The sequence below is a fragment of the Chanodichthys erythropterus genome, chromosome 19 (genome assembly GCF_024489055.1).
Source record: "Chanodichthys erythropterus isolate Z2021 chromosome 19, ASM2448905v1, whole genome shotgun sequence".
Taxonomy (NCBI): domain Eukaryota; kingdom Metazoa; phylum Chordata; class Actinopteri; order Cypriniformes; family Xenocyprididae; genus Chanodichthys; species Chanodichthys erythropterus.
In genome coordinates, this window is record NC_090239.1 from 5,664,420 (window position 1) to 5,808,598 (window position 144,179).

Below are 144,179 nucleotides of genomic sequence, written 5' to 3' on the forward strand. Positions count from 1 at the left end.
AGCAAACCTGTTATTAATGACACCTTTCTCACCTCACCAAAAGCCTCTTCCAGCCCTGTTATTTGAAGCTCTTCCAGTATTGCAAATTATACTTCAATTCTAAGATTATTTGTTTACAAACATCTGCGTTTGGCTCTGTGATCTCATTAGCATTCACAGGTATTCATATGTACAGCAAACACATTTGTGTATGTTTGGATATACAAAGATAAAATGTACAATATCAACATAGTTTCTAAAATGTAAACCCATAGTTAGACTTAATGTAGAAACTTTTTAATTGCCGATTTAGAAATTAATTTTTAAGTCAACGTATGTGTCTAATTGAATGTTAAAATGTAAAAAAAAAAATTATATATATATATATATATCACTTGAGAATGAGTTGTTTAGTGTTGTAGTTGGTTGCTATTGGATTTAGAGACCCACCAAATGGTGCCATTTATAGGTAGACCAATATTAAAGAAGCATTAATCAATTAAGTAATGTAAATTGCACTGTATGATCATTTATAATCTAATCTATGGCATGGTAATTGGTCTACTTCACTGTTAGACCGATTACTCTTCCATCTGTCTGACAGTGTGTTCTAACAGCGGTTATCATTAGTCTTTCTCTCTTCTGCCTTAGGTAGTTTGACCCTCTATACCTCCTCTCTCCTTCTGTAGTTTGATATCAGCAGAGGGCCCAGACTGAGAAATCACAGCAGGTCATGAAAATACTCGCTCCAGGCAACACAAGGCCTCATTCTCTTCCTCTCCATCTCATTTCTCTGCTCTATAATGTTATCGACTCGCAGTACTTTTTGGTCTTACTTGTTCTTATCTGTCTTCCTCCTCTTTGTAAATGTTCTCACATATGTATTATTGTGTTAAGCAAAATTCAGATGTGTTTTACCAAATGAACTCTATGTGTTTACACAATTTAAAATAGCTGTTTTGAAATGTAACTTATTCTGATGGCAAAGCTTAATTTTCAGCATTAATCCTCCAATCTTCAGTGTCACATGATCCTTCAGAAATCATTCGAATATGCTGATTTGCTGCTCAAGAAACATTTCTTATTATCAATGTTGAAAAAATTGTGCTCTATTTGGGCTCCAGACTGCGCCTAAAACGGTCGCATTTGCGACTAAAAATATTCATTTGCGAGTGATATTTTTGCTGAGGTCGCCATTGGCAACCATACAAATTCACACGTTATGACTGTAAAATTTGAATTGTTATTTCCGTATTCTGTGACCAGTAGCCTATCACAACATTCACTGTGTTGACGTAATTAAATAATATGCTGCATGCGAATGTTTCACTGAGTTAGAGCACCAAAATATGAACAGGTAGAGGAATATTTCACACACCAAACAGACGCCAAAGAACTAGAGCTGATGAAAGCCTGTATTGTCGCCTCGCGTTGCCTGCGTCGGTGCAAAACAGCTGCATCTGAACACACCGTTCTACTCCTGCTTAAAGGAGACAACTGCATATTTCTTCATATAAATTTGTCTATATTTGTCATTCAAAATAGGAAACCGGCTCTACAGACTGCAGATACACACACAATGCAGCGCGTGCTTACCGTTTGAATATCAATCATGCTGATCACTTTCATTATTCTACTCCGCTCATGCTCATCGGATAAATTTAATGTCATTAATAGTCTTCAGTGCCTTAAACAATATAACAAGAGTATAAACGATCATTTTAAGGCGTCTTATATTTTGTGGATGATAAAACAAATCGCGATACTCCCTAGTGTGATTATTATTAATTTCATTAAATAAATGTGAGCGCTGCATATTTTAAAGTCAACAGATGGCGCTGTTGCGCGTTCTTCAGAGCAGCTGGCATTCAATGATTAGTGCACATTTGTCAATCGAATGCTTATGAACTAATGCTGATCAATTATCAAAAAGTTTACTTTATATTATTTATATTGTAGTGTGTTGTAAACGGTTGTAGCAACGTAATTTTTTAATCCTCATCTGAATTTGAATGTGAAGCAAAAGTAAAGTAAAAGTACGGACATTTCAAAATAAGAGTCCCGCTGTATTTCAAAGTAATCAAACTCAAGCAGTATGTATATCAATTGCCTCTATTTGTTATTTGGTTACACAAACCAAATTCAATATATTTATATATTTATTTCCATATATTTATATTTATTTTCTTTTGATTCAAAGTAAACTGTTATAGCTTCAGGAAGGAAGGACTAAGAACGTTATTTGACACATATTATTCAATGTTAAGATTTTACTGCATTCAGGGTTATTATAGTTAACATTAAAATCATTTTTTATTGCTTGAAATAAATGTTAATACTAAAATAAAAATCTATACAAACTAAATAGACATGTTTAAAAACAACAAAAAATAAAACTAAACAAAATAAATAAATAAAACTTAAAAAATGAAAGCAGAAAATATAAATATCTAATCGTATTCAAAATATTAACAAAAACTATAATAGTATTAAGTTAAAATAGTGACATTCATTTCCCAGAAAAGTCACAAGATGAAAATGCTGAAACTGTAAAGGGGAGATTTATAAAAGTAAGTGATTTAAAATTTTAAGTTCATTGTTGTGTGGCTCTTAAAAAATTATTATAAAATTATTTTTTTTCCCCCTATAGGAGCTAATGGCTCCCTAATGAATTGTTTTGTCTGGAGCCCTGTTTTGTATAAACCGTGTTATATATTTTTAGGAACCTCTGATAAATAGAAAGTTAAAAAGAACAGCATTTATTTGAAATAGAAATGTTTTGTAACATTATAAATGTATTTACTGTCACTTTTCATCAATTTAATATGCAAGCTTGTTTCCACCATGAAATAAAAAATTGCATGATATAAAGTCAGAATTGCGAGTTATACAGTCTGAATTGCATGATATAAAGTCAGAATTGCGAGTTATACAGTCTGAATTGTGATATAAAGTCAGAATTGCGAGTTATACAGTCTGAATTGCATGATATAAAGTCAGAATTGCGAGTTATACAGTCTGAATTGTGATATAAAGTCAGAATTGCGAGTTATACAGTCTGAATTGTGATATAAAGTCAGAATTGCGAGTTATACAGTCTGAATTGCGTGATATAAAGTCAGAATTGTGAGGTATAAACTCACAATTGCGTGTTGCAATGCAGTTGTGAGGGAAAAAAGACTGATGTTTTTTTTTTCTCAGAATTGCAAGTTTATATATGTCATACTTATGTCATAAAGTCAGAATTGCGATATATACTCACAATTCTGGGAAAAAAGTCATTAAGATTGCGAGTTTATATCATGCAATTCTGATTTTAAAACACAATTGTGAGTTTATATCTCGCAATTCTGAGAAAAAAAGTCAGAATTGCATAATAAAAACTTGTAATTGTGAGATAGTCACAATTACCTTTTTTTTTTCTTTTTTTTTTTTTTTTAAATTTAGAAGCGTAAACAAGCTTCCGTACTTTAATGCATGCTTAATGAATAAAAATAGTATTAATAATAAAGTCATTTAATAAAACAAAAAATAAGTGAAATAATATAAAATATAGTATATTTAATATAAAATGTTAATAAAATCAAAAGGTTACCAAATAAATTAGAACTATTTGTCTGGACCTCCTAAAGGAAAACTAGTCCCAATATGAATAATGACTCGCTACATGTTTCTACTATTCTTTTGAGAAACTGTTCTAAACACTACTGACATTCCATTTTACTGCTAAAAATAATACAGATTTATGAGCAGAACCCAATACTTATTTTGTAATCTAAACCATTATGGCTTGAAATACCTATCCTGCTGCTCTCTGATGAGACAGTAGAGAAAGTCCCCACCACTGTATGAATACTTCCCTACTGGAGACCAGCTGCCATTGATTGAACACAGCTGTGAGCTTTAACCAGTGGACTGAGAGGAAAAGAAATGGGGGTGGTGGATGGAAAGGGTGTTTTAATTTTAATCAGGAATACAATCATTACATCAGCGCTCTGATTGAAGAGCAACTCAGGAGGTGCCGACACACATGCACACACACACACATCAGAGCAATTTAAATCCCAAACACACCTTGTCAAATCCAGTCCACAGGATAATGCCCCACCACCTCACCTCAGAGAGCAGCAGTGCAGAGGGTGAAGCCATTCAGTTCACTCAGGGCCATCTTAGTGACATCTCTGGGGCGCTTCTTCTTGTTGGATGGATGGACGGACGTGTTCCTGGATCAACATGTTTTATTGATCCTGGAACAACATTCCTGTCTGAAAATTTAGTATAGAATGGTGTAGAAGCAACTAATCCTTGTAAGCCTAAACATGACATAAACTGTAAACTTACGCCTCATATCTGATTGGTTGATTTGAATGTTGTTCCAGAACATGTTGTACTTGGTGAGATCATGTTTACAATATATATTAGGGGTCTAACGATAAATGTAATCGTAGAAGGGGGCACGGAACGGAGCAGAACATTAGGTATTAGGAGGGTTGGGCTTAACGGACGTAGGCTGAAAAGAGCTGTGCATGTAAACCTCAATCCCCTGATCTCAAGAGGAGCTCTAGCCACTGACGCTAGAGACTGCGGTCTTTAGCTTCCTTGTTAGAGGGCCCAACTCCCATGTCGGCGGACCCGGGTTCAAGTCCCGTTTAGAGCGGGTGGTTTGAACAGGAGGGGTTAGACTTAAGCTTTGAAAGTTTAAACTTATTTTTATTATATTTTTATGAAGTTTGTGTGCTGTTTCCTAAGTCTTCTAAGGCATACAGTAGCTTTGTGTAAGGCCAGCTCTAAATGTGAGTTATTATTCACTAAACATTGTGTCATGTTGTATGTTCAGGGTCTCTTCCAGTAACCGCACTTTGTGAAACACTGCACTGATTATACATACAAGGACTTGTTTTGTGGAAGTGTCCTTCTGCTATTTGCTATCCAGCTGATTGAATTGAGTTACATTGAGGGGATAGTCCATAGACACAGGTATGTTTAGGATAGTTAGTTTTTTGACTGAGAATGCTGACACTCTTGTATTCTTAAGAGCAGTCATTCCTGACAGATCAGGATGCACACTTCTCTTTTTTTTAAACCACAATACACAATTTGTCTCCCTCTCAGATGGAAGTCTTGATTTAACAACTAGCTCTTTTTATAGGTGTCACCAGTGACTAAATGCGAGCTGCATTATTTCCAGAGTGAAGAGCTTGCTCAAACATGAGGATTATCCAAGAATCCAGAACATATTTTTAATCCATGTACATTTTTTAAGGGGATTTCCACTGTTTACCGTTTAAAGGATTTGACGCCCATGACAGTATTAGATTTGGAAGCTTCTAAATGCTTTTAGAACCATTGGTTGAGTTATATTCTCATCCATGCTCAAGCTGTAGTGGTTTCTTAGTTGGATGTTCTGTCATCCTGAAATTAGCTGACTTTAAAGAAATGCAAACTGTTGAATGCATACACATTGGATTTCTATTTTAAAACTCCATTTACTGTAGATACAGACCATTCAATGAGATTATTAATTGATGCATGCATGTGTTCTTTATATTAGTTAAGGCACACAAAAGAAAGCTCTAATGGAGTTTGTTCATTAGCTGAACCAGAATTAAAAATACAGGCATCTGTGGTTTCATGAAGAACCTGTTACATCCACAGAACATTTCCATCCCACAACAAGTTCTTTATAGTGGAATAAAGGTTCTTCTGATTATTAAAACGTTCTTCACACTAAGAACTGTTAAGAAGTGTTCATTGAAATGTAGTTTTGGGAAACAACAATGGTTCACCTATGGCATTGCTGCAAATCTTTAAGATTTCATAGTCAGATTGCATTGCAGCAAAAGTTTATCATTTTTATGCTTGCATGAAGAACTTTCACTCTTTCAAATCCTTGACATTTTCCTGCATCTTTGACATGCACCATTCTCATTTAAATCAAATTTTCAGAATTCTCTGATGCAGCATAAATGGTCATTTGCAGGCGACCCTAATAAAACTGTATGTTAGCATAAACATATTTTTAGTCAAGTCAGAATTACTTGCTGTGGTAATTGACTGAATGCAAAATCCTCTCCATTTCTCACATTTCATGATATTTTATAATATTTCTGACCTTTTAAACCTTGATGAGAGTGCTGTTAGTGCATAGAAAGAGATTAGCATTTATGCATTCATTAAACTAAATATGCTGCTTGTGGCTCCAAACTATGATCTCTAACATTTTATGATTAAATGTTTGTCTTCTGTTTATTACTGAAGCATGACGAAAGTGTCTTGTCCTTGCCTGGTTTAGCAACCCCCTTATATCACCAAGAACACTCAAAAATTTCAGGTTACACAAGTGCAATCCTTCTGAGAGTTAATCATTTTACATTAGATATACTTTTACATCTTCATATTAACTCATCTACATGCTGCTAATTTAGGATGAGAAACTATATTTGACTGCATTGTGAATGTGTTCTGTCTGCACTGCAGTCACTGCATATGACTGAATCCAAAGGTACTGCATTATGCCAAGCCTTGTTAAACAGCAAAATATTGATTATAACTTCGAGATAATTAGTTACGGACTTACTGTGCCAAGCATCTGTTGTTTTGGTTCTCTGTAAGGAAAATTCATGAATTACTTTTAATGGAATTGTTCACCCAAAAATGAAAAATCCGTCTTCATTTACTCACCCTCATGTTGGTCCGACTCTGTTATTGAGAAATCTTTCATAAAAGATGAAATAGGATGAAAGAATGTCCAAGTGGATGCTGAGAATAAATGATGACAAAATGTTCATTTTTGGGCATACTTTCCTTTACCATTGGTGTACATTGCCATTTTACTTGTGTAATCTTTCAGAGAAGTAATAACAGTATATTATGTATAATTACCTGCAACTAACCCTAAACCAAACCCTAACCATGTAGTAAGTACGTTATTATTACACCATACTTAAATGTATAATTACACTGTAACAAGGACACCTTAAAATAAAGTGTATCCAAATTTTAAATGTCAAAATATTGAATTGTAAAAAGTGCCCGGTCCACACCATAATGGATTCAAACTGAATCTGAGTTTGCTGAAACTTTGACTAAATAGCTAATTGAATATTGGTTAAATTTATCAAGGGAAAGTCGTTTCCGATTTTGAAATAAAAATTACAAAGACAAAAGCTGCATCGGAAATCGCAAATTAAAAAAATTACTTCGCAAACACTAAAAAGTATGTCCTGTTTAGTATGAATGAGTGTAATATGAATGAATTTCGGACGTGCTACATTTGCCATTTTGTTGTAATCAAGTGACCAACATCATACCAGCATCAGTTGCATTGCTTGATTTTCATTCATAAATCCTCTCCTGTGGCCTCATGGGATAGTATGCACGCTTCAGAATCTCGCCTGAAGTAGTAGGTCATCTGGGTGCTTTTTGCCTGCTCTTTTATGAGCACTGTGAATTCGGACATACTACTCTTGTCACATTCTGTTTTTCACCTACTATAGTATACGATTTGGGATGTAGTAACACTTTCTCTTGAAATGCCATGTACCGATTAATCTTTTACAACAAGAATAGAATTTTAATTCTATGTTAACAAAAAGGCACATTAAGCAATGATGCTGTACTCATAATTAAGTGTCTTTTGAGATGTTCCTTTTCTTGTGGTATCATGCAACAATATGAAACATTAAAATTGCTTGTGCATCTCATCTTTTCACAGGATATTCAACATGGCCGCTGCTGTCGTCTTACACGTCTGCATCCGGGCTTGAACGCATCTGCGTTCTTCCTCGAGTGCTCTTAGAGTGCATGATGTAAATGCATTCCGACTGCCTTTCCAAGATGAACGACTGAAATATGAACCTCATTCAAGATTTCTGGACCTCCGGTCTGACATCTGATTAAATCAAGCCCCTCAAACGACCATCAGAGAGGGGGAATAAGGAGTAGAGGTGGCTGCTGGTTGGTGGAGGACGAGGAGGTGGAGGAGGAGGGGGGTTTGGAAACCATCTACATCCTTTGGAATATACCATTTGTGGAATATCACTGTGTATTTGGAATATTGCAGAACTTTGGAAGTTTTGCTGTAGTTTTTGGAATCGTTTCGGAATATTAGGAATTTCGATCCCGTTCGCAGTCATGAAGGTGAACCCGAGCTCTTGTTTGTGTCCTGTACTTTTGTGCCTGTGTTTTCTGGAGAGGGGTTATGAGGCGAGCCATTACGGCCAGGCCAAAGTCATTTCCAGGAGCCACAATGCAACTCACAACCACACAGAAACAGAGGTCCACCATCGGCCCAAGCGGGGATGGATATGGAACCAATTCTTTGTCTTAGAGGAACACATTGGTCCAGATGCACAATATGTAGGAAAGGTAAGCATGAAATTTCCTCTGGAAAATGTTCAATTCCCTTATTTTGTAATTGTTACCTCCCACGTCACTTTATACATTCAGCATGTAAAACAGAAAACAGTGTTTGATTCCTACCTTTGACTCCTACCATCCCTGCTGAAAATATATACTTCAGTATAAGTTCATTGATTGATTTTAATGGAATTAATCAGAGAGAAGATAATTTGTGCTGTTACTTTTTCTGTTTTATTTTTAATATATGATAGTGTTCAGGTTACGTCACAGCAATGAATAATTATTTGCAGCATGAAAACAACAACAAAGACTACAACCAGTCTAAACTGGTGTCCATTAGCTGGCCTTCTAGCCTGCTCATAGCTGGTTTAGCAGGCTGGTTTTAGAGGGGTTTTGGCCAATTCTACTGATGGTCAGGCTGGTCTTAGCTGGTCCAGCTGGGAAACCAGCTGACCAACCAGCTGAACACCAGATTGGCCAGGTTGAAAGACCAGCTTGACCATCTTAAACCAGCTAAGACCAGCCAACCAGCTTTTTTTCTTAAGCAGTGTCTTTTGTTTGTTTTCCTGGAAGGGAAGGACTTTAAATGAGTATATCTGTCGGCCAACTTTTGGAGTACACTATCATATAGATGACCTTAAATCTAATAAATAAGGCAACAAGACTCAATTTTGTTTTTAAACCAGCCTAAGGTTATTTGGTGGTCTTATCTGAATTAAGATGGTTAGGTTTCCCAACCTTGGCAGCTGCGCACCCTTGTAGAACCATATAGAAAACCAAATAGACCAGCCTAGCCTTTTGGTGGCCTTTAAGACCAGCAGATACATTGTGCTTGTTGTGATTTGTGTTATTTTCAACGGGGATATAACAGCAGTCTAACATAAATTTGTAAATCAAGCAAGTGACCTTTTGCTCCTCCTCTGACCTTATTTCATCACTTGTCTGTACCGGCTGGCCTTGATCGATAACGTCTTTGCATGGAGTTAGCTTAGTACAGCAAAACAGCAGCTCTGAACTGCAGCTTGACTTATTGGTTCGTGTTTGAGATTTGACAGCCTTCATCATTTTGGCTAGAGTCATGCCGGTTCTCCTGTGTTTGCCTCATGGGCTTGTCGATCTTGTGAAACATGAATTTTGTGTCCGTGCCATATAGCAAATAGGGCCATGAATCTATTAGCATCAGCAAGTCAGACTGGAATCAGCATGGAAACTTTTGCAGTGACCACATTTGTCTGAATTTTACTAGATGAATGATATAGGCTACTTTATGTAATTTTTTTTTTATTGTCATACACGGAGATCTTTATGCGGATGATTGTACATTTTAATTTGGAATCCATTTGCCAGCTATGAACAGATATTCAGTATCACCAGAGCCCATTCACATAACAGTAGAAGCTCAATGAAAGACACACTGCCACTGTCCTTGAGCTCCCCAGTACTCAAAAACTGCATTACGCATTGTAAATTGATTCAATAAACGTTGTTTAATGGGTACTGTGAGACTGTTAACGGGGAGGCATGGCTCCATCCCAGTGTCCTCCTTTTATTCTCTTTGTGTATCTTCTCTCTCTTTCTGAAGCGGAGATTGATTCAGCAGGTCATGTCCATGTGCTTTACGTCTCTCTACTGAAGCGCTGCACAAAGAGGCCGTAGGAAGCTGGTTAAGTTGTCTGTGTACTGACTTCTCTTATCTTCAGAAATATGTAAATGTGTGGCGGTTGATCAGTATTCAGGGTACTCAAGCATAGGGTAATGCAGGGAAAAGAGAGACAGACGTGCAGACAGAGAAAGATAGAAGAAGAGACAGACATTATTACTTGCTGCCTTCAAATCATGTTGGAATGATTGTATTCATGAGGTGAGCGGTCAGGAAGGACACCAAAATATGCTGGAAATGAGCATGGTTATCATACCTGGAGAAAGATATCCGTTAGCATTCACATGCATCGTAATGGCAGTTGCTTGGCTATCGCAGGTAGTATGCGATTTGAAATCTGCCATATTTTTCTTATTGATTTTTCTAGCAAGCTTTTAGTTATGTACCATTATTTTGAAATAAATTTTCAAACAGTCTTTTACTGGTTGTAACTGCTAAACCATCAACTGTAATATAATGAAATGTGTGCAATTACAGGGATAGTTCATCAAAAAATGAAAATTCTCTCATTTACTCACCCTCATGTTGTTGCAAACCTATATGAGTTTCTTTCTTCTGTTGAACACAAAAGAAGATATTTTAAATAATGTTGGCAACCAGACATTGACTTCATAGTATTTTTTTTTCCTACTATGGAAGTCAGTGGGTGCCATCAAATAAATAAATAAAACAATAACAACAACAACAACAACAACAAAACTTTACTTTGTGAATTGACAGCAGTGGAATTTACATTGGATTATTGAACCATAATGGTGGAATCAAGTTGTTTTTGGTTGTAAGTTGTATAATTGTGATTGTTGGCTGAGTTTGTACACCTTTTTTGTGTACTCTTATTGAAGAATAGTGATAAAAAAAAGCTTGTTTATGAGATGACACTCATTTGCCATCATTCACTGTGAATAATTTATAAGAAGCATAAAATACATTTAAAGCATAAATTAGTCCCCAAACTGTCCAATTTTCCAAGCAAAATTAGAATGCAAATCTCAGCATAATTCTGACTTCTGAGCTCACAAGTACAAACATCCCAGGAGGACTTGAAGGCAGCAATGGAAAATTGCCTCTGTAAGAGAATATCTAGAGGTATAACAATGCATTTTTGTGACAATGAGATGAGAAGGTTTGTATATTTACATCTTTATGTTTTAGTTTTAAGCATGAAAGGGAAATTAAATGCAAAAGAATGCGATTCGTGCATTTTTGAGCTTTTATTTTGAGTAAAAACATATTTTGTCTGTTCAGACTTATAAAATGTTGATATAAGTGTGGTGTTGAAATACTTGAGTGAGGCCATGGCCATTTACAAAGTCTTGATTTTGTTTCTAGGGTCTACTGGAGTAGGTTTTCATGCTTGAATGGTCAAAAAACACATTATTTTTCACATATTTTATATTGTTGCAGCACCTCTCTTCCCAGTCTGTCAGTAACGATCCTGTCTCTATGAAGCCCCTCCTTCTGAAAAGCACAATGTGATCTGATTGGTCAGCTGGACCAGTGTGTTGTGATTGGTCAAGCGCTTCAAGCGTGTTTTGGAAATGCCACACCCCTCTACACACTAAAGAAAGTTGAAAAGCTTAAAAAGCATAACAGGTCCTCTTTAAAGCCACAGACAGGACTATACTTTCTTAAAGTGTGCCCTGACATTGTAACCAAAGTGCTACAAGGCTATTAAGCAGATGGTATTAATTTAAAATTGCCTTACTTCAAAATAGAACCTTATCAGGTTGCTAATTGCATAAAATAATAATTACTTTTTGTCTTCCTTTATTAGCATATTCGCACGACTGCTTCTGCAGAGCTCTGATTGGTGAGCTCACTACAGCAGGTTGGATTAAGTTGCCCCCCAAGCCCTCTGGCCACCGCTGTGCTCCATACTCAAACAGTTTACAAAAATTGAACAGAGTTTACAGCATCAACAGAATATGCTAATCCACAACGATAAAATGCCATTAAGAGCAAGCTGTTATGAGGGATTTAATTTGACATGCGCATGCAAAAGGCAAGGTCCCAAGATCGTTATTGCGGCTAACTCCCTCATATTTAATTACCGCCTCTATCACAGGGGCTGGTAAAATATGGCCATGATGCGAAATGACCCTTAATTAGATCGGCAAAGACTCTAGACAATTAATCCTTCAGCCCCTCCGTTTGTGTGTGTGTGTGTGTATGTGAGTGTATGTGTTTATTTTGAGTCTTTGCTTAATTAAAACTTGCAGACGCTTGCAATAGAACAGGAAAGGTTCCCGTGAGGGATGACAAACTGAGATGATAGACCTTCCCACTGCTCTTTATTTTCTTGCATTCATGTGGATGAGTGCCTTACTGGTGGCATCTTTATCCTCAAAGATGAATAAAAGGGAACGGAAAAGCTGTTTTGTCAAAAGACTCATGCAGTCTTTAGGGGTCAAAGTATCATATGATTAGAGTAATCGCCTCATCAGCGTTCCATGAAGCAATTTTGTAATGAATGTACCATGGATAAACAACTCATTACGGTTTTGTTATACCAAAATTTCTGTAGTTGAAACCAATACCAGTGCAATTTTGAAAGCACAGTGAAATATAAAATATGTATGGAAGCCCATATCTTATTTGATATCTCACAGTTGTGGCTATTTCTCATAATATGGATTTTATACTGTATCTCACGGTGACACTGTCTCTGCATCCGAAATCGGCATACTCTCTTGAGTAGATACTTATTTTGAAAAAGTTATTACTTTGCAAATACTAAAAGTACATTCATGAATGTGTGTATGACTGTAATGTGGACATGCTACATTTGCCATGTTGTCATTATCATGTGACCTACCAGCATCTGCGTCACTATACTGCCATTCACAAATCTTCTCCCGTGGCCTCATGGGATCGTAAAGAGTCCATCGTATGCAAAATTTATAATCTCGCCGTAAGTAGTAGGTCATCCGGGTGCTTTTTGCCCACTCTTTTATGAGTACTGTGAATTCGGATGCAGCTTGTGTTTCTAATTTTAAATTTATTTTGCAGTCTTTTTTTTTTTTTTTTTTGATGCATGAAAGGGATTCCATAAATATATGATAAATATAAAATAATATTTAAAAAATATAGATAAATATTAATATATTCTTCTGCATATTGATTCATATATTAAAATAGATATTAACGTGTATGCTTATTAATAAATCAATGTTGACATTTTTAATATAAAATAATATTAAATAATTATTTAAATGTATATGAATTAAATACTTTATTATTATTATTAAATATTATTGACTTTATATCTCACAGTGTGACTATTTCAAAATGTATGAGTTCAAAAGGTATTACATTTACATTTTTCATCCAAGGCAGAAACAGGATTTCATAAATATATATTATATAATTAATATGTATATTAATTTGTAAACTTATGAATATTAATATGTATAAATATGAATACAAATATTCATATTGATGTTAAATGTTTGCCATTTATTAATTAAATAATTATGTAAATTAATGCATATAAAAAAGTTAGTACATTTATTTAAAATAATTTAAATAAATGATAACAGCTGCGTTTGTTATTCAAAATTTATACCAAATTTAGTCACTGCACTGTGAAAAGAGTGGTATTTTTAGAAAAAAATATTTATTTATTTATTCCTTTTTTTTATTTTTATTTAAAGTATTACAGTACATGTACTTTTGACTCCTTTAACATAACCAAGCATGAGTTAGAAAACAGCATGTATCACACAACACAAAGACTGTCTTACAAGGTCCTTGACTGAGGTAGTAACTCATCCTTGAGCATTCATCCGCTGCATCGGGAGAATGTTATTCCTCATGCTTCGCATGAAGACACATGTGTAACATATATGATATATAATGTTTGTGCAGGTGATGGAATATTCAAGGTGGTGCAGCTTTATATATTGTCAGACCTTGAAAGGCAAACAGTGCAGTTCTGGCTCCTGTCAGGCAGCCTCTCTTTTTACAGAAGGGTCCTTGAAAAACTTCAGGTTTGGTCTATGTGACACTCATACATTACCCAAGAGGAAGAGAAGACAGACAGACTCAGACAATCCTGTGATTCTCTCTTTAGCCGTACAAGCAAAAACGCCTCTCAGATTCCATAATCTTGCATTTTTAATCTTGTGATTCTTTGGTAGGCACCGAAATGTTAGACTGGATTAGTGTCTTTGGAGATCATCTAATTCTGGAGTGTCTGGAGTGAAGTTTATAGTAAGTCAGTCATGCAGTATAGCTATATATGCATATTCATATAGTATGTAAATCAGTCTGCATATTGTGAAAAGACTGATATAGTTACTGATATAGTATATATATATATATATATATATATATATATATATATATATATATATATATATATATATATATATATTATTATTATTATTATTATTATTATTTTTATTTTTATTTTATTTTTTTTAAGGGTGCAACGTTTCAAATTGCTCACGGTTTTAGGGTCACGGTTTCTGTACGGTTCGGTATGTGATATGTTCAGGGAAAATAGGACTACTGTCAAATACAAATAAAGAAAATAAGAACAAACAATCAAACTACAAGCAACATCACAAATAAGTACAATAAAGCAAATATTCAAATAAAATAAACAGTGCTTTTCGGGTTTTTCAGGTATCTAACAGTAGTTTTCAGGTACAGAAAATGGATAAAGTAATCAAATATAAAATAACGCTGCATATTATCTTCACTGTTTAAATGAAATGAAGATTAATCATTACTGAAGTTACAAAAGCAATTCAGTCAAGAGCAGTGAGTGATTTCTTTGTCATTTGTTGTTTGATTTAACTTTAAAACACAACTGACTCCAGACGCTCAGATGACTTTATTTTCCAGGCAAACTGTAGATCTACTAGATCTACCTGGGAAACATTTATGTAGAATCACATCTTATAAAAAGTTGCTCCTTCTTAGTTCTGAAGAGCCTCACGCTAAAGTTGTGTTTTGTGTTTTTGGGTCCATGTGGACCCGCAGAATCTTCTGTGTTTAAAAACATAAGTGTTTCATACAAACTCCCATATTAACATTTAATGTTACACTTACTCTTTAATAATACATTTATATCCAAAATTAGCTTACAAGAGAGTGCATATTGAAAGATCCAGTGTAACTCAAGCAGATAGCCGAAGAAGGATGGCAAATATTCATATTTCTCCACTGATGACTGACTTTTTGCCTATGAAGGTCTTCTATTAGGTTTATATAAATGGTTTGAGCATATTTCAACATAATGTATCCAAAAAACCCTCTAGCCTCAAGTGTGTCTGTTCTGCTCTGTCAGCGTTACAGGTCTTGACATATTCTGATACAAAAGGTGTTTGAATGTTTTATTCATTTGGTTATATATGGATGGTCCCCTGGCAGAATCAAGGAACCGTTTCCACTTTGAGTAGCGCAGGATGGGGAAGCTAAAGTGTTCAAGGCTAAACTTTAGCCTCATCTTAAGAAGTTTTAGCTAAAATGTAAATGCTTGCCACGCAAGTAAATGTTCATTACAGAGAGATCAAATATATAGGTAACTATATTAAGCTTTGTTGTTTTATTCACAATCATTCCTCCGTACAGCAAAGATGATCTTGTATTCTTAACATTATGGGTCAGTTTCTCCCTTATGAATGAAAATTCACACAGGGGATATCTTGATTTATTTATTCTTTCTTAGATAATTTTCCCAGAAAAAAACAAGATTTTTATTTGCCATGTAATGTCTAAAAACTTGTTTTCTGCTCACTTTTTACTGCCTTTTCAGGTCATTCACTTATCAAAGACCTCATTATTTCTGGATTTTATCATCCGCCCTCAGAATATCCTCCAAAAATGACACCTTGAATAAAAAGTCTCACACTTGTACAGCAACATCCATTAACAGGAGAGACTGTTACCCCTGAATAATGATCACAGTAACCCTGTAACCTTGGAAACCCAGCAAATTAACTTCTTCCACTTTTTATTTTCCTCTGACAGAAGACAGCAACTGATCTTTCCAAACCCTGAGTCATTTTTATCCATGTATAAGACATTATTTCAGAATTTGTAGCAAAAAAAATTCCCATAAAAGTTACCTTATCACCAATTAGCCTTAAATAAACACAAACATAGTTTTGAAAAGTTATTACCAACTCATGTAATTATGATTCACTGGGTCTATTACACATATAATGTTTCGTATCATATTACGTGGAGTAAAATGACCCGAAATTGCTGTAAAATGTAGAGGCCAAATGAGTGAAGACAGGTCTCATTAAATGTGAGTCAGGATGAATGAAGTGTGGGAAAGAAAAAAACCCTCAATGACAGGACAGAAAGACTTTGAGATGCGGGAGAGAGACAAAGAAAGACAGAATGAAGGAGAGGGAGATGGAGGGAGTATGAGGAGGAGCGAAGGAGAATGAGGTCAAAGAGTAAAATAAACTCATCAATCACCACCAAGCTTTATATTCACAATTAGTAAGGTGGATTTGTCTCTGATTAAATGTATCCTTTTTTTCCTCTGAAGAGCTTTTAATCAGTGTGTGTGTGCAGTATCTTTGTTAGTATTACAAAGATCGCTTAATTTTCCCTAGCCTGCACTTTTCTAATCAAGTCCAGTTGGTCAAATGCACCAACAAAAATACAAAATAAAAAATTGATTTTGTGCAGCTGTAGCCAAAATTCTCAGATGTTGCTCTTTTATCCACCGTATTTTTTCAACGCAAAGTAAGGTGTTTTCTGTGAATGTGCGACACTTCCGATTTATTAACCACTATAAGGAAATAATGAAAATAATGTAAAAGTGCAGTAAACTGTAAAACTGTTTGCGCCACAAGACAATATAATATTTATTTTCATGTTTTTAGACATTACATGGTAAACAAAAATCGAAATCATAATTTTCTCTTGTTTTCTGGGAAAATTGTCTAAGCATCCTTACTTGTTTTGCTAATTTATTGATTCAGACATATTCTTTAAAACAAGACTTTATATATTATACCCAATTATTACCCAAAAATTCTTCATACAGTGGACTACCAGTAAAATGTCTAAAAATTTGGAACCAAAAATTATTCAGACACTTTGACCTGACCATGTTTTGCTTGAGTGTTATCTGACATAATTAAGATAATTTTTTTCTGACAGTTTAACTCTGAGATCTTGTCATATCTTATTACCATTTTTTTTTTTTTTTTTTTTTTTTAACTATAGTGAATAAACTATATTAATGAATGAAATGTTCAAGGTGTCTGAATAAATTTTGGTTTGACTGCACATATACAGTATATACACACGCATATATATGTATATAAATAGCTAATTAAGATAATGACGTTATTGACAAGTGCATGACTGAAAAAAAAGTGCACAGAAAGAAAAATCATTAGTACAAAAGCTTTTTTTCATGTTTTGTAGGCATTACATGGCAACAAAAATATTATTAATCATCTTTTGTTTTCTGGGAAAATTATTGTTCTTTAAGATCACTTTGATCATTACATTAAAAACATTACTTGTTACTATATTGCTTGTTTTCAAAGAACAATTTAATGAAGTTTGTTTAAAATAAGATACATAAAGGTTGGCCAATGGAGTAAGACAAATAAACTTAATTCCCTAATTTATTAAGTCAGATATATTCTTAAAGACAAGTCTTACTTTTTTTTTTTTATATACATATATATATATAACTGGAAAATCTGATGCTAAAAATACTTTTTAAGAAATGTGTTTTAACAGTGTAAAACTGAACTCACACATACACACAGCTTGTTAAAGTGGAGGAGACATTTCTTCTCACAGTGTTCTTTGTGTCACATCTGCTTTGCCTTTTAATATTTTAGCTTTATATGTTTGGTTGGCTTGATATCTTTGTATTTGATATACAGAGTGGATTCAGTTTTATATGTGGCATTTAAATTTAATTGATAAAGTTAATACATTGCACTCTGTTATCACTCCAGAAATGATGGCCCACCCTGTGTTTTAGCTGGCTGGTCTTGGCTCTATTGACCTAGTGCCACTTTTATTTCCTGCCATTAGTGAGGGCTTGACTGAGCGTCAGAGGAGCCAGCGCAGAGACAGAGTGTGATATATTAGCCTGTTCCCAGCTAAGTCAGTGGCCAAATTAGAAGCCTGACTGCAGGTTAAGTGAAATTTATGTTCCCTTGTGTAGCTGGGACCAAATTTGGAAGCAGCAGAGCCAGAGTGTAAAGGAATGGGGTTGGGTTCAGCAGTCCTGATGGTGTAGCGTTTGGGATTTCACAATGAATCCTGTTTAATTTATCACGGGGTGTACTGTATGTGTGTAATCCCAACAATCCCAACCCATTATCACAATGCCATTATTGCAACAGCAGCAGAAAGTAAATTACACCAAACTTAAATACATACAATAGGAATGCTTTCACTAGCAGTGTGAATGTACTGTATGATGTGTTGTTTAAGAAGTGTTTTATATATATTTAAAAAGGAATTTATTTATTGGATGCATAATATGGCATATATGTATATATATATGTATATACATATACATATATATACATATATATATATACATACATACATACATACTAGTTTAAGTTTACTAGTTTGGGGTGAGTATTTATTCATTTATTTATTGAAATAAATTAAATAATACATTGAATTTTTGTTTGTTTTTCATCAAACCCTATCGTATACAGTACCCCAAGAACACATGTGTCACATGGGACCATTCTTGTCATACCTTTGAATCTTTTTTTAAAGGGGACCTATAATGCCCCTTTTACAAGATGTAATATAAGTCTCTGGTGTCCCCAGAATGTGTCTGTGAAGTTTCAGCTCAAAATACCTCACAAATCATTTATTATAGCTTGACAAATTTGCCCCTTTTTGGGTGTGAGAAAAACACACAATTTTTGTGTGTTCCTTTAAATGCAAATGAGCTGCTGATCCTGGCCCACTTTGCAGAAGAGGGCGGAGCTTTAACAGCTCACGCTTCGGTCGCTCAACAACAACAAAGCTGGAGAATCTCATGCAGCCAAAATAAGGATTGTCAGTAACAGACATTTCTGAATGGTTAGTGAATAAATTTATGTAGTTGTAGTTTGTGGAGTTGATTCAACTCATCGACTAGCATGTGCCGTCATGTTAATCTTTTGTGCAAATCCAGCGTTGAATTGATTCTTGTTTTGTGAAGCCGTCCAGTGTAAAATGACAGCATGATAACAACACTTGACTACAACAACTCTTCCTCTTCTCTAAAGCAGCTCAACATGGCCTCACCCCCTTTGTTGCATGTTCCCGGGGGTGGGGTTTATGTAAATTTTAGAATTTCCGGAAGAAGCTCATTCTAGTCCCTATACCAGCCATTTGTTGTACTTCTTAAACAGAGAATTCTTTAAAAGAAAATATCTCCTTTGCATTGAACTTTGAGTGTCGTAACTTTGCAGATGTTGTTTATGCTCAAACAGCAACATTAAACACTAACTAAAGTTAAAAAAGTGAAATCATAATCAAGGACCCCTTTTAAAAATTTTGATACTGGTCACTATTCACCATTATATGGACGAGCAATAGCGGGAAGCTTATAAAATGTTTAGCTAATATTTAGTTGTTGTTTTTTTTGTTTTTTGTTTTTTTTTTTGCCTGAAATTCAGATTTCTCATTTATTTAGTACAGCAGCCCTCTTGCTCAAGCATTTATTGCTTTTTTTTTTTTAATTCTGATTGAGGTGCACCCAGAAAAAGTGGATTGTTTTTTGAGAAGATAATGTAAAATAATTGGTGCAGATTCACTGTGGCTGCAACTGATTTTGTTTACGGGCTTCTAACATAAAGTCTCATTAACTTGTCTTCTGATTGGAGAGGTTCTAGCCTGAGTGTGAGCTCTGACCGTTCAGCTAATTACTGACTGCTCGCCTGAGTGCTCTGTTTACTGACAGAAACGGACAGTTCACTCTCGCCGACGACCCGGCTGTGCAATCAGCCCCCGCTTTCCTTTAATTACGAATTAATTTCAGCATTGCTGTTTGTATTACAGTTTGCACATTTCTTGGCCTCAAACATTCAAATAACCAAGGGAATTAATTTCAGCCCTTTATGTAATAGTGTGATTGAAGTGTCTATTATCCACAAAATGGGCTGCAAAGACAATACTGCGGCCCCTATAATATATATATTTTTTTTTTATCAGATTATAACTTCACAATCAATGGCTGGGATCTTATCTGTGCTCTCTAAATGCATTTAAAGTGTTTCATTTGTGTTGTGTTAGGTACTCATAGCTTCAGAATATGCCTTTAACAATTAGAAGACCAGCTGAGCTTTGATTTAAAATGCCATGTGCAATATTACGATTAATTGAAGAAAATATCTCTTTTATTAAAACTGCACTTTTCTTTAGTCTACAGAGCTGAGCCCAGAGGAAAATGTGGTTGCTCAAACATTTCTCTTTCATAACTTGGGTAACATTCATGATCACATTTTAAATAACCCTATCTCAGATGGTTCTCCTAAACGTTCTTAGGAAATAAAAGCAGACACACCAGTGAGATAATTTACTTTCAGAAGTATTTGATTAGAAACATTTGAGGTTATATTGATATGTTATGTTGATTTTTCTTTTAAAAGGGTGCTGTTATTGCCTTTTAACATTTTCAACTTTTTTAGAGTATAATGTTGCTGTTTCAGAATGAAAAAGGTCTGCAAAATTACAAAGCAAAAACTCACTCCAAAAGGAGTTATTCTCTATATCAATAAGCTCTGTTTCTGAACTCCCTGAAACATGCAAGCCACAATGTATCACATTTAAATAATTCCCACCCAAGGCTTACAGTATGCTAAAAAAGGGTGTGGCCTGGTTGAATTGTATTCATAGTGTGTGTTGAAACTTGCAGTTATGGTAAGGGGTGACATTTCCCAAACGCGCTAGAAATGGTTGATCAATCACAACACACTGGTCCAGCCATCCAATCAGAGCAGACTGCGCTTTTCAGAAGGAGGGGCTTCATAGAGAAAGGAACTAAACAGAGTGTTACTGACAGACTGGGAAGAGAGGTGCTGCAACAATGTCAAATATGTGGGAAAATAATGAGTTTTTTGAACATTTAAGCATGAAAACCTCCTCTAGTAGACCCCAAAAACAAGAAAATCAAGAAAAGGGTATAATGGGTCTCCTTTAAGACTTTGGTATCTTGGCAAATCTGAGCACAGTTTGACACACTGTTGAGAAATTTTGAGAAGCGTGAGATTTCAATTTATCTTTGTCTCAATTTAATCGCATATATATAATCTTTACCACCATCACAATCCTTTAGTCAGCGTTCAACAGCATCCACAACCCCTTTTACTTCTGTAACGTGACATATTTCTGAGTGAAGCAAGATATTCAGTGAGAAAAATAATGTAGGTGTTTAATCCATCTGGAATTGATTGGATCATGAAAAGTGGATGTTTCAATGCAAGTTTGCTCTAGCAGTGCCTAAAAAAAAACATTTGGCTCCTAGTGAACATAATCCAATCGTATCTGCAAATGTGCACTGATGAGGCACAATAAGATCAGTAATGTGTATTTAAAAAAAGTAAACAGGATCAATGTTGAATCCCTCTGGACTATAAATGCTTGGATGGCTCAAGGTGTGTGTATTTGTTTGCTTTAGTCTGTGCTTGAGTCATTAAACTGAGCTTGAGTGGATCACAATCTGACATTTATTGGATAGTGACAATAAAACACTCAGGAGAACCGAGGATTTCAGTGTTCTGTCAATGTTTTGCCTTATCACAAAACCAATGAGCCTTGAGACACCATGCAATGAGCAGACTACTTGTGTGAGAGCTGAGACATCAGCGCACAGGTATCCCATGGGTTCACATTATGCCTTCCTGAAACGTTAACCGCTCTTGTCATTTTTTTTGCCATGCTTTGGAAATGACAGTATTGTCAATTATGGCTTTTTAGAATTATTATCCTGTGCATCTAGAGGGCATGCAGCCAGACATCATCCCTGCTATGTGCCGGTTTGTTTTCACATCTGATCATTCTTTCAGTTCCCAAAGAGAGCTAATTGTAAGTGCAAAGACTTTAAAGAAGTCTTGAAAGTGCATTTGGGGTTTAGGTGGGTAAATCTTACAAAAGGTTTCAAGAACGTATCCAGGTCATATTTTACCCTCAAATCGTCACAGTGTTTGGTTGCCAACACACACAAAGATGAAGATGAGCAGGGTATTCCAGAATATATAGCCTTATTTACATAATTCACAGGATATCGCAGTAAAAACGCAAACCACACATAAACGCAAACATAAACGAGGACTGAACAAGAGCAGCTGAAACACCGGAAGTATAAATAGATACAAACAATGGAATCTGGATGAAGAACAGGTGAACATAATCAAATAATCAATTAGTAACCATAGCAACAAACTAAAAATGGGAACAAAGGGAACAAGAACTAAACACAGAAAGGAACTAAAGGAGTCATCAACATAACATAATTGTTACACAAATCAACAGAAGTAGGAAATTATGTATATGCATAAAGAAAATGAAGCGTATTTTGTAGGATTGTGTTGTCATTGACATAATCTAATTTCCGTAACTGTAATGTGAAAAAAACGAACAAACAAACAATGAAATACTGTTGAAATTGTGAAGTATTCATACATCAGGGTAACAGGGTAACATCAGGGTCTTTTTCTGTTGAGTTTGACTTTTGGGACTTTGATGTTCGGGGTCACGTTGTGCAGTGCTTGTCAAAATAACAATTATAATCTATAAAAACTGTACTATTTAATGACTTAAATATGTGCCTTTGATACAGTCAAAGCCTTTTAGGCAGATGTTATACTTACGCTTTTACTGACGTTTTTGTCACAAATTATATAACATTTTTCAGAAATGTACCTGTTATCGAATAAAAGACTGTTAGTTTGGGGTCAGTTTGACCCCAGTAAATACATATTATACAAAAATGAATAAATAAAGATAATAACAACAATAACAATAATGGTTTAATCAGCATCATTCTCATCATCATCATCATCATCATCATCATCATCGTAAAAGAATCATTGAATTAGCATATATATGTATATATTTAATGACTCTTTTACAGTAATGAGGATATTTTAAAATCACTACTGACAATAATGAGAAAATAAATACCATCCTGATACATTACGGTAATGCAAGTTTGATGTATAAATGCGCTAATGTTTTGTAAATGTGCTTATGTTTTGCAGTCTGCAGGGACCACCATACCAAATTATTTATTTCTGAAGTGTCTTGTATTTGTCATAAGCTTAACTGAAATGGTAGGCATCGGCTAGAGAGCTGTGAGTAATCTTCCTCCTATCAATTAAGCAGGTTTTTTTGGCTTGCATCTCCTCTCTCTTTCTGTCAACATTGCAGTAGGGCAAGATCTCACATCAACACTAGATGATCTGAGATTTCACATCTCAGAGGATGATCCTCCAGTTCAGAAGTTAAAGTCAATGGGTCTCATTCATGAAACATTCGTAAATATACGAGTAAATATGTGAGTGATTTGCGCGTAAAGAGACCTTCCCGAAAACTCTTCTTCTGATTCACAAATACTTCGTAAACGTCAGAAGTGATAGTGAAATGTGTGTGTGTGTTAATGAATTCCAATGAATTAATCAGTCGTAAATGGGACGCGCGTGCACGCTCATTCTCAATTACCATAAATCCCGCCCATTAAATCCGACTGGCAACTATATGGGCATCATATTATGACACCAAATGAAGGATTTCGCCATTTTATAGGAAACAATTTCCATAACAATGAAGGGGGCCATTAGTTTGCCCAGCCCTATTGAAATCACTTAATTATTTGATTAAAGTGCTCCGTTTGCAGACGCTATTACTGGCTCTCACAATAAAAGTAAAAAGAAAAAACGTATGTAATTACTATATAATATTTTTTCAAAATGCTGTGTAAATATGTACCTTATTAAGGTGAATTAAAATGCAACCTTATTAATGAGCAAAACATTCGGATGTTAAACACACTATTTACGCGTGGCTGGGAGCAGGTGTAGATTTCTTTCGTACCAACTAACATTTGGAAAATACGAACATTTTAATGAATCCGAAAATTTACACCAGAACCACTTTACACACGATTTACACAAAAATTTGTTCTGCTCGTGTTTCATGAATGAGACCCAATGACTGTTCTTTTTTTTTTTTTTTGCTAAATGCAAATACATAATTCAACATCCAACATCCTCCCTTTCTTTTTCAAGTCACTTTAAATGTGATGTGTTTGATGTTTTGATGTTCAATTCTTTCTCCTGTCCCAGTTTACTGTGTAGAGATAATTAGGCCTATATGTAAGCTGTTCATAGGTCAACTTCCTGAAGAGTAAGTATTCACCTAGCAACCACAGAGAGCACCCTAGGAACATCTTAGAAATTCCCTTTCAACCACAGCATCATTGCACAGGCAAATGATTTTTGTAAATCAGTCTGGTCTGCATGGAACTACTGTATAAGTTGCATAAAAGTGTTAAAGCTTAAGGGTTTGTTGGAGGATTCACTGTAAACCCAAATAAGTTGGTTAAACTCAAGAAAAATTGAGGTAATCAGTTAAATTAGAAATTTTTAAGTTAAGAAATCTAAGTTTAAGTAAGCAGAACTGGCAGATTATTTTGTACTCATACATTTTGATTGCTCTTAAATATTTGAGTAAGCTAACTCATACATTTAACTTAAAAGTATCATATAATCTCAACTTAAATATTTAACTTATATGAAGCTTGGCTAGCTTTAACTAGATAATTCAGTAAATGCTAACTTGCTTTTGATAACACAATGCTGAATGAGTTCAACAATATAGACCATTTATCATATATCTGTTCTCAAATCTAAGTTCATGTTCCACTCGTCTCCATGATGGTATCCCCCCAAAAACCCAACATAACAGAGGCTGTTTCTCAATCAGCTCCCTAGCTCCCGAGCTCGTGAATCAGTATATCGTGTACACGAATTCGGGCATGGGTAAGTACAGTAAAGGACGCTGGTTCACTAAACATTGGGACACTTATGCCTCTATTTCCACCGACGTTGGACGTTCCACCGTACTCATTGTACAACATCACTACTGGTATTTATGAACAACAGCAGAGCTGATATCTTTCTGACATTACTTGTAATATTATTTAAAGTGCATCATAATACATTCTTTGCTTGTTACATATACGTGCAACATTTCAGCCGTAAATAAATTATAAATGTTGGCTAGTTTGTTCATTAACTGTCGATGTATGTTTATGCTAAAATCTAATAAAATATTGGTTTGTATTTTTAAAAACTATCTTGCGTCGTTAAGTGTAGTGAGTTGGCTCACGTGATTTAAGTTTCGCGCTTCAGAACTTCTGTTAAGGGAGCGGAAAGAGCATCGATGCTCCCTGGTTTTCATGTTGCATTGTTGGACTTTTTAGCAAGCGAATGTTTCAGTGCCCCGGAAAGATTCTACGATTGAGACAGCCCTTAAAATGGCCGACTCCCTGATCAGCGCCCAGACTACTGAACTAGGGCGCTGTTTGAGACACGCACAGAAACTCTTCTCAATTAGTATAGCTAAGCATTAAACACTACTAAATCTCCCACATAACATTCAGCTTGCACAAAAAACAAACAAACAAACAAACAAACAAACAAAAAACCCATTAAATAACACTTAATTTTAGAATTTACTCTCCCTTTCAAGAGTCATGGCAAAGCATGCTAGGAAATAGAAATCCCAGCCCAGTTTCAGTTAAATTTAAGTTTGTCTAAATTAAAAGAAACAAGTTCATGAAACTCAAAACAACAAAATAATTCAGATGACTTAAAATGTGTCAGTTTCATGAACTCAAAAGAAAAAGAAAGTTCTATATACTCATAGAAGTTTAATGTGATTAAACTAATTTGTTTAATTTAAGTTTACCCTACTCTAATTAGTTATTTTGAGCATTAGGGTTTACAGTGATGAGCCCTGATTATTGAATATATTGCAATGTATTGATTTATATCAGTAGTCACACACCAATGTTTCCTTGTCTCTCATTTCAGCTGCATTCTAATTCAGACAAAGGCGATGGTTCGGTCAGGTACATCCTTAGTGGTGAAGGAGCAGGAAGTATCTTCATCATCAACGAGGTAACGGGAGACATCCACGCCACCAAGAGTCTGGACCGGGAAAAGAAATCACATTATGTTCTTCACGCACAGGCCATCGACCGCAACAACAATAAACCCCTTGAGCCAGAGTCAGAGTTCATTATAAAAGTTCAGGATATTAACGACAACGCTCCCAAATTCCCAGACGGACCATTTGTCACATCTGTGCCTGAGATGTCGGAAGTTGGTGAGATTTCCTTGTTTTTCCTGTAAAATGTTTTCTTTCAATTTTTTTTGAAAATGTTATGAAAAGTCTTTGCAGTCATTTGATAAACCTAATCATATGTTACTCGTAACATGTATTTTTGTCTAATTATCCAGTTAACATATCTAAAAATCTTTAAAACAAGATTAAATTATGTAGAAGTACTTCATAAGTAAGTAGGACTTGTTTTAATAGAAAGTATTTTTAATGCAAGTGTATTTTGTCTTACTGTTCTGGCATTTTTCTTGTCACTTATTTTATGTATAAACAAGTGAATCAATTGAAAAATACTGCATCAGTACCTTGTTCATATGATTTCTTATCAAGCTGGTACCAAATTCCTATAGATTTACATTGAAGCAGAGACTTAAGCCATATAAATACAGGAAAGTAGGTTCTTTTGACTTTTGGTCTTTATGGACCATCTTACAACCTCTTACATTACTACGTTTCTCTGAGCAAATGTTTCTTTGCTGGTCCAAACCAATGACATTTTTTCTCACTTTTTTCTGAGGAGAAGTGAATAGTATTTTGCTCAACCTGTCTAAAATGTTTGGGTGATTGGGTCCATTCCTGTCTGTAAAAAAGCCTTGTGAAAATTGAAATGGCTTTTAAAAAACATAGCTGTCAAAAAACGATTATAACCAGAGGCTTGTACTGGTGCAAACTTATAAGCTGTCACTCTCTACGATCCATCACTTCTAATTCAAATCTCCCTGATTCACTCCATTCACAAGTCAGACGGCTTTTTTCTACCCACCCCATGGCTTTTATCCTGTTGTTTTGTGTTTTGCGGCTGGAATTCCCTCAGGAGCCCCATAGCTCTTTGAGAGCACTATATGCTCATGCTTTCTCCGGAATGCCCCACTTCCACTTAGAGAAACTGTGAAAAAAATATATAGAGAGAGTGAGAGATTCTCTTACAGCAGGGTTTCCCCAGGGTTTGCGAACCCCTAGGGGTTTGTGATGGAACTGCAGGGGGTTTGTGCGGTTAAATGTGATAGAAATACTAAAGTGGGATAAGTCAATACATTAAATCATGAACTCAGTTACATTTGTTGAATGCTGCTTAATTGAAGACAATTACAGTGAAAAAAAAAAAAGAAGCTTTTCTTACTTAGAGTTTTTGTCTTGTTTCTAGTCCAAATATCTTAAAATTCTTAAATCAAGAAGCATTTTCTAGACGAGTAAAAATTATTAGTTGCGTCCCAAATGACGCACTACACACTATGCACTTATACACTATGTACTTGTGCACTATGCACTCATCCATGTAGTGCGTGAATTGTATAAGGTTATTTTGTCATTTAACACAATTAAAGCTGCGACAGTTGAGTGCATGAAGTGTCCAACATTCCAAACTTCGTTTTTTCCGTTAATTTAGTGCATCATCCGGGTATTTAAAGTGCACTTTTTCTTTTTGGAATTTTCAGTGTGAACGCACTACTGCACTATTTGTACTTAAAAACGTCATAGAATAGTGCACAAGTACGCGAATTGGGACACACCTTTTGTCTTATTTCCGACAAAATAAGTCTAAATTAAGTAAGTTTTCCCTTAAAACAAGCAAAATAACCTGCCAATGGGGTAAGCAAGCAAAATAATCTCATTTCAAAGCATGAACAAGCGAAATAATCTTAATAACCATTTATTCCAAAATTGAAATTACGATGTGATGTGTATTACAGTGATTTTAGAAAATGTTGTATTCATTGAGCAGTATATTTCATATCATTGACAGGGTTTTTTTTTTTTTTTTTAATAGCACTAAAGCAACATAATAGAGAGGTTAAGATGATTAGTTTTGCAAATTGTTTATGTATTTATTTATTTATTTATTTATTTATTTTTACTTCCAAAGAAAATGATGGGAAAAGTAATTTTCCCATCTAAGTTAAGGTTCGGAACAGCCTTTGAGGAACGCTTCTCCCACACACAGGATGTCACTGTTGATTTCTTGAAATGCGTATTATATTATTAATATATCAGAATTAAAAGAGTTAGTGTAATATGTACAGCTATGTCACTGTGGAACATGATTTCACACGCAGTCATGCCAGATATGTTTTTTTCTGATCTCTTTAAGTGTCTTGAAGGCTATATTCCTGGCTTGCATGTACAATTGAAATATTTCTCTTTATTTTGGCAGCACGCAACACTTCTTGGTGGAGATTATGGCCTGTGGGTTTAGAAAGCTTTGTTTATTGTTTATTTAGGTCCCAATTGGCTGTTGCTGTAGCAACAGAAGCCCATACAATGATCTGTGGTATCGTAAGATTTGAGGACCAGCTGCAATCAATGTTGAAGGAGTCTATTATTGCCTGGCTGTTGTCCATTACTGTTGGCGATTCATGCGCAGAGTGGGTTCAGAATCCCAATTATAGATGTCTTATAGAACACGTCGCTGTTATGTTAGAGCTGTACTATCCACTTGACCATCACAGATTAGTTTTGTCTCGAGGTGATGCTTTGCCTTTATAGGATATCAGTCTCATCTGATTGATTCCTTCCTTCTTCCTCCAAAAATACAATTCAAACATTTGAAAAACAGATGAATCCAGTCAACTGGCTTTGATTTGGGTTTTGATTTGAGTGAAGGCAGCAAAATACTGCTCCATACTATGCTACTGCTAGTGGAGACCCCCATAAACCAGGCTGTATTTGTCTCATTTTTTTTTTACTTTTAATACAAATATTTTCCTTACATATTTTATTCTTGTTTTAAGCACAAATATTAGTGCTGTCAAATCGATTAATCACATCTAACATAAAAGTGTGTGTGTGTGCTTGTTTTCATGATTTACTTAATTTCATGAGTCCTCATATTTAAAATAGCTTTAAAAACATACTAAACAATGTTTTATTACTGAATAAAAGTATTAATTTCTTAATAAAAAAATTCTTACTGACCCCAAGTGTATAATGTATAATGTATAGTGTAGTGTATAATGTTACAAAAGCTTTGTATTTCAGATAAATGCTGTTCTTTTGAACTTTCTATTTATCAAGGAATCCTGAAAAAAGGACACAACTGTTTTCAACATTGATAATAACAAGAAATGCTTCTTGAGCAGCAAATATTCAAAAAGAAAATATCTATCTCTCATATATATATATATATATATATATATATATTAGGGCTGGGCAAGTTAACGTGTTTTTATCGCGTTAACGCATTAATTAATTAACGCCGACAATTAGTTTATCGCACGTTAACGTACTTTTTATTTTGAAAGTCCTTTGCTCACTGCGTTTGAATACACATAGATAGACTACAACCGAATACAACACAAACCATGGGTCACAGGAGGGGTGGGATGTTTATCAGTAGGCTACTGGCTGCTTGGGATGAGCGTCATCACGCGTCTCAACCAATGAAAGCATTTGTTGTGTGCCTAAGAGAGCTACAGCGCGAAAAAGAAAATATCTGGTGCGGACAGAAAAATGGAAAAAGGTACCCTCTGCTTATGACTCAATAAAAGAATCACATTGCTAAGTGTTTTTGAACGTTTTGATTTCGTTTGGTTTAATAATTAACATTACCTTTGCGAGTCTGACTCTCACTGCGCTCGTGAATTAGCAGAACTTGACAGGGACATTCAAATGCTTAACAAACGCTTCATGTGACCAACAATTCTGTACATGTTTATTAAAGCATACTGTGTGGAGATACACAAATGAGCCCAAAATATGAATGCAGCACGTTTATATCTTAAACGGTTTCCTCTCATGTCATCTCAAGAAAACGCTTAATGCACTTAGACTGATATTAAAGATACCAAATTCTGTTTACAAATAAAGCACATGCAGAAAAACGGATGACACCAAAATATAAACTTTCAGTATCACTTAAAATGTAACCATTTTATACATTTTCTTCATAACGGTTTTATAAAGGTAGCTTAGTGTGGTTGTCATTTGTTAAAATTAATATAAAAATACAGTGTGTTCGTGTCCGTCTGTCCGCTGAATTTGACCCATAATCTCTGATTCTCCTCATCTGTGATTAAGGAAAAAGGGGGATTACAATGACAACAATTGTAGGCCTACTCAATATGCTCGGTTAAGCATCATTTAAATTTTTCCAACAAATAAATGAATCGACTTTTCTCAGTGTGTTAATTACATAGATTTATTTGGATATTCATACGATGATATTCATAAGATGGCTGAAGCAGCAGTGAGCGCCCAGCATGCGACACGGTAAACAGATCAACACTGTAAACGAAATCCTACAAAACTTCAGTGAAAAAATAAATAAAATGATCATGCGATGCGATAAAATAGCTTCTATTCCATGCAAACGATACCATTAAAAATGTTAACGTTCCACTTAATGGCAGAAACAAAACAAAAGGTAAGCAAGAATCCGTATTAATTTCAGTACGAGTAATAGAGGGCGATCCTGTCAAAATGGTGGCGCCACTCCGGCATGCAACGAGGTGTGACGTCGGTTCGTATTCTCTATTGCACTTTTGTTCATACAGCAGTACTTTGAAAGAATAAAATTACGCAAAACATTACTTTTGATTTCATTATTGAATTTTGTGCATGCTGTGATTAATCGCGATTAATCGCAGAAAAATTGCGCGATTAATCGCGATTAAAATATTTAATCGTTGCCCAGCACTAGTATATATACATATAGATAGATAGATAGATAGATAAATAATAGATAGATAGATAGATAGATAGATAGATAGATAGATAGATAGATAGATAGATAGATAGATAGATAGATAGATAGATAGATAGATAGATAGATGCTCATTGAGAAAAAGTTTTGTTTATATTGTTTTTTTTATTTAATTTTTATTTTTTTTTTTTGCAGCACACACAGATTCAAGGGTACAAGGGTACAAGGGTACACGTACCGCAGACTGCACTGTTAATTAACTCATCTCCACATATCCACTGTGGGATTTTATTTCTGTTTTGGTAAACATGTTTATTTCGATTGTATCTAAGTAAACACAACATTCACATTGGGATTAGCACAGAAAATGTTTCCATAGGGACAGAAACTCTTTGCTATTAGTGCTACCTGGTTTATAACATTCATTGCTTACTAACCAGCTAACCCAAAGTTTGTCCACCAGCATAGCATCACCTCAGCTGACATTTGAAGCTGTTGGAAGACATGCTCAGTCGATTAGTATTGATGGGATACATGGAGAAGAGATGCTGTGCTAACAAGGATTGACAGAAGAAGAGGGAAATGAATAATTAGTGTTGTTTCCTCTTATTTCTGAGGCTGAGTGTTTGGAGGCGTTTATCTGTAAGCATCTTTGAGCAGACTGAGCCCGTCTGGACAGTAACACTCATGTCCCCACGCAGCACTAGTCCACTGCTGTCAATATTCCCTGTGCGTTTGAGTGCGTTCTGGATCTAATTGTGTGTTGATTGTTTGTCTCTTAGCGTTTGAATTTATTGGATACGAGCCAGACCTTTCAGCTCTGAGAAACTAGAGGGTCTGATAATGAGGACTGTGAGAGGACCATTACTGCAAACATATACATCCTATAATAGTCAATACTTATCATACATATCATGTATACATTGCGTCCACTACTACTTAATCCTCTGGTCATTCTGAAGTGTGTATTAGGACGGGTCTTTGCTGGCTATTAAATATGGATGGATGGATGGATGGATGGAGTCATTAATTACTCACCCTCATGTCGTCCCAAATCCATTCATTCATCTTCTGAACACAAATGAAAATCTTTTTGATGAAATCTGAGAGCTTTCTGTCCCTTCCTATGCAACTGACACTTTTGACGCTCAATACATATGGATTTGTTTTATGATCTCTTTATGAACTTTTTGAAGCGTCAAATTGTCAGTTGCATAGCTGTCTATGGAGGGACAAAAAGCTCTCAGATTTAATCAAAAAGATCTTCATTTGTGTTCTGAAGATGAATGAAAGTCTTACGGGTTTGGAATGACATGAAGGCTGTCTATGGAGGGACAAAAAGCTTTCAGATTTAATCAAAAAGATCTTCATTTGTGTTCTGAAGATGAATGAAAGTTGGGTTTGAAACGACATGAAGGCGAGTAATTAATGACATAATTTTCATTTTTTGGGTGAACTAACCCTTTAAGGTCAGGTGAAATACTTGTCTACTGAAGGATTTTCACCTTGGGGGGGGATGTATAGAGTCATTGCAGTCAAGCTGAAAAAGTGCCCAACAGTGCAGGGAATAAGGAGAAGGTAGCATCAAGATTTTATATTACATCACACAGTTGTGTGTGTGAATTTATTACACCACTGATTAAGCACAATTCTCCCACTCCTTAAGCACTCAAGCATCCCAATATAAGAACTTCACTTGCACCGATCTTCACTGTGGGAACCAGGCACTTCTCACTGTACTCCTACTCCTTGCAATGGCATACATTTTGTATGCTGTTAGATCAAAAATGATTGATTTGTTCTCATGAGTCCAAAGTATGGATTACCAGAAGTCTATATTTTGTTAATATGGGCCTTGGAAAAGACTAAATGAGTTTTTTGTGCTTTGGCTGCAGTAAGTAGTTCCTGTGTGGACAACAACAATACACATTACGTCTTACTGTGTAACTCTTCTCACAGCTTTTTTCAGTTCTGTGACACTTGCTTGGTATTTCTCCTGCTCTTTTCTTTGCAAAAAATCATAAAATGAAAGCTTAAAGTGAAGGCCTATGTTTCAAGGGCTTTGTCACAGGTCGATTATTTTTGAGCGTCTGTGTTACTTTTGCTGTATTTTTACACTTCATATATTGCTTTGGTAATCCTCTTGTACCCGTGTCCTCTTTTGTGCACAGAAATAAGTCTTCCGGCAATTCTCTCCCAAGTTGTACCATTGTTGTCAGCATTAAGTCTCAGAGTGATTCAGTGGCCTATATTACACTTTTAATTGTTGAGAAAATAATGTTTTGCTTCAACATACTCACCTATTGATCAAAAATGACCTAACTTGCATTTAGTTTTGTTGTGTAACTTTCAGGAGGGCATACTTATTTTTGCAACATAACATTTTATTACTTTGATTAAAAAAAAAAAAAAAAAAACCCTGATTAATGTTGACATGCTTCTTTATAAAAGACATATTAGCTTTCCTTAAAGACATAACATAAAAATCATATTTTTAATGAGTATGTTGGTGTCATTTTAAAATGTGACCAGTCACGGAAAGTAGGGACACAAGTCGGTTCTGGGGCATTTTGAGTTATTCACAGATTCTGAAAGTGTAGTCTCCAAGCTTTCCAATGCTGTGTAACACATGGAAATCTGATAATATTTGGAGAAGTTGTGGCCATTTGAAGGTAGGCACTCAAAAAAGCTCAAAGGGCAGAAAATGACCTAAATATTTTGCAGTTCTCGCCTGTTCTCACCTGCTGGGAGTGACAATAGGGCTCATTTACATCTCTAGATAAGCCCCCTGGAAAGCTGCATGGTTGCATAGCAACGACAGACGCAACGGGAAAAATCGGACCACATACTATTAATAATAAAGGATAATGTGCATTGTAAATGTCAGTAATTTATCTTTTTTGACATTAGAACTTTTTGAACAGGATTCTGTGATAACCGTATAGTCCTGGTTTAGACCTCAGTTAGTGGTTAGACCTGGTTTGAGTCAAAGGATTAAAAAAATCCTGTACATTAAACTCTTAAATACTTTAACTTTTGACTTATAACGCACATTTTACGGCTACGGAAACGTTACACTTTTACTTACGTAGGAATTTAATCTGATACATTTACTATTACATTAGTAAATCCTTGTTAAGAAGTAGTAACTGGCTAAAATTATTAGTGTCACATTCAATTCAAGAATAGTAAGGTTTACATGAGCTAAGTCATTCACACCAGTCAATTCCAGCAGTTGAAGCGTTATTCAAATTAACATGCTAACATTACCATCTAAAAGCCCATTATACTTTAATAATGGGTTTTTTTGGCAAGTGATACGATGCTAACGATTACAATTAAAACGACAGTCCTGAGCTAGCTAATAACAATAGACACGTGAGATAACGTGTAGCCTACGTGTTCTTAGAATGAACACAAAACGACAAACTTTGATGTTTATGGAAACTCACCCCATAAAAAACAGAAAAGATCTTGTTGCCTCCAATGAAATAAATTGTTCGGGCACACTTTCTTTTTGTCGGGGTCTTCTTTGTGGATGTAACCATCTCCGAAGTTTGCACTATGCGTCTGTTTGCCTCTAAATGTCCAATAATTTGCATGTCCTGCCACTCTTTTTCCGCAGCTAAAGAATCCAGCCGTATGTTGTACTTCAAAACATTTTCGGTGTAACGGCCACGGTTCAGCTCGTCTGCGATATTCTTTGCGCCGTCCATCTTCATTAAATTTTGATATCAACTAGAGCCGGCCAGAGCGCTGCATAAATAAGTAGCCACGCTTCACTTGGAGAGCGGCGGAAATAACAAAAGAAACAAAAGCGGCGTATCCGATTCCAGTATGGAAATACAAACAGACAATGACACGCCCCTACTGCGAGATAGAATCTCTGAAAAACAAGCCGATTTCAACCTCAAAATGTACGCTTTTAAATAAACCAATACTGCTATCTAAAACACAGAGATGCTTCTTCATGATCTCAACTAACAGATTCTGCAAAAAAACGAAAATCACCAATTTTGAAAAAAAACCCAAAACGCTTCTTTCTCAGTTTGCTCAATAGTTGTGCTGCCGACTTGTGTACCTGGTTTCTGTGATGGGTCACAAATATCTAAAAATAAATGTACTTGAAGCAACACTGCATAAGATTAGTTGTCAGAAACGCTATCTTTATCTTTTAAATGTAAACAAGTGAATAAATCCACCTATACAATAAGGCAAAAAAAAAAAAAAAAAACTTTTATTCATGATACAATCTATGAAAGCTAGTCTTAATATCTTAAGACTTGTAAGTGTATCTTGTTTTAAGGAGTTTTAACAGGAAAACAAGTCAAAATATTTGCACCAAAGCCGGCCTTGGAAATTCATGCTGGTGTAAGCTGGTCCTTTTCAGCAGGGGTAACTAATAAAGTGACTGCTGAGTGTGTATAGCCATGTTAAACAGCAGAAGATCAGTATTGAATTCTAAATATTACCCAGCTTCCCACTTAGTAGCCGCTGCTTGCGTTGCAGTTTTACTATAATTTATTTTTACGGGTACAATTTTGATTGGGAGTTTTTAAAAAACTCAATATCTTTATTAGTGGTGCAGAAATATTACTCCCTCCACACACACACACACACACACACACACACACACACACACACACACACACATACACGGTTCATCTGCTGGCCCTCAGAGACACACTCATCAGAAAATTCTAGACAAGCTGTTTCAGCAACTTTTCAGCTGCTGCTAGACTCTGATAGAAATGTTTTTACTGAAGCTGAGAGCTGGATACAGTACAGAGGGATGAGATAACTCATTTTAACCCACTGAAGCTTCAGGATTAGAACTAAAATTACACTTATCTGAAGCGGTAACAGTAATTGCAGCTATCAGGTCTTTATGCTGTTGAACTATGCAGAAACCAGTGAACGTTGTCTCTCTCGTGTGCATTACACTGAGTGCTGACCGTAATTGAAAAGCTTTTGAAAGTCTTTGTGGGAGAACACAGCTTTTCAACTTTACTCCGACTGAGTCTCAACACAAGAGAATACTGCAGAAAATCAGTCTTGTGGTCTTGGTTTTTTTTTATAGAAATACTTAAACATCATTAAAACAAGATAAATTTACACAAGAAGCAAAATCGTGTAAGATAATGAGACTTTTGTTCAGACAGTATATCCTGAAATAAGTTTATTTTTCTTACCCTATTAGCATATAGTTTTCCCTTGCTTTAAAGGGGTCCTTAATTACGATTTCACTTTTTTAACTATAGTTAGTGTGTAATGTTGCTGTCTAAGCATAAACAACATCTGTAAAGTAAAGACTACAACAAACAGCTTCTTCCCGGGCTGGTGACATCACAAAGCCCAAAATTTACATAAACCCTCCCCCCGGAAACACACAACAAAGGGGGTGAGGCCATGTTGGGCTGCTTTAGAGAAGAGGAAGAGTTGTTGCAGGAGAGTTTAGCTACCATGCTGTCATTTTACACCGGACTGCTTCACAAACAAGGGTCAATTTAACGCTGGATTTGCACAAAAGATTAACATGACGGCACATGCTAATCGATGAGTTGAATCAACTTCATCAGAAACTGCATACATTTATCCACTAACCATTCAGAAACATTCAGTTTCATTCTAAAAGTTGTAACTTCTTCCCGAGTCTCTCCATCAGTGTCGACTCCGGTTTGAACAATGTAAGGCTGAACACCATTACTGACATCATTTTGGCTGCATGAGATTGTCCAGCTTTGTTGTTGTTGAGCAACTGAAGCATGAGCTGTTAAAGCTCATTTGCAGCTCATTTGCATTTAAAGGGACACGCACAAAAACTTTGTGTGTTTTTGCTCACACCCAAATAGGGGCAAATTTGACAAGCTATAATAAATGATCTGTGGGGTATGTTGAGCTGAAACTTCACAGACACATTCTGGGGACACCAGAGACTTATATTACATCTTGCAAAATAGGTATGATAGGTCCCCTTTAAGCAGATACTTCACTAAAGTATGTTAGATTTATGCATAGAATGAGAAACATCATTAATATACGATATATTTTCATTTTTTAGTTTTAGTTGCTTTATTCTGAAACCTAGTGAGCTGCCTGTCATTGAACGTCCTATGTGATTTTTTAATTGCACTAAACAAATTTGATGCTTTTCAGTATTTAAGAAAATACATTTAAAATGATTTTGCCTATTTCTCTGATTTCATCCACTGTAGTGCATTCTGGGGTTGCTGTCTCTTGTATGACAACGAGTTCTTTAAATGCTTTCTGTTTTGTTTTGAAAAAAATCTAATATCTTACACAGTTTTCTTCTCAAGTAATCGTCTCGAAATGTCGTTTTCTTCAGGAAATCAAAATGACAAAATGAATTTGTGATTTATATGTGGTTAGTTTTTATTTTATTTCATTTTATTTTATCCATCCCAAACTTCTTTTTTCAATACAATTCAACAATATAGAACAAAAATCTGCTATATACTAGAATAAAAATACTTGAAAACAAGGCATAAATAAAATGTGTGTGTGGAGAGAGAGAGAGAGAGAGAGAGAGAGAATTTAACACTGCAAGTAGACTGAGAAAGATAAAAAAGAAAATTCAAGATTCTGCCTCCATAATCCTATTTTACGCCTCAGCCCTCAAAACTGCATTAAATGTTTTGTGGTGTTTGCAGTAAGTCAGCACCAGACAATGCAGATGGATGGATTGAACCTGGTGAGCTGTGATGAAAGTGAGCAAGAACAAGTGCAGATGAGAAATGTGACCCGAGCCAGCGCAAGGAATCTACTGTCAGCTGGAGGGGGGTAAAAAAGAATGCTAGAAAGACAGACTGTAAGCGGATGGCTGAAATGAGCAAAGACAAAGCAGGGAATGAGAGGACTTAAAAGACACAGAGAGAGATTACAAAGCACACAACTGCATTTCCAGCCTGTCTTTAATCTTTGTTGACTTAATCTGAGCAGAAACAGTGGAGAAACCCTCCTGGTGTTTGAGGGACTTATTTTAGGTCTACATGAAGAAAATGTGATGGTGTTTAAGGAATAGTTTTGGACAGTCCACTTGTGTTTTGTTTAATTTGATATTTTTGTTCTCCCACACATTGTGCCACACAAACACATTAAGTAAATGAATTCTGCCCTTAAAACACATGCACCAATGCTTTAATCTCTCTTTCTGCAGGTACATCAGTTTTTCAAGTCACAGCAACAGACGCAGATGACCCTACGTATGGAAACAGTGCGCGGGTGGTGTACAGCGTTTTGCACGGACAACCGTACTTCTCCGTCGACCCCAAAACTGGTAAATTCATGACTTCTGTTCATAGTGTCCATAGTGTCTCTGTTCAAAGTGCTTTTATTGCTTGAAGGTTTAGAGCTGCTGGTGCATTTTGTCTAGTAGGTGTACAATTAAAAAGTACACACAGGGGATTTGCCTCACCTTTTTATATGAGTTGTTCATATTAGACTGAAGCTTGTTCATCAGAAAACAGCTGTGAGCAATACAATACACCACCGGCACCTTTTACTGTGCAGAAATAGAGCTTGACATGCGTGCAGTATTGTTTGGATCTTGGCTCTATAATGGAGAGCATCCCTGGAGAATGAGGTGGAGAGAACATTGTGTAAAGGCTTTCAGGGATAGAGACAGACGGTAGAAGAGAGAAAGAGATTCAGAGTGCCTTGCGATGGATTTAGTGTTCATTAGAGGTGGACATTGTTTGAGGGTTTTTACAAGGAACCATTAAATGTTAATAGAGGCACAGTTTGTGTTTGTCAAGGAAAAAAGAAATAGGATGGAAAGATAGAAAGAAGGAAGAAAAGTGAGATGAAGGCAAGAGAAATGGAAAGAATGAAGACACAAGAGAAATGGAAGGAAGGAACAAAGGAAGGAATGCAAGAAACGAAAGAATAAAGACAGACAAGGAGGGAGGGAGGAAAGAAGGAGAAACGGAAGGAAGGAAAGCAAAAGGAACAAAGGAAGGAATGAATGAGGAATGGAAAGAAGGAAGACAGAGGAAAGGAATGATTGAATGAGGAATAGAAATAAAGAAAGACAGGCAAGAGAAAAGGAAGGAAGGAAGGAGAAATGGAAGCAAGGAAAGCAAAGGGAACAAAGGAAGGAATGAATGAGGAATGGAAAGAAGGAAGACAGACAAAAGAAAAGGAAAGAAGGAAGGAAGGAAGGAAGGAAGGAAGGAAGGAAGGAAGGAAGGAAGGAAGGAAGGAAGGAAGGAAGGAAGGAAGGAAGGAAGGAAGGAGAAATTGAAGGAAAGATGGCAAAAGGAACAAAGAAATGAAAGAGAAATGAAAGAATAAAGACAGACAGGAAGGAAGGAAGGAGAAATGGAAGTAAGGCAAAAGGAACAAAGGAAAGATTGAATGAGGAATAGAAATAAAGATAGATAGACGAGAGATGGAAGGAAGGAACGAAGGATGGAAGGAAAGAAAGAAGGCAAAATGGTGGAATGAAAGAGAAATTCAAAGAAGGACTACAGGCAAAGGAAATGAAAGAAAGAACGAAAGAAAGAAAGAAAGAAATGGAAGGAAGGAAGGAAGGAAGGAAAGAAAGATAAATGGAAAGAAAGAAATGGAATGAAGGCTGGCAAAACGAACAAATGAAGGAATGAAATATATGGAAAGAAGGAAGACAGACAAGAGAAAAGGAAGGAAGGAAGAAATGAGGAGGGAAAGGAATAGTGGAAAGAAAAATAAAAAATAAGAGAAAAAATAAATAAATAAGGAAAATTCAATAATGGAAAATAAAAAAAATAAGCAATAATGGAAATGAAAAATGAAGGAATGAAAAGCAAAGGGGAAATGAAAGTCAGAGAAAAGGTGCTGAAGGAAGGAAGTGAGGAAAGAAAGGAAGGATAGAAAGAAGGAAAGATAAAAAGAAGGTAAGAGAAAGAAGTACAGACAAATGAAGCAAGGGAAGAATAGAAAAAAAGGCAGAAATAAAAAAGGGAAACAAAGACAAAGAAAGATGATGGAAGGAAAGATATAAAGAAAATGGAAGGGAAAAAAAGAATGAAAGGAAAGAATAAAAGAAAGGATGGATCCTGGAAAGGATCCTGCTCTACTTGTTCAAGGAATATCTGTTTAACTTGGATATGTGTCAGATTACAGAGCTAAAATGCAAACACATTGACTTTAAAGCCAGAAACATTTGTAACATCTGACATTATGCATGTAAAATCTTCAAGTAGTTGCACAAACATTCTGTTGGTTTTCCTTCATTTGTAGTAATAGAAGGAACTCATTGCCGCTGTCCATGGTGCTGAAATACTAACACAACCTTTGTGCCTTTATCTTATTTGCTTGTGCTGAAACACCCTACACTCCACTACCTCTCTCTCTCTCTCTCACACACACACACACACACACACCACCAATGCATCCCAACCTATTCATGGCCACAGTATACTGCTTATTTTGATGAAAATCTCTAGACACCTCACAGCCTTCACCCAAACATGCTCGTGTAAATCCTGTCCGTCAGCGCTGACAGACTCGTGCTCTGATAATACAGTCCATCCAGATTTGTGAACATTTGGCCTTTATAAAGACGAATGTAGCACTTTGCAGGGGAACCATGAAGAATTTTGTTTCGCACAGTTCTCAAGAGCACACGGGCATATCCTTGACTTTGGTGAGAGTTTTTAGAGATGAAATGCTTAATGGAATTGTGGCGAGAGACAGTATCAGTGTTGCCAGACTGAGTTCATTTTAGATGGTGTACAAGGACTTAATGCATCCAGACAGGAGACATGAGAACCGATTCAGAAAGAGAAAGAAAAAAAGACAAGGAACATTGACTTAGTCTTGCTTTACTGCATTGCCTGTTAGTGATACTTCACTTTCAATCTCTCACAAACTACCTTTTGGGACATTTAATACTGTAGACACAAATATCCCATTTGGAGATGTATAAAATGAATATACAGAGAGGTGTCAGCGCATACTGTGAGTACTTCAATGCTGTTTCGTAATACACGTTTTGGGTCTTATTGTGCATGATTCATCAGTGCAAGTTATTTTAAAGAAATTAAATATACTCATACTCAGCTACCTTGTGGAGATACAAAAGGAGACACAAAGATGAGAAAGTAGATTGATTTATAGATCTGTGTATCAACAGTTTGTTCCAGCACTGATGCTCAAGCGATGACCCAGTGCTGTGGGTGTTTATGCAGATTCTGCCTTGTATTTAAAGAAGGTAATGCAAAGTTTTATGCATGACATCCTAGGTCATGTTAGCAAGACTTTTTTTATTTTGTATGTCAGCCCTTAATCTGCATCTTGTTAATATATTCTGACAGATAGTGGAGGAGGGTTGCTTTTAATATAGATTCTTCCGTGATATTTCCTGCTGTCATGAATTAATTTGGGCAGCAATTATTTCTTACAATATCTGACATGATTGAATTTGACTGATGAGATGATGAATCTAGTGTTTCTAATTTAACCCCACACAATATTTTTATATATGGGTAATTTCTGTTATGCAGTACATATATAACTTGATTATTTACACAGTGGCAAAAGCAGCAAACATAAGGGTGTCAGCTTGAAGTTAGATGACAAAAACCAACTAATCATCAAATAAAATTCATCTTTTTTTAATCAATCAATTTAATCAAAAACAACATTATATACTACAAGAGTTTGGATCTGTGTGTATGTGTGTGTGTCTGTCTGAAAGAGGTCTCTTGTGCTCATTGCGCTTGTTTAATTTATTTGATAAAAATACAGTAAAAACCAATCTGGTCTCATGGGAGAGACGTACCCGTGGGCACGTTTTCGCGAGACACAAAATTACGTACCGACGAGTACGTCTCGCTGCAGTTTCCGACAGAAACGAACGCTAGAGGCCGGTAAAACGTCGATAAGCGCTTTTGCTCGTTTTCACGCACGGTTTCGATGACGGCTGGGGTCAGATTATCGATTCGTAAAGACTCGTTTTGGTGTCTCCTCGCACAATATCATGTTACGACTTCAAAACGCATCTGACCAGAGTGCCCGATTTATAAACGAACGTACTTTGGACTTTGCGGCTCTATGCGTTTAGATTTTTTTGGCCGTAACCAAGCTTGCTCGGTAGCTCAGCCGATACGGAGTTGGACTTACGGCGAGGAGTCGACTCCCCCTGCCTGGGAACGAATCCCGTGAAAGGCAACTGAAAAAAAAAAAGAGCTCAAAGAGAGATCTAAACGAGCTGAAAAACGGACGCTTCTTACGTCATGTTTACTTTTGTTAACACTATCGGGTAGGTTTAGGCGGTGTTGGTGGGAAGTTATTTTAAAACGCAACGGAGCGCAAATGTCAAATCAAGAACCGCGGCAATTCGTCTAAAAAGTAAAGTCATAAAAACGTACCGCATACACCCTATTATCTGCTCCGGCAAAAAAAAAAGAAAAAAAAAAAAGAACATGCTTTTAGCGCCGCTCAGTGGAAATTTCAGAGCGAAACTGCAGCGATATGTACTCATTGGTATGTATTTTGCGACTCGCGAAAACGTGCCCACAGGTATGTTTTTGTCATGAGACCAGGTTGTTAAAAACAATAAAATTGTGAAAAAACTGTGTTCTATTTTAATATATTTTAAAATGTAATTAATTCCTGTGATCAAAGCTGAATTTTCAGCATCATAACTCCAGTCTTTAGTGTCACATGATCCTTCAGAAATAATTCTAATATGCTGATTTGGTGATCAAGAAACCATGGTACATGATACAGGGCTCGACAATAAGGACTGCCCGATGGCCCGGGGCCAGTGTGAATGACGCCTGGACAGCGACGAAACGGTCACTTGCCCGATCGGGCCAGTGCTGTAGGGTGTGCGATATATATCGTCTATGTCTATGTTTTCGTAATTGTTGATTTAACAGTCTGATATTATCAAGTATGTCCCTCACTTTACAAAAAAACAAACAAAAACACAACCATTGAGTGCACGTAGTGTGACAGTCTAGTAGGTTAGACTAGTGCGTGTGCATATTTAGAGTGTATGCTTTCACTGCGTGATTTAGTGTATTAAAATGCCTTTAGAATGCACCCGAATTCAAGATAAGGGACAAAAATGACCCTGTAAATCTTTTATATTTATGTAAATTAATATAGTTAACCAATATTACACAAAGAGTGCCGTTTTTCTCCAAATATTAGCATGATTACAAATGTGATATTGATTTTATTCAGCGTACGCCGTACAGTTTAATGAACAAGAACTTAATATCAAGTGACTTACATTTAAGACACTAAATCATCTGTTTCGCTGTATTTCACCAACAAAAATAGTTCCAAAGTCCACAGAATTGTTTTTTGTCTCTGAGCAACACTTCCTGAATGAATCAGCCATTTGAATGAATCGGTTGAATCTCAATGACTCGCTCGTTAACAGTGATTCGATGCCGTCTACTGGTGGGTTTAATTTCACATTTAAAATGTCTTAATTTTTTTAATAATTTAAAATAACAGTATTTACCGTTTTGTATTTTCAACATTAAAAACATTTTTATGCATCTGTAACTGCTCTTGACTGATTAATTTTAATAAAGTTTAATCTGTGCTATAGTTATATAGTTATACATTAGATACAATTTCTGTACCTGAAAATCTCCTGTTTACACCTACATGAAAAACTTGAAAAGCACCATTTATTTAATTTTTATGTTTGTTCTGTTGTATTTATTTGTGCTATTAATCGTAATTTGATTATTTGTTACTATTTTATTACTTACTGTTTATTTGTCTGACAATATTAAAAATATAAATTAATCTAGTAGCTTTTGGTGTCGTAACCCCTATTTATTGAGGTTAAATGTAACAAAGACAACGAAAGCAATAACTGTGCTTATTTTATAGGCCCATTTTCTTGTCTTTTACTTTTATTAATTTTTTATTGTGGGGCCAGTGAAATTTTGGTGGGGCAAGTAAATATTTGAACCACTGTCCCAACCGGGCCAGTAGAAAAAATTCTTATCTTTTATTTGAATGTTATAAATGTCTTTACTGTCACTTTTGATTAATTTAATTGGTCCTTGCTGTTAAAAAAAACCCCATTGATTTTGAGAGAAAATATATACACAGTATTTTTTGCTCATTTTCATTTTTATCCAAAATATTAAGGTATATGTTATTGTTGCATGAAAGTTTTAGTTAAAAATGTATGTGTGGTTTATTCAGTGCTGATTATTGTTTACTGTGTAAATTTTTGTCATCCAATTAGAAAACTCACAATTAGAAAGTCAAACACTGCTCATTTCCACCACATCTAATGTGCTCTCAAAGCTGCAGGCAAACTCAAATCATCTATTGGAAATGAGATGCTATCACCTCCCGCCCTTTAATGTGCTATTGAATGGCTTCACTGGTAATTGGCGGTTAAATTCTTTCTTTCAGGATGTCAGAGAACACAAATATAGACGACAAGCGGGATTAAAAACTTTAGATAAAGCACCCTAGGAGATAGAGGAGAGGCCCACATGAATCAATTCGACCGAGAAAGCGCTAGTCAATAGTCAATCTTGCTTTGATTATATGGTAAGCGCAGCCATATTGTTTTGAGCTGGATGTGATGATTGTGGTCATGAGGTCAGCAGATGCACCCAGAAAGAATAACAAAGTCAGGGCCAGAAAAGGACATGTCATTTAGGAGGAGAATGCTATAGTAGTAATATACAGTTTAATTTAGTTCAGCTCTAACTGATGGCAGTAACAAAGGCACCATAAACAGAAGTTAAATGCCACGGTTATGGCTTTGTGCTCAACCTTTAGCTCCATTACAATAAATAGTGGTTAACTAAAAGCAATGGCTTTATTTATTTATTTGGTTAATTTCCATTCGAAACAGAGGAGAAATGAATGTCAAGTGTTGGGATTTATTCTGCTCATATATAAACTAGCAGTTAACAAGTATAGTGATTCTTCCTAATGAATAAGTTTAATAATTAACTAGGTGAAAGGAAAATGTGAGTGGTGTTTAATATGCAAAACTTGCCATCATGATGCAAGGGAGTTTTCAGCATTGCTAAGGTGTTCTAGGTAGTTGCTAGTGAATGTTTGGTGTTCTGGTTGGTTGTTTGGTTAGTTAATGCCTTCATCAGTGCATGCTTATGTTTTTTTTTTTTTTTTTTTTTATCCCCACTAATTTGAGGGAACATTAATGTCTGTAGCATAAACAGGGTTTGTTTAAATCACTAACCCTAACTGAACAGTATTAAGAGTGATGTTTTCTTAGCAAACAATGCTAATGATTGTCACACACATCCCTGTTGAAATGTAAAGCATAATCTTTAGATATAAAGAAAGAATTGTTCTGTGAAGATACCTCATTATCAGTTAGTGGCAGTGCAAGAGGCCCAACATGTCCTACTCACTGGCACACGTAAAGCAAGACGTTAAGCTTGTTAATAAGGGAGGTCGGATCTTTTTCTTCCCCTTTTTTCTTGTCCCAGGGAGTAATCAGAATTCCCAATTTCAGAGGCCTCGATGACGGGCAAAGCGTAGGAACCTCTCTCTCATACGCACACACATACTCATACACATAAGTAGGCTAATTTCTCTGCTGATCAGGGAGTCTGGAGGGCTTTAGCGTGTGAGTTTAGAGCTTCTCTGACACAGATCAGGGAGTCTCTAAAAGGAAGGATTAGTGAAACTTCCTGTTCTGATCAAATTAGAAAATCATGCCAGTTTGTCAAGGCCTTCCCCAGCCGCCAATGCTTTCCAGCATTTTACCAACCTCTCCTGCGCTATTTTTACCTCCGTAGAAAAAAAAAAGAGCACATATTTATCACAGGCATATTTATCACAATATAATATACAATGCAGTAACTCTTTGAATTGGGTGTAGCCTTTTTTGAATCTAGATCATACGATTGTTGAAATCATAATCGATCTTTTGTGTGCCATTCAGGGCTTTTTTTAAATTATTTTTTTAGTTTTTTTTTGGTTGTATATCTTTTATCAAAATACCTGTCCCTTCTATATGATATATAGATAGATAGATTTATGTTAGATGCAATTAATTGTGATTAATTGATTTGACAGCATTATATGTCTGTGTTTGTGTTAGGGCTGGATGATTAATATAGAAAAATAATATAGTAATATAATATAGTTTTGTCTGCTCACCAAGGCTACATTTTTTTTAATTAAAAATACAGTAAAAACAGTAATATTGTGAAATATTATTACAGTTTAAAATATATAAAAAGTTTCTATTTGAATATATTTCACAAAGTAATTTATTCCTGTGATGGCAAAGCTGAATTTTCAGCATCATTACTCCAGTCTTCAGTGTCACATGATCCTTCAGAAATCATTCTAATATGCTGATCTGCTGCTCAAGAAACATTTAATGTGTACAATTGTACAAAATATTTGTGTACAATATTTTTTTTCAGGATTATTTGATGAATAGAAAGTTCAAAATAACAGTGTTTATCTGAAATCTAATCTTTTGTAACATTATAAATGTCTTTACTGCCACTCTTGATTGATTTAATGCATCCTTGCTGAATAAAAGTATTCATTTCTTTAATTTCTTTTCAAAAAAATAAAAATAAAAATTCTTACTGACCCCAAACTTTTGAACGGTAGTGTATAATGCTACAGAAGCTTTGTATTTCAAATAAATGCTGTTCTTTTGAACTTTCTGTTCATCAAGGAATCCTGAAATAAAAGTACACAACTGTTCCCTTTCAGTCGGTCACGTTCGACGTACGTCAGTAGTGACCGACGAATTGGGATATCGCTTAGAGAGCCCTATCATCTTCGTGTAAACTAAAACAAGCCAATGGAATTGGCGTGCGATATTTGCATAATGCGCACCGCCCCCGTCAGGTGTATATAAATAGGAAGCAGATGCAATCGCACTCTGTCTTTCGCTTCGGAGCCATTCACTGGTGTCCTGTTTTAGAAGACTCCTTTCTTCGTGTGTTTTCTACTAAAACACTGCCTCAGAAGAGGATTTACAGCGAGCTTTCAGTGCTGGTGAAAGGGCACGTTCAGCGAGGTCGCGAGTCCCCGAGGAGCTGAGCTATAAGCTCGAAAACTGCTGTTTTCACAGCAACACAAAGAGTGTGTGCGTGTGTAGCGATTTGGGCCGGTTCCTCGGTGTGTCAGGGAGTGGTGTACCTGACACATCGCGTCGCTCCCTGGGTGCTTCAGCACGAGTGAGTTGACTTCCCCTTCTAAAAGAGCTTTACAGACGAACCCTGACAGTATGTCATTTCGTCTGTGCGTTAATGGGTGCGGTCGTTCCCTGGTCCCTGCTGATGGGCACAATCGCTGCATCTCGTGTTTGGGCGTTCAGCACGCTGAAGCAGCTTTTGATGATGGTTCATGTTCCCATTGCGGGAACATGACTATCGCGATGCTGAGGTCGAGACTCTCCTTCCTGAAGTCTCAGGAAGCGGGGGTCCCCTCTCCTATGCCGCGTACGACCGTTTTTTCCGGCCCCGGGAACCGGAATGACGGTACGGCGCTGTATAGGAAGGGTGACCGGAGGATTACGGTCAGGGCTCCCCCGCCGAGCGGAAACGCTCCTCGGGCCCCTGCCGCCTCATCAGCACCGCAACCCATCGTGCCACCGTTGGTTTCCGCTGGGCCCTCTACGGACTGTCCAGCCGTTACCTTTGGTGTGCTGGCGGCGGATCGGATGTCGATCGCTGCATCGGAAGGTGAGCCTGAGTCCTCGGGGGAGGATTCGGATGCGCTGCCGCCCGGGTCGGTAGCGTTGCCCGAGTCGGATCCCGAGCTCACGGCTGTGCTCTCCCGGGCCGCCTTGTGCGTCGGGCTTGAGTGGAACCCTCCACCCTGTCCCGGCCCATCTCGGTTGGACGATTGGTACTTGGCGGGGGGTCGCACTGGTCAAATCCAGCGTCCCGCCCCAATGCCTTTCTTCCCGGAAGTACACGATGAGGTGACCAGGTCTTGGCAAGCTCCGCATGGGGCTCGTACAGGGCCTGGTCCCTCGTCCGCCTTCACCTCCCTGGACGGCGGGCTAGCCAGGGGGTACGCGAAGATCCCGCCAGTCGAGCGGTCTGTTGCGACGCAGTTGTGTCCAACGGCCGCTGGCTGGCGCGGTGAGCCGCGTCTCCCGTCCCAGGCCTGTGAATTCTCAGCCGGTCTGACTGAGAAAGCTTATAGTGCCTGTGGGCAGGCTGCCTCTGCCCTGCACGCGATGGCCCTTTTGCAGGCAAAAGCGCTGTCGCAGATGCCCCAGGAAGGTCCTGACCAACAGCTGCTTGGGGAGCTGCGCGCTGCCACTGACCTTGCCCTACGGGCAACGAAGGTGACAGCGCGTTCTGTTGGCCAGACGATGTCTACTCTGGTAGCCCAGCAACGCCACCTCTGGCTGACCTTGGCAGACATGAGGGAGACCGACAAACTTCGGTTCCTGGATTCCCCCGTGTCTCCGGTCGGCCTTTTCGGCGACGCGGTGGAGAGCTGTGCCCAACAGTCCTCCGCTGCACAGAAGCAGGCTGAGGCTATCAGACATGTCATGCCACGGCGGTCCGCTGCTGCCTCCACAGCCGCCCGTGGCTCAGCCTCAGCCCGCTCGTCGCCGAGGGCGCCCGCCTGCGTCTTCCTCCGCCCCTGCTAAGTTGGCAAAGCAGCAGCCTACACCAGCCAAACAGCAGGGTGCCGGGCGCGGACGTGGTGCCCAGCCCGTCTCTGCCAGCCAGGTGGCAAGCGGTCGGGGAAAACTCGGCCCTGAGACGGGCGACCTGGAGCGGAAGGTTCCTGCCCTTTGGGAGAGTATTCCATCTGCTCTCCCACCCCCGGAGGAGGGCCGGGGGGGATTTTGTGGCGGCTGTCCATCTACCGCCGCTGGCTCTCCGGAGTCCAGCGGTACCCACTTTGCCACAAAAAGAGCAGTTTCCTCAAACTCCAGGTCACAACAGGGGGTGTCTGCCAGTGTGCCAGACTCTGCCTCGCCGCTGACAGCTCCCTCCCCATTCGCCAGCAGGTGGCAGTGTGATGGTGCAGACCGCGTCCCATGCGCCGTCTCCCATGCACACTGCTGCCTCGCAGAGTCCGACCCCACTCCGGGCCGCCCTCAAGCCGTCCGAGTCGGGTCCCTCTCTGCCTTGCTGCCCCACCCCCGGTGCGTCTGTGGTGCCTTTGGTCCCGCTGGCTCAGTGTCTGGAAGCGTGGATAGCGCTCCCCAGCCTGTCCAGTGGGCTCATTCGTACTATCAGACTCGGCTATGCGATTCAGTTCGCCCGGCGTCCCCCGGTCTTCAGGGCTGTCCACTTCACTCAGGTGTCGTTGGACAGTGCACCTGTTCTCCGGGTGGAGGTTGCTGTCCTCCTGGCGAAGGATACAATCAAGCCGGTCCCTCCAGCCGATATGAAGTCAGGGTTCTACAGCCCCTACTTCATTGTACCGAAAAAGGGCGGTGGGCTACGGCCAAACCTGGACCGTCCCCAGGATTGGTTTGCAGCAATAGACCTGAAGGACGCGTACTTTCATGTCTCGATTCTGCCTCGACACAGACCCTTCCTAGGTCGGTCTGCGTTCGAGGGTCGGGCATGTCAGCACAAAGTCCTACCCGACATGGTTGTAGCTCCCAGCCGGTGGGGTCTTCAGGTCAACTGGGACAAGAGCAAACTCGCCCCAGGGTAGAGGATCTCTTGTTTCGGTCTCGAGCTAGACTCGGTCGCACGGACTGCGCGTCTCACCGAGGTGCGCGTCCAGTCGGTGTTGAACTGCCTGAGCTCGCTCAAGTGCAGGACAGCGGCTCCACTGAAAGATTTTCAGAGGCTCCTGGGGCATATGGCATCTGCAGCCGCGGTAACGCCGCTCCTACCGTCAAGGTGGTCTACGCTTCCGTCGCATGTTGCAACTCGCCCGCCATCTCTTGTTGTGGAGTCAGAAGGATCTGAGGTCCCTTCGGGCCACTCGTGTCTCAGGTGTGCTCAACCGTGCAGCCGACGAGCTGTCACGGCAGCATCTACTTGCGGGCGAGTGGCGGCTCCACCCCCAGGCGGTCCAGCTGATTTGGCAGCGTTTCAGCGAGGCCCAGGTAGTCCTGTTTGCCTCCCCGGAAACTGCCCTCCGCCAGTGGTTTTATTCCCTGACCGGCGGCACGCTCGGCACGGATGCCCTGGCACACAGCTGGCCCCCGGGTCTGCGCAAACATGCGTTTCCCCCAGTGAGCCTTCTCGCACAACTCATGTGCAAGGTCAGGGAGGACGGGGAGCAGGTTCTGTTAGTGGCTCCGTACTGGCCCACTCGGACCTGATTCTCAGACCTCATTCTCCTCGCGACAGCACCTCCCTGGCCGATTCCTCTGAGGAAGGACCCCCTGACTCAGAGACGGGGCACCCTGTGGCACCCGCGTCCCGATCTGTGGAACCTCCACGTGTGGTCCCTGGACGGGATGCGGAGGTTCTGAGTGATCTCTCGCAAGCGGTCGTAGACACCATCACTTCCGCTAGAGCTCCTTCCACTAGGAATCTCTACGCGTTGAAGTGGAACCTGTTCGTCGAATGGTGCGCCTCTCGCCGAGAGGACCCCCGATCATGTTCGGTCGGATCCGTGCTTTCCTTTCTGCAAGATGGGTTGGAGCGAAGGCTGTCTCCCTCCACCCTCAAGGTGTATGTTGCCGCTATTGCCGCACATCACCATGCAGTTGAGGGTAAGTCCCTGGGGAAACACGATCTGATCGTCAGATTTCTGTGGGGGGCCAGGAGACTGAAGCCTCCTCGCCCTTCCTCCGTACCCTCTTGGGATTTGACCCTGGTTCTCACAGCTCTCCGGGGTCATCCCTTCGAACCTTTGCGACCTGAAACTAATGTCTCTTAAGACGGTTCTTCTGGTTGCATTGGCTTCCCTGAAGAGGGTAGGGGATCTGCATGCATTTTCGGTCGACGAAACGTGCCTAGAATTCGGGCCCGGTGCTTCTCACGTCATCCTGAGACCCCGGCCTGGATATGTGCCCAAGGTTCCTACCACTCCCTTCAGAGATCAGGTAGTGAACCTGCAAGCGCTGCCCTCGGAGGAGGCAGACCCAGCCCTAGCTTTGCTCTGTCCCGTCCGCGCTCTGCGCGTTTACGTGGATAGAACACGAAGCTTCAGGACCTCAGATCAGCTCTTCATCTGTTACGGAGGCCAGCAGAAGGGAAAGGCTGTCTCCAAGCAGAGGATGGCCCACTGGATAGTGGATGCCATCGCCTTGGCGTACGAATCCCAGGGCATGCCTTGCCCGCTCGGGTTGAGAGCCCACTCCACCAGAGGGGTGGCCTCTTCCTGGGCGCTGGCTCATGGCGCCTCGCTGACAGATATCTGGAGAGCTGCGGGCTGGGCGACACCTAACACGTTCGCTAGGTTTTATAGCCTACGTGTAGAGCCGGTATCCTCGCGTGTACTCGCATCCACTAGTCGGTAGACGTGTTGTACCCGCTCTAAGTGTCGGCTTGCAATGCCATTCCCGCCACTGGCCGGATACGTGCATACTTTCACTCCAGTCGCGTTCCCCGCTTGGCGAACCCTGTCGAGTTCCTCCGCCTCCCCCTTCGGCTCGGACATTGCGGAGTGTCTGATGCCAGGCCTACATCCGTCGCTGACGCTGTCTGTTGGCTGGGGCCCATATGTCGTGACCCCTCTACGTGAGCGGTCCCATATGTGTATTTTCCACGGTTTAAAACTCCCTACGGGCCGAGTCCGTGTCTTTCCCTTAGCAGAGCCAGCTCTGCTGTCACCTGTCAGATGAGTCTCCCCCTAACCAGGTGGAGCCATCCCAAGGACTCCATATGCGTACTGCCCCCCCGGGCCAGTCCATGTGTGTATTCCCACGTAAATTCCTCCCCCATTGGGTAGGTAGTGGTCTCCGCAGCGTCCCTTACGGGTTCGCTTCCCCAGTGTGTAGTTTACTTAGTGGGTAGTGGTTAGACAGCAGTAGACTCTCTCGGTGTAACCTCGCCCCCTTCACCACCAGCCGGTGCTATGGGCGGCTGAGCTTGCGCTGGGCACTGGAAGGGGTTTCGTAACTGTGGCGCTTTAGCTGGGATCCCAATTCGTCGGTCACTACTGACGTACGTCGAACGTGACCGACTGAAAGGGAACGTCTCGGTTACGTATGTAACCCTCGTTCCCTGAAGGAGGGAACGGAGACGTATGTCCCGTCGCCACAGTTTCTGTACCCTCGCTGTAGCGCGGACACCAGTTGTCTCCTCAGCGAAAAACAGAGTGCGATTGCATCTGCTTCCTATTTATATACACCTGACGGGGGCGGTGCGCATTATGCAAATATCGCACGCCAATTCCATTGGCTTGTTTTAGTTTACACGAAGATGATAGGGCTCTCTAAGCGATATCCCAATTCGTCGGTCACTACTGACGTACGTCTCCGTTCCCTCCTTTAGGGAACGAGGGTTACATACGTAACCGAGACGTTTTCAACATTGAAAATAATCATAAATGTTTCTTGAGCAGCAAATCACTATATTAGAATGATTTCTGAAGGATCATGTGACACTGAAGACTGGAGTAATGATGCTGAAAATTCAGCTTTGCATCACAGGAATAAATTACTTTGTCAAATATATTTAAATAGTACACAGTTATTTTAAATTGTAATAATATTTCACTTTTTTTTTACTGTATTTTTAATTAAATAAATGTAGCCTTGGTGAGCAGACGAAACTTCTTTTAAAAACATTAAAAATCTTAGTGGTTCCAAACTTTTGGACTGTACTGTGTATATATATATATATATATATATATATATATATATATATATATATATATATATATATATATATATATATAAACATTTTTATTTGAGTTTTAATAATTTTTTATTTCATTTTGTTATTTAAAAAAAACAACAACAACTATTTAATTAAAATCATTTCAGTTAGATGCCAAGGGAAGCTTTATTTCAATTATCGAAAATGATGTTTAATAGATTTAGTTAGTATTAACAGCACTGCCCTCACATTGTTCCAAATCTGCATGACTTTTGTTCTTCTGTGGACAAGAAAAGAAGATATTTTTAAGCTTTCAACTGTTTTTTGTCTGTATAATGAAAGTCAGTGGTGTTTAAAACAATACTAGAGCACACTGACTTTCATTAAATGGACAAAAATACTGAGCCATTCAAAACATCAGAAGAAAGTAAATCATAAAGGTCTGAAATGACATGAGGGTGAGTAATGATAACATAATTAGTCATGCTGAATATCCTGTTTAAATCCACTAGGCTACACATGTTAACTGCACAACGTCCTGTGTGAACGAACCATAGCGCTCAACCAGGTCGAAGGTAATTTCCCATAATCCCCTTTGCTCTCCTAGATTGACCTTCTCTATAAATGTACAGTCTGTGAAAACCTAGGGAACGAGAGGGAATAAGAAGAAGCGATAGGAGATTACAGACAGAAGTGGAGCGGGAGAGACCAGTAAAAGGCTTAAAACAGTTTTGCTAACTCAGCTAACCCTGGGTCAGACTTGCCACTTGTTCCTCGGCGGCTGTGTGGAATTGGCTTATCTGGTTTCCATAGAGACTTCAGGCTGGTTCTTCAGATCAAAGGAAGAATGCTGTAGGTTTCTTAATGCTGCTGGTCTGAAGTTGGATCTGATGCAAGGAAGCCTTCTTGTACATCCTAATAACAAATATTACACTTTCCCTCATTTACAGCAAGCCTGTTTCATATTTCCTCAAGAGCACTTACCAATCCCACACAGTAAACTTGAGTGATAGCTGCAGAGAGACACTCCCTCACCCCTGACAAATGAAGAAAAGGTCACAACATTAGTCTTTGTGTTGTTTTAATGGAGTGAATGGCTGTGTGCCACAGACTTGTGTTGCCTTAGGAGCCTAGGTTAAGTAATGCTGCAGCTCGGGTAATATCTCTGCTACGCCGCTGGGACCCAAGCGTTGGCAGGCTAGAAATGGAGTTATGGCATTAAAGCAGGAGAAATGGATGGGAGATTCATTTTGGAAAGTTTACAAACCTCCTTTTGTACCATTGTGCTGGGCTTTTGTTTGCTGAGATGCATTCTGGGAAATCTTCCAACCTATGGTACGCTTGCGGTACGTATTAGGATATGATTTGGATGTGTTTATGACATTGTGTTTTTTAATGCCTCTTCTCATTTGTAAATGATGAGGTCCCAGAACAAGGACTGGTGACAGATCCAACAGGTTTGAGTGGGTGAGATGGGGACAGACCCCTTGGATTGGGAAATTCACAGATGATGAAACATAAATGGTTTGCATTTAACACCAGCATTACTGCCAAAATTCAAGTGCACTATGCTGCAAGTGCCAAATTTTGCAGGTTTTCTTAGTTTTGGTGGGTGCGATCCAGGGTTATCGTTAACTAAATCTGAAACCAAAACCATAAAAACATTTCCATTAAGTGAAATAAAATTTAAAAAACTTAAATATTTCTCATTTTTGTTTAGTTCAAAGTATAAAAAAGTTGAAGTACTAAATTAAAACTAACTATATATACATTTAAAAAACTAATAAAAATAAAAAACTAAATTATTAAAACTCAGATTAAAATGAAAACAAATGAAATGAAAATATATAAATAAACTGTTACAATATATTAAATCTTTCCTCACCAATATTTTCGATTATTTTGACAAATTTTTTTTCAGAATATTTTGTTGTATGAATATCTGAACACACAATATATTAAGAGCAGAGCCTTTGTTTTAATAATAATAATAATAATAATAATAACAATGCATTATTCTTTATCAACACTTGAATGTATATATGTTTCATTTAAAACAAAAATCACATTTTTGTCCGGATCATATTCAGAATCATGATCAAAACATAGATCAAGTCCATCAACTCCCCGAAAGCTTACACAGTCCGATATCTCTTTGTGGGTTCGACATTTCATTCTGTAATATTTGGCGGTTTTGATTTATATGCCGTTTAATGCGTGATGAGCGCAGAAATGATTCTATCAGTTGTTTCTGCTTCTTCTCCTGTGTTTTCATCCAGAGATTTTATATTTTTTCAGAAGAAGCGTAATAGCGTCCCTTACCTTATTATGGCGAAAACATGGATTGCCAGATAATTCTGTCAATGGCGGTGAAGCTTTGTTATTATAAATGACCAAAAATTCAGTCAATGGCAGCAAAAGAGTTAACAAAAAATATAATAGTATGACAGTGATACTAAAATAATACTGGTTTTCTTGCATCACAATACTTACTTTTAGTACAGATTGAGTATAATGACTTTCCTTTTCGACCTTTTGATGACACTAAACCATCTTTACTATAGTGCTAATGAGTTTCCCAATAAATAGGGTGAATTTATGTGCAGCCCTGAGGAAAAGATCAGCATATGTTGGGTTCTGGATGCTGATCCCCGGCATGGCATGATTGTGCATGCATCAGCTAGCTTAACCAACCAGAACACAGCTTTGAAAAAAAAAAAGATGGTTGGCTAGCTTAATGAAGTTTTTTTTGTTTTGTTTTTTTGTTTTGTTTTTTTGGAAAGAAACTAAAGAAATTAATACTTCAGCCAGGATGTGTTAAATTGATCAAAGGTGACATAGAAGACATTTATAAAGTTACAGAAGCTTTCTATTTAAGATAAATTCTATATATTTGAAAGTTCAATTGTGAAATGTTTTATTTAAATTTAATTTTGTAATAATTTGTTTATTAGTTATGTTTATTATTTAGTGTCTCTTTTGATTTGACTTAGAAACCACTAAAACGCCCTAGAAACACACAGCAATACCCTTGCAACCACTCACAGCACCCTTGCAATAATGGTGGTCAGTTTTGCAATGTCTATAAAAACCCAGTAAGAAAGTTCAATTGTATGACTGTTCTCTTGGGTATTTTTGGAACAGTACAAGATATCCTGGTCTGTCCCTAGTGCATTCTGCAAGCCTTTGCCCTGCTCTCGCTGTGACAGGTGACAATGTCAACCTCACTTGCCCTGCATGTTAATATTGTTGCCTCCGGTCACTCGTGCCTCGACCCACATCTAAAGTTGTAACCTGCACACAGACAGCTAATCCTGAGCCTGTCAAACCAACACTCTTCACACGAGGAGAACAGGCCGTCAGGGTATGAGCACAGAACGCTGGCGTCATCATTTCTTTGCGTGTTTATTCTCGTTCTTCATTATCATGAGGGAAATGAAACAAAACAAGTATTTAAAAAAAGATTAGGGATGATTTTAGTCAATAACGGAGAAAAGCGATGGTTATTTATGGTCTACGCAAAACCACTTTTCAGTGTAATAATGACAAATCAATATTTTCTCTCAGTTCGCACCAATAAATTAAAGTGAAAAATGAATCAGTCAATTATAGGGATGCAAACGGCACACTGAATTCCTGTTTAGAGTCGGTCCAGAGCCTGACTTAAACACCCAGCCTGTTTATTCATAAGTCTGTAATCTGTTCTTTAATGGCTTGTGTGTATTGACTGTGTGTCAGTCGAACCCCTCTATCAGAGGAAGCCGCGGGCTACCAACACTATTGTTTTCAAGCAAATATAAAGCAGGATTGGATTGTCTGATAACACTTTCATTTTGTAAAGAGCGATTGTTCCTGCCGTTCCTCCTTGACTGAACATCCTTCAAATCTGACACAAATAAAATCTAACATTCTGAACATATTTTGCCCAAATGGAGAAGTTACTGTGGTTGTCGAGATGTAATCACAGAAGAAGATTACACCATCGATAATAATAAGAAATGTTTCTTAAACATAAATCCAGCATGAATGTTTTCTGAAAGATCATGTGACACTGAAGACTGGAGTAATGATGCTGAAAATTCAGCTTTGCATTACAGGAATGAATTACATTTTAAGATATATTAAAATAGAAAATGGTAATTTTATATTGTAATAATATTTCACAATATAACTGTATTTTTGAATAATTAAATGCAGCCTTGTGAGCACAGGAGACTTCTTTCAAAAAGGTTAAAAGATCTTGTTGGCGCCGATAGCCTCGTGGGCAGTGCAATGGCATATAGTGGCGTTGCGCTTCGGGTGACCCGAGTTCGAGTCCTGGCTCGCAGATCCCGTTCTCTCTCTCTTTCTCACTTTGCTTTCTGTGTACTTACTGTCCTATACTATCATTCCTCACTGAGCAATGGCTTTATTTATTTATATATTTTGTTCTTTTAAAACATTATGCTTGTATAGTATGCTTATTTTAGACAAACAAACTAAATCACAAATCATCATAATCCATCAAATCCCACTGATTTTGGTGCTGTTGTTTTCCCTCCTAAATGATGTCACTTTAGATGATGTCAGTAGGAAATGGCTTTTGTCAGTTAAAGCCGGGTTCACACTGTACGATTATGGCCATGATTTGGCCCTCTGAGACAGATTTTGTGAATCCTAAAAGACTCCTCTGATTCCGTTTTTAACACATCTTGACTGGCGTTCAGTCTGACATTAATGACAGCTGAGATCCTACATTATGACACGGATTACAGCTGGGATCTTGTTCGTACTGTCAATCAACAGTCATAAAGGACTATTGTAAACTGTACAGTCTGAACCTGGCTTAAAGGGAATTTTACAAAAGACTAAAATAATGAAAAGTGATAGTGATAACACAAGAACTATGAATTGATTACCAAATTTCCAAAAATAACCTCTCATTCCTACCTACTAATATGAAGTTCTGGATTTTCTAGCAATGGCGTTTGTGTGATCTGTGATTTCCATCTGACTGCGGGTTTGATCATCGGTGAGGACTTTATGTCTGTGGCACAGTACAAAGGTGAGAAGGAGAGGGAGGGAGATTTGAGTGAGAGAAAGACAGACATTGTGAGACACAAAGAAATAGAGGAAAGGAACTGCCAGACATTGTGTGACATTGTGTGGCGGTAGTGATTCAGACATGTTTGGGCGGGTGTGAGGGTCTCTCAGGGTGAGTCAGTGGATTGCAACTGAATTGCTTCCCGCATATACTTTTGACTTAAATTTCACCTAAATGTTACGAAAATCTTTTTTTTTAAAAGTATGTACTTAAATAATTGACAATGCAGAAAAAAATTAAATGAAAGGGTGCACGGATTATTCATATTTTTACACACAGGAGAACTTCTTATGAAAAAGTTCCACCTAATTCACAACACTTGTGTACACACATGAATTGTTCTTAACCTCATTCTAACGCTAATGATTTTGGAGTATTCTGAATGAGCGACCACGTGGCTGAAGTAAGTAATTTGCATAAAACGCACCCAAACCATAGCCATATAAGGGCTTTCCGTACACCCTTTCCATTCGTGCTTCCTACTTTCTGCAAACATGATGCTCTCTAAAGTTGCACAGCAAGATCCTCAAGACGTGTCAAGTGTGCCAGCCTCAAAACAAGTTCAAACACCATAAATACTGACCCAGATTACAGGCCTCTGATTAGCCAGCTGCACAAACGAGAATCTGCATCTTTATGCAGAGGAACCTCGCATCTTGAACTATAACACACCTGTTCCTACTCTGCCAGCAAGAGTGTGTGATTCTTGCGTATGAGTGGATTCAGTTGTTACTTTTTTTTCTTTCTTTTTTTTGTAAATTTTGAATAAACATTTTTGACATTGCATATGTATTATGTACAAAATGAAAAAAAAAAAAAAGTATTTGTTATCCTGAAGTAATTGTTCAGTACAACTAAAGTTTAACTGAAATCTCAACTGTTAGAAACAGTCTTGTTCACAATTTATATAAGGTGTCTTCTATGTTCTTGCTTCAACAGATAAGTACAATGTACTTATTGTGTTCATATTGTATTCCAAAACACTTGTGCTACTATTCAGGTGGAATACGGGTATGGTTAGGGACAGTATTTACTGATTTACTGTAATCTCTTTTGACTTTGGCTAGTAAGCAAACACTTAGCAACCATTATAGCACTCTTGCAACACACAGTGAAAACAAGTAACTGTTACCATATAATCAACAGAATTGTCCATATTTACTGTTCTTTGAGTGTTTTTGTGTCTTTGTATGCATGTCATTGTTGAGTTGTGTATGATTGAATACTATGGTTCAATTTACCAGAACTTCAAGGTTTTATTGTCATTTGAATGATAGTGAAATGTTTGCAGAAACTGACCTTGACAGAGAAAAGACCTCCCATACTTAAGAGCACTTACCTGTTTTATTTTAACAAGTTTTACAAAAAGTCACACTCCATCACCACTGCATTCCATTCTTCTGATACATAACTAGATTAATCCAAGAAGTATAAATAAGAGTCATCAATTGCTCATATTTTTTACCACAATGATAATATGTGTGATGATCACCTGAGTGAGAATGCAATCAAGTATAAACTTATGCAATCAAGTATAAACTTACTATATATATATATATATATATATATATATATATATATATATATATATATATATATATATATATATATATATATATATATATATATATATATATATATATATATATTGGTTTCTTACATTATATTGGTAAAGGACTGTAACATGCAGTTGGTTGTGGCTTAATCAATTTATTAACCCTTGATTTCATACAAATTATGTGCGTAAGCCACCATATGTTTGTGTGTATGTTTTGCAGGTATCATCAGAACAGCCCTGGCAGACATGGATCGAGAGGCGAGAGAACATTACTCAGTAGTGATTCAAGCCAAAGACATGGCAGGGCAGGTGGGAGGGCTTTCGGGCTCCACCACGGTCAACATCACGCTAACTGACATCAACGACAACCCACCAAAGTTCCCTCAGAGTGAGTAATGTTAGACACTGTGAAAACTAAATAAGGTGGCAACATATTGCTGTAGAAGGATATCAGCAGATGTTGGTTCAGTTCCAAGACGTAGTGAGCAACCTATTAAGGCAGTATTGTAAGACGTCATAAGTGTTTTCGAAGAGTGCTTATCATATAATGCACAGATTTGCTGCCTACGTACTGCGTTCTAAATCTGTCACTTATGGGTTTCTGTAGAGTGCAACAGTGTCTGCCTACCTTTTCAGCGGCGTTGGTTCTTGAAGTATTTTTTCCATTCATTTCTCCCATAGGGATTTCAAAAAATCCTTGTTAAAGCATTATAAGCCATGAACCAAGCCAGTCAGCTATACGATGTGAATCATAACATTAAAGACTTTGATTTGAAGCAAAAAAGTTATCGAAAATCGGACAAAAAGTACAAGACTGTGTACTTAATGGCTTTAGTGATAGAAAGTACTACAATCCCATAAAGCATTGCGAACAGCAAGTTTATTGCAAAATATGCATATACATTCAAATATTTAAGTATTTTGAGAGCGTAGGGTGTCCATAGGGGTTATGTAATTTGGGGTTCTTCATAGGAGTGGGTGGGAATAACAGGACATTTTGGAGTGCTTTGCTTGTTTCAACATTGATTAGTGGAATTTTCTGTACAGCATCAAGGGTAATGTAGTTTTTCACCACAAATGCTGCTGTTAATCATGATTATTTTAAAACTAAGTTTAAATAATGCAGTCTAATGGCTTCAACAGAAGCAAATACTATCGATTTAACAACCTCGTAGCTCAAAAGGTGTCTTTAAAGGTTTAAAAGTTATCATTAAAAATCTATTTCCCTATGGAGAATGTGAATGGAGTTTTTACTTCTTGAATCCAACTGTTGCACTCTGTTTGACTTAAGATGCAACATTTGAAGTCTGAAGGCAGCTGACTAGCTTTTGGAACAGAGCCGTTGCAGAATTTTCACTCCTGAACACTTTATCCGGACTTTTTTAAGCAAAACTGTGATATGTTGAAGGGCTTCTTGATTATTATGCTTTAGATCTTGGCAAAAAGAACCGAAATAGCTTGACCTTGCTTTTCTCTGATTCTTCATCTTCTGCAAATATCCTCATTACTGTTTGAAGGTTAACCATACAGTATGCTGTTGTAACTTTTTTTTCTCTCTCTTAAAGTAGTTTTTTTCCCAGACATTCATAAGAAAACCACTCATTTTCTCAAGGGCTTACTTATGGATACTATATAATTAGGTGGAAGAGATGGGAATATACTTTATATGTTGTAGATGCAGTCTCACTATCAGATGAGTCATATAAATTGTGTATTGCGGTGTAATTTTTTATCATTAATTAGCATGAAGAGAATAGAGGCAGGGACACTGTGTTTTATTGTGTAAGCATCCAATTATGAGTCTTGGATCTTCAGTTTTTGTTGTCTTATTTTTATCCACAGAAACAGAGCAAAACACCAGGGTTCTGGAACTAAAAAAATGCCATTAATTTCCTCCCTAGAAACATGTGTTTTTAAGGATAATGTATAAACCTTTTAAGACAGACTGTGAGTTCCATTATTAAGCTATGGCACAGTATGATGTGCTTCTGTAGAACCCATAATTCTTTAAATAATAAGATCCACCAATCACAGAAGTTGCCGTTGCCATGGATCAAAGTTTGATTAATCTCAGAGCTTTTGAAATCCCCAAAAACACTTCTGGAACCATGGCCATCGGAAAGTGGACCATGACGTTGCGCTCTGTTGCATTCAGCTTTTATAATCAGGTGGTTTGGGAATGTGGTTGTTTATGGGGCATGACAGTGATATTGAAATGTGGCTTGGTTGGAGGCACAGTCGGAAAGAGGCATCATGATAGATATGCTTCAAAATACCATCCAGCCAATCGAACAAACCACCATGCTGGCTTTTGTGTCTGTCTGCAGAGAATTACCAGGTGTTTGTCCCAGAGTCGGCACAGGTGGGGAAGCCAGTGGGGAAGATCAAAGCCAACGATGAGGACATCGGAATCAATGCAGAGATCAAATACAGCATCCTGAACCCCGAGGGAGCCGGAATGTTCTCCATCTCCACAGACAAAGACACTAGAGAGGGTGTTATCACACTGAGAAAGGTATTGCTGTCATTTTCATTGGTGTCTACTAAGACATGCATCACTACTACTATCACTTGTACTAGGGCTAGAGGGTTTTTGAAACCCTTAATAATAAGCGGCTGTTTCTTCAACTCTGGACTCTTTTGGGTTTGAGGGCTTTTAGAAAACAAACTCTGTTAAAATACTTTACTAACACTGTTCACCAGTGAATGTACATGCATCGCAGTTAATCATGTCATTTCTGTCCAAATGAATTGAACATTTTCACCACAGTGTAATTACTACAATATCTCAAATAATTAAACATTCATACTTGTTTGCATAATTTTACAAAATTACAGCGTGATTGGTAACTAACATGAACACGAATTTGTCTCCTATGTATTCACTCTTTGTTAATGTAAAAAAAAAAAGGAAATGTATAAAGAAAAATTATATTTTAAGAATGAAGCTCTAGGACAGGGTTATTATCGTTAACTAAAACTTTTACAAACATGTCTGTTAACTAAAATATAAAGCTGAAATAAAATATAATACCAATATTAGTTGGAAAAACTAAACAAAATGAGAAACTAAACAAAAATGAAAAATGTCACCTTGGCAATAAACTGAAATGTTTAAGTTGAAGCACTAAAAGTATCAACTGGCAAAAAATTAAATCTAAAACTAAACTAAAATTGAAATAAAAATAAATTCAACCTAAATAGCTATATTTATAAAAATAAATAAAGACAAAAGCAGATAATGAAATTACTAAAAATGAAACTAAAATTTAAAATTAACATGAGAACTAAAATATATATAAATAAAATTCAAAATATTAATAAAATTATATAAAGAACTGTTCTGGGATCAAATCAGTACATAGTGGCATTTGATCAAAAATAAGTATCAAAAATAAATGATAAAGACATGATAAAAAGTTTTACTGTGAACTTCATATAACAAAAATAAAAATATGTCTTATCTGTTAATATATCTAAAATGTGTTTAATAAAAAACGACACCTGGGAAATAAAAGTGCCTGGAGTAGAAATAGCAAACTATTAAACTTTAGGTCTTAACTTGTCATTTGTACTACAGATATGAATGATGTCTCAAATGTTGCAGCTTATTGAGGAGATCTGTACTATTAATTTTGTAAGTGATCAAACTTTTACCGGGTGGGCAATAAAATGGGAAGAAAAAAAAATTGCACTGGAAGAAGGACATGAGCCATATCTAGAGAGCAGAAAATGTAATTTATATTATCATTATAGTGTATGTCTCAGAAGACTTATAAACACTTAATTTAGACTGTGGAGTCAACAGAGACATGACAAAGAGCAAAAATACAAAAATCTAGGGAAAAAAGGGAAAAGGTTACTGTCATACATGAAACCCCATTAGCAAGTTCAAAATTTGACTAACCTCTGGATTGTGATTTGATTTTTCACACTTTACACTTGAGTGTTTCTTGTAGACCTTCAACAAAATAACGAAAAAAAGAATGCATAATTCAGTCAAGATGTTGTCAAATAGCACTGTATCTGAAGCTGCAGACAGAATCACACAGATACACTGACAGATATATATAATCTGTCCAGTCAGACTAGGTCAAGCAGACGTCTGGCGCTCTTTGGGGCTCAGATGCTCATTAATGGTCTCTTTTCTGTATTCTGAGCTTCTTCAATTTCACATTCAGTCCCATGGGTCAGGAAAGCTGTGAATTCAGTGAATACTGAGTTTTCCTAAAGCCAATCTTGTAAATAAATGCCTGCCAGATCTGTCCGACGAGACGGGCGGTGAAGGTCGGGCAGGTTTCATGGCGTCTACAGACGTGACCCCATCTCGAGAATGATTTAGCTTCTGCGCTCCGGAAAGCAAAAAGGACTGACCTCAATATAATCTCAGTTCATAACTTTTTGAAGTACTTGAAACTGTTAGAAGCCACCAAGAAAGTGGCTAAAACTGACTGACTGAGCAAAATATTGTGTATATTTGTAATCCAGTTGAGGGTGTGTTCATACTTGTAGTTCCGTTCCCTTGGTTCTTTTGTTCCAGACCAAAAAAGAAAATAATTTTGCGACAGAATTTACCGAACATTGTGTGTGTGCATACATATGGTGTGTATTTTAATCAGCTGAGAACTCACAAAGAGTTTATAAAATGTGTAAAGGAGTCAAAACAGCGGCAGGAATTGCTCACAAATGAAGATCTGCTGCAAGGAGACGGCTTTTCCGATGCCTGTAGTAAACTGAGATGAGCATTCTGTTCTTTTTAGGGTTGCATTTCGTGAGATCACATCCTGTTCTGGGTTCGTCTTTGATCCGTGTTGTGTTCATATTTCAGTCAAACTGCAACAGAGTTCATTTGGAACAGAGTTCATCTTTTCAGCGGTCTCGGTCCGCTTGTATGGTGTGCACCAGGGTTCGGATGGTAGCTTTCACACTTATTCAAATGAACCAAACTAACAGAGCAATCACACCAGAGTTTGTTTTAATCAGACCAAACCTGCCAAGTGTGAACACACCCTAAGTTTCATGTTTTCTCTTCTCAGCCACTGAATTATGAAAAGAAGAAGCAGTACAGCCTTCACATCGCTGCAGAGAACACACACCCGGACCCACGCTTCTCTTATCTGGGCTCATTCAAAGATGACGCCACGCTCAAGATCACAGTCGGAGATGTGGATGAGCCGCCGGTTTTCTCAATGGATTATTACATTATGGAGGTGTATGAGAACGCAAAGGTCGGAACTGAAGTAGGAGCCGTCACAGCGAGAGACCCAGACAGCAAAAACAGCCCTGTCAGGTGAGCTGATGTGAAGGGTTAAAATAACACTCTGACCGGTGATACAATCATTCACAAACTAAAATATCACATAATACTGTATGGCCCTGATTTATATACTCAGTTAGATGACTATTGTGATCTATCCTAGATGCACATCAGCAGCGTTTTCTCCTAGGTGGCAAGGGAGGCAGTGCTTCCTCAAAAAAAAATGGATGAGAAAATAATTGATATTACAAAAATCAAACAAAATATTACAAAATGTGACATTAAAGGTGCTCTAAGTGATCTCACACGTTTAAAAAAAAAAAAAAAAAATTTGTCACATACAGCAAACATCTCCTCACTATCCGCTAGCTGCCTGTCCCCTGAACACACTGTAAAAAAACGTGGTCTCTGTAGTCGCCACAAGCTGCAAAAAACGGACACAAAAGCAAACTGGTGCAGCCTGGACCACTGAACACAATAAACAGCGCCCAGCCAATAACCGACAAGCAGCGTCAATACACAAGCTACTTACATTATAAATGCGCGTTCATGACGGAGAGGAGGGGCAAGAGGAGTAGGAGGGATGGTCTAGCTAGCCTCTGTTTTGTTTGACAACACTTCGAACGTCAACAGGAAGTTACTCCGCTCAGGATCGCTTAGAGAACCTTTAAAAAGTGTAAAAATCACTCATTTTTATAAATTAACACTGTCCAGCAGCGACACCCGCAGGTGAAGTTACAGTGGGAGGCTTGCCTGCTCTGTTCCCATTGAGTTAAAACAGACCCCCTAAAGCGTGCGGTGGGTTTGGTGGGGGTTGGGGGGTCACGAATGGGGGAAAGTCACATGCTTTGATTGGATGTGATTGGTTGTGATTGGATATGATTGGTTTTTGTGATAAATCCCACCTGTTGTTTTCGTGCACGTTCTCAAATAGGCCTGAATGAAGATTAAGATGACACTAATGGAAAGACTAATTTAAAAAGCAAGTTAACAACTAAGCCACTTAGATATCACCACTTTGTGTCGTGTCAAAATCAAACTTGAAATGGCCTGAAAACATGATGACTGGGGTTGTTTTAGTGTGCAATCAGCTTGGAAAAATTAAAGGTGTATCTGTGGCCAGTGTGTACAAGTTTGATGACTGCTGAAAATAAGCTAATTATTAAAAGTCCTGTTAATGGCCAAATACTAAAATTTAATAACTTTGAAAAAAAGAAAAAAAAAAAGTGGCTAAAATGTGGCTATTTGTGCAATTCATAGTAAATTGCCTGCAATACACCCAACAAAACACATAAACACAATTTGTTTGAATTTGCAGTAGCAACATTTTAGTAAATCAGGGTCTATATGCACAAATGCCATACTATAGCAAAGTAATCCAACATTATTTTTCTCTCTTTCTCTCTCAGGCCCTCCCGTTTCTCACATCTCTCTGTAAAGGTCGAATTTAATAGGATGACATTGAGTTGATATGACATACAAGGATCGTTTACTGCTTTGACTCTCTCTCTCTCTCTCTCTCTCTCTCTCTCTCTCTCTCTCTCTCTCTCTCTCTATGGAGGATAATGTTAATTAGAGTAGTTAAGGCACCCCATGTTAGCATGTTAGTGAAACACTGCTGCCAAAGGCTCAATTACCTCCACACACTTTAATGAAAGAGAGGTGTACAGGCCAGCTCATAAAAATGCTGATGTCATGCTGTTTGCCTAGAGAAGCCGATGGAGAGGAATTCAGTGTTTCTGGTACACATTATCAATATCCAATGGGCAGCATAACTCATGTGAGATGTTTATGTTATTCATTATTTATATTTATTTATGCATATTTTATATTTATATTGTATCATTATATGATTTAATGGATTGAATTTTATGAAATTATTCTGAAATTTAATGAATTGGTTTTAACACAATATTCACTCATAATTCAATTTTTTTTAATTTATTTTTTTATTGAAAATAGATATAGAATCAACGATTGACAATGCAGTCTGGAAATGGCACAAAGGCGGTTGCTAAAACATCGATGCTGGCTGTGTGCTTGACTGATCAAGGTTTTAAATATGTAAAAATTCAAATAATATCATTAACCCTGGGTTTACACATGCATTTGAGAATTATGTAAATCTGACTACCCAGGATTAATTACTAAACAGGGGTAAAGTATGAACAATGTGAAATATCGTCACTGTTGAGCACAAAACCTACTTTTATACATGGTCAGACACTTGTGTGTATCATTATATTATTAACATTTTACCAAAATCAAGCTCAAATGGAATTATAAGGTTTTTGCAGCAAATTTCAGACATACATCTTGTCCGTCATTAGAACAGCCTGAGGCTGTAAGTGTATCGCATTACATTTTCATCAGCTTACAGGTTAAGTTTATTGTAGCTATGTAGGCGCTCAGTTTTTCTGTCATTTAGCCAAAATAAAAAAGATGAAGTGCTTTGCATAGTATTTGCTATGACTTTGATGACAAATGCTAGACTAAGACACTCTTCTCTTCTCAAATACATAAAACATTAGCCTCTATATATAGTGTTTATTGAGTAAAGAAAATGGAGTATTCTTAATATGAAAGACAATGTTGTGCATATCATAGTCTACAAAACATGGAGAAAACAACAATTTGGGTGGTACGCAAGTGAACAACGGGAATGAAAAATAAAATGTCAGAATGTTCCCTTCACCGGCAGTAAAACGCATAAAGTATAAAATCCTCGTTGTTATTTCTCTCTCATGTCTCATGCAGTCAAGGACAGTGCACATTTCCTTGTGGTAATGAGATATGACCTGTATGGTTTATTAGCATCTCTCTGTACTGGTGGGTTGAGGATGTGTGTTTTCAAGCCATCTTTGAATGAACCTTCACAGTCTGTGCGTGACGGAGGGGCCATAACTCTCACGGTCATGCAAATGCTGGGATTCTCATTGGTTGATGTGAGTGAGATCGTCGGTTTCACACGAATGGCTTTTCCATCAGCATTTATCGCTGTGATAAATAGATAAATAAAATACATAAGAGAAAACAAGATGAAAGTCTCATAAATAATCCCTGGTCTCTTTTTTTCTGTCTGTGCGGAAGGATAACACATTTAAACTTTTTTTTTTTTTTTCAGTCCATTTATTGCATTTCTGTTCCTCCGATTTTAATTTGCATTTCCCATAAAAAAACAACAACAGCATTTCATTCCAGTACAAGAATTTATACTGCAGTATGTACCCATTAGCATAAAAATAAAATGGCATTGAAGTTTGAGAATCAGCATTAGCGTTATGGAAAATAAGCAAGGTCACTGTTATCTCCTTAGTTTAGTTCCTAACCATTATAACGACGCATCTGATCATTATCATATTTCATGTAAAGCATTTGTCTCTTGAGACGCTGCAGTGAAAATGTTTTTAAAGGCATATTCTTCAAAAAGGACACCCTGGTGTTGCATTAACAAAGATTCCAGGATGATGCTTTGTGTTTTGCAGAGAAGATTTTTGTCTTTCATGTATTTGTCCCAAGGTAACATGATGAAAGCTAAACAGAAAGATTTTTTAGAGCACTTAAGCATGCCTTTTTTTAGCAAGCAGAGGGATTTTGGGTGGTGAACACACACACACACACACACACACATACATACATATGTTCGCCAACCAAAATCCCTCTGCTCGCTAAAAAAAGACATGCTAAAGAGCTCTCTCTATATCTATCTATCTATCTATCTATCTATCTATCTATCTATCTATCTATCTATCTATCTATCTATCTATCTATCTATCTATCTATCTATCTATCTATCTATCTATCTATCTATCTATCTATTAACAAACTATTAATTAAGTCTTTTGCCTCAATAAACTCCTCACTACTGCTTATTAATAGATAGTAAGTTGTTAAGTTTAGGTATGAGTAGGACTAGGGTTGTTGAATATGGTCATACAGAATAAGGCATTAATATGTGTTTTATAAGTACTAATAAACAGCCAATATCCTAATAATATGCATGCTAATAAGGAACTTGCTAGTAGTGAGAATTGGACCCTAAACTAAAGTGCTACCACACACACATGTTTGTTTTTGTGAATTGTGCGGACTTTCCATAGGCCGTAATGCATTTTATACTGTACAAACCGTACTTTCTATCCCCCTACCCTACCCCTAACCCTAAACCTAACCATCACAGGAAACTGTGCACACCTTTATTTTCTCGCAAAAACATCATTTAGTATTTTTTATTAATTAATTTACATTGTGGGGACCAGTGGCTGGTCCCCACGATGTAGGTGAACTCAGGTTTATATTACATGGGTCCCCACATATTTGGTCCCCACAATTTAATATAAACAACACACACACACACACACACACACACACACACACACACACACACACACACACACACACACACACACACACACACACACACACACACACACACACACACACACATTTATATTTTCAAATTATAAAATAATTATAAAAATTAATAAATATTCACTATCAAAATATATGGCTGCTTCTGAACAGCCATTAATTGCGAAAAAGTTTGGGATCTACTAGCCAACAAAAACAATTCTAACCAGTGAATCTTGACCCCTTGGCCACAAAAGCAGTACAGCAAAACCACAGTCCAAAGCTAACTATCCAGAGCCAAAACTAGAATCATAAGCCTACATAAAATGTTAGCACTAATTTTCGGCTGCCTTGCACACTCTAGTATTTCCTTCAGGAAATGCAAATGTGGTTTAATTTCACATTCATACTTGGCAAGAGAATCTGACAGTCCTTCTTTTGAGTGTGTCTACCAAGCATGTCACTTGAGGATTTGTTAATTATGTCCAACTAATGCTTCTCACAGATTTTCTCCTTGCAGTTATGTAGTTTTATCCTTCCTTTTATAATCTTTAGGTTGTGTCAGGTCTGTTGTTATCTATAGCTGTGATTCATTTCAACTGGAATATTAATACACATCTGCGCAAATACCTAAAACCACTCATAAATCTCACTGAAAACGACCTATTTGGTATCAACCAGGGTGATCGATCATTTAGAGAAATCATATGAACAAAATTAACTTAAATAGTTTCAAGACAATATTAATGCTCAGTACAATGTGCATGTTGTCAGACAAACATAATGTAAGCTCATTTAATTAGAAACTGTGAAAAGAACTCTTTAGCTTTTTAGTGCATTATTCTTTTGAATTAATGAACCTCTTACTATGTTCCATCTTTACCTTTTGACTTTCCGTGAAGTCACTGTGTTTTTTCACATTATATATTCCACTCTGTATTTCTACAGTGATCTGTCATAGAGCTGGTTGGCATGATGTATAATTACTCATACTGTCATATAAGCTTTTGGTCAATGAAATATAAAATAATTACTATATAAATTAATAATATGGCCCTTTAGGCTGAACTTTGTGAAGTCGGGTAGCACTGGCGTAAGTCATGCCGCACATGAAGTTGGCAGGGTTTCACGATCCAGCCATGTACAGCAATACAAGCTCTCTGATAATCATGCATATCCAAGCTGTCTTTGCTATTAATGCCACAGCTATGATGTAGAAGGCTGAAAGACGGAAAGGCTCATGCAGTATTCATGCTCTTTCTCTTCTATATTTAGGTATTTCATTGAGCGCAGAGAAGACAAAGAGGTGTATTTCGATATTGAATCCATCAGCGGAGTCATTAGAACGACTCAGCTCCTGGACCGAGAGGACACACCCTGGCACAACATCACTGTCATGGCAACAGAGGAAGGTGGGTACTACCAGAAACCATGCTGGTATAGCTTCGCCACTTTAATAACTTGCAAATTAGTTCGCCAAGACAGTCTCGGCAATAAACGCCTCGTGCACTCATGAGAAACGGACTGGCTTTCCTTTTCTCGCTTTGAAAATCGCTTGCCCTCCCGCTGCTGTGAAATCAACTCTGCAAGTCTGTTAATAGTCAAGGATTGCACTTCTAAACAAACAAGGAATAGTTTGCTCAAAAATCTAAATTATTTACTCAAACTCATATTATTCCAAAACTGTATGACTTTCTTTTCTGAGAAAGGAGAAAACTGAAGACTGCTGGTTGTTGGTTCTTTCCATGCAATTAAAATGAATGAGGCTTAAAGCTTTCAAGCTTTAAAATATTGTGCACAATATTCTCTACATGTAGGATGTTGGATGTAAACTCATTATCTTGCCCTCCAGTCAGCTGTTAAAGGGTTAGTTTACCCAAAAATGAAAATTATCCCATAATTTACTCATTCTGAAGCCATCCTAAGTGTATATGACTTTCTTCTTTCAGCCAAACACAATCTGAGATATATATGTATTAAAATCTTTCTCTTCCAAGCTTTATAATCAAAGTGAATGGTACTGTGCCATTTTTTAAGCCAAAAAAAAAAAAAAATGATATATATATATTATATATATATACACTATTATATATATATATATACACATCTATCCATCACAAAAGTAATCCATACAGCTCCAGGGGGTTAACCCTCTGGAGTCTGAGGCTGATTTGGGGCCTGGAGAAGTTTTGACATGCCCTATCATTTGTGCTTTTTTCATTTGTTCATAAACACATTAATGACAAAAGTGTCATTACACTGTATTCAGCACAAACTAGGCTACCATAATATGTGAGCAACATGTATGTACATGTTTGTGTTTTTGAAGGAATAACGTTTATGCGTGGTTATTGAAAAAAAACAAAAAACTTAAGTCACTGAAATAAGGCCAAAAAAAGTATATTAAATCTGTGTTCATAAGACTTCTGGGTATTGGAGGTTGTAGATTACAGTTTTTGCTTCAGAATTATGTAAAAATTATACTGCCTACTCCTTCATATAAAACTATATTGATTTAGTTTTTGTAAGTCACTTTTTGTCAAGAAACACAGTATGCGTGGAGGCGTGAATGATCATGAATAATGGGCCATTCTCACCTGAGAAGACAAAAGAATCAAATAATAATGACCTGAAATGACTTGCATATTAATGAGGCCTTTCAGTCAGGTAGGGTGTGAAAAAACCCTCTGTAATCATGTCTCAGCTCAATTTAAAATAATGGTATTTTATTATATTCTTTAAAATATAATGTATTTCTGTGATGCAAAGTGTCTGAACAATTATGTTACCTCTATGGCAGTGGTTCCCAACCTTTTTTTCAAGAGACCCCTATTTTAACACTGAAAAATCTTAACGACCCCCATGACCCCCCCCCCATTCAAATACACCAGTATAGACATCAGCTTAATGTGACTGTCAGTTGTTTAAGTTTTTAATAACACCAGAATGCAAACAATTAACTGCAACTTGCAACTACTGAGTTTTTCCAACAACAGATTCCATTTATTTTCCTAAACCCGTTGAGCAAATAACAGCACATTTTAATCTGTTAGCGTGAATATCAAATCTATCCATTTCACTTATTACCTTAAACGTGTAACAACATGCAAGGGTTCACAATGACCGACTTTTGTTTTCAGCCTGTGCTTTTTAACTGATGAACAAACAGAAGCAAATTAAAATTTACTAACATGAATATCACTTATTCAGAGAATTAATGTATTTTTTGTTTTGCATTCTAAAAACTAAAAACATTCACCAATTAAAACACAACAATAACCACTGCATAATAAATATTTACATATTGTAAGTTATGTTTTTTCATGCCTTTTCTCTTGTTCCTGGTTGAATTAAAGCCCTTATTTAATTGTTTTAATGTGACTATTTAATGTGAAGTCTGGGCCTGCATATCCAGGGCTAGAGATTGTATATTAGGCATGATTTTCGTGACAGCCATACGAAAGTCATGGTGCACATCCAGCTTGTTGCGTGCCTTCGTTTTGATGGTTACCAGAGAACTAAAAGCAGTCTCGGACAGGTATGTTGTGGCGAATGGCAGGATGAGTCTGGTTGTAGCATGGTGCGCAAGCTTGGGTGCGACGTTAGGTCCTTTCACCAGCCAGAACCGTTTGTACCCGTGTTCATTGAAGAATCTCCTCAGAAGAGAATTAGACTTGATATCCAAGAGCTCGTCCTCCGCTTGTAAATACTCCACGTCCTCCTCCTGCGCAGTGAATGGATCCATTACCCATGCGCATTTAGCGACATGTTCATCAACATCCGAAAACCGTGACGTCATCTCTTTCTGTAGCCGTTCCATGTGAAGTATGAACTCCTTGCTCAAGGATTCAGGCAAATTTCCCCCGGTCTGTTTAAGAAGTGATGGAAAATGGTGTAGGTCTCGTTTCATCAGCTTATTCCTCCTAAAGTCCACTTTATGCACAAATGCGTCAATAATTTCCTTGCATTCCAGCACATTTGCATCCGCGCTCTGCATGCGCTTGTTTGTTTCATTATAGAGGCTGAAAATATCCGCCAAGTATGACGTTCTGATGAGAAATGCATCTGTCATTTCGTCAAACAGCTTCTGATTGTTCATTTTCAGGAACTCTTTTATTTTTTCTTTTAGTTCAATAAAACGAACCAACACTTGGCCTCTTGATAGCCAGCGCACTTCGGTATGAAGGAGGAGTGTCTGATGCACCTCATCTTCACACAGCTCCGCAAAGATTCGCTTGTTTACCGGGCGGGCTTTTATAAAGTTAACGATCTTTACAACTGTCTTCATTGTTTCATTAAGTTCATCAGAGAGGTGTTTGCTGGCCAAGGCTTGACGGTGTATCATACAGTGAAACACAAGACAGTAGGGTGCTTTTTCTTTCAAACGTGCATTGAAGCCCTTGTTTTTTCCCATCATTGAAGCAGCTCCATCAGTGCAGCATGCGACTAAATTATTATAGGGAATCTGATTCTTTGTGAAGTACGTGTCAATCGCGTGGAAAATATCTTCTCCTCGTGTTGTTGTAGACAAATTAGTCGACAAAAGTATGTCCTGCTTTAGTTCGGAGTCATCAACGTACTGCACATATGCAATGAGGACTGCTTCATCCGCCACAGTAGACGTTTCGTCAAGTTGGATGGAAAATGGGTGCATCTTTAACTTTTCAATCAGTGTGTTCTCAACATCATTTGCCATTCTGTCGATTCTGTGCTTTATTGTATTATTAGACAGAGGTACAGTTTTTAGTTTTGAAGCTGCCTGTGCCCCGCACATTATTTCTGCCATTTTTACACATGCGGGTTTGAGCAGAGTTTCCCCCGATGGTGTGTGGCTTTTTTGATTGGGCAATTAAGAGAGCGCACTCGAAGGATGCAACCGTTGCCTGTCTATTTTCATTTCCAGCTCTTGTAAAAACATCTATTATGTTCTGGGGTCTATTTGACATAACAAGTTCTTTTTTCCTCAGGAAAAATTCTGTAGGTTTACCCACCGTCTGTGGGTGTTTGGTGCTCTGATGTCTCATTAGTTTGCAGGGCTTCATGCTTTCATTCGCTAGTCTCTCACCACAGATTACACACTCAATTCTCACCTTGTCCATCGCTTCAATGAAACCAAATTCAAGATAACTGTCTAAATAAGGCCTTGTTTTCTTTTTAGCGCATTCATTTTTATCTTCTCCTCGCCGCTTTGCCATATTTTCTCTTTGCCTCGTTTTTTTTTCGAAGTTACGTCTGTATCTTCCCACTCTCGCGATATGTTGCAAAATTCTCGGCGTTAAGGATTTTTTTTTTGTCATGTTTAATTTTTTTACATTTTTTTTTTCAGAATTATTTTAATCAGAATTAATTTATCGTGCTCTTTAAAAAAAAAAAAAGATTGGCGACTGGCGACCCCTCGAAAATTATTAGCGACCCCTAGTGGGGGTCGCGACCCCAGGGTTGGGAACCACTGCTCTATGGCATTTCATATAGGCTTTTAGCTTAAAGCATGCACATTTGGAGAAATATTGATGGATTCTTATATATTTATGTCAAATTTCTATACAGAGGAGTAATATTTATTCTATATTTATTCTATATATCATCACTATGAGTGCTGGATACAATCCATACTTGCAGCCGGAGGGCGCTCTGTGGACCTTTAGGCCACAAATCCATATAAAGAAGAAGAAGAACCAGGAACTAACTGCATGTCTTCTAGAGTTCACTAACCATGGCTTTAACATCCAAATAAACACTTTTCAAGACAATAAATACACGATTGAGACGATGTATGCATGTATTGCTTCTGAATTTGCCTTTGAATAGTGCTCCCTCCGTGGGCGTGGCCGCATTAGCGGATAATGAGCTGAATCACTGACTTCTGGCATGGCTCTCTTTTCATACAGATTACATAAACACAAAATGTTTGTTTTTGATTTGACTTGCACGATTTAAAACCTGACATCTCAACGTTTCTTTAGACATAAGTTAATTTTTTTGTCATTAGTATTCATTAAGTTACAGTTCATTTTCTGAGAACTATCAGATTGGACTTTGTTCAGAGGGAGAGGAGAAATCACGAAATGTATTTTACAAAAAGCACAACATTGTGTTTTTACTCTGAGTGTACACAAATGAAAGAAGATATTCAACAGATTAAAATGGTGTATAACTCTTAATTGTATGTGCAACATTGACGGAGTATTTTGAATCTCTTTCACACTGGTAAGAAAAAAAATGCGGTGGTATCGCCGGCGATACCCTCAGACCTCAGAGTGTTAAAGGCCTTCTGAAGCGAAACAGTGCATTTTTTAAGACTTTTTTTTTTATATATATATAACTTTTTTTTATTTTCATAACTTTATATACTATAATCACTGGCTTCCGGTAACGGCCGTACGTGATTCTAGTTCCGGCGGAGGAGTGACCTCTGACCCGACGCATGATGTATTGACGAACGTGGAAGCACAGAAGATAGAGCAAAACAAAATTAGAAGTCTGAAACAATATTTTTTTTAAGAGAAATTATGGAGAAGCTTGAGTTTTTTTGCCCAACCCTATTTGTTTGAACCGTGAGAGGCGTCTACTCTCACCTAAGCTTACGCTGCTCCTACGTCCTACATCATAGGTCAGGTCAGAGGTCACTCTTCTGCTGGAACTTGACTTGCATACAGCTTTTACTGAAGCCAGTGATTATGGTTTATAAAGTTATAAATATGGATATTTTTCTTACAAAAATGCATCGCTTTGCTTCAGAAGGCCTTCATTAACCCCTGGAGCCGTATGGATTACTTTTATGATGGATGAATGTGCTTTTTAGGGCTTCAAAGAAAATGGTACCATTCACTTACATTATAAAGCTTGGAAGAGCCAGGATATTATTTAATATAACTCCAATTGTGTTTGGCTGAAAGAAGAAAGTCATATAGGATGCTTGAGGGTGAGTAAATTATGGGATAATTTTCATTTTTGGGTGAAGTATCCCTTTAATTGCTCTGACCAGATCATTGATTCTTTAATTGAATCTTTCAGATTATTGTTTTTTTTTGTTTTGTTTTGTTTTGTTTTTGTTTTTCCTGCTAGATTCATTGAAGAATCTGAATCAAAAGAATGATTAATTTACAGATTTTATATCGCTACTATTTTAAACAATCTTTAACATACTAAAGACGGTAAATGTCAAGATTTTCAGCATAAATTTTAGTGTGTTCCTTACACAAAGCTAGTCTAATGCTTTCGGAAGACTTGCCGTATAGCTCACACATTTTCTGATTCTTTTATGATGCTTTTATGCTCTTTTTGATGCTTTGTAATTGGATGGAAAAAGAGCGATCATCACAATCATTAAAGATTCGCCTTTTGTGTTACACAGAAGAAATTAATACATGTTTGAAACAAAATGAGGGTGAGTAATAATGACAGAAATGTAAATTTTGGGTGAACTATCCCTTTAAAAAAGCCACTCATGCAAGAGAACAAAACCAAGCAAAGATTATAATATTTACAATCTGAAGAGGGACCGTATTTGGAGTGTATAATCTCTGAGATGATAAAAATCACACGACATAATATAAATGGAGTCCCGTGACTCTTCTGCTGTAGATTTTATCACAGTAATTACCCTTACACCCATCATGAGTGGCACACATTCAGTCTTCTATATGATAATGATATTCCAGCACGTGAATGAAAAATTACACATGAGATCACTTTAATATATCGGTTATTTTCTCTAGACAGTGACGAGATCAAATGGAGACTTTTGCATAAGTCTGCTGCTCAGAGATGTACATTTATCTCCACTAGAGCCTCAGAAACGAGCTTATAGCCCTGTTTATACCTGGTATTAAGAAGCCTTTTGGTCGATTGGATCAAATGAAGACGGCACTAAATACAGCTGTAAATGGGGTCTAAAACATTTTGAACTTGTCCACTTTCAGCCACTACCAGAGGTAGTCAAAAACGCATTTGACCGGATTGCTTTCGGAGTGTAAACGCTCATGTGGTCGAATGTGTTTGAATAGCGTTCGAAAAGTAGTGTTAGAAAAAAACACCTTATCTCCATCTACTGACCTAATGCGTAAACACGGGAAGTGCGCTAGGCAGACGGGATTTAAACTTTGTTGGCTGAAGACCCGAGTTTTGTTTGAAGATGAAAAATGTACCAAGCACAATGTTCTCTCACCTTTCCTGATTTCTAAAACACACTCACAGCGTTTGGCCGGTCTTGCGGCTTTTAGAGCAGAAACAATAGCTGCTGCTCTCCGTATGTTTTTCCGTTGTGTCTGGGACTTGTTCATATGTAAATTGTTTATTTTGTTTTCATTAGATTGAAAGATATGAAAAGACCTATATATTTACCTGCCCATAGAGCCTCCCTTCAAAGAAATCAGGACAGAAGTGGTCGAAAGTGGACAAAAGAGACAGATTAAAACACCAGGTGTAAACAGGAATGTGTCTCTCATCTATTTGTGATCCGATCTAACAAAACGCATCTTAATACCAGGTGAAAACAGGGCCTGTGTTCTGTGCTCAGATTTGTTCATCAACATTTCTCATTCAATTCTTATATACATTTGGGAGACAATTTTATCCAAAGCGACTTAATGTGCACTCAAGGTATGTATTTTATCATTATATGAGCTATACTATGTAGCCTAACCCTATACTCTTGCTGTTTGCTGTTTTATTTCTCAAAGAGTTTCATAAAAAAAAGTATATCAGAAACAAACTTGATAATTAAATGAAACATTTCTGAGAATCACAATCAAATCATCTGAGCTATGAAAGTGCAAGAAAATAGACACAAAACAAACATGCCAAAAGGTAAATAAGCAAAATGACAGAACACAAAATTACATTTCTAATGTTGTTTTGATTGTTTTGTGCTTAAAGTTGTTGTATGCAATCAAAGATGCATTGAAGGGAGTAGAAGTATTTTTTTTTATTTTTATTTTTTTTTTATTAACTAATGGTGTGTTGTTTGTTGCCAAGGCGATGGCTTGTAGTTAAAGGCTTCATTCTGAGAAATGTTCATTTCTGGTTGCGCTGTGGGTGGGAATTCATGTTAGAGTGCTTGTTAGCGAGTATGACGAGGGAGAGGAAATCATTTGGCCTGTACGCTTATAAGATGTCTAAGCAATTATACACACATTTATTGCACTTAACTGTAGCGGTGCCATTGGCGGAAATGCTATTTTATTAGCTACATCTAGTGGAGGTGCATGAATATTCTGAATTATAAAACTGATAGATGTGGCTCTTTTTTGCCAGATTTTAAACTGCCTATGTACACATAACAATTTTTCATTTGGTTTGGTTCTGCATTCCACAAAGTTTCTAAAAGAACCAAACCAACCAGCTCTAAGATGAATCATAACATTGCAAACATTGATTTGAACCAAAAAAAAAAAAAATTGAAAATTGGAAAAAAGATAACGGGATAAGACTGTGTATAGTCTAGTCATATAACATATTTATGTGTTATATGACCAAAAACAAAGATACAATCTAAAACCGTTGAATTAAAAGCAATATAAGTGCATTAAAAAGATCAGACATATGCAAATAGTTTGAAAGTGGAAATAAATTGACTGGATTACATCATTCACAGTGCTCAAAGGGTTAGTTCACCCAAAAATGAAAATTATCCCATGATTTACTTACCCTCAAGCCATCCTAGCTGTATATGACTTTCTTCTTTCAGACGAACACAATCAGAGTTATATTAAAATATATCCTGGCTCTTCCAAGCTTTGTATTTTGAAGCCAAAAGAAAAAGTGCATCCATCCATCATAAAAGTATTGTGTTTGTCTTAAAGAAGATAGTCATATACACCTAGGATGGCTTGAGGGTGAGTAAATCATTGGATAATCTTTATTTTTATTTTTTTTAAACACAATTTTTGAAAAAAGTTTGATAACTCTTTAGTTTAGGGTCCAGTTCTCACTATTAACTAGTTGCTTATTAGCATGCAATATATTGGCATGCAATATATATAAGCACATACTAATGCCTTATTCTGCATGACCATATTCTGCATCCCTTAAGCCTACCCAATACCTAAACTTAACAACTACCTTACTAACTATTAATAAGCACTAATTAGGAGTTTATTTAGACAAGAGTCATAGATAAGTAGTTAGTAGACAATGAGAATTGGACCCTAATCTAAAGTGTGACCAAAAGTTTTATTGAGATCACAAAGTTGAAATCGGACAGTGATTTGGCTTCTACAGAAGTGGATACTTTTATCACACTTTGAGCTCATTGAGGGTCTCTCTTTTTATTTTGTATTTATTTCCCTAATGCTCAGCTCTATATGCCAACATTTGAATACCTTCCTGGAAAGTATACTGATATATTCATGGCAAGTCTTTTTGTTCTTACAGTTTTAACAGTGTGAAAAATTCCTAGAGGAAACAATGTGGTGTTATTCATCAGGGGGGAAAAAAACAAAACAAACAAACAAACAAAAAAACCTACTGCCACCATTTGATCATTTTCCCTGTTTATAATGAGTAGATATCCTGCACAGTTTAGCTGTTGATACAGGGCTAACAGTGCTCATGCACCTCTTCTAGAAAGCATTGTGAAACGCACGCATGAAGTCATCTAATAATAAACACTACACACGCCGAGCACAACACCAGCCTGAGAAACTGTAATAGGCTGTTACTCCCTCATATTCTCTCTGAAATACTTCACACATGCTGCAGTAAGGAGAGAACGCATGCAAATGATGTACAGTACAAAATAACAAATAGATGAGTTATTTATATGTAATGAATGAGAAACCAGGCGAGGGTAGGGGATAAAAAAAAAAAATGGGTTGAAATGAATACTGAAAAGCAGTAACCAAAAAGAGTAAGATGGGGACCAGAGAACAAATATTCCAACAGAGGAAAAGATATCTACCTATCTATCTGTCTGTTTGTCGCATGCTTTGGTAAGAACTGCAAAAACATATATATCATTATTAGTTAATTAAAAACTATGATAAGCGAGTCTAAAAGATGCAAAGTAAATTCAAAAGACCCTAACTGAATGTAATTTATCTTGTTAATTACTCAACGTATAATTGTGCTGAATATTTTACATGTTGTGGGCCTGTTTTTAATTTAGGGGGAATTATAATGTCTTGTTAATTTCTGCATTTTTGCATTTATAGTGTTTTGATTCATATTAATTAAACCAGCATGGGTCCAACTCACTCTGAGAATTGCTATTAGATGATTTAGGCAATTTGTAAACAAAATTAGCCAGATCCCACCCAGGGATCAAGGAGTACATGCAAATTTACCTTTCGCTTAAAAATTACAGTTCAGATATGTGTTCTTTTGAGACAGAATGCTAGGAATTTGCATAAACTGTGTATGTTAATCAGAAATTAATTGGTCATTGCTTTTATATATAATCAGCAATACCACATTCTAGATCATTAATGTCCACATGAAACCTAACGATTTTTACTTAATTGAAACCACTGTCATTTCTAAAGTTCTACACATCCCCTGATCCTTGTGTGTTTGTTAATTAAATATCTTGCTAGTTTCATCATGGTTGCAGCTACTAAGTTGAGTATAGTACTCTTAAACCCTTTTAAATTATTTTAACATTTTGATTTACTTTTCTGCAGCTTTTCCATCAAATTCAATTAAAACAATGTGAAAAAAGTATTTAGTTTGTTTTTGAACCTGCATAAGAACTATCTTTATGAGAAGTGACTCAAAACACAAAAACTAGCCACAGGAGGTCACACGCCAGTGTACCTTTTGTGCCGGTCCTAAGCCCTGATAAATAGAGAGGGTTGTGTCAGGAAGGGCATCCGACGTAAAACTTTTGCCAAATTCATTATGCAAATCACAAATATGACTTCCATACCGGATCGGTCAGGGTCCGGGTTAACAACGACCACCATCGGTGCCGTTGACCTACAGGGCACTGGTGGAAATTGGGCTACTGTTGGTCGAAGAAGGAGAGTAGGAAGGTGTGTTAGAGGAGGAAGGCGTGTCCGTAGGCAGAGAGAGAAGAGGAAAGGCAGGAGTTTAGGACTGAAAGTAGGGACTTTGAATGTTGGTACGATGACAGGTAAAGGCAGAGAGCTGGTAGATATGATGCAGAGGAGGAAAGTTGACATTCTGTGTGTCCAGGAGACCAGGTGGAAAGGGAACAAGGTTAGAAGCATTAGAGCAGGGTTTAAACTGTTTTTATCATGGTGTGAACAGAAAGAAAAATGGAGTAGGAGTGATCCTGAAGGAGGAGTTTGTGAAGAATGTTCTGGAGGTAAAGAGAGTGTCAGACAGGTTGATGAGTCTGAAGCTGGAAATTGAAGGTGTGATGTTGAATGTTATTAGTGCCTATGCTCCACAAGTAGGTTGTAAGCAAGAGGAGAAAGAGGAGAAAGCGAGTTGGAGGAAGTGATGCAGACTGTTCCCAGAGGTGAGAGAGTGGTGATAGGGGCAGACTTTAATGGACATGTTGGTGAAGGGAATAGTGGGGATGAGGAAGTGATGGGCAGGTTTGGTCTTCAGGAAAGGAACCCAGAAGGACAGAGATTGGTATTCTTTGCTAAAAGTATGGAGATGGCTGTGGTGAAGAGGCAGGAACACAGAGGCAGCAACACAGGGTGACATATAAGAGTGGTGGCAAGAGCACACAGGTGGACTATATCATAGGTGAGAGTGTAGCTAGACAGCATAGGATGGTGGTGTGTAAGATCACTCTGGTGGTGAGGAAGATGAAGGCAGAGCAGAAGACAAAGTGGTGGAAGTTGGAAAAGGAAGAGTGCTGTGTGGTTTTCAGGGAGGAGTTGAGACAAGCTTTAGGTGGTCAGGAGGTGCTTCCAGATGACTGGACTACTACAGCTAGAGTGATCAGGGAGACAGGTAGGAAGATGCTAGGTGTGTCATCTGGAAGGAGGAAAGAAGACAAGGAGACTTGATGGAATGAGGAAGTCCAGGAGAGTATCCAGATGAAGAGGTTTGCTAGGAAGAAGTGGGACAGTGAGAGGATGAAGGAAAGTAGACAGAAATATAGGGTGATGCAGTGTGAGGTTAAGATAGAGGTGGCAAAGGCCAAACAGAAGGCTTATGAGGACATGTATGCAAGGTTAGATAGTAAGGAAGGTGAGAGGGATTTGTATCGGTTGGCGAGGCAGAGGGATAGAGACGGAAAGGATGTGCAGCAGGTTAGAGTGATTAAAGATAGAGATGGAAATGTGTTGACAGGTGACAGGAGGGTGAGGGAAAGATGGAAGGAGTACTTTGAGGAACTGATGAATGAGGAAAATGACAGGGAGAGAAGAGTAGTAGAGGCAAATATTGTTGCAGGAAGTAGAAGGGTGAAGTTAGGAAAGCTTTGAAGAGGATGAAGAGAGGAAAGGTGGTTGGTCCATACCAGTGGAGGTATGGAAGTGTCTAGTAGAGATGGCAGTAGAGTTTTTAACTAGGTTGTTTAACAAGGTCTTTGAGAGTGAGAGGATGCCTGAGGAATGGAGGAGAAGTGTTTTGGTGCCGATTTTTAAGAACAATGGAGATGTGCAGATTTGTGAAAGCTACAGAGGTATTAAGCTGATGAGCCATACAATGAAGTTGTGGGAAAGAGTAGCGGAAGCAAGGCTAAGGGGAGAAGTGAGCATTTGTAAGCAGCAGTATGGTTTCATGCCAAGAAAGAGCACTACAGATGCCTTATTTGCTTTGAGAATGTTGATGGAGAAGTACAGAGAGATCAGAAAGAGCTGCATTGTGTCTTTGCAGATTTAGAGAAAGTGTATGGCAGGGTGCCAAGAGAGGAGCTGTGGTATTGTATGAGGAGGTTTGAAGTGGCAGAGAAGTATGTTAGAGCTGTGCAGGATATGTATGAGAGCAGTTGGACAGTGGTAAGGTGTACCGTAGGTGAGACAGAGGACTTTACGGTGAAGGTGGGACTGCATCAAGGATCGGCTCTGAGCCCCTTCTTGTTTGCAGTGGTGATGGACAGGCTGACAGATGAGGTGAGACAGGAATCTCCATGGACTATGATGTTTGCGGATGACATTGTGATCTGTAGTGAGAGCAGGGAGCAGGTGGAGGAAAGTCTAGAGAGGTGGAGGTTTGCTCTGGAGAGAAAAGGAATGAAGGTTAGTCACAGCAATGTGTGTGAATGAGAGGGAACCAGGTGTAAAAGTGAGGTTTCAAGGAGAAGAGGTAAAGAAGGTGCAGGATTTAAAGTACTTAGGGTCAACAGTCCAGAGCAATGGGGAGTGTGGAAAAGAGGTGAAGAAGCGTGTGTAGGCAGGTTGGAATGGGTGGAGAAAAGTGTCAGGTCTGTTGTGTGATAAAAGAGTACCAGCAAGAATTAAAGGAAAGGTGTACAGGACTGCAGTGAGACCAGTGATGTTGTATGGTTTGGAGACAGTTGCATTGAGGAAAAGACAGGAGGAAGAGTTAGAAGTACATCAGAGGGACTGCACATGTGAGATGTTTTGGAGACAAAGTCAGAGAGGCAGGGTTGAGATGGTTTGGACATGTTCAGAGGAGGGAGAGTGAATATATCGGTAAAAGGATGCTGAGGTTAGGGCTGCCAGGCAGGAGGTCGAGGGGAATACCAAAGAGGAGGTTTATGGATGTAGTGAAGGAGGACATGAAGGTAGTCGGTCTGAGAGAAGAGGATTCAGGGGATAGGGCTAGATGGAGGCAGATGATTCGCTGTGGCGACCCCTGAAGGGAACAGCCGAAAGGAAAAGAAAAAGACTCAAAACACAAAAACATTATACATTTTTTATCAGATTTATTTCTTCTGAATTGGAATTATCACATGAAAGATTTTATTTTCTCAAGTGATTTTTTTAAGCATTTTAAGTGCACCATGGATTGATTGAATATATGAATAAAGGGTTGGATTGATGAAATGATTGGTGAATTATGAATTAACACTTAGATGGATCTTCATTACCAGATGCTTGATGTTCCTAAAAACTTTTCTTGTAGCTTGGATGTTCTTTCACATGAGCCGTTTTTTGCACATGCTGCAATGTTTCCATCTGTTTTCAGACAATCCCAGTCTTCAGAGCCACGTGCCCATTACAGTGCAGGTTCTGGATGTGAACGACAATCCTCCGAAGATCAGCACAGAAGATGAAATCATCATCTGTGAAAGCACCAGAGCAGGACAGGCAAGTCCCACAACAGCCAAACTGTTTCTCTGTCTTACTTTCTCTCTGACACCTTCATTCCTTGTCAGTGGCGGCCTGTCAAAGGAAACTGAGTCCAAGTTCAAAATTAACTTAGCAATTAAAGTAATAAAACTAACTGCTGTTTTTTTTTGTTTGTTTGTTTGTTTGTTTGTTTTACTAATGAGCATAATTCATATGCATGTACTGCATAAATATGTATTTTTGTTTGTGCAGTGATTAAAAATGCTAGAAGTTACTGAAGTGGCAAATGTTAAGTTGGTAAACTGAAAGATTATATTATGGGTTTGATCAATATGGATTTACATATCAGCCTGCCCAGAAAATTTCCTTACAGACCGCCACAGTTCCCTGCCATGAATGGTGTGAAAAAGAGAGAGAGCGTGAATATTTAGAGGGGCTGAAATAGAAAAATGGAAGGGGGTTATAGGAATGCTAATCATCTCTCAATGAGAATAAAAATCTGATCAACAAAGCGTGACAGCTCTGACTCACTAAAGCACACTCCTATTTTCCTACCCACACTTTTCCATTTAATTTTGAAATGCTGTTTTTCACCAGCGGCCCAATGAAAGAGAGGGATGAGAGTGAGAGAAAATGAAGGACAGCTGAGGTCAAGCCCATTTTAATATCCCCTGTGTTCCCAACATAAAACAGTACATCCAATATCCAAACTACATTACGGGAGTACCGCATTAAAGTGCTGCTGTGCACTTTTCATGGGTTTTAAAAGTGTAATGTGTACTTTCTGCACCACTAGTATCACCAAACTGAAATGCCAAAATAAAGTCTATATCGCAAACTCCTCCCCCGTCTGCCATTGGTTGGAAAAACAGATTGCCCCACACCTAAACTCACATCATTGGTTGAGTCAGTGTTGCTGAGTAGAATAGATAAATGTTTTGATAGTGCCATTTTAGACTTTGTGGCGAAATCATCCTACATATGGTTTATTTACAGTTGTCTGCATATATGCCTTGATTGGAGGAAGTATTTTAAACATCCTTTATACTTTTTTTTTTTTTTTTTACTGTACTTTGTAAGTTTGATTTAATAAAGAGGAGGATTTAGGACTTGAGAAACTGCACCAGTTTGCTCAGGTTTTAAAGCTGAAGTGTTTGTATTCTTCAATGTAAGATGATCCTCCAGCAAGCAGTCTAATATACTGATTCACACTTAATTATTATCAGTTATTGTTTATGTCTAATTATTAATAGAATAGAATATAATAGAAATCTTTATAGGAATCAAATACCTATTGGGTTGCCAGGACAACTTTTAAATAATGGTTATTAGTGTAACTCAGTAGTGTATCACAGTTTCCACTTACATATAAAGCAGCACAACAGTTTTCAGCAATGATACAACACTAATTCAGCATATTAGAATGATTTCTGAAGGATCATGTGACTGAAGACTGGAGTAATTCAGCTTTAAGCATAAATGTATATAATAGTGAAACAATTGACAATGACAACCAGTGGTATGGATTTAGTGTGGGACTACCTGGTTTGGGAAACCTTTTTACCTTTTTTTTTTAAATTGCACCTATTTTTCCCATTTTTACAAGATGTAATTTTAGTCTCATGTGTCCCCAGAATGTCTCTGTGAAGTTTCAGTTTAAAATACCTCATGGATCATTTAAAAAATCCATGTTGTAAATACCCATTTCTGACTACAGTCAAAAACAGGCTGTTTTCGTGCATGTGCCTTTAAATGCAAATGAGCTGCTGTGCCCCGCCCCCTCTCTACGATCACAGTTCCTGCCTAAATTGGATTCTCTGTCAAATATTAACTAGACATGTGCTTAGATTTGATTATCATCTATATCGCGATCACTCACACGGATAGCATAGTTCTTCTTTCATCATTAAAGTTTATTATTTCCATGTGTTTTAAAGCTAGTTTAAACTTCTAATGGATCATTTTCTGAGAGCACTTATCTGAAGCACATGCACACAGGCTGTCAGATGTCAAGTCTCTGAGTAACTTCTCTTTCACATTTTGTTTAAACTGTCAAATGCACACAAGTTTCTGTCAAAAACATACAGTTCACATAAACAGTCAGTTATGTCTGTGAACGTAAATAGCAGGCAATGTTACAGAAATCGTATGTGTATATTAGATCTGTGCCACATTCGGCGTGGGGTGGTTGTGATCACACACTGCCAACATACATTTAAAACACCTTGTAAAAGTGGATTTTGCATAATAGGTGCCCTTTAAATAACAATAAAAAAATAATAATAACATAATACAGACATTGATATAAATACAACAAAATAATTCTTAAACCATTTAAAGTAATTAACAGGCATTAACTTTTAAAAATTTCATTGTGAAGTTATCTACCTTTTTATCATTTCTGGTTTCACACAAGCTAGAAGTGATCCAATTAACGTCTCCTTCAGTCTGAACCTCTTCAGCAGGGATGTGCAACTCATAATGGACCACACTCAAGGAATCAAATACCTATTGGGTTGCCAGGACAACTCTGACCAACAAAACAGCTAGTTTTGACGCACAAAGCATTCCTGGAGCTGCTGAGATGCCAGCTAAGATTTCTGAAGCGATGAGACGAGCAAAACAGAAAGAATGAAGCAAAACTCTATTCTGAGGTTCTGAACCCTGCTGAATTAGACTTCTGTCTCCCCAATAGAGTATACTGGTGGAATCTATACATGCCATTTAGGTATCTTAGGGGCAGTTTTGGCATCTGACTTATAAACCGAAGGTTGCGGGTTTGAGTCTCAGTACCTGCAGGAATTGTACAGTAGGTGGGGGGATTGAATGAACAGCACTCTCTTCCACTCTCATTACCCACAACTGATGTGTCTTTGAGCAAGGCACCTAACCCCGGGCACCACAGCAAAAATGGCTGCCCACTGCTCCGGGTGTGTGTTCACTGTGTGTACTCACACTATTGTGCGTATGCACTTGGATGAGAGAAATGCAGAGGACATATTTCGAGTATGTTACACCATACTTGGCTACACATCACTTCACTTTCACTTAACTAGCAAGTCCTCCTTCACCAGAGAGACACAAACAAAGCTAAGAAATTTCACTAAGCAGCCTAGATGAGCATGAAATTGTTTCTCACCGATGTCTTTCTCGATTTTGTTCTGTTGATGGCAGGTCATTCAGACAATCACTGCTGTGGATAAAGATGATTTTGCCAACGGAAAAGGATTTTCCTTCTCTTTTCCTGGAGGAGTTCCTGCCAACCCTAACTTTACAATTAAAGACAATGAAGGTATGCAAAAACATTTTTTTTTTTTATTTATTCTGGGTATATTTTAAATGTACGTGCATGGGTTGCATCTTTCACAGTCAAGGAAACTTGGAAATGTCAGGATATTCATGATTTTTTGGTAACACTTTATTTTAGGGTCTTTTAACTAGTCACTTATTAGCATGCATATTACTAGAATATTGGCTGTTTATTAAAACTTATTAGGCACATATTAATGCCTTATTCTGCATGACCATATTCTACATTCTTCATCCTAACCAATACCTAAACATGACAACAAACTTACTAATTATTAATAAGCAGTATATTAGTAGTTTATTGAGGGAAAAGTCATAGTTAATAGTGACTATGTGTTCCCTATGCTAAAGTGTTACCCATTTTTTTTTAGTAATAATAACAAGTCTAAAATATTTCATCAGCTAGTTGCTCTTTTTCGTTGTATTCTATAAAATTATTTTTAAAAAGTCCTTGTCTAGTAATCACAAACAACTGGAAAAGTCATTGAAATTCATTAATATGCGGGAATCCTAATGGGTTTGTGTTAATGTGTGCGGTCTAATAATCTTCTCCATTACTACAAAAGGCACACAATAGCTTTCAGAAGATGTTTACTATACATTCCATTTTCATACAAGCTAAAATTATGAATTGACATATCCTTGCTAATTAGAAAATTCAAACTGCTTTAAATGTTTATATTGCTCTTAAGCTTCAATAGCTTTCAAAGGGAAAATTACTGAAGAATTCTTCAGTTATGATCAATAAACTTCCCTGTTGATGTTGACCAGCATTTCAGTTATAATTAAATGTCGACTGCAAGCTTAAGAGAGATGATTGATGACTGTTTAGATGCAGATGGAAGTAAGATCCCTTATGCATGATTAATAGCTGATGAGAAGTTAAATCAATGAGCTGTAAAGGCATTTCTCTCAATAATCAGTACCACCATAACACAAAAGTTATTTTTTGCTCTTGCTTTGTTTGTTCTATTATGTTTTGGGCATCTGTAAGATGTGAAAAATATTGGTTTGTTTTTATTATTCATTGCCATGTAATTGTAATTTTTTTTTAAGTCAACATGAAATCAAAGTGGACACTATGTTTTTGGTCAATTGGTTACCCTGTTTAAAACCAGCATTAACAGACCTATGTTGGTTTGCTGGTTTTAGTCTGACCAAGCTATAAACAAGTGCCCAAAACCTAAACCAGCCAACAGAGGAGCTAAGACCATGAAATTAGCTTAGGCTGGTTTAAGATTTTTGTTTGTTTGTTTGTTTGTTTGTCCATGAAGTGGCACCTTTTATCTGCTAGTGTCACTTTTTGTCTGTGGCGCCTTGGGTGAACTTATATAAAGTGACTGGTGAAGTTTTTGTACTCTTCCAGGCACCCCATTTCCAATATGCAGCTCGAGCACAGTCGGCACGGTTTATTTCCCTCATCACTGTCCCTTGCTGTTGAAGAGTACTAGTATTGCTTTGGAGGGATTATGTGTCTAACCACACACAGTAGTGTAGTCCCTTTTGCTGTCGAATGAATTACCACCTCCCTAAACTCCTGAACCAACGGCCTTAATGCAATACTCAACACAGATGGCTGCAGGCTGGAGGTTACCATGGAGACCACTCTTATTCGAGTGTTGCCCTCGGGTCCAAATTCTGGACCCTGAAACCAGTAGGGGATTGGTTTTGGAAGGATACCTGATTAAGTTTTTCTTAAATTTCATACTTATTTTAATTAGGGTTGTGAAGTTTAGGGTTAATTGATATGATTGTAAAGCGCTTTGGGTGTACAGTAGTACATATGAAAGCGCTATATAAATGCCTCATTCATTCATTCATTCATTAACAATTTAATTCCTGAGAGCAAGCAAAATTCAACAACTTGACAGTGCAGTTGGAGGAAAAATACACAATGTATGTGTCTTAAGATGTGTTTTTCAAAGCTTAACTTATTCTAATTTGACACGTCTTCTTAAAAAGGTGGTGCTCATGGCGCAAGTCGCTGAAAATCAAAGAGAAGTGAGATGTCCGTCTGACACATTTGTACAATACATTTTTGCATTGTTTATCACTTCATAGGGTGGCAGAAACGCAGTGCATATTCGTCAGTGGTGAGCGGATACCTGCCTTTTGCAGTTTCCCATGCGCTCCAATTAAAAACAAAAAACAGCGCAGGAGGGGCCTGTCAATTCAGAAGACAAACCAGTGGGCCACTGTCCCTGCATGATGGGCCAGTCCATGGCAAAAATAAATAAATAAATAACCTTGTATCAGCCCTACAGGTGCGTCGGTCCACTGGGAAAATGCCCGGGATGCCCGATAACCAATCCAGCCCTGTGTGTGTGTTGGGAATCGTTCGTGAAAAATCACGATTGTTGCACGCCTAGATAGTATTGCAAGTTCCTCTCTTTCCCTTTAGCCGACTGCAGTATGGAGTTTACTTAATTTATCCAAGTGGTACTCAGGGCAAGTCTCACTCTTCTCACACAGTTTATCGCTCTTTAATCTCTCTCCACTGGGACACGCCACTGTTTACCGGTCTAAGAATTATCAGCTCTTGCCACGGGTGGTCGATGCTGGCGTGTGCTGATCTTATTGTGTCTGTAGAGAGGCTGTGAGTAAGTGAAGCCCCCTTGTCTACAAAGACCCAAAGTGCTTCAAATTTAGCAATAATACCACTTTTTCATCTTTACAAGTGCTGGAAAAGAGCAAACGGGTCTTTATGGAGCTACTCTGTCTGTATCTTAATGGCTGTTTTGTGGTGAAAAGTAAACACATTGTATCATGCTGACTGACTTTGCCATCTTTGACTTTTTAAGGTGTTCAATGGAATTACCAGAGTGCTGCAAAATAAATATAATATGCTTCTATCTATCTATTTCTGGATTTACCAATGCAAATTTATTTGGTACGCAGTTAAAGGGAGGCTAAATGGACTAAATTATTGTCAGTTCACGTTTTGCTTTATGAATTCAGTCTCTCTGTGAATAACAATGTAAGACGGAGGGCCCCAGAGCGCAAAGAGGGACCCTCGCACGGATATTCGGGTTGATTATGTTCTCTAGTCAATTGTGCTTTGTAGTGGAGCTGGTAATTAGAAAGGTAGTATTCATGAGTGAGCTTACAAATGGCATGGTCAAAAACATGCGGAAGGCATGCAAACATGAAATCTTAGAATTAATTGCATGATAATCAGTTCAGCCCTTGCACACATATACACTCAAACACCAAGGAATAATTCACCCAGAAATAAAAATAAGAATAATTATTTATTATTTCTATTTATCTATTCAATAAATATATATTTCCATAATATTTTATATATAATATAATTTTTATTAATTTGTTTTTATCAAGTTTGGGTAAGCTGTTCCTTATAAGTGGGAATCTTTAACAAAAATCCCAAATATAATTTGTCACTTTTTTTCCCCTGTTTCTCCCCCCCCCCCCCCACCTCATTATTTCACACTCTTTTGCAAGTACACCCATCCGCTTTCAATCTATTGTTAGTTATTTCTCTCACTATCTGTTTATTCATCCTGTTTCCAATCTGTCTCTGAAAGACTCATCCTGTTTCCAGGCTTTCTACCCCTATCTTTAGGCCTTTATAAAGATGTGCTTCTCTATAATGTTCTAACACTGCCTTGTTTTAATATGCAGCCAGCATCTGAAATGGCTGTTCTTTTATTTGGTGTCATTCCGTTGGTGGGCGTCTGGACAGGAAACCAGATAGACTCTAAACTAAGAAGTAACACAAGAAATTATGATCATTATTATGATGATGAACATAAGGCCACTTCCTAACATGATGATGGGAGTGCAATACAGTCTGAAGATAACATATTGAGTTATGAGTGACCAGATAACCATGATAAAAGAAGTCTTTTCAATATAATGGAATTGAAGAAGTCTTGGGGTTGTCCATGGACTTATATGATAGCTTTTTGTGAGAAATTTAAGCAATACTTCTCTTATAATCTCAGCATCTCGCCTCATTGCTCTTGGTGCTTTCATAAGATGAGAGAAGTATCATTGTGTGAATTAGGGGTGTGCACAAATAGTCGAACATTCGAATATTCGACCTGTGATTAATATTCGAAAAATAAAAATACTATTAGAATTTTACTGTGTTGCTTTGCTGGCTGTAAATGCAGTGAATCCATGATAAATCCTGAGCACTAAAACTAAATGCACCGGGTGGCGCTGTAGAGTGTGTTTAACAAGTTTATTTCATTTGATCGTCACATAATGTTGTCGTCTGCCTCGCAAAGTTTGAAATTACTTAGATGAAAAATGATCTTACACAATGGAATTACTTTTGATCAAATGAATTAATGAAACTGAGTTATCATAATATCACCACCATAGTGAGAAAGCACATGAAATAAGGAAAGACAGCTGTCCATCACTGCATTCACGACAGGTAGGCTAAGCGCAGCTATACCCAAAGTGAGCCGAGAAGATAACTTATCTGATAGCAAAATGATTTTGAGACATATGCTTCAATTAAATTTTGTCGAGGGAGATATATTTACGAACAGAAAACAAAGTGCTGCTGTTAGAAACTTAGCGTTATGTATTATCATTATCTTGTTTCTGCAACGTCTGTCAGCGCGGCTTGTTTCTCACCCGAGCGTGTGGATAATATTATTGTTTTTCTCAATATGAACATGTGAAACAATATGAAAACGATAACCATATACAGACTCGAGTGTATTATGTACGTTTTGTACGATAACTGCCGCTGTCTGCTTTATTAGCACTTTTCTCGTTCGCGCTGCTTGAGCTTAAATGCTTTTGTTCTTTATATATAGCTATACATTTTTTTGTTAGCACAAATCGTTTAATGCTTTCAACTAAAATAAAACCTTCAGATATATTGTAAGCTTGTTGTGTATATTGCCTAATCGTATGCTTGTTCAGGTTACAAACTCTTGATGAATTAAAAAAAAATAAAGTTCTTCTTGTTTAAGGTAATTTAAATAAACGAATATTCGAATATTCATTTTTTACGAGCCCAACTATTCGAATATAATATTTTGGAAAAATGCCCATCCCTAGTGTGAATAGATCATGAATAGATTCTAAGATTTTAAGCTGAATCGTTTCACTGAATCAGTAGATTCATTTCACAAAACCATTCTAAATGTTTCAGACATGTAGATTAATGAAAAAAAAACATGAAAAAAATTGACAATTCTTTTTTTTTTTTTTTTTTTTCAAATAGTGCCATTGTTATTATAATCGTTTTATCAGTGCACATCATTGTTTTTTTAGAATTCATGTGTTCTCATAATCTTTAATCGGAAAAAATTCCCCTGCAAGAGGGGCAGGGAAAACCCCAATGATGTAATGATCCAATCTATTCCCCTTGGACAACATCAAGTCCCGCCCTACAATTTTTTTTTTTTTTTTTCTTGTTCGAGAAGCCGTTTGACTCATCTATATGTCACAATAGGAAATAGGTTTCATGCCGACTTCATGCAGTGTCATGCCAATTATCCATGAATAACAAACTTAAATTGCTTCAGTGTAGTTACTTTCAGTTAGTTGTTTTCTTGATGTGTGTCAAACTATGTAAAAAGAAAAGCTATTGTAGATTGTGTAACTTAAGTTTTTTTTTTTTTTTAACTACAGTTTTAAAGTATCTTAATTTTTGTGTCTAATGACCGTGTTATTTAAGCAGAATGGAAATTAAGGCCGGTGGTCTGGATTACATTATGAGTAGAACTTGAAGAAAAGAGCTTGGGGAATGTCTCTTTTCTCTCTCTCTCTCTCTCTCTCTCTCTCTCTCTTTCACACACATATTGTTTGCCTTAGTTCTAGATGGCCCTCAGGAAAACAGTGGGATTAGGGGTGAGCGATATGACCAAAATCTTATATCACCATATGAGAAATTTTATTTAACAATAACAATATAAATCACAATATAGTTATTTTTTTGCTTTAAATAAGGTTTTTATGATATCAACATTTTTGATAAGAATAATAAGACATACTAGGCTACATAAAATGTATAAAGTAATCAAATTTATTAAAAAACACTGCATAGTCATCTTCACTGTGTAAATTAAATATGCATGTATTCTTATTAAAGGTACAAAAGTGATTCAGCAGTGAGAGATGTTCTCTCTGTTGTTGTGTGATTAACATTAATGACAAACGACAGCAGGTTTATTAGGCTGCTGTCACTTTAAAACTGAATGCACGGATCCAATATACTGATACACATGCGTTTTCTTCCTCAACTGTTTATGTTCACTTAAGACATAAATGTCTGTGTTTACAACAATACTTGCAAAGATGGGCATTTTGGCACATACTGTAAGTATGTGTATTTAACCATTCAATCAAGCCCAGTTAGGTGGCAAAAAGAACTCGGTTCAGTACTCACACGCATCATGTGACGCATCTCAGAAGCGTGCGCATATAGCGAAATCAGTTCTCTTTCACTGCTTATTGCACCTCAACAGTTTAAAATCACTTTTTTTTTTTTACACAGTGCTTTAGAACGCATGCAAATGATAAGCATTCGTGACCACGCAGCACAGCAATGTCACATGTGCATAATTGCAATAGAGACGACAGTCCAAAATTTCTAACAATTGACAAATTTCTACCAGTTAATCGTGTCTCCTTTTATATCGCCCACCCCTAGCTTCAGGCCTGCCCACACTACATCCCTCCTATTGAGTTTAACGCCTGCCGGTGGTGCTCAGGAGAGAGGAGCTCTGCTTACATGCTGTGTATTCTAGTGTATAAGTGGTTTATGTTTCTCACGGTTTGGGTTTTATCACAACTCTGCGGTCACAGTTTTGGTTTGGTTTGGAAAATATCTTGTTTGTTGCTGTTAGGTTTTTTCTGTGTGTCTCATAAGACATTTAAATGATTTTAAAATGAGTTTTTATTTAAAGTATTTTATTATTTAAGAAGAAAGAGAGCATGAAGTTATATTTAATTTTAAATAATATAAAAATGAAAAAAAAAAATTAAAACATATTTTGGCAGAACAGCATGAACATATTTCACTGTTAGCTAGTCTCACCCAGCCACACTTTGGTCCACATTGCAACTTATTCTGGCCAAGAAACACCCACTTACAGAGACAGACATGGAAAGCAACCAACTACAGTTCTGTCAGGAACATTATCGTCAAATATGATTGACAATTAGCATACAGTTTAGATTAGCCGTATAGTTCTGTTCTGGGTAAGAACTCTGTGCCTATCCATGCAGCCTAGCATGGATAAGAGCACGGAGAGCAGCGATAACCCCCCTAATGGTAACAGAACAGAATCAATATAAGGTATGCAGATATCTTTAATGTTCTTAATGGCAATAATTTAATGTGACAACATGATTCAAGAAAAATGAATCTGATTCAAAGAGGTATATCAGAGGGCAAGTTCTGACTGGACGAGAGGAGGAGCTGGGGATGGAGGAGAGTAATTAGCTCCTGAGCAACGCAGTAAAGCTGCCGATAATACTGAATGGAGCAGGTGCTGTGATAGATGTCGTATTCCTATAGGTATATGTGAATCAGCTGAGAGTCAGCTGATACGGGCTTGACTAATGCGACCTGCCAGAACTAATGCTATGCCTGATTTTGTTCTGTTTTTATGAGTCGGTTTTACTCATCTAAAATGGATGGACATAAATTGTACTGAAGAACTGAATATTTTCTCAAGATCATTTTATTAACTCATTATCATGTACAATACAATTCAATACAATGTTTATTTATATAGCACATTTAAAAGAACCGAAGTTGACCAAAGTACTGCACAGAGTATGCAAAACAGAACAGTCAACAGGATTACAAACAATAATACAATCTATAGAACAAACACTGTAAAATGGATGAGGTGCATTAAAATAAACATTTCCACCAATATCTTGTTTTCTGTATAGTAGATGATCACTAATTTGTTGTCTATGTCTAGTAATGGATGAAATATTGAAAAATTTTGCAATATTTTTATACACTATATTGGCAAAAGTATTGGCAATGCGTAGAGAGCTTCATGGAATGGGTTTCCATGGCCGAGCAGCTGCATCCAAGCATTATCCAAGCCAAGTGCAATGCAAAGCGTTGGATGCAGTGGTGTAAAGCATACCGCCACTCTGTCTGGCAATCTGATGGACGAGTCTGGGTTTGGCGGTTGCCTGGAGAACGGTACTTGCCTGACTGCATTGTGCCAAGTGTAAAGTTTGGTGGAGGGGGATTATGGTGTGGGGTTGTTTTTCCGGGGTTGGGCTTGACCCCTTAGTTCCAGTGAAAGGAACTCTTAATGCTTCAGCATACCAAGACATTTTGGACAATTTCATGCTCCCAACTTTGTGGGAACAGTTTGGGGATGGCCCCTTTCTGTTTCAACATGACTGCGCTCCAGTGCACAAAGCAAGGTCCATAAAGACATGGATGAGTGAGTTTGGTGTGGAGGAACTTGACTGGCCTGCACAGACTCCTGACCTCAACCTGATAGAACACCTTTGGGATGAATTAGAGCGGAGACTGCAAGCCAGGCCTTCTCGTCCAACATCAGTGTCTGACCTCATGAATGTACTTCTAAAAGAATGGTCAAAAATTCCAATAAACACACTCCTAAACCTTGTGGAAAGCCTTCCCAGAAGAGTTCAGTCTGTTATAGCTGCAAAGGGTGGGCCAACTCCATATTAAACCCTACGGATTAAGAATGAGATGTCATTAAGGTTCATGTGCACGTAAAGGCAGGTATCTCAAAACTTTTGGCAATATAGTGTATTTATAGGTTATCTGATTATCAGTGATATTTTAATATTATTTATGCTATATAGGGTGAATTCAGAGTGATTGGGACACTTTTTGCTGTTGAGGTGACTTAGAAAAAATGTCTCAATCAATCTGAATTCACCCCATCATTTTAATATATAAACAGATAATCCACCCATAAACGGCACATAAAAACTGAACTGTTTGTGATTTGATGCTTTTTATGCTGATAGTCAAAGATCTGGATACATAAGACTAATTTTCAAAGAACCTACCTCAAAGAATCAACGTTATTCATTTATTTATTCATAAGAGATGCTGAATTTGAGCAAGAAACATGGCCTAACTTCACAATTACTCATAATTAGTCTTCCCTTGATCCTTGTGCTGGTGCCAAATCATCACGATGACATTTTCTTTTTCCCTTTTTTTACAGGCAATTAAACCAGCGCTCAGATCTCTAAATGACCCAGTTACTTTAATAGATCAATTGATTTCTGAAGGCATCTTTTTGCACGTTTGCATACAGAAAGACCTTTTTAGTACAGCCCCTCATCAGAGGAGTTGAAAGCTGTTGCTGTCAGGCTGATGATATTTGGGAATTTTAATTAGTCTGAATGTCACTCAGATATCCTGCCACTTCAGTGAAGGTGTTGTTATGCGTGTTGTTATGCGACAGAACATGGCTGTTCTCCCAGTGAAAGCTGCTTTTTATTACTTCAAGCTGATCATTTTTATTCAGTGTTTTTCCCATAAGTTGTTTAAGAGGAAAAATAAATCAGTGGAGATTCTGACTGTATTGCTGAGGTTAGGAAATGCCTTAGTATTGCTTAAATATTTTCTAATTATGTTTAATACTTTATTTCAGTTCTGTGATAACTTATTAACCACACTATGCTGTGGTTTTGAAGGGTTTTTTGTTTTGTTTTGTTTTGTTTTGTTTTTTAGATCAGAGAGACCATATGTGGACTGTAACAAACACTTATCAGAATTATGCCCAATCATCCACACTTTATAGGACCCAATTCATGGGTTGTGGTGAAAAAAGTATATATACGTGTATGTATGTATGTGTATATGTGTATATATATATATATATATATATATATATATATATATATATATATATATATATATATATATATATATATATATATATATATATATATATATATATATATATATTGTTTCCTAAGGTTTTGTGTTTGTTTGCTAGTGTTCTGTGTGGTTTCTAGGTTCTAGAGTCTATGTCGATGGTATTTTTTCTGCCTGTTTTATCACATCGCATGTCAGGGAAAATGCTTAGAAAGGTCTGCTGAGAAAAATAAAACTCCAACAAGGTGTTTGAGGTTTATTCATGAACAAATGGTGCAGGATGAATTATGTGCCATTGTTTAATATTTTAGGCTTGAAGTTTATTCATATCCCTAACCTTGAGTATCAACCATACAAAACAGTGGTGCTTTCCTTAACAGGCACCATATAAACTGTCCTGAATAAATGCTTTGCTGCAAGTGCACAAACTGTGTTGCATACAGACTGCTTCTGACAAGGATAAATGATTCAAGAAGATGGACTTAAAACAAGCGTGTAAATATTGAGCCGAGAAACAGCATGCACACCAAGCGCCTGCCAAGCAGTTGTGTAAGCATCTTTTTTCATCAGCTCACCCGTTCAGAAACATCCCAGTTTACTGGTAGGAATGACAGAATTCTTATCAGATAAAATCAAAATGGTCTTTTTTTTCTGCTGAAGTGGACAAACAGACATCCTGATCACCACAGGGTAGCTGTTTGCCCCACTTTTGCTTAAATATGAATGAAAAGACCAGGTTTGTGTGCTATGACAGTCTACTTGCAAGCTGGAATATTAGATTAGAAATGTAATTTAGTTAGGCACATTGGATTGCTTGTTCTTTAGAATCGTCCTGTAAAAGCATACTTAATCCGCAACAAATAATAACTCGTATGATATTTGTCTCTGCTTGCATAGATTGCGAGTAAGAGTTGAATGACATCACAAGACGCTTGACATCTTAAATGAGCCTTTTGACTGAGCTGAGTGAAGCAGCAAATTGAAAAAGAATTCATTAGCTATGGAGTGCTAGCCGCCAATCACTGAGCATGTCATTAGCATAGGCACATTATTTGACCAATGGAAATGAATTCCTTTAAAGGTATATGGAAACATTGTGTGTGTTAAGACCTGTTTTCCCTTATATCAGGTTGGCTGTTTTCAGGACTGAAATGTTGACAGATGTGAAGGTGGTGTTTTCAGTCTGTTTTTGTGTCCTGAACATACAGCTTATTCTCTCACATGTCAGTTTGAGCAGTGTTGCGGTGCAATTAGAGACAGCGTGCTGTCAGCCACCAGCGGGTGAGGACGACACGTCAACATAAACCAAGACACAAATCTTTCCCTCTCTACAAAGCTAGAACTTCTTTCCGTTTATTTGCTTTAAGCAATATTTGGTGAACGACTTATTGTTTGGGGGGTGGGGGTGGATTCATGTTCATGAAATACACTTTTCCATTGACTACCTGTATTTGATTTTCTGGGATTTTTGCATTTATTTATGAAGGCATATAATTTTTAACCGTAAAAAACAATTTGACGTCAACTTTTGGGTAAATACTTTATTGAATTAATTCATTAAAACTGAAATAATTAGATACATCCATAAACTTTTAAATCAAATCATATTAAATAACATAATATTTGTAACTAAGAATTGTATCAGATATTCAGATTAGAGGAATTTTATTTACTTTATATATTTTATTTATATTTCTCTTACAAGGGTTAGTCCCTGTTCAAAGTTTTTAAAAAAAAATCAATCACGCAGATAAATATTATATTATATATTTTTGCACTTAAAATGGTTTTGTTACCTCCAGACCAAGAAAAAACAAGAAAATGAAGTTGTGAAGACTGCCTCTTTGGACATTCTTGTCCAAGATTTCATGTGTCATGTATGAAAAAGATGTATGAACAAAGCCTTGGATTCATAAGGGAGTAGATTTCAGCGTTCAGATCCCTCTTGCTCTCTTTTTTGTTATCATGTATTACAGATAGTACATTGTTTAGAAAAGCGTGTTCTCTGTAGTGTGTCTCTGTGATTGTTTATGGGACACAGTTGGGTGCCAGGAGTGAGAGCTTTGGTATCTGTGCAGGTATTTAATGTCGCGCTGGCAGGGAATGTTTTTCGTAGCAGCAAGACACATAGCAGCTTCTGATGTAACCATATGTGTGCACTGTGCAGGCTTAAATGTGCATCTCCGTGTTAAATTCCATATGTATGTGCACATCCACATGACATGTAATGCAATAGAAGTAGCTGTCAAGTAATGTGATCATGTCTTATCAAATATGTGCAGAAGCCTGCTTATGAATGGGGAAAAGAAATATGATTACACTTTAATACATTTACTTACCAATATTAAAGCCGGCATGAAACTGAAGTTGTGATCCTCTTTTCTTCAAACAAAAAAAATGAAGGGGGGTACTTGATTTTTGTCCATTGGATATTAAAGGTGCCCTAGAATGCTTTTTCACAAGATGTAATATACGTCTAAGGTGTCATTATAAATGCGCCGATTCAGCGTGCTTCCCCTTTAAATCCTCACGCTCCCCGCCCCCGAGCTTGCGACTCTAATACATTGCATAAACAAAGTTCACACAGCTAATATTACCCTCAAAATGGATCTTTACAAAATGTTCGTCATGCATGCTGCATGCATGCATCAGATCATGTAAGTATAGTATTTATTTGGATGTTTACATTTGATTCTGAATGAGTTTGAGGCTGTGCTTCGTGGCTAACGGGCTTTCTATGTACTGAACTCTTGTTATTCAACTATCCCAAAGTAAATTCAATTTTCAATTCTGTGGCACCTTTAATTGGATCATTGTGGTTTGCTATTGCTGCAATCTCATGTGAATGACAGGTTGTCCCACGCCAACTTTTTTGTTGAAAATAGTTTCAAACGAGCCACAGCAGAATGAACCGTTGAGCATCACAGAGCCACACAGTGGCATTACTGAATGAATCAGTGCTGTTGAATGAATCTGTTGAATGAATGATTCAATGATTCACTCTGAAAGACCGAAAATCACTTGTTTAATTCCTGAAAGATACAATGACTTAGGCAGCTGACTTGTTGCCTTGCTGCCTTATCAGGGAATGACTTTATTGGCGCCGTTTGCACAAGAAGGTACCTCGTGAAACTGTTTTCGGACACACTTCTGAGGCAGCATAACAGTTTAATGATCTACAGCAAAATAGAGCGAGCTTTGGTGATAATTAAGCGAATATTGAATTACTTCAATAGTAATTTCTTACTATTAATAACAAGTGGAAAACGTTTAATGTACAGAACTTTCAGATGCCATCTTTATTTTTTAGCTCAACTGTCACAGAATGGAACGCACAGGATTGTGGGATATCAAAGGCAGTAAAGGATACGTCTGTGCTCCCTTCAAAAATCGATCAGATTAAGGTATCTCAGGAGACAGGATGCGAAGCTAACATTGGATTAAGATGTGCCTTGATGCCTTCCTACCTTGGAACACATCCTCTGAAGGCAGCATTTTTAAGCTTTCGGACGCAGCCAGTTTGCTTTTTAAACGTTTGAATGAATGATTCAGTGACTCACTCAATACACTTATCGCCACCTATGGTGGATCTCTTTAATCACTGACATAAATGTTCTTTGATTTAAAGTTCACAAAACTTTACTATTCTAATCCCCATTTGATTTGATTTTTATTTCATTTTAAAGGTGAAAATGTATCGAATCATTCTAGATTTCTTTTAACGAGTCATTTAATTGAAGTATTTAATTAGTTCAGAGTGATTTTATGTTTTGACACAACATATCTTCATAAAGCTAAAGGTTGATTCAATGTGATGTTATACAAAAGCACTTGTCTATTATATTCCACATATGTGCCTAATGGACTTCAAATGTTGCTCAGATCAGATCTGCCATTCCTCTCTCTCTCTCTCTCTCTCTCTCGCTAACTGTTTGACTCATTTGCTACTCAGTTTCATTTGATTTCCCCTTATTTTTGTCTGTCCAGCATCCCTCACTCAAGATGCTTAGAAATGTAGGGATTGCTAGAGGATGTGATGAAGTTCAGAAAGAGCGAGATAGAGGCTCATTAGGTTGATTCCCGGGTTAAGAGCTTTTCTCGCTGTGCTGTAGACGACCAGTATTAGACAGACCTCATGTATTCTGGGCTCTGAGAATGTGAGTTCTCCCATTAAAAGCCCATCTGTGGGAATGGGGCTCCTAAATGCTCTGAAATGGCACACTCGGGTAGAGAGCCTCAACGACAGCGGCCTGTGTTCAAACCAGACTAATTTAATATAATGATCTCTTATCTGCCCTCTTTCTCCCTCTCTGTTTTTCCTCTTATCCTCTCTTAGTCTGTGTATTTATCTTCATCTGTTATAGCTCTTTCTCTTTACTTCTGCTTTTCACCCTTGGATTTTCCTCGTTTTCTTCTTTTCATTCATTTTCATTTCTTCACTTCAATTCAATTGCTCATTGTTCTGTTAACATTTATTAGCATTTTTTGTTTCTTCGACTGTGAGCACTTTTGGCCCTCTACGTTTAGTCGATAAGCTCACTCACATTTTTTTTTTTTTTTTTTTTTTTTTTTTTTTTTCATTTGTCTAATAATAATGTCCGACAGAGAGTATGAAATCTCCCATTTTGTCTGAACCATTAATATTCTTAAACAACAAATGTAATTTCTACATCTAGTTTAGAAGTAAGTGATGTTGGTAGAAAGGGCATTTTAAATCAATAGACTAATTTTTATTAACTCATAATAATAACTACAGGACTAATTTAAGAGCATTTTATGTATCCAAAAACAAAAATATTTTTTTCTTTTTTTTTTTTTTTTTTGCCTACACAATTACTGTACAGCTTATGGGAAAATGACGCACAATAAAATATTCACATATTTAGTTTTTCTTCACACATGACATCTATTTTATCTCAGTCTCTGACTCTGTTGTCTCCTTGGATATCAAGTATACTATATTTTGAAAACTTTTTAGTGGCAATGGTTTATGTCATGATGTAATTACAGCAAAACTGAGAGATGGACATAATTTGTGTAAAAGAAATAGTGCTGTCAAATCAATTAATCGCGATTAATCGCGTCTAACATAAGTTTGTAAATTTATAATGTGTCACACACCCACACTTATATTTACAAACCTTTATGTTAGATGTGATTAATCGTGATTAATCACAATTAATCGATTTGACAGCGCTAGTAAATATTATAATTTTCTCACAAATACTGACAATGGTTCACAAAAAAAATTGAAACAGATTATTTTTATATGTTTTTTTAAATTATTATTATTGTTGTTGCTGTTTTCATTTTTCATGTTTTAGGTTTAAGAGTCTCGGTCTGGGACAAGCATAAAGCAATAAATTATGCATAAAGTAAAAGGCATTTGAAAAGTACCAAATAATAAATTTTAAGACCTGAGCTGCGTCCGAAATCGAATACTTCTCTACTATATAGTATGCAAAACGTCCCCAGATGACCTACTACTTCCGGCAAGATTCTGAAGTGCGTATTCAATGGACACTTTACTATCCCATGAGGCCACAGGAGAGGTGAAGCGACGTAGACTGACGCTGTCAGGTCACATGATAATGACAACATGGCGGATGTAGTATGTCCGGATTACATTCATACTACCAACATTCTATATAGAAAATACCTTTTTATAGGTCACAAAGCAAATTCAAATGTAGTACCTAATCAGACAGTATGTGATTTCAGACGCACTGATAGTTTTCCAAGACTATTTTAAATGTGACAGCCATATAACAAAGGAAATAAGTTAAAGTCTGTCATTGTTTACTCCCCCTCCTATTTCAAATTTAAAAAATCATGTGGATTTTTCCATTAAGCCACAGATGTCAAGTTTCAAAAAGCAATATAAAACTAAAAATGTAATCTGAAGCCATCTGATAGCTCTGTGAGTGCTTTCTAACTAATTGTGAGCTTATCTCTGTCTCTATCCACAGACAGCACTGCCAACATCATCGCCAGACGGCGGCGATTCCACAGACTGACCCAGGAACTCTACGAGCTCCCAGTGGTGGTGTGGGATGACGGGGAACCCGTCCTGAGCAGCACCAGTACCCTCACGCTTCGGGTGTGTTCCTGCCAGAGAGGCACCAGACTGAAGATCTGCCAGGGCGAAGCGTTTCTCTCCTCCGCAGGGCTCAGCACGGGCGCTCTGATAGCCATACTGCTCTGTGTGCTTATTTTACTGGGTGAGTTTAGCCTGGAAATGATGCTCGAGTATTGCCAGTTTTAGTGAGATAAGAAACACTCAAACACATGATCATTGAGATTATGAAAGCAACATAATTTAAAACATATCAACAGGGCCTAAAAAGCATCTAGAGAAGCATATATGTGACCCTGGACCACAAAACCAGTCATAAGGGTAAATTTTTTGAAACTGAGATTTATACATCATCTGAAAGTTGTATAAATAAGCTTTCCATTGATGTATGGTTTGTTAGGATAGGAGCTGAGATCCAGCTATTTGAAAATCTGGAATCTGAGGGTGCAAAAAAAAAATCAAAATATTGAGAAAATCACCTTTAAAGTTGTCCAAATGAAGTCCTTAACAAAGCATATCCACTCACCAAAAAAGAAAAAAATATATATATTTACAGTAGGAAATTTACAAAATATCTTCATGGGTCATGATCTTTACTTAATATCCTAATGATTCTTGGCATAAAAGAAAAATCGATAATTTTGACCCATAATTAATGTAATATAATTGAAGTAGTAAGAATAATGAAGAAAATTAGACTTCTTTAAAACTAATTTGTTTTTAGGTAAATCAAACAGAGGTTGGTTTTCTTCAACTGTTGCCCATTTATCACCTTTCCAGTTTTATTATTCACAGCAGGATTCCAGCATTCATTGACATAATTCCACATGATCCAGCCCTGATTAACTCTTTGACTTTTCATCTTTCACCTTTTAAACCTGCGGATCAAAAGTAAGGGGCATACTTAAAGGATTTCATGGGTCCCATAACAGCAGGTGAAGGGTCGTGACTGACCGCATCAAAATGTCACGAACAAAAGATTGATGAACGCTTTAGTGTTCACAGCAGTGCAGATAGTGGTGAGTGGTCTGACTAAAAATTTATATGACTGCATGAATAAATGAACATCATGATGACAGTGACAATATACTTATAATCTAGTGAATTAAATTCTTACAGTACACTTTACAGGAAAATGGAAAAATGGATTGGTTGGAAAAAATTATTGAACTTACTCTAAAGATATTTAGACAGACAGACGGACATTCATTCATTCATTTGCCAGTAAGCCAAACGATGGATATGGAGACTAAGGCAAGAAGAATTGAGAACAGTAAAGCAAAAGTAAAACATATTTTACAAAGAGGGCCACGGTAAATGTCGAACAGCGGAAATAGCAATGAAATCTGCAAACAGAAAGGAGTGAGAGACAGAGAGTGAGCTGCTGACAGGTTTGTATTAAAGGTGCGAGTTCAAAAAAGTGAGCAGCATATGTAATAGGCCTCTCTCATGCAGACATCCACGAGCGCATTACCACCTCTCTTCCTCTCTGCCCTCTCTCCCTCTCATCGCCTGCTCTCATCCCTTTCCTCCCTCTTTCTGGCCCTGGATGGATAGGTTAGGTCTCACCTCGCGGCTGCGATGCTGTCTCCTTTTCAAAAGCGAGAGAGATTTTCACCACTCACCCTAGCAGCTGCTGGGGCTAAATATAGTTACCTCATGCTACATGTTGCACTAGCTTTGTTCAGCACATCCCTGCTCAAACACGGCTCTGTTTGCTCCTGGTAAAATCTACTTGTTGATAAAATCTCCCTCCTTCCACTCCACAAATCTGCTTCCTAGATTTGCTGACTTTAGCAGAGTTGATTACATAAAGTGAGAGCTACTTGTTTGTTAGCAAACACTTGCGTTTTGTGTAACAGCACAATGGTGAGTTGTTGCTGTGCAATATTCATACAACAGCCTGCAATATGATTTGTTATCTCTGTCTACTACCAGAATTACAAAATGTAACATAACTGGCATTCTTAGTTGAATGATGTTTAGTTGAATCATGATGTAGTAAAAATATTGTCACAATCATGTTCTGGGGTGCGTTTCCCAAACAACGATGTAACTCGCTGCTGAACTACCATAGTATGATCATCGATGCATCGCTGAACAAATCAACTAGCTAGTTTCCCAAAACCGTATTGTTGCAAACCTGACGTTCAACCACGTTGGTGAATGACGTCACGCAGATGGTGGAGTAATAACTTCTTAAAATGAATCCGTTTGAGATTGAATTAATGCTAGAATTTCTGCTATAAATTACAGACATGGCATTAGAGGACTATTTCTCATTTTCCGCAGTTATTTTGCTTTATTTCCAGATTAAATCAAATGCTTGTTCTTATGTACTAGAGCACGTACGCACATGCGCACTCTCCAAAAACGGTGCTTTAAATCTCTTGACAAACTAAAATATATAAATGACACTTGTATATATTTGAAATAAAAGATATACAATGTGCTTGATGTCAGCTTGCTTATTTTGCTCAAGATAACAATTTATCAAGTTCACATAAAAACAGGAAACTATGCTTCTAACCACAGCTCGAGGTCTGTCGTTCCAACCACACTAGTTTGCGATGCAGTTTGCGAATGTCTGTTTGAACGATGGTTTCGGGAAACACCAAATCGTTGAACTATGTAAGTAACGACGGAACATGCGATGTTAGCTGGCTAACGATGCTTTTGGGAAACGCACCCCTGTTTAGTTGTTTCTGTCATGTCTGCATTAGTTCTCATTAGTTGCTATGGTGTCTGATTAGTTAATCTCTGTCCAGCTGTGCCTGTTTAGTGTCCTCATTTACCATGTGTATTTAATCTCCCTGTTCTGTTCAGTCGTCGTCGGTTATTGTTTGTGTTTAACGTGAATGTGACGGTTCTTCCTGAGTTTAAGGACTGTGTATTTCATCATCTTCCTTTGTCGTGCAATTTCTACAGCCATCTATCCATAACAGAATAACCGACCCTCAAAACGAGTAAATATACAAACAGTGGACTCACGAGCGTTACGCCTCCTCCTCCTTCCCGAGAACTGAAGGTTGCTGGGGTACTTGGGCTTGGGGTACATGCTCCAGAACGGTGGCCTCTCCCTCACAGACAGCGAGCACGAGGCACCCAGCAAGGTTGTTCCAGAATCAGAGCCGCATACCAACAAAGCCCCGGAGCCTATGCATGCTGACCAGTCCATCTTAGAACCAGAAGCGGACCTACACCTGATAGATCTGTGGTCCGTGGATCTAGTTCCCACCCAAGTACCCATTCTCGAGTCTTTGTCTTCCTCGCCGGTCCCTTCCGGAGAAGATCTTCTTTTGCCGATATCCATACCTTATTTCCTGGTCCCATCTCCTCCGCTGGTCACAGCCAGTTCCCTGGATCCGTCGACACCACTGGTGTCGTCTAGCTCCACATCTTGACCCGTCAGCCCATCGACCTCGCTTCAGCTCTGTTGTCCCTTGTCGACTTTTTGGCCCATCTGCCCTGTGACTCCGCTGGGCTCACTCGTCTCTCCAGGTCGGCCTCTGGCGGTTGTCGCTCAGCTTACACCACAGACTTCCAGGATTCCAGCAGTGCCTACACCCTGCACCCCTACAGAGTCATTGGGCTCCTCCCTTCCTCTGACGTCCCCGTCATCCTTGTCCGCACCAGCGTCGCCCGAGTCAGCCGAGTCCCTGTCTACGCCTCGGCCCCCGCGAGCTAACAGCTCAGCCTCAGGCTCAGGCTTCTGGGCCAACTAAGTTGCCCTGGACCGTCGGCCTCTCTTCTCCGCCGGTTCCTCCACTTACCCTGGTTCTGCTACCATTGATAGGCTCCCGGGTTCTGCCCAGCCTGTTAGCCAAAGCTCCACCCTGGCTCCTCCGGGTCATCCCTGCCCATCACCTACTCCACTCCCTCCTCCAAAGCCCCTTGCCTCCCTCCTCAGTTGGTCATTATTCAGCACGAGGACACGCCTTTCCGAAGGGCGGCGTAATGTCACAATCATGTTCTATTTACTTGTTTCTGCCATGTCTGCATTAGTTCTCATTTAGTTTCTGGTTAATCTGTCCGGCTGTGCCCGTTTAGTGTCCTCATTTGCCATGTGTATTTAATCTCCCTGTTCTGTCCTCATCGGTTATTGTTTGCTTTGAATGTTCTTCCTGAGTTTGTTATTAAAGACTGTGTATTTCATCATCTCCCTCTTCATTCACATTATATAATATATATAATGTGTGTGTGTTAAAATTATTCAGATATATTTCACATGTGTACTGTGGGGTCATGAAGAAATGCTTTCATAAACCTTGTCGTGTCTGCTAATAGTATATCAGTGAAGTGCAAGCTAATCTAGACTAATGTGTGATATTGAGTTGCTGTTCATTTATCGTGGCTCTTTCCATTCTAATGGGATAGGAAAGAATCATCATTCATTCGCACTGATCTCTGGCCCCTGATGTGTTTGCTTGTTCATGCATTGACGATGCTTCACACCTGCTTTTCCCTTATCCTGGTAATGTGCCGCACGTCTCCTGTTGCGTGACACATTTGCTGTAATGGTGCAACGTTCCCTTGAGAAATTATTCAGTGTTAATAACATTGAATTATTTTTGAGTTATTTATTTATTGTTTCAGTTTTCCAGTACTTGACATGAATATGGTATGCACCTTCAAACCTCCTAGCAAAATTTCCCATAGCTCCCGATGATATTTAATAAACAAAATGCAATTATCTTCCATTCCTGTCAATTTTTGTTATAATATCAGGCCTTTCTCATCTTTTTGAAAGGCAATGATGTGCATTCAATTTAACTGTATTGCTCTTCATTTTTCCAGAAGTGCTTGTTTATATAATGAGAGACATCATGGTTATGAATATTAAGCAGTTTTATTTCATATAATTAGCAGTATTGTTCTTGTTCCTTACAGCCATCGTGATTCTGTTCATTACGTTGCGGCGAAGCAAAAAAGAGCCTTTGATCATCTCGGAGGAGGACATCCGTGAAAACGTCGTGACGTACGACGACGAAGGAGGTGGGGAGGAGGACACCGAGGCTTTTGACATCATCGCTCTCCGGAACCCAGCTGCTGCCGAGGAACTCAAGTTCCGTCGGGACGTCCGACCCGAGTGTATCCGGCCATGGTCATCACGGAGACCGGCCCGTGGCCGTCTCAGCCCTTCGTCTCTGGACATAGATGAGGAAATGGACGTCAGGGAGTTTATCAAACAGAGGGTGGGCGAGGCAGATCAGGATACTAGCGTCCCCCCCTACGATTCTTTACAGACCTATGCCTACGAGGGCCAAGGTTCACCAGCAGGCTCCATCAGCTCGCTCGGATCAGCTGGAGTACATTCCGAACTGGATTACAACTCTCTGGATGACTGGGGTCCAAAATTTGAAAAAATAGCAGAACTTTACGGAGAGGAAGTTGAAACGGCGTCCGAATCCACTGAAAAGGCAGAGTCAGAGAAGCAGACATAAGTATCTGTTAATGTCTGAGAAAAACTGTGAACAAACATCAGTAAAAAAAATCAAATCTTAATTTTTTTTTGACATCCGCCGTCATGGTTTCATCAATACAACGAGATGCTCTCGGACCGCCGCGCTGCCGTAACTCTACAGCTGTAAAGTCAGACTGACTGCCTTTTTTTCTCTCATTTCTTTTGGATGTCCGGAGCTCTTAATCCCAGCAAGACAAGAATGATTTTGAAAAGAAAATCAAACAAAAATGAATAAAAAAAAAAAAACTAATGGAAATAAGGAAACTATTTTAACTGGTGTATATTTTTTATTGCTCAATAAAGTTCTGAATTCCTGACACATGAATATACATGAAGTTATCCTTCACTCTATCTATCTATCTATCTATCTATCTATCTATCTATCTATCTATCTATCTATCTATCTATCTATCTATCTATCTATCTATCTATCTATCTATCTATCTATCTATCTATCTGTCTATCTGTCTGTCTGTCTGTCTGTCTGTCTGTCTGTTGGTAACAAGCTGATCAAAAAATAGTTAACTCTTGTTGGTGCCTTAGAAAAAATCAAACAGACATTTTAGAGATACACTAATATTATTTGTAGATTATATATATATATATAAAATATAAAAATTAAACAAATACAATGAAGTTGATTGATTTAATCAACAGAAACTCAAAATAGTATGTTCTCTGAACCACATTAATTATTGAAGTTGATTTGACAAAAGAAAAAATGTTGTGATAACAAATCATAAAAATAATTTTTACATATATATATATATATATATATATATATATATATATATATATATATATATATATATATATATATATATATATATATATATATATATAGGTTATATACAGTATCTCACAAAAGTGAGTACACCCCTCACATTTCAGCAACCATTTTATTGTATGTTCTCAATGGACAATACTATAGAAATGAAAATTGGATATAATTGGAGTAGACAATGTGCAGCTTGTATAGCAGTACAGATTTACTGTCCTCTAAAAATAACTAAAAATACAGCCATTATTGTCTAAATAACTGGCAACAAAGTGAACATGTCAAAACTGTGTCCAAAGTGTCAATATTTTGTGTGAGCACCATTGTTATTTAGCACTGCCTTAATCCTCCTGGGCATGGAATTCACCAGAGCTGCACAGGCTGTTGCTGAGATCCTCTTCCACTTCTCCATGATGACAGCACGGAGCTGCTGGACGTTAGACACATGACGCTTCTCCACCTTCCGCTTGAGGATGCCCCACAGGTGCTCATTAGGGTTCAGGTCAGGAGACATACTTGGCCATTTCATCACCTTCACCTTCTTGCCGGTGTGTTTGGGGTCATTATCATGTTGTTCGGCCCAGTTTCTGCAGGGAGGGCATCATGTTCTGCTTCAGAACGTCACAGTACACATGTTGGAATCCATGTTTCCCTCAATAAAGCAGATCTCCCCAGTACCAGCAGCAGTTCCAGACCATGATGCTACCACCACCATGCTTGACTGTAGGCAAGACACAATTTTATTGGTACTTCTCAGCAGGGCGTCCATGCTGGACACCATCTGAGCCAAACAAGTTTATCTTAGTCTCATCAGACCACAGTACATGGTTCCATTAATTTATGCTCTTGAATTCATGCTCATTCATGCTCAGGTTGTCTTCAGCAAACTGTTTCCAGTTTTCTTGTGAGCCAGCTTCAGAAGAGGCTTCCCTCTGGGACGATGGTCATGCAAACTGACTTGTTGCAGTGTGCGGTGTATGGTCTGAGCACTGACAAGCTGACCTTCCGCTTCTGCAACCTCTAAAGCAATGCTGGCAGCACTCATGCCTCTGTTTTTTGAAGCCGGCTTCTGCACCTGACGCACAGCACAAGGTCTCAGCTTCTTTGATTCAACTTCTTTGGCCTGTTCCGAGTGGAACCCGTCTTAGAAAACCTCTCTCTATGACCCTGGCCACTGTGCTGTAACTCAGTTTCAGGGTGTTACCAAACATGAACATGAACATGATAAATAGGACATGTGACTTTGCATGGTTAAATGACATACAACTGTTATCACTTAAGGTGTACTCACTTTCGTTGCCAGATATTTTGACAATAATGGCTGTATATTAAGTTATTTTCAGAGGACAGTACATCTATACTGCTATACAAGCAGCACATTGACTACTCTAAAATATATCCAAGTTTCATTTCTATAGTATTGTCCTTGAGAAGATATACTAAAATGGTTGCTGAAATGTGAGGGGTGTACTCACTTTTGTGAAATACTGTGTTTTTGCTGCTTAACATTTTTGTGGAAACAATATTCAAACATTTATGGTAAGATTAAATAAATAGCATATTTTAAAATACGTTGAAAGATAAAACAGTTCTTTTATAATGAATGCAGCCTTGGTTAGCAAAAGAGGCTTCTTTCAAAAACATTAAAAAAAAAAAAAAAAAAAAAAAAACAATTGTAAAGTTTCCAAACATTTGACAGGTTTTTTGGTAATTGATGTTTTTTTAGGTAGTTACATTACTTTCCATCTTTTCAATGCTGTTTCATGTGATATTTTAAATTTTTATCAAATAGTCTACTAAGTTTCAAATATCTTTATATAAGTTACTGAGTCAATTACCTACACACACACACACACACACACACACTATATTTCCCACTGGTATATATTAGACTAGACTGACACATTGAATGTTACTTCAGGCTTCTCTACTCCACTACATCGTTCAATTTTAATGTGAAATTGGTACTGAAAATCATCTTCAAAACCCATAGTGGCCCAGATTTGCCTAAAAGCATTTAAATTATTGTGCATAAACATTTTCATAATTGCTCACTTTATAGTATACAGTTTCTTTTCCAAAACCTAGTGAGATGTTTCTCTGTCTACAGCCTGCATAGCTGCCTTCCCTAGATCATAAATGATTGATTGCTAAGATAAGGCAGAGTAACATGTTACCCCAATAAGCATAAAAAATGGATTTCAAACAAGTTAAAAGTTGATTTTAAATTTGATTTAGCTATTTATAACAACACTTTGCAGTACTGAATGATATACAAGTATATTTTGTCTTGTCTCATCCACCTTCTTGAATTTCCTTCCCCATAAAGTATACATGCAGTGTAACAAAGTTTCTTAGGAGGCAGCATAATTAAGCTCCCTATAGCTTTTATAACATTTTTTTTTTTTTTTTCTTGGGAATGACCCTTTGATGCCTTCAAATGCTGCCTACGTAGGTAACTCACTCTGCTCTGGATAGAGCAATGGATTTCATTATATAAATTCTGCACTGCTTCTTGACTGTGATTACAGGACCCTGTTTATTTTTTATGGGTGTGGGACTCCCATTGGACACTTAAGATGATACACACTCTGTTTCCCTCTTTCTCAGTCTCTTTCCATATTCCCCAGGTTCCTAGTTTATAGTGACTACATGAATGATGTGAGAAGGTTATGAATATTTCAGCATTTCTGCCTGTGTGAGAGTGTGTATGTTGTGCTTTTGAATGATGGTGGTGGCTAGTTTGGGCTTTTTTTTCCAGGTTATCCATTGTAATGATTGTTAGAATACAGTAGCAGTAGGAATATAAAATATCCAAATGCTCCATCGGTTTATGCTTGTGTGTTATGGGGTGGTACAGTATAAAAATCATTATGTCTATGGAAAGTCCCCATAAAACATGGAAACCCAGTGTGTGTGTGTGTGGTGTATTTGGCTGTTTGTGTTAACTCATAACATGTTTGGAAACTGTATAATGTTTTTTTTTGTTTGTTTTTTTTTCATCGTCAGTGCAGCCAATTTTGTTTTGTAAATGTTTTCTTTTGTTTTCTGCAGAAAAAGGAAAATTATAAAGGTTTGGAATGACACAAGGGTGAGTAAATTATTACAGAATTATAATTTTTGGGGTGGACTATCTCTGTAAATGTATATGAATGTTTAAGGGAAAGTGTTTATCTTTTGTCCTGTATCTGCTCTAAAGTTTTTCATCATTTTTAATCACATTTTAACCTTTAATAGTTCATGCTTTAAAGGCCCTGTGGTGTGAGAAATGATTTTTAAAGTACAAATATATAATATAGTCTTTCATTTATTGAGGTCATAAAATCTACATGAATAATAATTGTAAAAAAACAAACAAACAAACAAAAAAACAATGACATATATTTTGAAATAGTATTGTAATGTAAAGTAATGTTTATATATATATATATATATATATATATATATATATATATATATATATATATATATATATATATATATATATATATATATATTATTTTTATTATTAAAATTTGTTTTGTAAAGATATTCATCTGTAGACAAATGTGTCTACCAAAGTAATTGCAAGCATTTAAGCTTGAACCTTTAGATTAAAAGTGTTTTATGTCATGAAAAACAAATTCATTCAAGTGCGTCCAAGTTTTTGACTGGTAGTGCACTGTTAAGTCATAGTAAATATAAATACAGGTGTGCACAAACTTGCCTTTGGATATGTTTAGACAAGTATATTATATTTGCTGCAAAACCTTTTGGCTGTGGAGTATATGGAGCAGTGTCTTTACATGAGGAATTGAGTGAGAAAGAAGGGAAAAATTTGTGTGTGTACAGTGTGTTTGTTTCTGTGAAGTATTCCTGACAGGTTGTACGTTCTGCTTGAGTAAATCTGCTGAGTGTTATGCTCTTCACTTTCTGTACCCTGGTTTGTTCTCTTTATCATTTTCCGGTAAGAAACCTAGACATTTTTTTGGTAATCACCTCAGAGATTTCTTGTTAACGCGACCGAATTAAAGTTTGTATAGCTGAATTTGGGTTTGACTTCAACAGCTGTTATTACTGTACGCAGGTTTCCAGAGCTCAAGTGAATTCATGCCGCTCAGCAGGAACTTCTGGAGTCAGCAAAATGGTAATTTGTTAAAAATGAGTCGCTGTTTCAGCCAGCGAGCCTGACTACAGAAATCAATCACTTTATTTCTCAAGAAAACAGGGTGTGTCTCAAAAGCTAGTGAACTGACATCATTTTTAGACATTCTATTATATTCTTATATTCCTTATATATGGGAATAATGTACTTGATTTTTACATGTATATAAATAAAATAACATTTACAAATACATTTTAAAATACAATTTATTCCTGTGATGGAAAAGCTGAATTTTCAGCAAAAAAATTAACACAAATTTTAAAATTCAGCTTTTCCATCAAAGGAATAAATTGCATTTTAAAATATATTAAAATAAAAAAAAAATAGTTATTTTAAACTGTAATAATATTTCAAAATATTACTGTTTTAATGTATTTTTGATCAAATAATTGCAGTCTACTCTTGGTGAGCGTAAAAGACTTTTGAAAAAAAATCTTACCAACGCCAAACTTATGAACGGTTGTGTAAATATACACAGCACACACTAATATTATTCAGTTTCAGTTTCATTCAGTATTGAATTAAATTTAAGTATATTTATAATAACATTTATCTCTGTTTTTCCATCATCTTGTAATTCCCTCATCAGTGCATTCTGAGATTGCGTTCACCATGAAAGGCAATTCGATGCCTTGGAATCTGGCCAAAACTAGGTATGTTAGGAGGCAGCGTACTTTTGTGTCTGCATTGTGCCTATGATGTGTTAAAATGATGTCCTCGTTGTCAGCTCGCTAAGTATTGAAACAGAGCTTATCACTGTTCCACTGGCCGTATGCTCTGCTGTGTGTGTGTGTGTGTGTGTGTGTGTGTGTGTGTGTGTGTGTGTGTGTGTGTGTGTGTGTGTGTGTGTGTGTGTGTGTGTGTGTGTGTGCGTGTGCTCGTATATATGGTTTATGAGGACACAAATGTGTATAATGACATGGGTATTACAATGCAAACATCTAAATGGCTTAAAAACACAGTTTTGATTTGTTTTGTTTTTTAAATGGCAAATGTTTTCTGTTAGGTTTAGGCTAAGCTCATAGAATATACAGTTTGTACAGTATAAAAACCATTACGCTATGGAGAGTCACATACACATACAGTATTGTTTCAAAGGCTGCTATTCTCATGCTTATTTAAATATATAACTGGATAACATTTATTTATTTAAAAACAGTATAGAGTCCATAATTTAAATATTCCATCCATTTTCTTCCCATGGGCACAAAACCCAAACGCTGATAATAGTCTGTTACATAACCTCCAACAAACAATTTTACCTGCAGCTAATGTTTGTGTTCTGTGATTACTTCATTTCAATGTGCAGGTTACCCTCCAGCATCATTTTTGCACAGGTGCAAAAGAAAAAGAAAAAGAAAGGAAAAGAAAAAAACTGTCATGAAGTTATGACATATTATTTTCCACAGAGAAAACAGTTGTTTAATATAATTACAGCACAGAAAATTAAAGGGATTCTCAAAGTGTGGGGCATGCCCCCAGGGGGACGGTACAGGTACTACAGGAGGGCGCAGAAAAAATAAAAACAGCCGTTGCAACAGCCTTCAAATGAGTGAATAGCGGTTGGTGCTCTGCCTTTATAAAGTGACATTGAAAGCCAATTTTTAAAGGTTTGAAGGGGGCGTGACCAAAAAAGTTTGAGAACCACTTTAGTGAATTAAAGAAAAGAAAAAAATTGGTTCCTTGCACAAAACAATCCCATGCATGGAAGACTTACAGCTCACCTTTTTGGAGCTTGACAGCTTATTGCATGAAAAGACACTGCATGAAGATTCTCAAAATACACTCTAAAAAAATCAAGGTTCCAAAAAGGGGGGTTTTGTAGCAAATAGCAATAGAAGAACCATTTTGGATTCCCTTTGAAGAACCTTGCAGTGAACAATTCTTAAAAGATTTTTTTTTTTTTTTTTTTTTTTTTTTCCCTATTATTTTAAGGCCATATTATGCCCTTTTACAAAGTCTTGGTTTTTGGGGTCTACTGTTCGGCACTCTGAAAGGTGCTGGAGACTGAACATGTCCCGCCCAAAGTCGTCCGCCTCCCCCAGAACCTCTCCGACTGCTTGACAAGCTCTTTACGCATTTGCAAGTCTGTCAGTAATACTCTGTAGTTCTCTATGAAGCCCCTTCTTCTGAAAAGCGCAGTGTGGTATGATTGGTTGGCTGGACAATGTGTTTTGATTGGTCAGCCTCTTCGAGCGTGTTTCAGAAATGTCACCAGAATCGTGAGTTTCAACACACTACTAACTACCTCAACCAGGCCATGCCAATTTCTTTGCATATGCCTGGGGCGGGAATTATTTCAAGACTACAAAGTGAGACATATAAACCTACTTATAAAACTCAAGACTACAATCAAGGCATTTCAAGGAGTTCAGAAACAGTGCTGACTGATATAGAGAATAACTCCCTTTGGAGTGGCTTTGTGCTTTGCAGACCTTTTTTATGCTCAAACAGCAACATTACACACTAAAGAAATTTGCAAATGTAAAAAAGCATAAAAGGTCCTCTTTAATAATCTGAAGAACCTTTTTCCACTGTAAAGAACCTTTTGTGCAATGTAAAGTTTCCATGGGGACTGGCGGTTCTTTAAGGAACCCTCAATGTTAATAAAGAACCTTTATTTTTAAAAGTGTATACAAATATTCCACAGAAGACAAAACCCAAAAAAAACAAAAAACAATGGCAGACAATTTGGATGAACTGTCCCTTTAAGCAATGATTATATTAAAAATAACACATTCTAACCTTATTTTCTTTCTTTCAGCGTTCCATTGAATGTCACGAAAGACGCTGTTTGTGCATTTGGTATTCCAGAGGCATGTGCTCTGCCCTCAGCGCTGCATTCAAGACATCGGGAGTCATGCTGTGCGGGCGTGAAAATTGGGATTAGATCTGTTGGCCTCAAAAGGGCGAGCTTTCTGAAGCACATTGCTGCTACCTTTCAACAGAAATGTTACCTTTTAAGTTTGATTTCTGTTTCAAACTGGAGAAGGGAGGAAGATATTAAAGTCATTTTTTTGTAGGCGCTCACATACAAACACTCACACAAAAACATAAAACAAGTACTCTGGGAGAAAAGGTTAGAGATTAGGGATATTACGTGTTGGCCATCATAAGTGAGAAACCAAATCATAGGGGACGTTCACTCAGACCAAAGGGCACTGCGAGTAGGATAGGAAGGAGGTGTAGATCGAAACATCCCTTCATAGGAATTGGACAGGGATGTTTACCCATCAGTCACTGTGAGCACTACATGAATAAACACGGTGAAGAGGAGTCGATGCTCTGGCATTTCTAAATCACTTTTAAATCAATTCACCAGAAGTGCTTAATAGGTGGTTGAGAATAAAGCACATAGTTTAGCTGATTCATACATAGTGTACATTAGCCTAATTGCATTTATTTTGATATTAAACATCTCAACAGTCATTTATCACTAAATAGAATGGTTTTCAATGTGATATTTTAAAATGTGCTATATTCCTGTGATGTGACAAAGCTGAATTTGCGTCAGCCTTTACCCTAGTCTTCAGTGTCACGTGATTCTTCAGAAATCATTCTGTGTTGAAATGATTCAGTAGGTTGAAAGCATTTGTGCTGCTTAATATTTTTGTGGAAACTTTATTATTATTATTATTTTTTTTTTTTTTGTAGGATTCTTTGGTGAATTGAAAAAAAATGTTTAAAACCCTCTGGCCGCCTTCGGTCTTTTTTGACCGGAAAATTTTAAACATCGTAGCTTCATCAGAATGAGATGACACTTTTGTTGCTTTAGCAATATGAACACACACAAAAATAAAGGACATGATTTAGACATGTTAAAGGGTCAAAAAAAAAAAAAAAAGTCACACTTACCTTCTTTGCGGTCAATGGCCGACATAGGAAGTGAATGGGCAATACGAAAACTTACGAGAATCTTTTGTTGGCACAAACTACAAATCAGCCACTGTGCAGAAAAAAATAGACAAAATAGACACACCCAACCCCCCCTCCCCCCCACACACATATATGAACTGGTGTGACTATAACACAGAGCAAGTTTATACAAATGTGTGAAATAAAATCAATAATTCAGCCACAAAGCAGTAAAAAATTAACAGCAAGAAAGAGGTTACACTCAAAAACATTGAGAGTACAAAACACCCACTCAAAGACACACTCACTTACATTCACACACACACAACACACCATAATACACACACAAATGAACCAGTGTGGTTGTAACAGTATGGTAAAATTGAGCCAAAACTCAAATAAGAGGTTGAAATCAAATCAGACTCATAAGCTGTGATAAAACATACCTTTATTTTTGTTATATACAGTGGCATGAAAAAGTATGTGAACCCCTTGCAGAATCTGTGAAAATGATCTGGGATAATAAAAAATGCATGTTATTTTTTGTTTAGTACTGTCCTGCGTAAGATATTTTACATAAAAGATGTTTGCATTTAGTTCACAAGACAAAACAATAGCTGAATTTATTAAAATAACCCCATTCATAAGTATGTGAACCATTGATTCTCAATACTGTGTGTGGTTACCTGAGGATCTATGACTGTTTTTGTGTTTTGTGATGGTTGTTCATGAGTCTCTTGTTTGTCCTGAGCAGTTAAACTGAGCTCTGTTCTTCAGAAAAATCCTCCAGGTCCTACAGATTCATCAGTTTTCAAGCATTTTTTGCATATTTGAACCCTTTCCAGCAGTGACTGTAGGATTTTGAGATCTGTGTTTTCATACTGAGGACAACTGAGGGACTCAAACACAACTATTAAAAAAGGTTCAAACATTCACTGATGCTCCAAAAGGAAACACGACGCATTAAGAGTCGGGGGGGTGAACACTTTTGAAGAGGATGAAGATGACACAATTTTTCTTATTTTGTTTAAATATCATTGTTTTCCATGTAGTACTGCCCTTCGGAACCAACAGAAGATACTTGCATGTTTCCCGGCAGAAAAATTAAGTACAATTTACCTTGATATTTGAATTCAAAAGTTGTCACCCCTCGTCTCTTAATGCATCGTGTTTCCTTCTGGAGCATCAGTGAATGTTTGAATCTTTTTTAATAGTTGTGTTTGAGTCCCTCAGTTGTCCTCAGTGTGAAAACACAGATCTCAAAATCCTACAGTCACTGCTGGAAAGGGTTCAAATATGCAAAAAATGCTTGAAAACTGAAGAATCTGCAGGAGCTGGAGGATTTTTCTGAAGTTTAACTGCTCAGGACAAACAAAAGACTCATGAACAACCATCACAAAACACAAAAACAGTCGTGGATCATCAGGTAACCACACACAGTATTGAGAATCAATGGTTCACATACTTATGAATGGGGTCATTTTAATAAATTCAGCTATTGTTTTGTCTTGTGAACTAAATGCAAACATCTTTTATGTAAAATATCTTAATCAGGACAGTACTAAACAAAAAATAACATGCATTTTTTATTATCCCTCTTATTTTATTAAAATAATTCTCATTTTCACAGATTCTGCAAGGGGTTCACATACTTTTTCATGCCACTGTATATGTTTTTTATTGAATTTTGATGTTATGTGTAACAAAATGCCCTCCTCTGTGTTCAGGTTTGACTGTAGTAAAATGAATGCAAAAACTGACACTTCAAATCAACATTTCACACAAACAAACAAAAATTTAAACCTTGACAAAAAGTAGTCTTTGAGAATGTCTAAGTATAAATCCAAATACAAAACTTAATAAAAAATTACACAAAGTATTTGTGTCTAAAAACCACTAAAGAATTTATTAGCCACTTTATATAGAGCTAGATAGGAATCTAGTGGTTATAACATGGCATTACAAAAGTTTTTTTTTTTTTTTTTTTTTTTACTCCCAACAGATGTCACTAATCTACCTTCAAAAAATGTTATGTTAAATGCCTTGTTTCTATTTTAAGATAAAGTACTGCTTTAATTGAAAAATAATTTAAAAAATATATTGGAAAAAAAATTGTGTATTATTTTCAATGGGGAAAAATAGCTAATACAAATTGTATAAATATTGCATAGTATCATAAAATACCCTCAAAATTTTACACAATAATCCCAAAATATTATTGAACAAATATATTACATTGGTTTTCCTGAAAACAAAAAAGGTTACATTTCAAGGCTTAGGTCACTTTTGACCATAAAGAACGCAAGTGTGACCCCTAAACGAAGAGGGCCAGGGGATTATATACTGTATGTAATTTTGGAAATCAATGATGAATTTTAAGGGTAACATTATTGACTACAGGGGACTTTAAATGTCATATTTTTCTTCCATCATCCATATCTGATTGTTTAGGAAAGTATGAGCACACCTTTCTTCCACAATCTGCACGAACTCTAGCAACTGCGGTTTGGGAAGTGTTACTTGCCGACGCTTAATGCTCTGGGTTATTTCTGGGTTTCTAAGTATGAGCAATAATAATAATGGTGTTTGCTTTAGCAGACTCCACTAATGAGCTCCTAACTAAACTTCCTACAAAAGTTACAGCTTCTCTTTCACGGTACGCTATCTCAGACTTACCACAATCTTAAGAATCATGTCAAAGAAACTGCAAACCAGTTTGAACTTTCTCTTCCCCCGTATTCACACTTTTCTCAGTTCTTCCACACTCTCCCCGCAAAGAGGGATTTAACAGTTTATTATAACATTTGTGAATATTACAGGCATAGATCCGCAGGGATGCAGAGACGAAAGAGAAATATATTTGAAGAGTGGGCAGGCTCGGATGTATTATTTAACACTCGCTAAATGATGTATTGTGTTTGAAGTACTTCTTTTAACAGAGTGATTTGTTGGGGAGAAATGACGCTTTTCTTAAAGGAAGCAATTTACAAAGCGATAATGCCCTAGTAAAGCGCTGCGTCTGTATTTGTGTTTGCTGAATATTTGCATAATGCCAATAGACTGTCTGGTCCAATAAACACTGACGCACACACACACTTCCAGAGGTCACACATCACCAGAGAGCAATGTAACTCATTTTGTTTCATACGCAGCGTGATAAACAAGCGCATCAGATGGCTTACATTTCTGAATGCTGTCCAGTGGTTTGCATATTAAAACCTCGGAGAATGAATGCAGTCTCTAGTTTCTTCAGCAGCCATGAATATTTTATCGAGCCGTGTACATTCCCCTCCACATATTTGTTCAAAGGGCCAGGATTATAATTTGAATAATTCAGCGTGGAAAAATATCTCAAAACGAATGCCCCGAGCCAATGACATTTCTATGCAAAGGACATATTTGATTAATGGAGCCTGTGAATAGTCAGATGCATTAGTGCCAATAGAGGCTCTGATCAAAAGGCTTAATAATGGAATTGCAAACTACAAACTGCATGGCATGTTACATGGTGGGTGGGTTCCCATTTTCTCCGTCCTGTTTGCACACAACATAGACATCTGGTGGAATTTGAATAATGACGGATTTTACAGTACCATACAATAATTCAGTCAATTCATTTCTTTGCATTATAAGTGCAGAAGTACCACAGAAATCTGGCCAAACAGAAATGTAATACTTTCAAAAGTTTTTTTTTTGTTTGTTTGTTTTGTTTTTGTTGACTTTGCTGACTTTCATTGTTTCAAATTATTATTATTTTTTTAATAAATTATTTTGTGTTCCACAGAAGAAAGTCAAGAAAGTTTGGAACAACATGAGGGTCAGTAAATGACAGGTTTTTGTTTGTATGTTTTGTTTTTGTGTGTGAGTTATCCATTTAAAATCCATGTCATATAAACTCCAATGCACTTTTTTGACAGCTAAAGCTCTTTTATGAGGAAATGGACTTCATCTGATTTGAGAACAGCCAGATGCAAGAGCTTTAAAATAAATTTCACAATGCCATAAGCCATTTAATGTGGATTTTCTTTGGATGGGAGCGCATCAGGAGTGTCAGGTTGCTCCGTATCTGATCAGACACTGAAACTCTTCCAGAGAGGCCTCTGGTATCCACACCTACAGGTTGTGTATGACATTGAGTAGAATCACTTTTCAACATGAAACAAATCATTAGGGACTGATCCAACAAGACACAAGTGCTTCAAAATGTCACTGTCCTCATTTTGTCTCTTCCTCATCCTCCCTCTCCCAGGGCCCTTCATCATCTTCCTCTTTAAATGGCAGACAGAGACGGATCGAACAGCTGGTGACAGAGTCCCCAAAGGGACATTTGTTTTTTCTGATGGCAGGTATTTCATTTTTATTTTTTATTTATTTATTTTTTTGTTTGTTTGGGTGGTATCAAGGTTCTGGTCATTCCACAGATTACATTATGGATTCTTTAATCAAACTATCCCTACTTGAGGATCAGAGGTGGAAACGGAAAAGGTGAAGGAGCTCTGAGAAAAGCATCCAAACTCATTTATCTTCTGACTTATTTGGGAATATAGTGTATGCGGGATGTTACCAATTTACCAATTTCCTTCTTTTTCTCTCTGCAGCTAAATAACAAATGTGTGATTATTCTGAACTTGAAGACTTTTCAAAAGGAAGCTTCTACAAAATGTTAAAACTATGCAAAAATGTTGGGGTCAAATTTAAATATTTATGCTTTTATTGAGCAAAGGTGCATTAAATTAATCAAAATTGACATGGAGGGGTTGTCTGACTATCACCAGACCAAGCTCAATTTAAAATTGAACATTGGTCTGGGGAGTCTGTATGTATTTCCTACTGCACAAGAGGCGGGATCAACGAGCATTATTCACTCAATTGGATAGTCCTTCAACCAATCAGATCAACGATCCGGGTGACGTACTTATGCAGAGCAAGGCGAAAACTCCAGACAGGTTTAGTTTGTATTGGTTTGTAGCATTGATCAGCAGTTTGCAGAAGCAGCAATGTCATCGAGCGATTTTTGCAGGTTGTGCAAAAAAACATGAAAGTGATCGGTATTTATACCCAGTCGAGTGATTTGTTTCCTAAACTAAAGAAGTCATTTAGCATCATTGAGAGGTTAAAAGGAATTGGATTGACGGTCGTCCGAGAGACTTCATCATGTTATACCCACCCAGAGCCATAGAAAGAGCTCTGTACCCGCCAATAGCGAGCAAGGTGGATAAGCCAGTCTGTGATTGGTTCCCGCAAAAGTGTAACAGATGCAGCAGAAATGAATGTACGGGTTTCCAGACTGAGTTGCCGAGCGAAATCAAATCGCCGGCAGATCAGGCTGGGTTTACCCAGTCCAATGGAGGGGGAAAAAAGACAAAAATAGATTTCTTTTTCAAAATTAATACTTGCTTTTGTTCGTTTGCTCTATTCATTAAAGAGCCCTGAAAAAGTATCAGTTTCCACAAAAATATTAAAGGGGACATATCGTGAAAATTTTACTTTTAACATGTTTAAGTGCTATAATCAGGTCCCTGGTGCATCTACCAACATAGAAAACGTGAAAGAGGACAACCCAGTAATCTTGTTTTGGCAAGCCTTGCACCGGAAGCATGTGTAAAAACAAGCCTCTCAGATTTCGCTCCTCTTGTGACGTAGGAAGGGGATCTTATTATAATATTACCACCATTTAATCTGCACATTTCCACTCAGGGCTCCGCCATTTTGTTTTCGCAAGTGAAAACGGTGTACCGGTTCTAAGGCCAAGGCAAAAGTTTGAGAAAAGCATGCTAACTCTTCTGTCCTTCTGTCACAGAACACTATTTAGAATCTCGTTAGCTTGGATAGCCTGCAAGTTTACCCTGGCAAGCTCGATTGCTAAAAAAAGGAGCATTTCTGTCTGAGTGATATTTTAGAAAAAAAGATTAGACCATTCACAGCATTTGATAGCAATCATAATTGTTAGCCTGGTGTGTATGGCTCTGTTTGGCAAACAGGTACACTGTATAGTGGGCGTCCATATGGGTTTTGCACAAAAGATTAACATGACAGCATGCTAGTGGATGAGTTGAATCAACTCCACAGCAACTATATATTTATCCACTAACCATTCAGAAATGTCCAGTTGCATTCTAATAGTTGTGGGCATGTCAAAACACCTCCAGGGCCCAGAAAACACCTCAGGGCCCAGAGGGTTAAAGGGATTATTCACCAAAAAATGAAAATTCTGTATAATGACAAAATTTTCATTTTTGAGAGAACTATCCCTTTAAGCAGCACAACTGTTTTATATTGATGATAATATTTTTTCTTGAGTAGCAAATCAGCATATTTGAAATACTTCTGAAAGATCATGTGACACTGGAGTAATGATGCTGAAAATAAAGCTTTGCATCACTATAATTGTTAAGGTTGGCTGTTGTAGAGATCAGGCGTTTACGGATTTCCACAATAGATGGGTATTTATTAAAGACACACGGAGACAACAACCAAACACTTCATATAACATTTAAGAACAGACAAGGAGTGAAGGGAGTGAGTCCATATATATATATATATATATATATATATATATATATATATATATATATATATATATATATATATATATATATATATAGGGAGTGAAGACCATCAGGAACAGGTGCAGTGATGAGGAGGAGAAGAAGAGGGAAGTGAGTGCAGGTGAGACGACAAGAGGATCATGGGAAATGGAGTTCTGGAGACGATGGAACTGTGACAGTACCGCCCCCTCGCGCCGTAGATGTAACACCAGGGAGGGGGGGTGGGCACCCTGGAGACCTCATGCTGGTGCAGGAAGAGGCATGGGTAGGAGAGGAGGTCTCCAGGGCGGGTCCATGAACCATGGCCGGTCAGGTGCAGCGGATTGCCATGGCGGGTCAGGTGCAGCGGGCAGCCATGGTGGGTCAGGTGCAGCGGGCAGCCATGGTGGGTCAGGTGCAGCGGGCAGCCATGGTGGGTCAGGTGCAGCGGACTGCCATGGCGGGTCAGGTGCAGTGGGCCGCCACGGTGCTCCTTGAGGCCCACCCATCTGTATCCCACCCCTGGGTAAATATTACATTTTAAAATGTATTTAAAAAGAAAACTGTCATTTTAAATTGTAATATTACAATATTACCAATTTTACTGTATTTGTGATAAAATAATGCATAAAAGATTACGGGGACAGTGATTATTTGTTATATAAAACATTTAAAAATGGTACTGATAAATGCTAAAAGAATTAAAAATATCATTTAATCTCCAAGGGAATATTGCAACGTATACATATCTTTAACATCTTTTTTAATTAAATAAAGGAAGTTTATAAAAATACACAAAAAGATCCCCAAATAGATATGCATAACAGAGAAATGAAGTTAGGAGGTCTTTGTAATGTGGTAAGTTTCATTCAGTACTGATATGTCATATAAACCATCCACCCACCATCAATTTCAGATGCTGTTTTTTTTTCCCACTGTGTGAAACTGATGTCTGTGCTCGCTCTCTCTCTCTCTCTCCTCTACATCCACATTCTTTATATCTCAACTTGCCTTTGTAGTGCCAACCAAAATGTAAGATTCTCCACTAGTCGAAACAAATCATTCCACATGTCACAACGAGAAAACGGTATGTAAAGTTTTGCTTCAGGACCTGATTTTATCTTGGACATCAAGTGGCACCCAAAATGTTTGTTTATTATTATTATTTATTATTATTATCTATTCATTTTTAATAAAGTATTTATGCATACTTTAAAGTGCTCCTATAATGCTTAAAGGTTCCTACGTAATTTGGTTTTGGAGGTCTCCTACAGTAGATTTACGTGCATCAGAAGTAATTAAAAAAAAAACAAAAAAAAAAAAAAAAACATAAATTTTCTCATAATAAACATTGCACATCACCTCTTTTCTCAAAGTGTCTGAAAAAAGTTTGTTTCAGTCTCTCTAAACCCCTCTCTAATCAATTCAGATTCAATCTCTTTAAAATCCTCTTTTCCGTTTGCCTACTTTGCTCTTATTGGTCAGATGGCCCAGTCTGTTGTGATTGGTCTATACCGCTTACAGTGTGTGTCAGAAACGAAACGCCCTTTACTATACCTGAATTTCAGCACAGTGATACAAATGATGGCATCGGCTTTCCCACAATTCCATCGCAAGTCCTCATCCATTTGAAGTGCATGTGAAGTGGATTCGTAGCACTGTAAACAGCATCTACTCAACATGTCGACAACACAAAACTCTTCCAGGCCTCAGCTGCAACTGCACTGTTTGAGGGCGGGGCAAAGTAGACATCGCAATGAAGACCACAGGCTGGCTTTTTGCAAATTTGTTACATTGTTACGAAGGTATGTACCAGGAAGTGAGACTGGAATTGCTGACGACTTGTTTCAGAAGTTCTGAATTGATTCTTTCTTTAGTAGACAATAGCTATTTGTCATGGATTTTGATCTTTAAACTTTGCAGACCTTTTACATTCACAAACAGTTCTTTTACACAATGCATGAAAGGTAATTTATGAAAAAGCATAATAAGAGCACTTCAAAACAAAATACCAACATAATAGTGCTAAATACTTATTGTATTTTCTGTGAAGGTTCAAGTACTCACAAAGTACATGCTTGATCACTTTATGAGTAATGCAAAAACATGAATTGTTTTTGCACACATACAATGGAATAGATTGACATATATTCACTCAAAATTATATGCTTTACTGATTAAGGCTGTTATAAGATTACAGTAATTACAGTGTCCTGGAGTTATGATTAGATTAAATTAATCTCTCCATATGAATTTCAATATACTGCACTGAAAAAAGAGCCCATATTTGTTATATTTTGATAAGTTTCCAATAAAAAAAGCCAACAAAGCAAACACTAATTTCCAGAATCATGTGGCTTGTTCACTGCACATTGTGAATCAAAATAAAATTCCTCTCTCTAAACTTGCTGTATTTCTGCAGTAAATGTATAATTTCCCCTTGTTGTCTCGTATCCTGTGGGAAAGTGAGGTGGAACAGATTATTTAGCCAAGGATATGAAAGTCGATTTGTCCTACATTTTATTTCGAAGAACAAAAATCCCTGAGCTAATCCTCTCTTTGGTTGACAGACGGAAGACCTGCAGGCGGGAATCACACACACTTCCATACTTCCACATTAGTGTGCACTAACCAGACATTCACTCAGCCTTTTCATGCTCACGTAATTCATGTTCCTCAGAAAAAGAAACACTTCCTGAGAAGGAAGTATTCAAACAATTCCGGTGACAAATCCTGGCCTAGTTGCACAGCAGATTTCTTGCCTACAAGAAGCTGCAAACAGCAGTACAGAGAGCGAGAAGCTAAATCTCAGAGGATGGTTTATTTAGTATGAAGCCTTCCCCAAAATCAAGAAATACTGTAAAATCTAGCCGGGAGGCTTTTTTTATTATTATTATCTCTTGTGCTGTATTCCCATTGCAGACTTACTGCAAACCCCCCAAAAAAATCTGTATTAAAAAGTAACAAAAAGTATTATTGAAAAAAGATAACCGTATACCTACCTGAGAGAAATTTTCCCTGATAATATCTAAATAATCATGTCATGTGGGTTTTCATGATCTACAATCCAATGTAGGCTTCTATAGGAAACAAAACTTGCAAATATCTTTTATTCTTTGTCAATGATCAATCAAACAGCTCTTTATAGACTTTGAACTGCAGGTAAAGGAACATTTGCACATTTACCATTGTATGTTTATAGGAAACCAACAACCAGATATTACATCCAGATGTGATCTGAATGCTATGGAAGAGGAAGGCTATTGGACATCTCTCATTCATGAGTTCCTGAAGAATCCTAATACACATGATTGAAATATTTATTGCATTCAACATGTTACAGTACTAAATTATTATTTACACCACCTTAACTAACACTGCTGGCTTATGTTTCTTCTTTTTACAATTTTGCCATCACATATCAATCAAATTCACTTGTGTGTCTCATGTGTTTTGATAGTAATTCAGACCCAATCTGGATACAAACCAGCACCAGGGTGCAGCTCATAAATTGCTCCGCAAGCAACGTTTATCAAATTTTGACACTCATCAATGATTAATGATGTTTCATGGCAGTTTTTTTTGCCCCCTACTGCAACATAGTCAGTATAGAGCATGACAGGGAAAGCAAGTGGAGCTGACAAACAGACCGTAACGAACAGTTAAAGTGGGTCGTACATGTTTGTATTTGAACTTAAGGTGTGCAGCAACAATTACTGGGTTAAAACAACCTAATCAAAGGGTTTGTCCAACTTTGGTTGTTTTTAACCCACCCAGCATAGTTTTAGAGTGTGTGTGTGTGTGTGTGTGTGTGTGTGTGTGTGTGTGTGTGTGTGTGTGTGTGTGTGTATGTGTACAGGTGCTGGTCATATAATTAGAATATCGTGAAAAAGTTCATTTTTTTATTGTAAATTTTTTTTTAAAAATGAAACTTTCATATATTCTAGATTCCCTACATGTAAAGTAAAACATTTCAAGTTTTTTTTTTTTTTTTTTTTTTTTTTTTAAATTTTGATGATTAGAGCGTACAGCTCATGAAAGTCCAAAATCCAGTATCTCAAAATATTATAATATTTCTTAAGATCAATCAAAAAATGGATTTTCAAAACAGAAAAGTTCAAGTTTTTTAAAGTATGTTAATTTGTACACTCAATACTTGGTCGGCTGCACATATTACAGCAAATGACTAGCTCAAATTACAGCATCAGTGAAGTGTGGCATGGAAGTGATCAGCTTGTGGCACTGCTGAGGCACTATTGAGCCTTCAGATCATCTGTAAATTGGCTGGCCAGTAAAGCACAGTAATATCATGGTCAGCAAACCACTTGGAAGTGTTTTTTGCACTGTGGGCAGGTGCTAAAGTCCTGCTGGAAAAGGAAATCAGCATCTCCATAAAGCTTGTCAGCAGATGGAAGCATAAAGTGCTCCAAAATCTCCTGGAAGATGGCTGCTTTGACTTTGCACTTGATAAAACACAATGGACCAACACCAGCAGACGTCACGGCCCCCAAAATCATTACTGACTTCAGAAACTTCCCACTAGACTTCAAGCAGCTTGGATTCTGTGCCTCTCCAGTCTTCCTTCAGACTCTGGGACCATGATTTCAACATGAAATGCAAAATTTACTTTTATCTGAAAAGAGGACTTTCGACCACTGTTCACTGTCCAGTTATTTTTCTCCTTAGCCCAGGTAAGATGCTTCTGACGCTGTTTCTGTTTCAGAAGTGGCTTAGTAGTCCTTTTCCTGAAGATGACTGAGTGTGGTGACTCTTGATGCGCTGACTCCGTCTTCATTTGACTCATTGTGAAGCTCTCCCAAGTGTTTGAATCGGCTTTACTTGACAGTATTCTCAAGCTTGTGGTCATCCCTGTTGCTTGTGCACCTTTGCCTACCCAATTTCTTCCTTCTAGTCAACTTTGCATTTAATATGCTTTGATACATCACTCTGTAAACAGCCACCCCATTCAGTAATGACCATCTGTGACTTACTCTCTTTGTGGAGGGTGTCAATGATTGTCTCCTGGTCCATTGCCAAGTCAGCAGTTTTCCCCATTAGGGTGGTTTCAAAGAACAAGAGATACCCGGAATTTATACTGTAGGGATGGTCATATTCTAATTCTAATATTCATGGTCATATTCGAATATTTTGGACTTTTTATTAGCTGTACGCTCTAATCAACAAATAAAAAATAAATAAATAAATGAATAAATAAAAACTTTTGAAATGTTTTACTTTACATGTAGGGAATCTAGTATAAATGAAAGTTAATTTTTTAAAAATAATTTACAATAAAAAAAACTTTTTCATTATATTCTAATTATAGAATTATTATGTATATGTTTTAATGGTTGGCCAGTTTGTTTTTGAGCAATGGTCGGCTTAGTTTTTCAGTGTGTTCCGCACCGTTGGCTGTAGTCAGACAACGTCAAGGTTTTTTTTTCCCTGATTCAGCATGTTGAATCAGCATCGGGCCGTCTGTGAGAGAGAGATCTCTGATTGGCAGTTCAGCTTAGCTAATGAGTCAGTGTATAGAATAATAGTGAAAGTGAGTTAAGAAATCAAGATGGTACAGACATTTGAATGCACAAGTATTTTCATAATAAAATGAGCTGACTGGAATGAAGAAAGTGATGGTAAGGTTTGTATATCTGCAATCCTAGTTTCGGTTTCCCTTTTTGAATGACTAAAATAGACTATTGATACCTGCTGTAATAGACAGATATTTACGTACAGAATGCAAGTGCTAGTTGACAGTCGCCTTTAGTCCTTTTGGTGTGTTCAAGCATAGCTTTTTGGCTGAGACGCAGAGACAGCAACACAGTCTGCTTTCAGTGATGCTGGTTTTTTAATGTTGGCTTGGTGTGTTCAGGCTTAAAACATAGTTCATTGAGCCAATGGCATGAGGTTGGGAAGGAACTGTTTTCTGACAATGGAAAATGGGGAAAGTAATTTTTTTTTTACAGTTGTACTTTTTTCTTTTTTTCATCAATTCCATCTGGTGCTACTATTGGTGCTTAAACCGCACATTTTAGCTTAAAGGCAATACACAGCCTATAATGTAGCAACATGTGTTCTGAAGCAGGAAAGTGTTTTTAATGTACTGACATTGTTAATCCACTTGAAGTCTTTTTTTTTTTGAGACCATTCATGCCCAGAGAGAAAAGCTTTCAAAGAACACTGCCACTGATCTATAGTATCAGTGCCATATGAAGTCTTTTTGTAGTAGCCTGTGCACTTGGTTATATGCTGCACAGCTCTAGAAACACTGCAGCATCCATAAAGCGATTTCAGCTTCTGAAGTGATTTGTGGCGCAGTGCCGAACCCTACGGCTTATAGCATTATATACAGTGAATGTTTTGAATTATAAATGTGTCAAGAGCTGCCACCTCAAATACATGTCTGGTAATTTGGGTTATTAGAAATCTACATAACTATTCAAAACCTACTGAAATATGAGGGGAATATAGATTCTATGGCCAAAAGCAAAGAGGGAGATACACGTTTGTGCAGCTGTTAATAACCCAGGAACATATTCTTTGAGGAGTGAGACGGGTCTCTGTTGTAGCGGATGGCTCTGGATGAGTGGATGTGTCCAGCTGAGACTGTCCCTCCAGCTGCACATTTAAGAAAATTACATTATTATTATCTTAATGAGACAAAGAGCAAATGAGTCGACACCTTCAGCTCTTACTAATTTTGTCATGATTCTTTGTGCAATTATGTGTGTGAGAAAAAGAGTGAATATCTATCTATCTATCTATCTATCTATCTATCTATCTATCTATCTATCTATCTATCTATCTATCTATCTATCTATCTATCTATCTATCTATCTATCTATCTATCTATCTATCTATCTATCTATCTATCTATCTATCTATCCGTCCATGGTTCTCAACTGGTTTTGCTTCAGGACCCAGATTGGACATTGTCAACACCCAACACATTTTAATTACTTTACAAAAGTAAACAAATGCCTTTAAAATGAAATACTGAATTATTTTTTATTAGGCCAATTGTTCACTTAAAAATGCACATTGTGTTCAGCACATTGCTTATTCTTGCTGGCACCCTCTTTAATATAGTCTGGGATGTACTTTGAGTAATTTTGTTCATGGTTTTTTAGGATGAGGAGGTAATACAACCTGTCCACGTTGGCATCTGTCTAATTTACCTAGTGGCAGTTCAATTCCCTACAAAATACATATTTATATAAAGTCTATGTATTTTGCCATAACTATGCATGATTATTTAGTTGCATTTTATTTGCATTTAACATTGCTTTCCCCTGCGGTCTACATCAGAAATTACTTTTGGGTTGCAACCTCTTTTATTATTTCTCATAGGTGAGGCTATTTTCACACATAAACACACATAAACAAATAATGGCTTTGCAATCAGGATTTACAATGTTCGTCTGCACTATTATCTAAAATGCAAAAGTAATTAAGTGTATTTTTAGAGGGACTGACAGCGTGGCTGCTGATGAACCCAACAGATGAGCACTTCAAAGTTCTGACAAATCAAAGCACCTGCTACATGCAAAATTGTGTCGCTTAGGCCACAAAAGAGTATTTTTATATACCTCAAACTGCATTAATATTCAGTGCTAATAACTTTGTTAATAACAACCCAGCTGGGTTGTGCACACTACTGAATTGAATTAAATAATAGGCCTTTGTAAATTCCACTCCAATTGCTAAATTTATATTGAGGTGGCAAAGAGGATTTAGAATTGGAAGCTATATTTCCAAATGGAATAAACTGAAAGAAATTCATATATTCGATGATAGATAGATAGATAGATAGATAGATAGATAGATAGATAGATAGATAGATAGATAGATAGATAGATAGATAGATAGATAGATAGATAGATAGATAGATAGATAGATAGATAGATATTTGATGTATTTGAAAGTATTTGATGAGTAGCTTGATTAATTTTGAATTTCATCCCTTCCATATAGCGATTTAAGTGTAATTCCTTATGATATTCCACAAGATCACCATATGCATTGGCAGCTTCTGCATATGTTTAGTGAATGCATGAATCAAGCAATTACTCCTACCTAATAAATGGAAATAGCACATGAATTCACAAGCAGCATGCCTGTCCACGCCACACTGGAGGTTTAACCGAGCGTGTGTCTCACATTACCCCACTGGTCCCGACATCAGTGTGGGTCACCTGTACGCCACTGTTATTTATATGGCAGGACAGAGGTTCTGCCCAGCTATTAACACTGGGGCATGAGCTACCGATGTCCAGCATGGGTCGGGGAATATTGAGCTGACGCCACCAACTGTATTTATGGAACACCAGAGGGCAAGACGTGGATATCTATTACACATTTAGAGATGCACATGGACATAAAGCACACACACATGTGCAATGGGTCACGAACAATAAACCAGGACACGCTGACCCATACGATCTGTTCTCATTGATGAACCACTAATTCAGCTCATTGCAGTTTGAAACTTGCTCTTTCTCAACAGGAAAGAACAATTTCAATTGTTTGTCCAAGACAGCAGCAAGATACAGATGCCGTGTAAAACCGACCAATGAAATTAATTAAATGAAATGAGTTTGTTTCACTCAAATAATAATGAAAGTTCATTTTACTTAATAGAAATACGTTGCGTGAACTCAAAATGTGATTGTAGTAAGCTGCACTTAATATGATTGAGTTTCAGCAGATTTCTAATTCTCAGCATGCTTTGCATCAGACTGTATAAGGAAAATAAATGTTGAAATTAAGTGTTATTTTGTGTGTTTTTGCACAAGATTAACATAGGGAGACACAAGTTAGTGTTTAATGTTGTGTTATGTTGAGATTTACAGGTGGTTGTGTTATGGTAGTTTTGTAGGGTTACCATTGTGTTGAAGTGTAGAGCATGTGGTTAGGTTGAGGATGGGCTGCAAAACTTTTAAGACCACATATACTTTATGTTGTTTGATTATATACATGCAAGCATATAATAACAGTCTCTTTGATAGTTATAACATGTGATATTGATGTTTATGTAAATGAACTGTAATTAACATTATATATGCCAGTGACGTGGTTGTTAATGAGAGACACCTGTGCACCGCTTCCACGGCTCTCTGCCCCGCCCCGCAGCCACGTGACAAAAATTGTAAGTTTTGCTAACTTGAATGAGTTAGTTTACTTAAATGTTTTGAGGTAATAAGTTTCCTCAAATGTTTTGAGTATTCTGAGCTTATTGAGTTTTACAGTGCCGTTTTCAACCAAAAACGGAAAACTTATGCATTTTGGCCATTTATTTACATGTTTTGGGGGCCTGAAAATGTAAACTTTTGAAAGCTTTTTGAAAACGATACTGTTATATTCTCCATGTAAACTACAAAACACGAATTTGTGAAAACAGTGACATCACGTGCTCACGTTTTACGTGTTCAGTCTATACCCATGTAGTGTTTCTTTACAAAGTGACATCGCCAACTACTGGCCTGGCAGCATAAAACAGCATTTTTAGTCATTTCGTGAATCCGTGTGAATGGGATTGTTTTGACAACATTATCATCTGTACACGAACAACACGAAGGACAAACTTTTTGTACATTGTTGTCATGTAAACATATCCTAAATGGAGACTTTAACTTGTCTTAAACTCTGCTTGACATAACATAAAAAGTTTAAAACAATCTTAATACAAACATTTCCCATCAAATACTTCCAAGAATTAATGCTTTGAGCTCTGATATCCACATTCATTTTGTATATTTTAGCACTGACGGTTACCCAGCATGCTTTTCAGCTGGGATCAAATCAGAGCAAGTTCAATCTGATTACTCACTAGTAATAATAATAATAATAATAATAATAATAATAATAAAAGTGTGTGAAATGGTTTTACAGGCATATTTACAGTCAGCTGAAAGTAAACAGCTCTGGAAAAAATTAAGAGACCACTCCAAGTTCAGAAATCAATGTTAAGTGGTCTCTTAATTTTTTCCAGAGCTGTATTTGTACATATAGCTTGCCATCACCAAGTTCATCTTTTGAAAATATAGTTCTGTCATGACAACTCTCTGAGTTTTTGGCATGGTAATGGATATGACATATCAACATATAATATAACCTTTTAACATGTTTATTTCATTCTCACATTCATCTTGGCCTCGATTGTGGCCTGTTCAGAACAAAAAGAAGTTTCTTTCTCTGTGAATTCCTCACTTCACCATGATATCTTGCTTGAAACTTTCCCCAAATATCCCTCTCTTCCATCATTACCTCTGACTCACATTCCTTATTAACTCTGCTCTCTGTCTCATCTTTCATATCTTTAGTGCCTCTGCTCTCACTTCTCTTTATATCTTCACCACACGTCTACACCTCTTCCCTGCAGTTACGTCACATTCCTGCACATCATTACTGTGCTGTTTTTGCTTTTCCTTCCATCCCTTTAAATTGTTCCTCAGTCTGTGTTCATATGAGAGGGTTGTATTATGTTCTAGGGTGGATTGTTTTGCAGGAGAGGGAGTGTTTGGGCCGGGCAGCTACCAGACAAAGACAAGCATTGGACTGATGCAACCCCTCAAAATGCCAGACTGTGGCACATGATTATTTTAGTTGCACTGAGAGCCCAATTACAATTCAGAATGAATGTGCTCTTTACAGACAGTGAATCCCAAGATCCTAGTTCTTTAACAATTCCATTAACTATTCTTTCGGTTAGAAAGAGAATGACAAAATGGACAAGTTTGAAAAGTTCTTAGCCTTGTTGAATAACAGTGTGATCTCATTATAATTACATTTTTTTATGTAAAGTGTGGTTAATGCACTGTGAACTAACATGAACAATGAACAACTGTATTTTCATTAACTAACATTAACGAAGATTAGTAAATATAGTAACAAATGTATTGCTCATGGTTAGTTCATGTTAGTTACTACATTAACTAATGTTTAACTAATGAACTATATTGTAAAGTGTTACCGTACTTTTGTGTAGTTATATCTAAAAACTCTTAAATATAGATGCTTTTACCTTACGGAAGAGGATTAGGGCCAAGCAATAATAAAAAAATAAAACCATCTCGAGATTAAAGTTGTTAAATTTTGAGAAAAAACTCGTTAAATTTCGATAAAAAAACTTGTTACATTTCGAGAAAATTATGAGAAAAAAGTCGTTAAATTATGAGAACAAATTTGTTAAATTATGAGAAAAATGACATTAAATTTTGAGAAAAAAGTCGAGATAAAATGTTGAGAATAAACTCATTAAATTATGAGGATAAAGTAATTAAATAACGAGAAAAAAGTCGTTAAATTATGAGAACAAATTCGTTAAATTATGAGAAAAATGTTGTTAAATTTCGAGAAAAAAGTCGATAAAATGTTGAGAATAAACTCATTAAATTATGAGAATAAAGTAATTAAATAACGAGAAAAAAGTCGTTAAATTATGAGAACAAATTCGTTAAATTATGAGAAAAATGTTGTTAAATTTCGAGAAAAAAGTCAAGATAAAATGTTGAGAATAAACTCATTAAATTATGAGAATAAAGTCATTAAATTACGAGAAGAAAGTCGTTAAATTATGAGAACAAATTCGTTAAATTATGAGAAAAATGTCGTTAAATTTCGAGAAAAAAGTCGAGATAAAATGTTGAGAATAAACTCATTAAATTGTGAGAATAAAGTCATTACATTATGAGAAAAAAGTTGTTAAATTATGAGAACAAATTTGTTAAATTATGAGAAAAATTACGTTAAATTTCAAGAAAAAAGTCAAGATAAAATTTTGAGAATAAACTCATTAAATTATGAGAATAAAGTCATTAAATTACGAGAAGAAAGTCGTTAAATTATGAGAACAAATTCGTTAAATTATGAGAAAAATGTTAAATTTCGAGAAAAAAGTCGAGATAAAATGTTGAGAATAAACTCATTAAATTATGAGAATAAAGTCATTAAATTTCGAGAAAAAAGTGGTTAAATTATGAGAACAAATTTGTTAAATTATGAGAAAAATGTCATTAAATTTAGAGAAAAAAGTCGAGACAAAATGTTCAGAATAAACTCATTAAATTATGAGAATAAAGTCATTAAATTACGAGAATAAAGTTTAAATTTGTTCTCGTAATTTAATGACTTTTTTCTCATAATTTAATGACTATATTCTCAACATTTTATCTCGACTTTTTTCTCGAAATTTAACGAGTTTTTTCTCGAAATTTAACAACTTTAATCTCGAGATTGTTTTATTTTGTTATTATTGCTTGGCCCTAATCCTCTTCCGTATTTACTAGATAAGTAAAATGACATAAGATATTTTCCTTGTTTTCTAGAAAAAAAAAAAAAAATTAAGAAAAATAATCTTGTTTCTGCTTGAAATCTTGTTTCTTGTTTCTGTTTGGGACAGAAACAAGATTATTTCTCTTACCTCAGGTTAAAAAAAAAAAAAAAACAGCATTTATTTGAATGCCTTTACTGTCAGTTTTGATCATGTACAGTATCTTTGCTGAATAAAGCAATTAGCAGGTGTGGTAAAATGTTCAGTTTGGACCCTGCATGTATTTTTTTTTTTTTTTTTTTTAAATGACCATTAGATACTAAATATGCACCTAAACAGCAAGAAATCATCCTTTTGACAATCTAAACTTTCTATTTTCCACCAACCATGTAATTAGCAGTAAATTAGCAGTTAACATGCATATTACGAGCTATGTGTCATGTTACAATGTTGACAGTCAAACATATGTTCAGGTTATGTTTGTCTGTTTACTCTTAAACAAAACAGAATAAATGTAGCTAATCCAGCAGTGTTTATGTAGCCATCATTTTATTTGCTCTCCGGTGAATATGGAGTGATTAAAAGCCAGCACAGAGTGTCATTGAAAGCAATCCCCCTCCACTGCAATTGACAACAGTGCAGCCTGGCATCTGTTGCAAATAAGAGAGATGCCCAGCAGTTCATTATCACCTGAGCCTCTAGCTTCATACTGCCCAAATGAAGCTCAAAACAACGCCCACAGTAGGCAGTTTGCCAACTCAGAGAGCAAACAAGTGCCACTGGACCTGTCAAGGGCTGATGTGATTGCGCTCAATTCATTCTCTTCAGACAGAGTGAAAGAGTAGGCTATAGAAGCCCATTTCCACCACAGAAGAAAAAAAAATCAAGCTTTGGTAAATCAAAATTAGTTTCAGGGTATGTGTACTCACCAATAATGTACTAAAAGCTTAAAACATTTTCTTTTGCATTTTTCGCGTATAGACACCATTGGCAAAACAATCCTGTTCACACGGATCTGCAAAAATGACTAAAAACACTATATTATTCATGCCAGGCCGGGAGTTGGCAATGTCACTTTGTAAAGAAACTCTATGTGCCTGTAAACTGAACGTAATACACATGACGTCACTGTTTCACGGTATAATTTTCAAAAACGTACACTTTGAAACCCGTTTACACCGTTGCTGTTTAAATGACCGGCAAAAAAAGCATACAAATTCTCCATTTTTAGTTGAAAATGGTGTTGTGTAAACGGGGCCCTGAATTTGTCATAATTGCAACTTTTTAATTTCATAATTATGACTTAAAACATAATTTCAATTTAGTATGTCATAATTTGGACTTTTTGGCCGTGTTTCACAGACAGGGCTTAGATTAAGCCAGAATTAGGCCTTAGTTAAATTAGCCGCCAGTTTCACAGACAATGCTTAAGCCCATATTCCCAGACTAAAATGCATGTTTGAGTTGTCTTAACGGTGCCCTAGAATCAAAAATTGAATTTACCTCGGCATAGTTGAATAACAAGAGTTCAGTACATGGAAAAGACATGCGTTGAGTTTCAAACTCCATTGTTTCCTCCTTCTTATATAAATCTCATTTGTTTAAAAGACCTCTGGAAAACAGGTGAATCTCAACATAACACCGACTGTTACGTAACAGTCGGGATCATTAATATGTATGACCCAATATTTGCATATGCCAGCTCATGTTCAAGGCATTACACAAGGGCAGCCAGAATTAATGTCTGGATCTGTGCACAGCTGAATCATCAGACTAGGTAAGCAAGTAAGAACAATAGCGAAAAATGGCAGATGGAGCAATAATAACTGACATGATCCATGATAACATGATATTTTTAGTGATATTTGTAAATTGTCTTTCTAAATGTTTCGTTAGCATGTTGCTAATGTACTGTTAAATTAAAGTTACCATTGTTTATTACTGTATTCGCGGTAGCTGAGCTTTCGTTATTTTCATTTTTAAACACTTGCAGTCTGAATAATGAATAAACACAACTTCATTCTTTATAAATCTCTCCAACAGTGTAGCATTAGCTGTTAGCCACAGAGCATATAACCTCAAACTCATTCAGAATCAAATGTAAACATCCAAATAAACAGGAATCGATGCATGCATGCAGCATGATTTATGAACATCTTGTAAAGATCCATTTAAGGCTTATATTAGATGTGTGAACTTTGTTTATGCACTGTATAACTGCACTTATAGTCGAGAGCTCGGGAGGGCAGGGAGCGTGAGGATTTAAAGGGGCCGCAGCCTGAATCGGTGCATATTGATGCCCCAAAATAGGCAGTTAAAAAAAATAATTTAAAAAAAATCTATGGGGTATTTTGAGCTGAAACTTCACAGACACATTCAGGGGACACCTTAGACTTATATTACATCTTGTAAAAAAAACATTCGATGGCACCTTTAAAAAACCTCTATGACGATCATGATCTTTATCTATAATGCGAAATGAGCGCTGCCTTGTTTGTTTGTGCTTTAGTTCAGAGAGTCCTGTCTGTCAGTCAGATTTATAGGCTACAGCATGTGAATTTATAGTCTGAGTAAACCCAGCCTGATCTGCCGGCGATTTGATTTCGCTCGGCAACTCAGTCTGGAAACCCGTGCATTCACTTCTGCTGCGCTGTTACACTTTTGCGGGAACCAATCACAGACTGGCTTATCCACCTTGCTCACTATTGGCGGGTATAACACGATGACGATAGAGAAGCGACGACAAGCAGCTTTCAAACTCTATCCGTCTCTCGCACGACTGTCACTCCAAAATAACAATGCACAATCACAGTGACGCCGATTGTGTTAAGCATTTACCTTATCTGAGAGAAATGTAGCAGAGCGTTGATCCGATCTCTTCATAGGAAGATTACAAACGCCGACTGATGACGCACAATGATTCTCTGCTGTTATTTTGGTGGTTTGCTTCACGATGTGAGTACAGGACTCTTTTACTTCAATGCCCCTTGATGGTAGACAATATTTTTATTATTTGCTCTATATGTTTCGTCTCCCTGCTTCTTGAATCTCGCGCTGCCTGAGCTGACTGGAATTCTTTTTGGTTGTCATGACAGTGACGTAGAGGGCGGCTATATTCCGCGTTCATTTACACTGAACCAGAACAGTGTTTCCCAAAAGCATTGTAAGCCTAAGTTGATCGTAGCTCCATTGGTTTCAATGGAGCTACGATCAACTTAAGCTTACGATGCTTTTGGAAAAGGCTGCCCAGAACAGTATCAGAGTCACCTTTTAACCCCTCAATGATGCTGAATGACTTCTTTAGTTAGCAAACAAATTGCTCGAGTGGGTGTAAATACCGATCACTTTCATGTTTTTTTGCACAACCTGCAAAAATCACTCGATGCAGATTGAGACACGGTAAACCTGTCAGGAGTTTTCGCATCGCTCTGCAAAGTACGTCACCCGGATCGTTGATCTGATTGGTTGAAGGACTATCCAATTGCATGACTAATGCTCGTTGATCACGCCTCTTGTGTAGTAGGAAATACATAGCAAACTCCCCAGACCAATGTTCAATTTTAAATTGAGCTTGGTCTGGTGATAGCCAGACTAGTGAATTTATCCATTTGTACCAAAATACATGTGGCTGGTGAACTGGGAGAAGAATAGAATGAGCTTTACACAATGTGTATCTGATATAGACTAGGCTATTTGAATGGATTGTTATTGCTGCTTCCATAGACATCAGTGTATATTTCACTGGCTGTTGCGTCGAGACACGTGACACCACAGGACATTGAGTCAGCCAACAGCTCCACTCCAGATATTTAGCATACTAGATATTTGTCTGGCATCTGCGAGGTGTCGTCGACGCGTCAGTGAGCCTCTTTGATGCGTCGTTGAGTAGTTCACACATAAAGATTGGCGAGGGCCGATCACCCGCTGATTTTCCCCCGATCACAGCCCGACCTGTCGGCGAGCTCGTTAACTTGAATCAGGTTTAAAACCCTGTAGTGTAAACTTGGCATAAGCCTAATCTGTGAAAAGTGTGTCTGCCTTCTTCAAGCTACTGCTGCAGTACCAGTTCTGGTCAGTAGTGTCACTACAAATCCAGTGACACATTTTGTTTGAAATGTGGTCGAATGTCACCTGTCACCCGCCTGTCACAGATGATTTACTTTGATCTCAAATGGCTGAATTCGTGGTTCAGTCTGATTTTTTTTTTTCTCTTCAGTCTGAATTCAGCTCACACACACTAAGTGGAGTGATTTCTTCAACACGGGATACACAGAGAACATGACAAGTGCTGGATAAAGTGGATATTTACGTACAATACACTAAAACCAAACCCTGAAATGCATCCTGTCGTTTGCCAGGAATGAAGGACTTGATGAAATGAAACACCTGAGTGTGCCTACTCTACTGAAGGTAAAAACACTTGAAATACTAAAAAGTACCATGGTTTTATGGGCAAATAGGCCTACTTTAGTCATACTTTGGTATTCTTGAATATCATGCAAATATCATGGCACATACAGATGGTAATTATTCTTTACCATGGTATATGTGCTCACAGCATCTGAAGCACAGCTCACACAGAAGTCTCTTTCCAACAAAGCGGCTCTTATGTTGATTTTAAAGGGTTAGTTCACCCAAAAATAATGTCATTAATTACTCACCCTCATGACGTTCCACATCCGTAAGACCTTCTTTCATCTTTGGAACACAAATTAAGATATTTTTGATTAAATCCAATAGCTCAATGAGGCCTGCATACACAGCAATGGTACTTCCTCTCTCAAGATTCATGAAGGTACTAAAACAATATTTAAATCAGTTCATGTGAGTTCAGTAGTTCTACTTTATATATATTTATATTATAAAGCGATGTGACAAAATAACAACTTTTAAACAATATCTAGTGAAGGGGAAAATCAAAACACTGCTTCAGAACGTTATGAATCTTTTGAGTCGAATGAGTGATTGGGAACGTGTATCAAACTGCCAAACTGCTTAAATCACGTGACTTTGGCGCTCCGAACCACTGATTTGATTCGTAAAGCTCAGAAGCTTCATGAAGCAGTGTTTTGAAATCGGCCATCACTAAATATTGTTAAAAAGTTGTTGTTTGTCAAAAAAGTCGTTAAAAGTCATAACAATTATTATTATTTATTTTTTTTGGCGTACAAAAAATATTCTTGTCGCTTTATAATACTAACCCTTTAAGAATCCCCATGACCAACTTGAGCCCATTGCGAAATCTGTGAGCGGGAAATCTTTTGCCCTCAAGCAAAAATCACGTGAACTCCTATCAAAATGACTGGATCTCGTCCATTAAAATTTGCAGAGCGACAGTAAATGCACCGTGAATTTTGCTTTTATGTTTTCATGGTATCATTCAGACTCAAAATAGTGGCAGTGATGCAAGGGTTATAGTTAAAGGTGCCCTAGAACCCCTTTTAAAAAGATGTAATATAAGTCTAAGGTGTCCCCTGAATGTGTCTGTGAAGTTTCAGCTCAAAATAAATACCCCATAGATTTTTTTTAATTATTTTTTTTAACTGCCTATTTTGAGCCATAATTACATATGCACCGATTATTCGCGCTGCCCCTTTAAATCTCCCGCTCCCCACCCCCGTGAGCTCTCGACAGCCTTAAGCAGCAAACACAAAGTTCACACAGCTAATATAACCCTCAAAATGGACCTTTCCAAAGTGTTCGTCATGCATACATCGATTCCTGTGAGTACAGTATTTATTTGGATGTTTACATTTGATTCTGAATGAGTTTGAGGCTATGCTCTGTGGCTAAAGCTAACATTACACACTGGTAGAGAGATTTATAAAGAATGAAGATGTGTTTATGCATTATACAGACTGCAAGTGTTTAAAAAATTAAAATAGCGACGTCTCTTGTCTCGGTGAATACAGTAAGAAACGATGGTAACTTTAACCACATTTAACAGTACATTAGCAACATGCTAACGAAACATTTAGAAAGACAATTTACAAATATCACTACAAATATCATGTTATCATGGATCATGTCAGTTATTATCGCTTCATCTGCCATTTTTCGCCGTTGTTCTTGCTTGCTTACCTTGTCTGATGATTCAGCTGTACACATCCAGACGTTTTGCCCTTGTCTAATGCTTGAACATGGGCTGGCATATGCAAATATTGGGGGCTTACATATTAATGAGCCCGACTGTTACGTAACAGTCGGTGTTGTGTTGAGATTGGCCTGTTCTTCTGAGGTCTTTTAAACAAATGAGATTTATATAAGAAGGAGGAAACGTCTCAGTTACATAGGTAACCCTCGTTCCCTGAAGGAGGGAACGGAGACGTACGTCGGACAGACCGACGAATAGGAATCTCGCTAGAGAGGCCAATCTACTTTGAGTGTAACTAAACGAGCCAATGCACATTGGCATGCAATCATATGCATCAGCTGCTTGCCTCGCAGCGCCGGTATATAATGAGCAGCAGGTGCGTTTCATCCTCAGGTTTTCGCTGAGGAGCCGAACCCAGCAGGCGGCAGCATCAGCAGGACAACGCCTGTGGCGACGGGACGCTAAAGAAACTCTTGCTCTGTCGCAGAAGAAAATGAAGCGCTGTTTTGATCGGAAGGCAGTTACGCGTAAGTTTCTACCAGGAGAGAAGGTTTTAGTGTTAATTCCTACTCCTGGATCTGCTTTTGCGGCGCGGTTCTCAGGTCCTTATGTAATTAAAAGCAAGGTAAGTGAGACGGATTATGTAATCCATACTCCTGAGCGAAGGCGAAAAACTCGCTTGTGCCATGTAAATATGTTAAAGCCATATTTGTGCCGTGCTGCTAAGGACGAGACCGCTGACGTTTCTCCTGAGACCGCTGATGTTTCTTTATTTGAGACGGTGACCGAGTCAAGAGAGCGCGTTTCGTTGCTCACCCGTACTCTGCCTACAGATGATGTGGATGATGGGTTGGAGGCTTCCATGGAGGTCGTAAGGGGTAGTAGTTTGACGTTCCCATTCAGTCGGTCATGTTCGATGTACGTCGGACAGACCGACGAATAGGAATCCCTACCAAAGCGCCACAGGAGCTGCCCTCTTCCAGCGCTCTGACGTGAGCCACCTGAACCCCCTTGCCTAAGGACGGTGGGACCAGGCTCACGCAGAGAGGGTCGATCACTGTTGTTCCCAAAACCCACTCAGTGCGACAATTGGATAACGCTGGGAAAGCGTAGCCTTACATGCGATAAGGAACGCTGCGGAAGCCATATCCTTCCCCGAAGGAGTTATATGGATAAGCACATATGGACTAACCTTGTAGGTTGTACAAAATATGGAAGAACTGGGGTGACTCCACTCAGTGAGAGATGGGTTCTCCCAGAGGGAAAGACACGGGCTTCGTTTAGGAGCAGCCGTGGAAGAAGCCATATGGGATCCCCGTAGGGTCACACATATGGAACCCAGCCTAAATCCGGTTCTCAAGGATACAACGGAGTATAGGCCTGGCGCCAGACGCTCCGCCACGTCGGCTGCCGAAGGGTAACCGGAGGACTCAACAGGGTCTGCCCGTAGGGACTCTCTGGAGAATAGAATGCGCATGTAGCGCAGCAAGCCGACACTAAGCCGGGGCCTCTCCGTGCCTCTGACCTGAGGCGAGAACACGGGAGGAGACCGGCTCGACACGAAGGCTATAGTATCTAGCGAACGTGTTAGGTGTCGCCCAGCCTGCAGCTCTACAAATGTCTGTTAGTGAGGCGCCACGAGCCAGTGCCCAGGAGGAAGCCACACCTCTCGTGGAGTGGGCATGCAACCTGAGCGGGCAGGGCACGCCCTGAGCTTGGTAAGCCAGGGCGATGGCATCTACTATCCAGTGGGCCATCCTCTGCTTGGAGACAGC

General features: G+C 37.5%; 1 protein-coding gene across 5 annotated transcripts; it reads left to right on the forward strand.

Annotated features, from left to right (window-relative positions):
* The first annotated feature begins 8,046 nt into the window (after window positions 1-8,046).
* On the forward strand, window positions 8,047-108,720 carry LOC137007322 (cadherin-18). Of its 5 annotated transcripts, XM_067368626.1 has the most exons (13): window positions 8,047-8,346; window positions 26,044-26,338; window positions 38,170-38,289; window positions 59,552-59,719; window positions 61,659-61,846; window positions 64,368-64,621; window positions 70,214-70,350; window positions 78,627-78,641; window positions 81,694-81,714; window positions 83,990-84,075; window positions 87,232-87,349; window positions 103,165-103,416; window positions 108,162-108,720. In XM_067368626.1, the coding sequence occupies exons 1-13, from the start codon at window positions 8,113-8,115 to the stop codon at window positions 108,713-108,715; spliced, it is 2,442 nt and encodes an 813-aa protein (XP_067224727.1). In that variant the 5' UTR covers window positions 8,047-8,112; the 3' UTR covers window positions 108,716-108,720. The 5 variants fall into 5 exon arrangements, with proteins under 5 accessions (XP_067224727.1, XP_067224725.1, XP_067224726.1 ...); XM_067368624.1 differs by lacking the exon at window positions 78,627-78,641 and having other exon boundaries at window positions 81,679-81,714; XM_067368625.1 differs by lacking the exons at window positions 78,627-78,641; window positions 81,694-81,714 and having other exon boundaries at window positions 83,954-84,075; window positions 108,162-108,395; window positions 108,429-108,720.
* The last annotated feature ends 35,459 nt before the right edge of the window (window positions 108,721-144,179 follow it).

Excerpts from the sequence above, each read along its gene's own strand:
- LOC137007322 (XM_067368623.1), top strand. The coding sequence starts at position 8,113 with ATGAAGGTGAACCCGAGCTCTTGTTTGTGTCCTGTACTTTTGTGCCTG. Across the intron at positions 59,720-61,658 it reads CCCACCAAAGTTCCCTCAGA|AGAATTACCAGGTGTTTGTC; the intron begins GTGAGTAATGTT and ends GTCTGTCTGCAG. Across the intron at positions 70,376-83,972 it reads TACTACCAGAAACCATGCTG|CCACGTGCCCATTACAGTGC; the intron begins GTATAGCTTCGC and ends CAGTCTTCAGAG.